Here is a 100,967-nt window from a genome sequence, read left to right on the forward strand (position 1 = left end):
AAATGTATTTCAACCATAAATCTGCTGTAACGCCACCAACTGGTTTTTTGACTCACTATTTTGATGTTTCATTATTTGCATTCTGTCCAAATGGACCAAAAGCTGAAGTGCTGTTATTAGTAAAAGCTAGCGAGCTCGGTCAGTCAGCTACATGGGAGCAACAAGCATACATGGATAATTAGTGCTAACCAACAGGCCACTAATTTAACACACTAAAAGTAAAGAACATCTTTTTGAGGTGTACAACAAGACCAATATGTCAGACAATTTTAATTAAAAATGCTTCAAGAAGCACCAAACATAGCAGAGAGTTCCAGTTCAGGGACTGTAGTTTGTGGAGTTAAGGTCAAGCAGAAAGCCTGTGTTGAATTAGCTGCCAGTCAAAACCTGCAACTTTCAAAACAAAAAGAAATAGTTATAAAATTAGAAATTGATTCAGAGACAAAAACTTATGTTATTGCAGGTGCACAAAATATTTTCTCCTTCAAAGTTGGGCATTTTAACCCTTTATCATCCAAGTACCAGATAGCCTTCCTGGATTTATTTTGACTGTAAAATGAGAGGGACCATTTGAATTTTTCTAGCCCCAAGTGGTTGAGGAGTTATGGTAATGTAAAGCACACACGGTATAATCCAGGGGGAGCTGATTTTTCTGTCTGTGTATGAACAGCAATAGCTTTGTGCTACTATGATAGACCAGATAGCCTTGTAAAGCTCATCTCTTTTTCTTAAATTTTGTCTCTTGCACAAACAATAATGGAGTTACTATGCTTGTAAAATGGGCTCACCTCCAGGCCAGTGGTAAAAAAGAGAATTTAACAAGAGACGAAGGTTGACAATTAGCAATAGCTATAAACTCTGTGTGCAGCACATCAGTTTCATGCTCCATATTCGAACCATATTACTCTACATTGAAATTGAATCAGTGAAGATTAACCCACTTTTGGAGACAGCCTCAAGTGGCCATTGAAGGAACTGTAGCAACCAAATTTATAATGGTTTTCCAGTGTCCAGGAATTGTTGGAAGAGTCCACCACTACACTTTTCACTTGATTTGAAAAGTGCTCCAGCTTGCTCCAAAAATAAAAAAAAAACCATGTAAACTTGAGTATATATTTGTGTGTTCCAAATTGAAATATACAAAACAAACAAAAGAAAGCAAAAAAACTGCTTCAGTGTTTGGACACATCTATGTGTTAGGTCCCATTTTTGGGAAATAAATTCCACAAATAAGGATTTCCAATTAAATCACTCAGATGTTCAGTGTGGTCTTATTTCAGGTGATGTATTTTACGCTATGACAGAATATTCTCTGTGCATCGTGTTTTGTTTGCGTTGCTTTATATAACCCAAATAGCCTTCAAAGATAAAATAGACTGGAATTTCAAGTGGTTAGCACTGACAAAATAACTAAAGGATAAAGTCGAAAGGGACTGAAATGAAGCACTATGAGACCAAGGAGTGGGTGTGGGTGTGTGTAGGGGATGTATGTATATGTGTGTTTATGAGGCAGGAACATAAAAACTGACTGGAGAGAGGAAGAGAGATAGAGAGAGAAGAGAGGTTATTGCTGGAAAGCGTGAAGACAATAATGCAAACTGACACTTCAGAAATGAGATCCCGGTTGCCTTGGCAACAGGCCCTGGGCTAGGGTCTAGCGAGGGGTGAGGATGGGTGAGGGTGAGCGAGTGAGGGGTGAGAGGGGCTGCGGAGAGGGCCGAGATAGTGAGTAAATTATGTTTGATTAGAAGCGCAATCATTTGAAAAGAGCAGAGAAAAGCCTGTGGTGAGGCATCCAGCAATCAATGAAGGACAGGAATGTGCTGCATGTGAAGACGGTGAGGGTGCTCCTCACTCGAAGCAGCTCCACATGGACTGATGTGCCTCTTAAGGGTTTTCTCAAGTGTTTCTCACTGGTGATGTTTACCTTTAGAAGAGTTTGTTTCAGAGCTGGAGAAAACAAATAGCACGCCGTTTAGTTTTTATCTGAGATACAAAGCATTAGCAGGAAAATTACTATACTGCTTGGTATTTCTTTGCTTCAATGATGTGAGCTGATAACAAGGTGAAAAAGAGAGCATCTGTTAGTTCATTTTATTACTCGTATTAACTCCTTTCAGTTTTATTCACAGACACACCTTTAATGCAAAGTGCTTGCACTGCACTGCAGGTACTGTCTCATGTTACCAGCAGTTAAAAGGACACTAGCAGAAAAGCTAAACTTGAACTAAAAACAAACAAAAATTCCCCTCAGAAATTTTAAGTTCATTTTCTGAGGGGAACATGTCATAATTTTACAAAACAAAACACATTACAAACTTGTATTTAGCAGCATAGAAACATTTAAAGAGGACTTATTGCTACAACTCCATATTTTTATTCTAGGACTCTGCTGGAGCAGCTTTGTGTAAATCCCTGTTCAAGTTCATCTTTGTTCAGTCCTTCAGTTCATCCTCTGTATAAAACAAGCTGTTTTAGCTCCCATCTCCTACCCTGACTGGATGCTCCTGGCAGTAAACAGAAGATCTGAAAAAGTAGGTGGGAGGCTGATATGTATGTTTCGTATGATGATTCACTATCATAAGAATCGAAATCTGTACATTCTCAAAATAATAGGCTCCTTTTAATAGATTTGTTGCTTTCTATAAACTAATTGTGAGCAGGTACAGAAGCCACGTAGAGTCAATTTGAGTGTTTTATATTTACAATTTACATTTTCTCTTTTTGTATTATACTAGTGCGCTTGGTCTAATGTCATTAGTTACTTGGCTGTGTACTTAAATTCAGTGCAATTCAGTTTTATTTATATAGTGCAAAATCACAACAACAGTTGCCTCAAGGCACTTTATATTGTAAGGTGAAGACCCTGCTCATATGTATGATCACAGAAAGAAGAGATATAGTAAAATTAACACTTTTACCTTCTAGTATTGCATGAATATTAACTACTTGTTCATATTCTGCAAATGATAATGAAGGAGGTTGGAGCAAAATTACCCAGCATGTTAATTTTTTTGATTTTGACTCTTTTTTTTTCTTCATTTTTTGTTAAGTAATCCAATAAAAGTATCAAACCCAACAAATCATTAGTCTTCCAACCTCTCGTACCCTCTTGTTGTCGCTCAGCCTCAAGCCCACAGATTTCTGTTGGTGATGTAAATCTTTTTTTTTAAACATTTTTTATGAAAGACTACTACAGCCAGTGTGTCAGTGTTGTTTTTTAGTAAATGCTATGGAAACTGTAGCAAGCAGCACATTTGCGGGGGAGTGTTTTCAGCTCCACACAATGTTGTTCTTATGAGCATTTGTGACAAAAAAGGTGTGTGTTTATGACTGTCCATCATAATAAAGGAAGAGGTGGGTTTTTTGTTTTGTTTTTGAGGAAGAGATATAATAGTCTTTGGACGTACAAATAATGCTGGCTAGTTGATCAAACTGACTGTTGGTTTTGGTTTTATTAAAGAAAAAATGTAGATGTTATCCTCTAAACAACGTCTTCTTCAATACAATCCAAATTGTATTTCTGGTGAAGCTGTGTGATGAAATGCTGAGGAAAGGGAAACAGATGTTGCTAGTCTACAGGCTCATGTCTGCATAGCACCAACAAGTGATGCTAATCTTAAACATGTTTAATTTAAACAAATAATTTTGCAGCTATTCCATCCATCCATCCATCTTCATCCGCTTATCCGAGGTCGGGTCGCGGGGGTAGCAGCCTAAGCAAAGAGGTCCAGACCTCCCTCTCCCCAGCCACCTCCTCCAGCTTGTCCGGGGGAATACCAAGGCGTTCCCAGGCCAGCCGAGAGATATAATCTCTCCAGCGTGTCCTGGGTCTGCCCCGGGGCCTCCTCCCGGTGGGACATGCCTGGAACACCTCGCCCAGGAGGCGCCCAGGGGGCATCCTTGCCAGATGCCCGAACCACCTCAGCTGGCTCCTTTCGATGTGGAGCAGCAGCTGCTCTACTCTAAGCCCCTCCCGGATGGCCGAACTTCTCACCCTATCTCTAAGGGAGAGGCCAGCCACCCTTCGGAGGAAGCTAGCTATTGCAGCTATTATTCTGATATTATGTGCCTGTCAGCCCTGGTCATTTAAAACGGCTGACTATGCAAAATGACAAATTGCATTATTTTGGTCTGAATATTAGGCTATATAGGGATTTTTACTGTATATAGTACATTCAGTCTTTCGATAAAAAAGGAAGGAGTTGTCATGGTCCTGGGTCGTTGACCCAGCGTTTTGCGTTTTTTCTGATCTGTATTAGTTAGGGTTAACCTGAAGTTTGGTGTATTGTCAGCCCTACCTGTGTCTGTCCTTGGTGCTCTGTTCATGTCCCCGTGTTGTGTTGTACATCAGTCTGTTTCCTGTTTTATTTTGAAGGCTCGTGTTCTGGATTTCCTGTTCTGTTCTGAAGGTCTGTGTCTGTTGTTATTGTGTTCAGCTTGTCTCCTCCGGTCCCCAGGTGTATTAGGTTCAGCTGTTCTTCCCTCCTGTGTGTGATTACCTGATTACCTTGTGTGTGTATATTTAGTGGGTGTCGGTCTGTGTTCGTTGTCGGCTCGTCTGCGTTCATCCATGTATCACTGCGTTCCTCCGTGTAGCTCTGCATTCTATGGTGTTTCGTTCCTGTCTCTGCGTCTCTCTGCCCCGCACCCCTTTTGTATGGTCTCAGGTTTGTCTTTAGTTTCTCCCAGTTTAGGTTTGTAATTGCTCATGTTGAGTTGCCTGTTTTTGCCACCACCACCACCTTGTAAATAAACATCACTCTGTCATCAGTTCGCTGCATCTTGGGTCCTCCTTTTCCTCCACACCACACGGCTCCCTCCGCCAGCCGTGACAGGAGTACTGTTTCATCACAGTATTCCAGGAAATGCTGGACTGAAGCCATGAGAAACACGCCAAACTGTTTTGAAATTACACTATGGGTGTGTCCTCCTGAAGGAGCTGGACTACCTGTGCAAGCTGAATGCACTGCAGGTACTGTCTCATGTACCAGCAGTTAAAAGGACACTAGCAGAAAAGCTAAACTTGAACTAAAAACAAACAAACAAAATAACTTCAAAAAGGTGGCTGTCTCCTAGAAAACTACTCCTCTTTTGGGGGTTATCTTGTTGTTGCCTCTCCGGTGCACCTGTTGTCACTTTCATTTGCACCAAAGCAGGTAAAATGGAGTTACAATGGCTGATGTTCTATGACAGACAGATATCCCTGAAGTTTAACTGTCTGTCTGAAAAATATTCCGAGTGATGGATGTGGGAGGATTTCAAGTAGCTTCAGGTGACACCAAACAAATAATAGAGCAACAGGTGTCACAATTGAAAATATGAACAGCAACATGAACATCACCTGAGTTTGTAATACTTTAAAGCAGGGGTCACCAACCTTTTTGAAAGTGAGAGCTACTTCTTGGGTACTGATTAACCCTTTACAGCCGATCGGAGCGGGCACGCTCCATTTTGCGTAACTATTTTTAAATCCCGGTAGCACTGCAACCACGTAAGCTAGCGCAATAATTTTTTTTGCATATGAAACCGGAGGAGTTGTACTTACATCTTATGCCATCAGCTTGTCCTCGGTCACAGTTTCCTTCCACATATAGCTTTGCAAAAACTGCATAAAAATCACTTGCAGCAACAAAAACATGATATTCCAGAAACACGCTTCGCCGATCCGATCAGCTGTTTGTAACACTTCCTACGTCCATCAGCGCGAACTATCACATGACCGCATGACCTGCTCGAAACCGGAAGTGACGTCATTTTGCGGAAATGTAGTTTTTTTACGATCGGGGCCTTATGAGCCTATACTTGTGTTTTAAAAAGTTATGTTTGAGTTTATGACTTTCTGTGTCGTTTCTGGGATGCTTAGGACTCATATTGCACTGCTGGAAATAGTTTATTTTGATGCATATGCTGTTATTTTGCAAATTTGCACTATAATATTTATTTTTGTTTTTCCTGCAGTATATAAAAATTGGTGTATTTCAAAAATAAAACTATGAAGACACTCAAAATAAATTTCCTGTGGTGGGAAACTAGTTTGTGCAACTTTTTTGTATTTACAGTTTTGAGGGATGAGCCTCTTAAATTTCTCTAACTAGAAATATATGTTAAAAAAACAAAAACGATTTTCAATTTTTTTGTAGTTTATTGCACTTTTTTGCAATTTATGTAATTACTATGCACCTAATGCAGACATATTATTAAAGTTTGGGCTATAATGGTTGTATTGATGTATAGCAACTTGAAATGCTCCCAAAAATGGCTACACAGCATGTAAAAATATAATATAAGCTCTGGCGGACTTGGTTCTATGGTAGGTCTTAAAGGGTTAATGTGAAGGGCTACCAGTTTGACATACACTTCTCAAGTAACAAATTTCCTCAATTTAACTTAATTATGTGTTATCATTAATAATTAATGATATTCATCTATGTAAAGACACTTATTATGTTAATTATTTTTCACCATAATTATGCAAGTAGGAAACAAGGTAGGAAACTGATAAATATGAATATGCAACGCTCTATTTCTATAAATCTCTGATAGTATTTACATTTTGAAGTGATCACTTCTACAACATTTTCACTTACCACTAACAAATTTTAACAAATCATGCACTGTTACATACATTTTTTTTGTATGTATGTAACATACAAAAATCAACTTTCAAATTTTACAGAACTTTTCACTAAATTGGCAGCATTTTAAAGCAAATTGTCACATGTTACACTTAACAAACACATTTGTTTTTCAATAATTAAATTCAACTTTGACACGACACTGTAATGTTGCCACTGAGAACATCTAATATGGCTTTCTTTGTCTATTAGTGGGAAACCTGGCATTGCATGCTGTTCACCAGTGTGTTGTAATCTGGGGTATAACTTGACACTGCAACTCTGAGTGAGTCTTGCAGATGTGCATCAGAGAGGCGTGTTGTGTTTGTTTTTGATGAAGTTCAATTGTGATTAAAAAAAAAATAGCAAGAAAAAATAAAAAATAGATGCAGCTTACTGGCAAGTTGTTATGGTGAGCTATTTTTAGAACAGGCCCATGGGCGACTCATGTGGTCCTTGCGCGCGACCTGATGCCCGCGGACACCGTGTTGGTGACCCCTGCTTTAAAGGAATCTCTTCAGTTCATTTTCAATTGCCAGAGGTGTGGATTCGAGTCACATGACTTGGACTCGAGTCAGACTCGAGTCATTAATTTTATGACTTTAGACTTGACTTGAAAAAATGTTCTAAGACTTGTGACTTGACTTGGACTTTTACACCAATGACTTGGGACTTGAATTGGACTTGAACCGGTTTACTTGAAAAGACTTGATATTTTACCCCAAATATAAAATTTAACATGCATATTATATAGAGATTGAAAATGTGACGTCATTCACGGGTAGAACCGCAAAGGATTCTGGGAACTCATGGCAAGCGGTACTAGCGCACGCAGGCTTTCAATTGAAATCAGTCACACAGCGATAAAAAGAAACACAAAAATGTCAAGAAGCCGTTGTATTATTAACTGCAATAGCCGGTCGCATGACAGCCACGGGAAGCCGACGGGTAAAGAGATCGGTTGTTATCGGATTACGTCGTTGAAGAGAAATTGTTCAAGCCATGTTTCCGAAGTAACAAAGATGCGATGGATGGCCTGGATTGCAGCCATTCAAAGATCAAATATAACGTCCCAGAACCCTCCAGCTCACAGGTTAGTCTGCTCCAAGCATTTACACGAAGGTCAGTATTTTTTAGTAGTTAATACGTCATTTTCATAACATAATTAATGATATAGGTTACAAGCAAGTCTGGCGCTGAACAGAAATTGTCGCGCTATGCTCCTTTATTTATTGTGCATAAATAGTGAATTGTCCTGACACAATATTGCGTTTTGCTTCTGTTATTATGGTACATTGACAAAAACATATACTTTTATTTATCCTGTTTTAGAACAGGATAAAACAGGTTTTTTGTATCACTAATTGCCCAGTACGATTACAGCATCCAATATTATTGTCACTGCTACATTTCTGTGATGGGTACCAGAAATTATTTCCACTACTAATTAATTACCGTTGAGCTCAAAGGTCCTATTAATAAACGGTTAAGGAATGTGTATTTATGACGACAATTTGTGAGACTGGTAAACTTATGATACGTACGATGGTCTTTCGTTCTACACGGTGCATTTCAAGGTCCTGCACCCATCTGTCGGTAAACTGTACCTGGGCTTGTTGCAGTGACCGGAAGTTACTAAACTTCATGAGTGTATGCACTCACTCCAAGAACCGTATGATTATAAATATGCATATAAATATGCTAAGATGAGATAGCTGACTTCATCTAACTAGCAAATGTTGTCCAGGCTATGTTGGTGATACAGTTTTTTTTAATGTGTATGATATTTTTGTCATGCAATTTTAAAGCCGGTCCTACAACCGCATCCAAGAATAACATGCAGCTTATCTCAGAACTGTCGATGAAAATTATTCTTGGAGCTAGGTTTAATTGAGCTGCATTTTAAAGAGGTGCAATTTCACAATTTGTGTATATTTTCTAAGTTCACTATTTTGTCATGTCTTGAGAAAAACACAGATTTTAAAATTACATGGTCTAATATTTACATTTAGCATATAACTGCAACATTATTTTTTCGTTGTTTTTTTTAAAGACTCGAAAGGACTTGAAATTCAAAGTTTCAGACTTGTGACTTTACTTGGACTTTTACACCAGTGACTTGAGACTCGACTCTGACTTGCCTGACATTACTTGAGACTTGACTTGAGACTTGAGGATAAAGACTTGAGACTTACTTGAGACTTGCAAAACAATGACTTGGTCCCACCTCTGTCAATTGCATATTTCTTATTCTTGGACTAGAGTAGCTTTGTACAATTAACAGTTCAGAATGATCCTTATTTATTTTATACTGGGCTCATCTATTGCCTGAAACAACCCTATTTAGCTCTTCGGCTGCTCCTTGTAAACAGCAGGTAGGTGGGGCTTCTGTGTTCACAGTCAGTGTGTACCTTGGATGACCATATTAGGGATATCCTCTCTCACCGACGTCACTGATCTCATTATTTGAAACTTTGGCCATATTTAACATGACCACCAACCCCTATAATAGCATATATATGACAAGAAATAGGGTAAAGCATGACAGGTAGAATGTATTTAGACAGCCACCCGTCTTAAAGATCACTCCTAAATATAGATACTTTTGTTCTTACATTAGCTGGACATTTACAAGTTGGGAATAAATTCTGGGCTCTGACTCAGATGTGAATAATGATGTGAGCAAATCGCAAACCAGTGAATGTCATCTTTGAATGTGTTTACATTTCACAAGAAAAAAAAGCACAGCAAAGAGGCAAAGATCAGAACACAGTGGGTCTCTGTTAGTTTCGAAGACGCATTTATGAAAAGTTAGAACATGAATTTCTAAGCAGCAAAAGCTCCAGTAGCAGTGACCTCTGTTCTCAGCAGAGACTAAAACTTCTGACACCTAAACAAGAACTCTTCTTTGAATGTCTCTGCTGCCACCGGGGCCACCCGTCAGTTTGTTATTCTAAGTGTATTTTGGTTCTGTTTGCATGATTCACACCCGCAACTTTATTTTTAACATTCAGTTTCAACCTTTGAAGCTCTGACGATACCAAAGGCTGGCTTAAAAAATAAAATAAAATAGGATGACCCACAAGACATATTTTTTCACTGTCTTCCCTGAGCAATGATTTTTTTAAATTTCAGCTGCAAAAGTTGAGCATGTCATTCAGTATGTCAACGAATATGGTAAATAAAACAGAACATGTTTGGTTTTGAGTGAAAACAGGGCCAGAATCATAACCAGGAGAACAGATTTGATAGTAGTATTTTATATTATTTATGATGATTTCTGAGTTAATGCATTATATGGTCTTCCTCTGAACCTCTACTAATCACTACTACTACACTATTGTGATGATTTGTTTGTATTTTCTCTGAAATTGCACACAAGAGACTGAAACCCATGAATCTGATGCGTTTTTTGCTAACATGTAGCACAGACAGTATAAAACATGGACATGGCTACTGTGGCATCTCCAACTGGTTTTGGCCTCAACATTTTGAAGCTTCAGTGTTGTTGTTGTTGGTTTTTTTGTTGGATCCAAAAGGTTGCCTTATTAGCTATACGCTAGCTGGGTTAGCAAGCTACATTCGTAAAGGAGTTGAGACATAGCAGACACCAATATGCAGCAGCCTGTGTCCCTTAACTCTAGTAACCAGGTGGATGAGTTATAAAAAAGAATATCTGTATATTTTATATCACTTTTTAGTGTTGTAAAGTTGAACATTTTAACATGTGAGTCTGTAGGGACTGACTTCCTTTTAGAGCCAACCTCAAGTGACACTTAGAGAAACTGCAGTTTGTGGCTTCAGTGTCGACTTAATTTTTTTCAGCTCCCGAGGTAGCCCTTTGGTGTAATCGCTGAAGATTTTGATCTCACCTTAGTTATATATATAACTGCCGCATTTTGATAAAATGCAAGTTAATTATATCAAATCTGTAAGATGGGGGATGTCCCTTTATGCAAGGTTGAGGATGTTAATTAATATCTAACCTCAACTGGAGTAGTCATTGATGAATCTGTCACTTGTCCAGTGCTACTGGTACTTTTAAAATACTAATCTACACTTACAGTTGGACCAAACAACAGTGTGAAATAGATCTCAGTGTGTGATGGTTGCATTGCATTGTCAAACCGGAAAACGATGTGTTAACGCTTTTGCTGGCTTGAAATGTAAGAAAAGTAATTAAGCACGAGTCCAAGAGGCAGCAGTCATTACACACCTGGGCCATTTAGATCGCTGATAGTGCGCTAACATTGCATCGTTTACAATTGTCAGTCTAACCACAGATGAACAAAACAGGGCAAAACAAAAGGATTAAATGACAATGACAGTTTGAGTCGACACAAAGAGTTAGTGAATCTAACTGCTTTAGATTATTCCATTTCCAAGCATGTGCAGCCCAGAAGCAATGACAAAGCACTACTATCTTCTAACCTTTCACTGCTACTTTAAAGCTCTTTAAAATCTATATTATTTAAATATCAGCATAATAATTAATCAGCATATACCTCTATGGAAATAAATCTAAAGTAAACTTGTGAAAAAACAAAATTTAGATTTAAGATTTTAGATTTTGAAACTGCTAGCATCATTTTGCATAAATTTTTAAAGTAAATACAATCGTGTGTACAAAGTTTTAATGCCTTGTGTATTGCCCCTAGCACAGATGGACACATATGCAAGAAGCACAGTTGTACACGTATGCACACACACACACACACACACACACACACACACACACACACACACACACACACACACACACACACACACACACACACAGAGGAACACACATGCACACAGGCAGCAGAACTGAATGCGATAGGGAAGTGAAAAATGATTAACCCAGGGTCAGCTCTCAGCCTCAATCTCAGCAGCGCTCAAAGAACATCCTCGCCTGATTTACACTCGTCATGTTCCACAGCACACATTTGCATATATTTATTAAATTCACCACGCGTTGGAGAATAAAATATAACGGGTTGGAGGGGATGGGAGCGTGAGGAAAGGAGTGGAGGAGGGGAACGAGGGAGGGGGTTATTTAAAGGAGGCGTGTTTCTGATAGATTTGCCTTTCATTCATATTCATTTGTTCTCTCTTTCGCTCTATCTCCCTCTCCCTCTCTCTCCTGTGTTTTGTTCATTAGCATGGAGGTCAGCGCAGGCATCAGATGTGACTGCTCAACGCTTTGGGGAAAACATTGCTGTTGGTCAGCCTATTGAATTGACCTTGTTATCATTGTGACAGACTGTGTTATTTATCAGTTAGTTAGATAAGCCAGCATGGAGGATGGTGATAGTCTACCACATGAAATGAGTCTCGATACTGAATCTGTGGTGACAAACGTCACCCCCGGGTGTTTTCACATTCGCTAACTAAACTCAGTTATCTTTAAGTGTACCAAAAAAGTGAAATGCGAGAAAATAAGTTGGCCAAACATATCTTTCAGTTTATCTGTCGTGACATGGACGCTGATATGCTGAACTAAAATGATGAACAGGGTTCTGTAAACACACACTACCTAATATCAGCATGCTAGAATTTTCTTTTTAACACTCAAAGCCTCACAGAACTGCTTGCAGACTTTTGTTTTGTGTTCTGTGTCTTTATTTGGGTAGGAGGATGACTTTTTATTATCATGAATTCAAAGAGATAATCATGCTGATAAGTAGCATTATGACCTCATTATGGCTCCATGTAGCCTTCACAGACTTGTTAAAAAGTAGCAAACAAGATGTTTTTCATTTAGTCCAGAAACACCTAATTAGCAAAATGTTTCCACCTGCTCAAACCTTGCAAACAACATTAACTTCCCTATTCTCACTTGAATTTACAGACTTTTTTTGGTTGGAGATAAACAGTTAATGCTGGAATAAAATGCTGATTAATCGCCCCAAGTTCACATAAAATAAGGTTCAAACCAGGTAGGTGTGAAAACATTTTGCAACCCTCCTGCTGCCCGCTGCCCTCTGTCCCGTCTTATCCCTCCTCCAGCAACTGATGTGAGCAGCCGTGGCAGGTAAGATCAATAGGGCCGAAACCTGTCCAGAGCTTTAATCCATCAGCTGTGAGCACGGAGAAGAGACAGGGCAAGGAAGGTGTCACTCACACACAAACCCCTTTCTACTCCAGTCTGCTAAATGGGCATCTTTTGAAAACTGTCAATCAGCAAACTTCCTTTAATGCAATTACTCATATACCATTACCTACCTGGCTTACTTCCTCCCTTCCTCTCCCTCTCATTTCTTCCTACCTACCTTCCTTCCTACCTCCCTACTGTCAGTGCTTTCTGTGTTTTGATTCTTTCATCTCATCTCTTTCACCTTCTAATACAAAAGTCAGGGTAATGAGCAAGGCCAGATTTTTTTTCTCCTTCTGCCTGTCTTTGTTTCATTCTAACATATCTATATCTATATTAATATTTCATGTTTTTATTGCAGTACTTGCCATTATTGATAAATTCTACATGACCTACATGCCCCCCCCCCCCCCCATACTTCACCACCTTTATTGCATACAAGTATTGACATGTAGCAATAAGAACATAAGTAACTATTAAACAATACATTTATTTCTTTTCTCTTTTCATAATTATCCATCCATCTGCCATCAGTGACTTTTCATATTTTTTTCTCTTTATACCACCATAATTAATTTGACATGAAGGGAACACGCTAAAAATATGTCCGGAGTCCAGGGAGGACAGGGAGGACAAAAGACACTAAGGTGATGCCACAGGAAATACTCGAGAAGAAGACTGAGTTTCAGAAGCCAGGGTTTCACTTCCAGTGTAGATCAACCTTTTAGTGATGACTGGCAGTCATTCCATGCCTCAAGTAGGAGCCCCCTGATTGGCACAGACTCAAGAGCCCCAGCCACAGATGATCTGGAAACCAAGCAGAGAAAAAGAGACAGTCCACTGGGGAGCCTGGGTCCTGACAATACTACTTCCTATGTCAACATTGATTGTTCTACATAGGGCTTTACTTTCTTCTCCGATTTTGTCAAATGGCCAAAACCAACAAGGCACTATATCACAGTGCAGGTGGTATAAAATATGAAGCTTTAGCAATCTAAGAGCTTCTTAAGTCAAAGTCACTCACCTGGCCTCAGCGTTGGCCATCCGTCCAACCATTCATGCAACCAACTACGGCTGCAAGATGCTGGAGCGGGACAGTGGGCACCAACCCATTACATGGCAGAGAGACAGACAACCATTCACACTTAAATCCATGCCTACAGCCAATTCGGAATCACCAATTAACTTAACATGCATGTCTTTGGACAGGAAATGGGCAACAACATGAACCGTAGCTCCAGTCCCTGCTCCACCACTCACTCATCCAAGTATTAAACATAATCCCTCTATTTATAATTATAAACCTCCTTGAATTAAGGGTGATACCCTACACTTCAGTCATACCTTGATTGGATTATTTCAAATTTAAAGTGATGCCATGCAGAGGTAAAATGATAAAAACAAAGTCACTGTTCAATTATTTAGGGACCGAGTATATGTTTGTGTGCATATCCATATGTACACAAACACAGGCATATGTTTGCGTACATATCAGTATGAACATTCACACATGCACGAGAAGATACACACACATATTGTGTGTCTGTTTGTGTGCGTTTAGAACTGTATACTGTATGCAAATATAAACAGCTTGTACACATACTGTGCAAATCTTAGGTTGCATAGACATGTAAATGTGTGTACATGTGGAAATACACAGAGCACATAGAACACAATGAAAGAAACAAACAAATAAACAACAAAAATAAAAACACTGGACAGTCTCCACAGTTCTGATGGCAGGCAGCCTGCCTCCCTGGAAGGCCCCTGTCTGCTGTGTAGTAAAACAATTGGCAAGAAGGACGCGAACCTCTCTCGCTCTCTCTCTTGCTCGCTTCCTTTCTCTGAGATAGAGAGAGAGTGATGGCAGAGAACCAGTAGCCTGTGCCAACGGGCATAGTGGGACTACTGGGCATGCTGGGACTAGCCTCAGGAGTTAAGACTTGCTGAACTACAGCTGCAACCAACCCAGCCATCACCAGAGCAGGAGAGAATGACCATGGGATACATGTGCTGACACACTGCTACAGATTCACAGAAACACATATGCTCTCCACCATCTCTCTCTCTCTCTCTCTCTCTTTCCCTCACACACACACACACACACACACACACACACACACACACACACACACACACACACACACACACAAAGATGTCTGTCTGGTCCCGTGCCATGTGTCTCAGCTGTGCCAGCATCACCACCCCCACCAGGCCTGGACCTCCCGTGTATGCCACCCCTTTCCACCTTCTTCTCCCTCCTTCTCCTCTGCTCCTCCCTGCCGGTAGCCTTTGTGGGCTAATTAGCGGTGAAATTGGTGAATTGCAGGCTCAGGCACACACACACACACACACACACACACACACACACACACACACACACACACACACACATATATATATAGTCAGTGAATTGCAGGCTCAGGCACAGCAGTGCAGACACTTCAGCATAGCCAAGCGCCACTTCAGCCCCTGAAAAGCCTCTGAAATGGGGCATGTAACACAAAGACAGGAGTGGAGAGGAGAAGAAAGGAAATTGTGGAATGGAAGAAGAGAAAGAGTGTGAGCAGAGATGGGGAAATATGTTTGCTCTGGGTTTCTTCTCACAGTTGAACACACTGATAATTTAGAAAGACATTTAAATGAGTGTCTTTTTTCATATGTGGTCTGTTTGAGGGTTACCTGACACTCACCTGCGTATCATCAGTTCCTGCTAAGGAGTCAGCAAGAGCTTTTTTCTAAGATAAAGTGAGAGTGAGAGCTTCTAGTCTATAATGATTTCTGTGATGGACGACAGTCATTCCGTCATCCCTCCATCCCACCCACAGCCCATAAATTACCTCTCATATTAACAGGCTGTATTAAAACCATGCAACGTGTTAGGGCTCTCATTTAAAATTAATAAGTGGTAATTATGGAGGAAGGGAATCTGATAAAGAAATAGTAGAGGCTGAAAAAGGGCCCAAGCTAGAAAAAAAAAGACCAGAAATGAGAAGAATAAAGGTGTGAAAGGACCGAAGGATTTCTGCTTCTTTGCAGGAATCTCCACAGCACTTTTCACATGTCAGGAAAATAATCAAGAAAACATGCAAATAAGTAATTTGAAGAAGAACAGCTTCAGCCCCACAGATGTTTTGATTGAATGCCAGATACCACAGTCACAGAGACAACATGGCTTCCCAGCTGAGCATGAAATAAGAAAAGTGAGTGGATGACAGGAGGACAGTTGCATTGTTGGATCTGCCTGATGCTTGCCACAGGCACAGAATGAGTATGAGACAACAAATAAATTAACATGAAATTGCTGCACATTCTTCATCCTGCTCTGTCAGCTCACTGAATACTTTGAAGACAACCAGTGTAGAATTCTTCATGAAGCTCTTTCTTTCACACTGTCCGCCAACTAGCTGGTTGTTGAAGGATCATTTTGTTTTATTACACCTCGATTCACCTGTCCGTGATAATAACACTGCACCTATTGAGATAATCACGCTGCTATACAGAAGTGAAATAATGCAGGGAAAAACAGGCAAGATATCGGACAGGATTTAAACCAGTACAGGTTAGCCTATCTTATTTGGAAAAGAAATCGTGTAAAAAAGAAAAAGGTCTCAAAATGTTTAGCTCTAAACATCTGTAGACAGTTTTAGTGACTCACTTTTACATTGACTTCCTTATTAATATATATATATATATATATATAAATATATATATATATATATACCCAGCTCACTCTCTGGGTATACTACCTGAGGTAGCGATCCATCCGGCCGCCCCATCAGAAGAACATTGGGAGTCACTGGATCTGCATCTCTGGCATCGGAAGACACATACCCCAGGGGCTTACTATTGAGTATCCCTTCCACTTCGATGAGTACAGTGCGAAGCACTTCTTCTGGAACTGACTGAGCACCAACGGTGGCATAGAGGGCATACTTAACCGACCGGATCTCCCTTTCCCATGCTCCCCCAAAGTGTGGGGCACCTGGAGGATTAAAGTGGAAGCTGATCCTCTGGGGTGCTAGAAGCTGTTGTAGTTCCGGGGCCATCTTCAGAAAGGTCTCACGCAGTTCCCTCTCACCTCCCCTGAAGTTGGTCCCCTGGTCTGAAAACAACTCGGCAGGTGTTCCTCTACGGGCGACAGGATAATCGGATGGAGTGTCTCCAGAGCCAAATCTCCAACACAAATGAGCTGTCTGGTCTCATCCACCTCGGGTGACAGAGAGAGAAGACGACTGCTCCTGGGAACTGGCTTACCGACTTTCAACAGGTTGTACTCCTCCGGGAAACTATCCATCTGGGCCCTCTGTAGGATCAGCCTCTCCGCCTTGTAGGCTTCAGCTCGTTCTGGGTCTTTGGCCAGCCTTCTCTCCACACCTCGTAGACTTGGCATGACGGCATCTTTAGTTGCCTGCAGTAGAGGCATCCCCTTCCGGCGAAGCAGTGGGGTGGCATAGCGACGTATGCCTTCAACCTCTATTCGGACAGTTCTGGTCTCCAGAATGCATATGGCCTCTTGGTCTTGCCTTGAACGAGTAACAAGCTTCTCGTTTCGGAATGGAACAATGTCGACCTGCCACAGTTTCTCCACGTTTCATTAACTCACTGACCTGAGGTGCAACAGTCGTCAGCAAGCACTGCTGCGGTTGGGTAAGCTGGCCAACTATACTTGCTGGCCCTTGTAGCGCCCAACCTAGCCTGGTACGAATAGCAGCAGGCCCTCCTGGAGGTCCCAGCCTGACTGGTTCAACAGGGGTAACCAGATGGGGATGGTCACTGCCAATGAGTAGCAAAGGTTTCACATTTAACAAGGTGTGGATCGGAAGGCCAATCAGGTGCTTGTACCTTTCTCTGAGTTGCTCCATGGGATAAGTGTGGCCTGCAAGTCCGATGGGTGCAGCAGTGAAGGCCCCAGCAATCTTGAACCTGGTCCTGGGCCTTGATGGAGAAGAAACAGAGAACGACACTGACTCACCTCTGAGAGTCTGCACGTCCTGCCTAATCGTGCGCAGTGGGACGTCCTCTGCGATCCCTTGCATGCCTAACTTCTCGGCAGCCTCTGGCAGAAGCATTGTCCTCTCTGACCCGTCATCCAGTACAGCATAAGTGCTGATTGTTCGCTTGCCATAATGAATGCAGACTTTGACGATCTTTAGAAGGACTTTGCAGCCTTCAGTGGGTCTGTCTAGATACAGGACGTCGGTTGCTGCCTTCGAGTCACCGCTCACCACCGCTGTTGTTAGTGACCCTTTAGGTGTTCTAACATTGACATCATGCAGTACCTGCAGGTGCTTCCCTTGGCAGAGGCTGCAAGTCTTCCTCAGATTGCACTGGGCTGCCTGGTGTGACCGTGCGCAGCGCCAGCACCTCTTGTTACTCTTTATCCACTCTGTTAGCTGGTCCTTTGTCAACTTGGATACCATTGTGCACTGACTGAGATAGTGCTCTTCCGTGTTACAGAATGGACAGTATGGCTTGTTCTTACTGGCCACACCACCTGGCCTCACAGCCTGTGGATTCGTCGTTACCTCCTTTGCACCATGAAGGACTGTGATGGATCTCTTACTCTGGCGCACCTCAGGCCTGGACCACTGTTTCTCCTTTGTCCCTTTCACTGCTAGCAGAGTCTTGGCACCAGGACTCATACTTAAGCCACCCTGCGAGATCTGCCAAGGTATGCATACTCACACCTTGTTGAAACATGCAGCGGCGGAACTCTGCTCTCTGCTCGGGGGGTAGTTTACTAAGCAGACGAGCAACATGCGAACCACAGTGTAGTTCCACTTCTCCTTCTGGGCCTAGTGTCCTTAACATCCCCACCAGTGACTGTATCTGGAGGGCAAATCTCTCAAATGCCGAGACGTCTCCACGCCTGATGTCAGGTGAGTCCATCATCGCAGCAATACGCCTCAGCACTATCTGATGTGGCTGGCCGAATTTGTCATTGAGGGCCTCCATCGTATCAGTGAAGGGTGTGGTAGAGTTGAGGTAAGCATCAGCTATTAATCTGGCCTCCTCTAGGTGCAGGTGATCAACCAACACTTGATACTTGAACAGCTCAGTCGCGTCCTCAGGTAGAAGATTCCCCAATGCCATCTTAAGCCTAGCAAACTCACTAGGGTCTCGACTGGAGAAGTTGGGAATTGTTGGGCGGGGACCACGGTAAACTGTCTCTGAGGTGATAGGAGTCCTGCCCGGATTTGGTCTGTCCGGCAGTGGCTGTGGAGAGGACAGATTGAACTGCTGCTCAGGGGATGCTGGATTACAGCCATGCTCAGTCTTACTGTCCCCATAGGCGGCGCGCGGATGCTTGGACCCACCCAGTGGGAAACTGCCTGAGCGAGGTGGGAGATGAACCGGCTTGAACCAGGGAGGTGAATTATGGGAGGCTTTATCTGGAAACCTGAGAGCTGGTGGAGGATCTGATGACAGACTCTGTCCTGGGTGGTCCACGACCATATTAGCAGGTGGGATTGCCATTGCCTCCGTCTTAATGGCTGGAAACACACATGCATCTTGGCGATGGGGGTTCAACACTGGTGGGTCACTAGGCAGTGGTGCTTCCTCAGTTGGATCTGGCCACGGTGGTGGGGCAGGCCAATCATCATCCTCCTCAATCTCTGGTGCATCACCCGGTAGCGGTGACTGCATTAACTTACTGGTTTGGAGAGAAGATGGGCCCTGCATGCTCTGGACAGCTTCCACTAACTGTCTCATTTCTGCTCGCAGTGCCTTGAGTTCGACCAGATCTGATGACATACGTTGCTGGGTCTGCTGGATGAGGTGGCGCTCCTGACGGATATCCTCTAACTCTGCACTTATTTCCTTATTTGGATGTGTATAGGGGAGCACGAAGGGTAGAGGAGTAGAGTGATCATAGGCCTGTTCCCCATGTCATCTCTCTGGATACAGCTGGGGGGCTAGCTGATTCTCCTGAATGTGCTGTTGGCTCTGAGCTCCATAGCGCGAGGCCGTCTCATGGAGAATAGCATCCCGCCTCCACTGAGGGCTGGCTAGGTTGCAGCTAAAGGGGGAAGCGAGGGAGGTCATCCTGGCCTTGTCCTCTTGGTGTCTGAGCTCTACATCCTCTCTATATGCCTGGCTAATGTAGCCTGGGTACTCCACCTCATAATCTGCGTAGCGCACAGGTGGGCGAGCATGTCGTTTGGGGTGTGCGCCACGAGCCTCGTACTCTGGGCCTGGTTCCATCTCTGAGGCGAACCTAGTGCCTCCGGCTCGAAGGACCAATTAATGTAGTGGAGATGTCAAAGATAGGCACGGCTGTGGCACTGATTCAGTCTTTGAGCACTACGGTCACCCCGGTGTGTCGGTCAGAACACCACTTAAGGCCAAATTGTCCCAGAGTACGAAAGAAGGAGGGAGCTTGAGGTTCCGTTTGAGGCACTTTATTGTCACCACTTAATTTCTGGGGCTGTAAACACAGCGGGTGTACATAAGTGTGTGTCTGGGTGTGTGTGTGTGTGGTTTCCTACAAGGAAATAAACAAGGGAAATAACAATCAATAAAGATAATAGACAAGTCAAATACTCAAATATAAACATAATACAACATAGTTAACATTATCAAATATAAAGATCAGAAAAATATAATACACTTCAAACTGCTCACACTATGCAACTAAATAGCATCAGTGCGAGGTTAAGCAACCGTCAGTACACAGGAACTACTTCCGGTAGTTATACAAAATAAAAGCATCCCCCGTTATAATCCGCTATAATGCTCTTATTGTGAAGGGCAAGCGGGACGCTATACTTCCGGTCAAACTACGTTCGCTATTTTATTAATCCACATACCTAATTGTTCGCTACAAACTCCGCTACTTCAAAGTAAACAATCACAAGCATCACATACAACATACAGAGAAGGTCTGATAACACAGGAACGACATTATGGACATACGAACGACCGTACATGCGTCAACAAAGCTAAACCGGGGTAAGCTAACAACATAAATTAGCTTATGAAATGAGGGTGAACTCACGCGTTGCATGCGTGGCCTACAGCTCCAACTATGGACTACATTAGCTCCTAAATGGTAACGTACTACAGTACTGACACAAACAAGGGCAGAATATAACACAAGTCACTACTCACTTGTCATTTACGCACACCTAGGGTTGCCAACTCCCTGAAAAATAAATAAGGGACACCTCGTGGCCAGGGCCGGGCAACCCAGTTGTCTTCACCCTTCCCAGTGTGGTAGCTCTTTTTTTGTGTGTGTGAAATTATTTTTTAACCATTTGACTTGAATTTGATTTAAGCAGATGCATATTCTTTGTGATATGACCATATGGGAAACAAATGATCATTTAGCCATTTATTTTTAGCTCAAAATGACAACATTAACACAGTAAAACAGGTCTCTTTCTTAAACAGAAGCCTGTCATGCTTAACTTTTGAGAATATAAGTAAATCTTTCTTTAAAAGAACTCTGTCCTGCTTAACTTAAAATTATATAAATTAATAGAAAGCAATAGAACGAAAAATATTCTTGTAACAGTGCACATATAGTGCATTTAGTACAATTGGCTTCAGTTGAGGTATTATTTCAGCTTTTCTAATGCTAATCAGCTGCTCCTGTTTGTAAACCCGCTTGTTCCCATGATTACGCACCTTAACTCATCATCATTATTCATCTATGTATTACTTTTATGTATTATTCATCTATTTGTTGTAATCATCCATCCTTGCAGTTGTTTATTACACAAAATAAATGATATTATCACACTTCTGGCCACATAGCGCTGATATTCACCGCACATGCCCATATTAACCTTAACAACAAACCAGTGTTTACATACCATATCTGCTTCTGCCGTGGCCTGGTGGACAAAAAATTGGTTAAGGGTTCCCCGAGCTTTCACGCCCCTCATGTTCTTCTTGTGCCCACCACTAGAAGCATGCCTATGGAAAAAGTGCGCCGGCACACAGTGCAGTGCGCTTTATAGGTGTTATCGTGCACTTTCCCAGCCAGGTGTTTTCCTTTTCCCAGTCCTCCCTGTACTTTTGCAGCCTTTTTTCTTTTCTTTCTCTGAGGGGAACAAACATTGCTGCTCTAACGCTGGGCTTACACTGTGCGATTTTTGGCCCATTTTGAGCCGATTTTTGAGTTGTGCGACCGATTTGGTGATCGGCCCGATTTTGGCCTTCATCGTGCATCGTGTAGTATACGTGGGGTAACGAGAAGCGATTAACACCTCACGACCAGCTCCCGATCATCAATCGCTCGTGAGGGTGTCACCACAGCCGCTCACACTGCTCATGCGCAAACACGTAAACATCGGTGAAAAAGACGGCGCAGCACGGCTGTGCAGCGTGTGATCTGGACACAAGTGATGGAGGCACTTGTAGAACTTTGGAAAGCTCATCCGAGCCTTTTCGATGTGGCATCACAAAATTATCACGACCACAACAACCGTGAAAATAGTTGGATTTACACTGCTGCTCAATCACAGCTGCCTGATCATGTTTTTCATTAGCAATTTAGCAAAGTTGATGGTGGTGTGTCTGTGTGAGTGAAAGACAGAGAGAGCGAGCGACAGATTTTCTGTTATAACCTTCATGTTATGTTGGCACAGTGTGAGCACTCAGGTCGCATCAGAGCATCGGGCCGTATAGTGTGAGACCCTGCATCGTGACCTGCAAACTTCTAATCCCTGCGAGTCAATCGTGCAGTTTGAGCAAGAGCTGAATAACGTGACTGAAAAAAATCGCAGTGTCTGCCCAGCTTTAGGTGTACTGTCATCCGAGACGTGCACCGCAGTGTCGGCGTTTGTTTCCCTGTTGGCCATGCTTGTTGTTGTGGTCATCTGTTGTCTTCCGGTATTTTCTCCGCAAGCGACCTTTCCTCGACCAATGAGATAATCTGAATTGTCATACTCGAATTGTCATAAGTGTGCTGTCAGCTCATTGGTCACAAAGCAGGAGAGGGGCTGGGAATTATGTTTTCAAACAAAGCGTTAATTCCATTAACATTTATAGACTACTTTTGATTCTCACTATATTACGGGACAAAGTGCGTCCCTTATTAGCTCAATACGGGACGTGTACTTTTGTTTCGAAATACGGGACGATTCCGTTTTTTAAGGGACGGTTGGCAACCCTACGCACACCTAACATGCCCCAGGAATCAGTGCACCCCCTCCGGACCAACACTGCCCAGCCGCCATTAAACTGCCCACCTTACTAACCGGATGATGTCACTAGAAGGTGGGCTGGCCCAAACTGACAGAAGACGGAACATTACATGAACTTATATAAACTTATAAACACCAGTAAAACTATTATATGAACTTTGGGGCCTTTTATACAACTTCTGTTATGTTTTTTACCTGTTTTGGAGTTTTTACGTGTTTTGGAGTTTGTACATGCTTTAGGATTTGTACGTACTTCAGAGTTCATACGTGTTTTGAAGTTTATACGTACTTTGTCTCTAGGGGCCACTGTAAATATACTTTTATTTATTCACTCCACATAAAATGTAATACATAAATCATATCCATGCCTAAATCATATAATACAAAAACCAACTAGTCACAGTTCAACTTTTAACTATTTAAATTTTCAGCTTTTTCCTTTTAAACAAATTTAAACTGAAACAACACAAAACACTGCAAACCACAACACAATTAAATATAAATTAAAATATGAAAACAAAAAGAAGATGCACATTCTCTGTCATATAGGCCTGCATGAATAAACTTTCTGAATCCTTTATTGGATGTGGATGATTACTATACCTTTCTAATGTGACGTTGTTGTCCCTGGCTCTCTTTCTCTCTCTCTTCCTCCCGCTCTGTTCCTGTGCTACTGCGAGTGTAAGTACCGCCCCTCCCCTCTCTTCCCAGCGCAAAGCACAAGGCTCACATGCTGAGTGAAGCGGAAAAAGAGAGAGAGAGAGCGTGAGAAAAGGAAAAAAAACCCCACGGCTTGCGATAGGGAGCCGGCTCGTGTCGTTCACGTCAAAGATCCCCTTTCATTCGCCACCGACACATCACTAGTGCTTGTTGTTTTTGTCTGCTTCCACTTGTCTTTGCACTAGGATGATGTCGGCGTAAATGTGCAGTCATATTCATTGTGTTCCCACTAGTGCTGTCAGCGTTAATCTGAAATGACATTAACGCCACAACATGGCAAATCTCCGTTGACGAGCTACCGCGGATCGCCCCGTGCGTGGGGCTGGACAGCGTCAACACGTTAACGAGCAAATTGCGCTAATGCAGTAGTTCCCACCCATGTAATTGAGCATTGTGTGGCACATCCGACATACTGTTTTACTTTTGTCCATGACGTGCTTACCTTCAGGGTCATTCTTCACATGAAGACCACAATAGTTCCAAAGGCCAGATCTGAATGAGGATGGGGGAGGTTCAATTTGCCATGTTGCAACGAGCTTAGCTTCTGTCTTGCTAGCTTGTGCTACGCTCAGTGGATCTGCGCTTGACAGTGCAGCCTAGGCGGAGTAGTCGAACGCAGATCCAATGAGCTCTCAACACAGACAGCATCGTCAGAAGAAAAGTTGATCAAATAAATTAAAAATTTTGTATTGTTCAATACATATGCGTACCGAACCGAAAGCACTGTATCGAACGGTTCAATATCGATACGAGTATCGTTGCACCCCTAATATATATATATATATATTTGTTATATATTTTTTTTCATGACTTCTTCATATTTAAAGTGGTGCCTGTTCTTGTATTTTTAAACTTGCCTAGTTATCTGACTGCTCAGGATAATTAGCAGTGTTGCTATGTTGCTCAGCGTTTCTATCTTTGGAAATATGAGGCCTAAAGCTACTCTCTTGCTGGCAAAGGTTAAACAAAGACAGTGTCTCATGCTTCATATCAGTTTTTCATTCAACATTAGTAACCAGCGCCAGTATACAGCGAACTGATAGTTATGTAAGCTGTAGTAAATAGCACTTTTACTGTACTTTACTGTATTTTACTTGTACATAAACAATAATATTGTTTAGCAGTCATCACTGATGCTATAGTTTAACTGTAGGTCAGCTTTTTAAATGAAAACTAATTACTTTTTGAATATATTATTATTGCATCACAGCTTATAGGAGATAGCGTTCTGATGATATCTGCACATAATGTGTTATATACCATGATCTATATATTTTTTATTGTTACTAGTGTGATTTTTGAAATGAAATGCTCTGTTTTCTACAACATCAAAGGTGTTCCTCAGTGTTGGCCCTGAAATACATGTTGTGGCACATGAGGGCAACTGAATTCCTCACATGTCAAAAACTAAACAGTGAATGAAAAAGGACACAAACTGCAGGCCCCAGATCCCAGTCTTTCGATTTGTGCCATTAATGCATCATCAGTTATATGTCAGCATGCTTTTTTCTTTTACAGCAAGTATATTTTAAATAATTATTCAGAGAGTTACTCTGATAGTTTGTTTTACAAACCAATTATTTGACAATTTTTATGGTTTTATGGATTATTATTTCATTGTTTGTGAAAAGTAAATTAACTAATAAAATTAATGAATTTTAATTACCTTCTAATTTACTGTTTATTAACCCGGTTATATAGTGTTACCTCTGCATTTTATTTAGATTAAAAAAAATATACTTGTGAAAAAGTTTATGACTAATGTGATACATATTGGCTCCACACTGATTGGATAATTCACAGCTGGTCCTGGCTAGTTGTGTCTAGTTCTGACAATTTCAGCATCAGTGTGTTTGGATTGTAAATAATAAAGCCAAAAAGGGATGTTATTGGTCAGTTAAGGTGTAAATTCATTAGCTAAAGCATGAAATCCACATAAATATGGACATAAAACTGTACAAAACACAATGGAGTGCTTTTCATTGATATTTACTGTATAATAGGCACAGAAATCTTATTATTAGATCTTCCTGAGAGACTTTAAGCCATCAGCATCATTGCTTTAAACTAATAATACTCCGAATAAAAGGAGCAGAGCAGTGTTGTCTGCTGAACTGTCCCAGTCATCCTTCTTTGGCCCTTTATAGTCCCTAGGGACACATTAGCCTCTTAATGCTTTGTCATCACCATAGGTTAATGGACCTCACAGCAGTCTGTTAAAAACAATCCTGATCAATATGCCATGTGTGCAGAAAAGGATAAGATCCAAGAATAGACTAACTGGACTTTTCTTTTTGTCTTTTTTTTCTAGCTTCCCTGAATAGTGTCTATTTTTCAATATTTGTGAGTACTAGGTAGAAAAAATCTAATCATGCACACCAGACTGAGAACTGCAGCTCAGTTCGTGACAGTGTACGAACCATGAAAAGGATATACTGTTAATTTAATATGCACAAGTGCAACCACACCTAGGGACAACAGTTTTTGGAGTCCCTTTCAAGGCTTTAATTGAACCTGTTGTGCTAATTTTCTGTCACATATCCTGTTACAGTGGTGGATGCTCATATTAAACACTGCTTAAGTTTCAAATAAAGAGATCAGCGTATGTAGAAGTGATCTTGGTGAGCCAAACTCTCAGGCTTCAGGCTGCTCTAAATGCTCCTTTTCAGACAAGTTTTAGTAGTCTTGACAAACAGAGAGGATTTCACTAATATGGTCATCTCGAGCACAGCTCGGACTGTGAGCACAAAACCCCTTCCTAACTGCTGTTTAAACAGGATGTTGATTTAAAACAAGGGTGGCCTTGAAGGGAAAAGAGCTTAAATGGCTTTTTTCAGACATAGGTTGCAATGTGGGTTTGCATTGAAGTATAAGATAAATAATAAATAAGGATTATGTTGAACTCTGAGTCATACAAAGCTGTTCTAGTAGAATCCTAGAAAAATAAATGTCAAACTGAGGAGTAGAACGGGTCATCTTAAAGCTTAGCCCAGAGAAAAATTATGCCTGTAAAGGAAACACAGGTGGGATTTTCTAATGGTCCAAATCAGTGTAACGTTCTTCACTGCCATCACTGCTCAGCTTTCCTTTGAATGGTTTATCAGATAGAAAGTAGATTGTGGAGGGAGACATGCTATCTGTAGGCTAGCATTTGGGTTCTAGTTAGCACTTCTGTAAAGTCATTCTCATCAAGCAAAGCAAGGTTAGAGGGGGACAATCAACACAGTCCAAACAGTAAGTAAACAGGCTAACACTTGTTCGAACCAGACACATGGAAAACTGCTTGTACACACACGCAGGCTCACACACACACGCGCACAATTCCAAGCCTCTTTACATCATTATTTCTTTCTCCCTCTCCCTCTCCAGCAGAGTTAGTCCCTGGTCTGGCTCAGAGTGTCTGGCACCTTTTGCCCCAATCGTGCTCCAAGTGGGGGAGAAGCTGAGGGGGGTAACAGGAACGAAATAAAGGAAGGAGAGGAAGGAGTGAGGATGCAGGAAGACAAGGTATTAACACCCTTTTCAACACCAGAGCCCCCTCGCACAAACCGAGCAGAGGGAACAGTCTAATTGCAAGGTGTGTGTGCGTCTATGTGCACGTGCATAGATTCATGTACATAATAGTGAGTGCCCATCAAGGTTTTCTCACTAGCTCTGAATATTTCTTTGACTGCAAGAAAACAGCTTTAATGCAAGGCCTTCTCTTTATATTTAACAACGTCTGTGACACTTCTCATCTTTAATACTTTCGGATTAATGCTGTCTTCTGTTTTTCTTTTTTTGGTCATCTTTGTAAAATAAGTTTGTTCTGACATTTTCTTCTTTGTCTGCCTTGCCCTTCCTTTTCTTTGTCTCTCTTTCATTCTCTTCTTTTGTGTGTGCTGGTGTGCTGCTCATTCTCCTCAATCCAGAAAATTCAGACAGTCTCTTTATTTCTCATTAGTGCATTTTGACAGTTAATGAGTGGACTGGTGCGTTTTCATGCGAGCTCCACCTGAGTCTGCATAGTGAGTGAGAAAGTGAAGGAGGGAGATAGTGGATGGGGGTGAAATTCATGTTGATAAATCATGTGGTCAGTAGCACAGGCCTATGTTTATCTCCTGCTGTCAGTGGAGTATGCAGTCTGAGATACTGCTCACACACTGCAACACACACACACACACACACACACACACCAACAAAAACGACAGAGGATTGCCGCTACTTGCGATTTCTTGCTTTTCCTCTTCCTTGCACCCCCTCCCTCACACCTCTTTACTCCTCCATGGGGGGGATGAGGATGCCAGATACAGAGCAAATTGCCCGTTTACATTGCTCTGTCCACCCCAGAATCCCATCAGTTAGCTGTTTGTGCTGATTGCAGGCTAACTAATAGACTTTAAACCAGTCTCTCCCACTCTCACTGTTTTATGTTTAACCTGCTCTCTCTGTAGTTAGGAATATTTCCAGTTAAATGCCATTCCTTCTGTGCACAAATAAGCAAAACTTGCACACTATTTTGGTCTTAGCTTCAAAGTTTTGCCCTTGTGTAAATTTGTTGAAGTCTGCACATATCAAGTCACTGTTTTAAAATGGCCAATGGCTGGCAGTGAATGAGTTAAGTAATTGTTTAATATTTCCTTCACCAGTGATCAATATGGTACGAAATTCACATAGCCTTCACTTACCCTCTCATGCTTGTGCCATGTTAATCCATTGTTATACCTTTTCTATACACCGGTGTGTCATAGAGACACGTTTCATCGTGTGCTCATTGTTCGCATACTGCGCATTTACATATGTGTGCGTCATGACACATGCTGTGAAGTGTGTGCTCTCACACTCATGTTTGACAGTTGGGAGTGTCACCGTGACATCCTGGCCTCTGTGAAAAGACATGAGCCACAGTCTATGCAGATGAATGCGTGTGTGTGTGTGTGTCTGCAACAGGCCGGTGGGAAGAGAGACAGATTGCGTTTTAACAGCCATCGCTGTCATCTCCAACAGCTGTCTTCTTCCCATTCTCTATTCAGAGGGCCTGTGTTTGCATTGTCTCCCTCATGACTCCCTACACCTTCTGAAGAGAGAGAGAGCGAGAGGGAGAGAGAATGAGAGAGGGAAAAAGAAAGATAAGCCACTAGACCATCCATCCATCCATCCATCCATCCATCCATCCATCCATCCATCCATCCATCCATCCATTCATCCATCTCTTATGATTAGCCAGCTGAGCTTGTGGCTGTCTTAGGGCAAAATGTGTGTTACACTCGGGACAAGTTGCCAGTCTGCCACTGGACAGTAAAAATTAAAACAGAGAAAAATTCAAATACAGACAGAAAAAGCAATATAAGAATCAAAGTTAAGAGGTTAATGTTATGACAGAGGCAACATTAGATTTTTCTGCTATCCCTCTCAATTTTTTCATTCTCTTCCATCTGCTCTAAATGTTCTATATCCTCAGTTTTGTGTTTCTCCATTAAATTGCATCTCCACCTCCCACCACCCTTTACCCCAGCCTCCTGTCTTGTATCTCTCCTCCAGCTCTGCTTCTTTCGCCTACCTCTCCACCCGCTCATTGCCTCCCCCTCCACCCTGCTGCTGCTGCCGCTGCCCTGTCTCTCTCCCATGTTGTCTCTTATCAGGTAGAGACGAGATAAGGCCGCTATCTTGCCGTGCCAGGGCTTTGACATGATGCTTTAATGCATAATAAGTTCACTCATCTTTTAATCAATGCAGCCAAATGATAAATTTCTGAAGGGTTAACAGTCAGTCATTGGCAGATTTGGAGAGAAAAAACATAGAGATAAAGTCTGCCTCCAAATCAGACAGGAGGGTGTTGGATTTTGCACAGACAAGTATGCAAATCAGATGTACATATGTACAGTCACTGTCAAATTCATAGCAGACCCCAGGAGCATTGTATCTTTCTCAGTATTTTCTGGAAGAACTGGCTATGATATTTCTATAAGTCCACATTGCCTGAAATCTCCCACCATGTTGCTGTTGTTGTAATTGTGTAAGATCACAATGAGTTCTATTTCTATTTAATCTTTTCTAACCCATTCCAAGATAAATATCTTGGATGCATAATCAACCTGTTCAGCAATAGCATAATTAGTTCTAATTTTTAGGACTTTAGTGGTACTTAGAGGGATATCATATCAAACACAGATACGGTCACATTTAAACCTCATTGTGACAGTCTCCAGTTTTCTTTCAGTTTTGGCAGCCACACTATAAAAGAAAAACTGGTAATATTCCAGATGATTGGATGCCAGAAAAACACTGGATCATCCAGGGTGGAACATCCATATTTTCTGTTGCAAGAATATTTGCTGTCTTCAAGAGTGTGGTAAAGATACCAGGAGAAAGGCTGTTACAAGGGAGAATTAGGTAGGGCTTTAGAAGAGCATCAACCCAGCTGAAGGATTAGTATCTACTTCTTTGTGCAAGGAGGAACAGAACAAACACCACCACAAAATGACCTCATGAGCATGTTTCTGACCAACTGTCACAAAACAGTCATAGCCCAGACTCGTGCCAATCAATTGTTATTCCTCAGGAATTCCCAGAGCTGTCCCCAGAAATTACTCAGGGAACTCGGAATCAGGTTAAACTGAAAACTATGCATTAATTAGGATGTATTATTTTCAGCAGTCCATGATACTGAAGCAAATGTTCACAGAGAAAAAAATAAACACCAAAAACCTAAACTTCTTCAGTGAACACATGAGGCGAAGCTAACAGAAAGATCTAAAAAAAAAAAAAAATTATAAATACACCCAAGAGAATTAGGGGAAGTGGACACAGCTAGGGAACAAGGGCTGGCTGAAACTAATCAAGACAACGATAAAAAGGAAAGCAAAATTAAATGAAATACACAGGAGATAAAAGACAGTCAAAATAAAATGGAAAGTGAGAAGCAATAACTAAAATAAGGACACAAAGAAAAAACAGCTTTACAGAATGAATAACACTTAAGGACACACAGGGAGACCAGTAAGGGAACAACGTAAACTCTACCGTCAAGACTGCATTAATTGTACTTTTCATGTGGCTCTATAAAGGGAAAGTCTGCAAAGTCTCACATTTTGACACCAAAGGTTAAAGTAGATGGTCATGATAAAAAGCATTTCAAAGCATTGTAATTTCTGAAGTGAGTCTTGCAACCTGCTGTACAGCCTGCTGACTGCCTCAGTCTTGTGCAGCCCTTGATGATGCATAGCTAACCTTAAAGGTTTTCACAGAAACACCACAGGTATGAGAAGTACAGGGTGGGCCATTTATATGGATAAACTGTAATAAAATGGGAATGGTTGGTGATATTAAAGTTCTGTTTGTGGCACATTAGTATATGTGAGGGGGCAAACTCCTCAAGATGGGTGGTGACCATGGTGGCCATTTAGAAGTTGGCCATCTTGGATACAACTTTTGTTTTTTCAATAGGAAGAGGGCCATTGTGGTTGCATCCATCTTTTATATATCTATAATCTTATGGTACAGTGCTCTGGCACAATCCAAGACAGTGAACTTTGACATGGGAGACCTTCATTTAAAGGCTTGAATGTTTCCACAAATCTCTCTTTGGCTCTCTTTTCGAAAGTGAAGAAATATTAACTGTGCTGGATCTTTTTCTCAAACAAAAACATTTTTTGCTAACACTGCTATTTTAGAAGTAGAGAAGCCGCCCTCACTAAACCCTGCCTTTCTGTCCTCATGTTCTTAAGTCATCCATTCAAACTTGCCAAACCCCTCCTACTCCTCTTTCTTCTCTTTCTGTCTTGATGGTTAGTTCATGGGTCACCCAGGTGACAGGGCCTGAGCTGGGAGATAAGAAGTGGTCAAAATGGCATTACTATAGCCGGCACTCTGAGAGGTGACACTGGGGCAGTGGATGGATGGTGAGAGGGGGTGGAACTGGGATGGTTTGGCCAGTGGAGGTGGGGGCTAATCTGCCATCATTTCAAGTAATAACACATTAGTGATAATCATCGCTACACACAGAGAAAGAAGGACATACACGCACACATATGGAAGGTGCACACAAAGACAGAGCCACGATAACAAATAGAAATACAGAAAGACTGCTTCTTATTCACTCTCTGTCTCTCACTGTAAATCACAGCTCTCTGTACTTCACCCCTGCTGGTGCCCCTCCCTCCAGTCCTACGTGGATATCAGGCTGGTGCAGAAGGGCTCAGCCCAGCTGATAGCAGGTCCTCTGGGGGTTGGGGGCGGAGTACTGAGGGGTGAGACATGGGTGGGTGGAGGTGGCGAGCAGTGGCGGTTAGCGTTTGTGTGTGCGTGTGTGTGGAGGGGTATGGGAGCAGCAGCTCAGGGACTTTGAAGCTTACCCTGCTCCCTGCGATATGGAGGTCAGGGGTTAGGCAGGGCAGGATGGCTCGAGGAACAAATTTGTGTATGTGTGCTTGTGTAGGTGCTTGTGTTTGCTTGACTTTTTGTTGAAATCATTCCTGTGAGCCAAGATAATCAGAATTTCTGAGACTCTTAATATGTGTGTTCTGACTGACACCCTGCAAGTTCTACATCTTTATAGCTTTTGCCAGTACCCAGCAGTCAGCCAGGCAGATGAGTGTGTGTGCAGGTGTAACAACTCATGAAGAGAAATTGCCCTCTTTTCTTTTTCTTTTTCAGAGTGATTGAGAAAATATAATCAATTTAGGAGACACTTCATCGTGAGGCAAAATGGCAATTTGACCCCTGCAGAGCACAGGTCTGATGAGAGAGCGAGGGCTGTATTGTCACAGGTGCAGAAATGCTATGGAACCACATGTTAGCATTAAAAAGAGAGAAAGCAATTTCCTTTGTTTTGTGTCTGCTTGGATTTACTTCTCGCTTGGATTAGATGACACACGGGCAGAAGTTTGCCAGAAATTAATGAAGAAATTTGTCTGGGTATGAAAGAGTCTAAAAAAATGATTACTTAAATACTTAGTTTATTCGTGTTACTAAGTCATGTTTTCTGTGTATTACCATATAAACAAGTCCTCCAAATTAAATGCCAAAAAACATGTGCTACACATATAAGTGCGTTCTCAGCTTCCTCCCATATTGTAGAACAACATCCATTCTCAGTGCCTTCCAATGCATCTAAAAATCACAGTTCCAGAAGAATAACAGTCAAAGAACTTGAATCAGAAAGAAAAAACATTTGCCTAGTTAAGATGGTGAAAAATGGTGAATATAATTATTAGACATTGTCAGCCTGTTATATCAAAACCCATCATTTTGTTGACCCAACTATCTCTCTAACCAAAGCTTCTGTTTCAGTTATTGTGGCTTCAAAATAAAGCAACACTATTTACGCCTTTACTGCTGATGGACAAATCTTAAGGGCAATATAGCTGCTAGAATTATTTATCACTTAAATGTCAACCATAGACTGTATATAAAGGATGGATGTAGCCACTGCACTGTCACCCACTCGGATTTGTGTAATCTCTGAAGATGAAGTGACAATATTTGGACAGGAGTGGAGTGGGTGGAGTGCTGAGTTATCTGTATATGCTAGCAGTTTTGTTGACCAATACAATTTCACTCACAGAAACTACACGGCAAGCTTCCAGATAGGCTAGGGATGAGAACTGAAAACGGTCCCAGGAGTTCAGTTCATTGGAATGGTTAGTCTGCTTGCCTACTGATTCCTCTTATCGGTTCCACTTGCACATGTGCTACAATCAGCTGATTTCAGTTTGTGTGCAGGAGGAGGAAAGTAGCAGTGCAGTGTGAGTGTGGATATAGGCATTCATTTTTATTCCACAACAGAACAATTGTGCGATGGTAAAGTGTTAATTGCATGCAGAACAGAACAGTGGGATTATTCCAAAAACTGTAGTCGTTGCAAGAAAATGTACAGACACCATGCTCATGCTAAACTAGCCAAGAACCCAGAGGGATGTTAGCTGAGTGAATGCGACCCTAGCCCACCAGCCAGACCTTGAACTTTAACAGGTAACAACCTAATGAGCAGTCAGACTGCAGTGTCTGTTTCTACCTCTTCATGTTTGTACAGTAGAATCACTGGTGATATCTATGTGATACTTGTGTTCATATCTAAATACTAAGAGAAAGATCATAAGATGTTCTCATTAGAATAGGGATTTGATGTGTGGGACTGTAGTCTATAGGTTTATATTGATAAATGGTAATTATGAGACAATTCATTTCAGGTCATTCATTCTGGATTATTTTAAAGAAAAGTGTTCTGTGTAATATCTGTAATACATTACTTTTATTGAGTAACGAACCAAACACTGCTCACAACAAAGTGGGGAAATACCGCCAACGTGCACAAGATGTTTGAGGTGGCAACAAATCTCCAAAATGACCCATACCAACAATGACGTCGTGATTATGTTGATATACGGTGTCCCATTCCTCTGTGTCATAGAGCTCAGTTGTTACCAGTTGTTATCACTCTGATCAGTCAGCCACTCTGCCGCATTTAGTAGCATGTTGTTGCATTATTATAACTGCTGGCATGTAACATTTGCACCGGAGCTAAATAAGTTGCAGAATCAGTCAATATGGACATAAATCCCAGTCACATTGAACTGGTAAATACTCACAACAGAGCACAAACTACGCATTAATTGGTAGTGGAAAATGTTCCCCAACAAATTCTATAATTCATCCTTGCTTTTCAGTATATGTTAAAAATTACAGTCCCTAGCTTTGGAAATTTACTTTCGGAAATTAAATCATATATCAGCGAGCTGTTTTTCATTTTATGTCTTCGGTAGGAACCAATTGCCTTATAGCTTAAGGCCAGCACTGGGAAGTTATTTTAAAAGGACTAATACATTGTTGATTTTAGTCTAGTCGTGGGATTTTTTTGGACTGTGAAAAAAATATGGAATAACACCAACATGTTTTTTTTCCTTTTCTTTTTTTCCCTGGACTTTTCCTTTATTGCTTCTCCTCGTGCCTGTCTCTACATTGTCATCTGACTTCTACCTTCCATCCTCATTCTCTCATGCCTCACAGCCTCTCTAATATACCTTTACTATGCTTCTTCTTGCTGCTATAGTTTTTCTAACCTGTCCCCCTTCTCTCGTTCTCTCTCTCTCTCCCTCCCTCCCCCCCTCTCTCTTTCTCTCTCGCCATTTCAGCTCCTGCATTCTTATCTCTATGTTGCCGTCCTCAGTAATTATTATTATGTGCTGCAGAGATAATTCGAAAGCTGTGAGGAGAGAGAGGAGAGAAAAAAAAGGGATGAAAGAAACAGTGGCTGTTGCTTCCTGGGCTGTGCTTCTCTTATCTGACCTTGGGCAGAGCCACTTATTGTTAGGCAAATCTCATGTGCAGAAAAATGGAGTGAACGGCTGTGAGAGCGAGAGAGGTGGTGGTGGTGGTGGTAGGGTAGTCGGGAGGGGATAGAGAGGGAAAGGGGAGGGAGGGACTGAGGAGGAGATGGATGGAGGTGGAAGGAGAGACGTCAGAAAGCAGCGGGTAGAAAGAGTGTTTTATGGAGTGATAGGGAAAGAACTGAGCGGCAGAAGAGAGGAATCGAGGTGTTAAAAATTTTCCCAGAGAGGTAAAAGCGGGCAGATGTGTGCGCGGTTCAGGGGAAGGGGACAAAAAAGGGAGGGAGCAAAAGAAAAAAGAAGATGTGTATTTGAGGCAGGATGTAATGACGACGAATGTTGCAGAAAAGTAGAAAATGAGAAAAAAATATTATTTTTATGGAAAGGGAGAGAAAAATAGTTTAATATGTAGTGTCCCGTTTTCATTGCCTAGTCAAGTACTGTAGACACTTTAGGCTTGTTCAAATAAATCCCCTTCCCCCGCTGGAGAGGAGTCATAAAATCAATTCACTATTTGTTTGGGAAGAGAGCATTCTCAAATTTGTCTATACTAAATTGTACTTCTTGTGGACGTGACGCACGATGTCTGCCTCTATTGACTGCTACCTATTGACTATATTTCACGTTATCTCCTAGTGACCTCTTCTTAGTGAACACATATTATATTTGCATAATGTACAGCTAATGTTTTTTTTGTTATACATAGGAAACTTTCCAGTTTTTTTTATAAAGGGTGCTCACTTTTGTTGCATCTTAACAGTTATTTCCAGGCTGCAAGGTGATTTAGAAGGCTTGAAGCGGTGCAGTGGGCACGTACACATGCGAGGGGGAACCATAAATTCCCATCAGTGGCATCTTAGGCCCATGAGGGGCTGATGTGTGGCCTTTTCTGCCTGCTGCAGCTCGGCTTCCTTTAATTACAACCCATTCTGCAGGAACAACAGGCTGTCCTTCCACCAGATTTAAAATGACCTACTCCTAGTAATTAATCGGCCTTCATGTCCTTCGCTAAGTGTAAAGTGTGTGCGTGTGTGGGTTGGTGTGAATATGTCATTTTCTATTCAGATTCACAAATATGAAAGGAAATCAGCAGAAATATAAGATACATGTTAACAACTTGGATGGTCAGTTTAAAGTTTTGAAACAGTTCACTGTGTAACGTATAAAGAGGTGAATTAAGTACCCTGTCTTATTATCCCTTTTGAAATAATAGCTATAACCACTTGCTTTGCTTTTTGGTTATCTTTGTTATCCTGGATTTCAACTGTGATGTATTATTTTTAGTTTTATTTCATTTTTTAATTTTTAACCTTAATACTATTTGACACCTCTTTGAATTTTTTTATAAGACTTTCCAATGATAAAATCAATTTCCACATTTAAACGTTTGGGTTATGTAACAGGAAATATTTGCTTGACAAATGTTGCTTACTTCTTGTGGAAGTGAGGCATTACGAGGCATCAAAATCATGCATGAAAATGAATCTGGAAATGTCAAAAACTGATGTTCCTCTAATGGCCATTAGAGGTTGGCTCCAGGAATGACTCCCATGTTAAATGCTAAAAAGCCCGATTACAGCGTTGTATGAAAAAATGTGTTTGGCCTCCATAGTTAAATTGTATCTTCATGAAAACTGTACACAGGGACTTTATTTCTATGCAACATGTCCTTGTAAAGTGTGTTGACATGGAGTTTCTGTTTGGTCCAGTGGCCAATCCCACCATACGTAATGCGTTAGAGCAAAGAGCGTGATTATGTGAGGTAATACCGGTTGTGTTACTAATGCTGAGAGGTAATCTGAAAATTTTATATATCTTAGTTTTAAAAAACAAAACAAAACACAAAAACCCTAAAAAAAACAACAAAAAAAAACGATTACAGTTTTGTTATCAGTTCTATAAAGAACAAATACAAGTACTTTATTTTGTGTTTTTCTCAACTAACATGATAAGTAAATACAAAAATCATAAATATATTGATTTTATGAGATTATGAAGTTGTCATTTTACACTCCTATTCCCTTTTTTTCTATTACAAAAAGTACTTAAATAATTAATTGTTATTTCAGTTGTTGCTCTCTTTGGGTTTTAGTAAGGATGCACATCTCCTTTTGAGCAACATATTTGTTAAACATAAGCTTATTAAAATGTGGAACATTGTCTCAGTGTCTGGGATGATCAACAAAGGACAGATATGCCTGGCAAATAGTACTCAGAACACTGAGTGAATAAAAAAATGCATCTTCTGAAAAGTGCTAGCAACAGCTCATAAATTTCCAAAACTCTCCATTTGTCGAAGTATGCCAACGCCTTTTTGAACAAATAAAAAAATAATCCAAAACACAAAAACAAGGGTAGATACGTCCATATTTTCCATACAGTCTATGATCAGGATTGACGTACTATACCTTTCTCTAAACCGAAGTGTATTTTTCACTTCACTTAATTAATCAATGAGTTATTATCTGAATAACAGTAAAACTAGAGCAATAATAGCAGGCTGTATTTGTAGTGAGTAAATGCTCTCTCCTATGACTAGTATTTAGGAAAGCACTTCAAAGATTGTCTGTGACAGCATGCTTGAAGTAAACACTCATGCCTGGTCACGCAATTTACCTGCACATATGAACAAGCTGACAGCATTCCTGGGAGTCACTAAAACAACATTCAGTGTGTTCACTTTAACGTGTACATATGGCGTTACAGAGCACAACATATATCATCATCAGTGGCAGCATCATATTGCCTGTGATCATTCTTATTATCATCATCACTGATGCAAGCATTCTCCCATGGCCTCCTGCCCTGTGATTGCTGATCTGTCCTCTCCAGAGCCACAGGAGCTCTTGTGTCCTCTGCCCCTTGTTCCCTTGTAAAACCACATCTTTATTCCCCCTCCCCTTTTTTTTAGCCCTTCTCTCTCTCCAATCCACCCCTGCCGGCTGCTCAATTCAGCTTCTTTAACCAAGGAACAAACAAACAAAACACCCTAGGGTAATGAGGCCACCTTGGGGAATGGACACAGTGAAAGAAGCCTTGCGTATTGATGTGGGATTGACCATTATTGAGAGAAAGAGAAAGAAAAGGAGGGAAAGGAGAGATATGGAGAGAGCAGCTCTGATCTGATGGAGTGGATTGAGCTGTCTGATGCTGCTTGAGTGAAAAAAGGTGACAAGACAAAACCCTGATCAGTGACTCAGGCAATGAGATAACCACCTTTGGGCCATTGTACTCAGAGCAGTGGTCTGGATTTAACTCACGCTTTCCCACACTATGAAGAGGACTGGAGTGTGAATATGTGGACAGTTGGGTGATGTGACCGGAGTGACCCAGGGGTGTAGAACAGTTTTTCCCCTCATCAACCTACATGACCACAACAAGCTCGAGCAAACCATTAAAATTTAAATGCATGCTGAATGTGGTTAAGAGTTTGGAACAATTAAAGACTGTGTAAGCTTAACTTCAATACCTTTTCTTTCATCGTCTTTTCACCAGTCAATTTGTCTCAGGTATAAAAAGTAATTCTTAACACTGAAATCTCAGTTTTAATGAATAAGACATGTCTTTTATAAGGAGTGGACTGGAATAAGACCTATATACAAAGCTATCCACAACTCCACCAACTCTGTTTGAAGATGTGCTGAAAAGCCTTCAAATGCAATCTGCAGTAGTAATGAGATGCTGTACACTAGCAAAAAAAAAGAAGAAGAAAGAAGCAATGACAATGACAATCATGTTCCTTTAATCAAACCGAATTGATCAAGTAATTGTTAATTTAAAAAGATAGCAGCTTAAGTATCGGTGTCCCGTCTTGCACGGCTAATTAACTTCCTTCCTAACTTGTTTTTTTCTTTAATTCCTTATTAGAGTGGACCACTTCAGATTTGACCCTCTCGGATTAGAATAGTTATGGTGGGTTTTTTCTGTTGTTGTTTTTTTAGCATACAACGTCTTTTTCACGTGCTGTTATCTGTTAGTCTGTTTACACTGGAAAAAATACCTGATTGTACAATGTCTACCAAATCAGCTCTTGTCATGTTTCTTTGGTGTGACGCTTTAGTACATCGAGGACTTCAACTGCAAGTTTGTTTATATAAAAAAAGAAAATAGAAGAGAAAGATTTATACCTGCAAAACCTCACAATTTTATCATAATGCAGCTCTGAATTCTAAGTAAAAAATGTTTATAATTGACAAAGTAGACCAGTTCTGGTTTAGGCCATGCCCACAGTGATAAAAGACTGCATGTAAAAAATATAATGTATTTGCAACACAGTGCTAGTACTGTGGCTTTAGTTTGAAATACATTACTTCAAAATCTGTGACACAGGTCGAGTAATGCAATACCTTTCTAAAAGTATTACATTCAACTCTTGCATCTGACTCACATCCTCTGCAGATGTGGACTATTTTGGATCTAGTGACACAACACACTGAAATACCATAACATAAGTTTAACTCAAATGATAGATATATGATTTATTTTGCTCACAAATATATATTTAGATCCAGTAATTGTTCAAATTGTAACCAACTGTGCTGGTCAGCCCCTAAATAATTAGAAAATATTTCCAAAGATCAAGATATGCTATTTCTGACATGCACAAGTAGTAGCTGCTTTGACAACTTCAACTGCAATTCAACAACAAATCCAAAACAACTGTGAAAAAACTGTAATCTAGACACTTTCATAATTGTAAGGCAGGACTGCCATGCTACATATTATAGTCTCTGATTTTCCTGTGTAGTATTTTGAGTGGAAAATGAATTGAAGGAAACTACAGGACTGGTTCTGGCAATGAAAAAAGGTCTGGTTGAACTTGCTTATGATTGGGGAACGCTTTCTAATGAGCGTTTTTCATAAATCATAATGAAAAACGTTGTAAAGAGAGTAAATAATGTTTACTAATTGTTTGAATAATTAATTTATAAACCATGTATCATTATTATACCGGTGTTTTGTTTTAGTCTATAAAAAAAAAAAATGTAGTGTGTCTATTTGATGACTATTACAAGGCTAAAAGTGTGTTTATAATAGTTCTTTTACAGAGCATTTAAGTAGGCAGGTGATGTGCCAGTGACATAAATATCAAGCTCGTCCTCTGGGAGACCACTGGTTTTCTGTCCTGTTTGACTTATTTTTTACTTTTGTTCTCTGCGTTTCTAGGTTTGACTTAGGTTCTCAAAGTACATGGTTAGATTTAGGAAAAGATGGTGTTTCATTAAAAACTCCTAGTAGTCCTCCATAGGCATCCTCCATAAGCATCCATATGTGAAAGGCTGCAAGTGAGCCTGGTGTCAGTATTGCCATGACTGGTACATCACAGCAGTGTTGGCAAAAGGACACCTTGTCCTTATCTTTAAAGCGCCAGCTTTGACAAACCATCATTTGAGACCCTGGGAATGAGAACAGACACACATATCAGTAATGAAACCTTTATTACAAGGTTAACGCAAACATTTGATCATCATTAACAGAATGTAGTAAAATGTTCTGTGTCAATGTCATCAGAATGTCACTGTTGACAAGTAGAATGCAATACATGCTAATGCTCTTTAATCATCATCAGTAATAAATGGTAAAGTATGTAAATATTAGTTGTTTTACTGTTAACAGTACTGGAAGAAGAAATAATGTTTAAAAATCATTAGTAATGTTATCATTTGTGAATTTTATGTCATTAGTTTGTGTAAAAAGAGATAATACAGACGTATGCCAGGTGTTGTCACAGAGCAAGAGGACGAGTGCTCCCTGGGCAGTTTGCCAGTCCATGTGAGCTAAGACATATTATCAGTTAACATAACCCATACATGGGAGGAAGCCAGGTTATCTGGAGAGACGACGCACACAGACACGGGGGAAACTTTTCTAAACGCACACAGAAAGGCTCCAGCTTGGATTCAAACTCAGGACCATCTTTGCTGTGTGGCAACAGTGCTAACCGTCACACCGATATCTGTGAGAGAGAAGCAGGACACAGAGGTTCACGGTCTTTTGAATTATTTCTCACCTCAGTCAGATTTGATAAACAGCCTCACTGAGGGCAAGTGGCTGCTGGCAGCTTTTGAAAATACCAATCAGATTATCAGCATCATTTTAGCATAAAAGGAAGGAATTATTTCATTTTCAAATCAAGGCATCCAGACAAGGTTCCAACCTCTGCATTATGAAAAACAAGAACATAAATGGCTTTTATTAACTTTGCAGCCAATGATGCTGATAATTGTCATTGGCTGTCATTTGTAAAAGGGAAATCTCATCATGTATCTTTTGGATTTTTTTTCTCATTAAATGTGCTCATCAGTAATCCCCAGTCTCACTTTGTACTTTGCTGCATTCCCTTGTTGCATGCTGATAAAATGTCCAATTGTTAGCTTTTGAAACAGCAACAATTCTGGCAAAAACAGAAACAAGAAAGGTGTAAATATACTGGGATTCATTCGTTGCCTTTTTAATGCTAACATTCTCACTTTTAGGGTTTCAAACGATTCAGTGAGGTGCGACTTTAGTTTATTTGAACTCACACTATTTAAGAAAAAATCTACCTATGTTTCATATATCTGTGCTCAGACATCACATCGATGGCGTTGCCATGCAGTATGGAGGATGTTTGTGACAATGAAGACCAGGGCCAGAGTGAAGGGCAGCTGCCAAAGCAGGAACCTGTGTGACAGTTGTAAATGACTGGCCCGATCGGCTCCTTGTAGTAATTATCTAAATGGGCTCATTCAAAACCTCTTCATTGTGGAATCAGTTAATTAATTAGCTGTTTCACTGACAGGATAATGGTGAGAGCATGCTAAATAGATTAGTCTGGAACTTGATTTATCGTTCCAAGGCACCCCCCACCCAACTCTGTTTATCACCACCTCTCACCCCCCTTTCTCTCTCCGTGTGTGTTTTTCTCTTGTCTTTGTAGCATCTATAGCAGCCACCCACCTACTCTCTGAAATTTCTGCAACTAGATACAAAGCTGCTGAGGTGATAAGGCAAAAGGAATTCAGATACAGCATCGCTGAGTTACAAAGAGATTTCCAGCCGGACAGGTGTTCACTTTATACACCAGCGCAAGCTGCATCCCTGATAGTTATATGGAGCACAGAAACAATGCATGGAGATACTGAAACTGGTATAGGCAGGGTTAACGAGCCAGCATGAATGACTGAGTGGTGGCATTTACTATTACTTTTACCATTGTTTAACCTAATTTCATCTTTGTATGTAGTGCAATTTCTGTCAATTATAAAATGTATAAAATAAAATAAAATTTTACTTGAAACGTGTTTGATATGTTAGGAAAATGCCTAGACTCAAGATCGCTGTACGCTAATTTGATTGTTCTACAGCAGCACAACTGTTGTAGTCAAAGGTAGAGTGTGTATAGCAGGGAGTATATGACAGTATGTAGGTATAGCATTAAAAAAAACACACTATGCTAATGTGTAATGTGAAAAGCACTTGAGTGGTTTATAGGACCAGAGAGCACTGTACAAATGAAATCCATTAAAAGGCAGAAAGAAAGTCAGGCTAAAACGTAAACTGTGTCAATTAGTAGACTTTGGCTGTCACTAAGGCACAGGTAGGTGTGTCTATAAATACAGTAGTTTACTCGATTAAATGAATATATTTCATAGACATTTCTTAGAGTGAGTCAAACATTTTCAGTAGTATTCTTTCAACTGAAGTCCTGGTGACATTGAGGACAAAGAAAAAGAATTTGAAATGATGAGTAGTCTTAAATGCAGATTGCCATGAAAGGTCAAGAGGCTTTGGTGTTCTCTGTTTTAGGAGAGTCTTTAAAATTCTCCCACAGGAAATGACACCATCAAGATTCTCAGCAGGCAATAAAATACCTGCTGAGAATCATGATGCACATCGATGAAAGCTAAAGACTCCTTGGGTCCACTGGATAATTGGGTCATCTTCTTTGAGCTGCTCCCTTTAGTGGTCGCCACAATGGATCCTCTACTTCCATCTACCGTAGCATCCTCTTCTGGCACACCAAACCTCTGCTTGTCCTCCTTCACTGCATCCATGAATCTTATCTGTGGACATCTTCTTCTCCTGCTGCCTGACAGCTCCATACTCAACATGCTTTGCCAAATACATCCACCATCTCCTGTCTGCACATGGTCAAACCATCTCATCCTTTCCTCTCTGACTTTGTCTCCAAACTACTAAGCCTGGGCTGTCCCTCTGATGCGCTAATTTCTAATGCTGTCCTTTTTGGTCACTCCTAACAAAAATAGCATCTTCAACTCTGCCACCTCCTGTCTTTTTTGTCAGTGCCACTGTCTCCAACCCATACATCATAGCAGGTCTTACTATCATCTTGTAAACCTTCTCTTTCACTCTTGCTGCTATCCTCCTGTGACAAATCACCCCTGACACTTGTCTCCACCCACTCCACCCTGTCCGCACTCTCATCTTCACCTCTTTTGTGCACTGTCCGTTACTTTAAATGGTTGACTTCAGGTATTTAAACTTGTCCACCTTCACTACCTCTGCTCCATCAGATCTTGAGTGATGACACTAATTTCCAGAGAACTTGTTGATCCGTGGACGGTGATTTTGTGCATGTTGACCTCTTATCTCAACCGTAATCTGAGCAGGTTAGGCCTGCAGCCTATGTTACCATGACGATGTACCTTGGTGAGAAGTGAAGCACCTCCATAACCCTGAAAACCCAGAGTTAAACCTGAAGGTACCTCACTAAGTGCCCAAACATACTACACAGCAGAGGCCTCTGGTGTTTGCAAGATGCACATGACCTAACAGTGTGGCATGCTTAAAAATCATGAATTTATTGTGTTCAACCTTTGTCTTATTTTTGGCATGTCTGAGCAATTATCTGAAGACGGATATGATTAGATTAGATTATCTTCACTGCAGCTTTGGTATTATTATGTGTCTCTCAGTTTATTCAAAACAACCACAGCTCAGCACAGAAGCTCACATTTGTCTTTCTCCAGAGCAGAAGCTCTGTAGCTTCCCTCCACACATTTATGTCAAAACCGAGGACACAAGAAAGAACATAGCCAGAAATAACCTGGTTGAATTATTTTTGGCCTGCTTGTTGGGAGTGGGGTGGAGTTTTTTTTTGGTTTAATTTTTTTAAAGATATTAATCACATGCTGGGCTCCATATAAATATAGCAATTGACACAAATGTTCTCCAAGACAAAAAGATTTTCCTTTGGGGTCAGATATTAAAAAGTGCCAGAGGTGTGGACTCGAGTCACATGACTTGGACTCGAGTCAGACTCGAGTCATTAATTTTATGACTTTAGACTTGACTTGAAAAAATGTTCTAAGACTTGTGACTTGACTTGGACTTTTACACCAATGACTTGGGACTTGAATTGGACTTGAACCGGTTTACTTGAAAAGACTTGATATTTTACCCCAAATATAAAATTTAACATGCATATTATATAGAGATTGAAAATGTGACGTCATTCACGGGTAGAACCGCAAAGGATTCTGGGAACTCGTGGCAAGCGGTACTAGGCTTTCAATTAAAATCAGTTATACAGCGATAAAAAGAAACACAAAAATGTCAAGAAGCCGTTGTATTATTAACTGCAATAGCCGGTCGCATGACAGCCACGGGAAGCCGACGAGTAAAGAGATCGGTTGTTATCGGATTACGTCGTTGAAGAGAAATTGTTCGAGCCATGTTTCCGAAGTAACAAAGAGGCGACGGGTGTCCTGGATTGCAGCCATTCAAAGACCAAATATAACGTCCCAGAACACTCCAGCTCACAGGTTAGTCTGCTCCAAGCATTTACACGAAGGTCAGTCTGCTGTTGTAGTTAATGCGTCATTTTTCTTAACATAATTAGTGATATAGGTTACAAGCAAGTCTGGCGCTGAACAGAAATTGTCGCGCTATGCTCCTTTGTTTATTGTGCATAAATAGTGAATTGTCCTGACACAATATTGCGTTTCGCTTCTGTTATTATGGTACATTGACAAAAACATATACTTTTATTCACAGGATAAAACAGTTTTTTGTATCACTAATTGCCCAGTACGATTACAGCATACAGTATTATTGTCACTGCTACATTTCTGTGATGCTACCAGAAATTATTTCCACTACTAATTAATTACCGTTGAGCTCAAAGGTCCTATTAATAAACGGTTAAGGAATGTGTATTTATGACAACGATTTGTGAGACTGGTAAACTTATGATACGTACGATGGTCTTTCGTTCTACACGGTGCATTTCAAGGTCCTGCACCCATCCAGCGGTAAACTGTACCTGGGCTTGTTGCAGTGACCTGAAGTTACTAAACTTCATGAGTGTATGCACTCACTCCAAGAACCGTATAATTATAAATATGCATATAAATATGCTACGATGAGATAGCTGACTTCATCTAACTAGCAAATGTTGTCCAGGCTACGTTGGTGATGCAGTTTTTTTTTAAATATGTATGATATTTTTGTCATGCGATTTTAAAGCTGGTCCTACAACCGCATCCAAGAATAACATGCAGCTTATCTCAGAACTGTCGGTGAAAATTATTCTTGGAGCTAGGTTTAATTGAGCTGCATTTTAAAGAGGTGCAATTTTACAATTTGTGTATATTTTCTAAGTTCACTATTTTGTCATGTGTTGAGAAAAACACAGATTTTAAAATTACATGGTCTAATATTTACATTTAGCATAACTGCAACATGCTTTTTTTCGTTTTTTTTTTTTTTTTAAAGACTCGAAAGGACTTGAAATTCAAAGTTTCAGACTTGAGACTTGACTCGGACTTTTACACCAGTGACTTGAGACTCGACTCTGACTTGCCTGACATTACTTGAGACTTGACTTGAGACTTGAGGATAAAGACTTGAGACTTACTTGAGACTTGCAAAACAATGACTTGGTCCCACCTCTGAAAAGTGCTGACTTTAATGCAGTATAATAGCATCTACAGTATCAGGTGTTATTTTTGTGCAGAGGCTGTAATGGTGCTACATCAAGACCAATTGGCTAATTTAAAGGGTCAGTTTGGTTTTTAGGACAATGACTTTCACTCATAGTTATAGTAATGTAGATAGCTCTGAGTTTTCATACAGGACACTGCAATACAGTGTCGTCGCCGCAATACAGTGCGAGTGCATACGTTTTAGGTAGTTTGGGGTGCGCAAAGCATCTAAAGCTTGCATCTAACCTTTGAATCAATTCAAAATGGATGGGGTGGCGTATGCTTTTTGGAAGTTTTTAACAAGAAATCTTTTATTGGGAGGGAGCTGATGGGTGTTGGATGAAGCAACTCTCTAATACCTTTTTTCTTTATTTCCTATAATGCTGTTTTATTTCCAAGGTGCTTGGGGTTGAGTGTCCCCAGCAGCTCGACCATAGCAAGCTCAGCAAACAGAGCAGATCTATCATTATGTCACTGAAATTGTGTTGCTAAGAAACAGCTTGTGTCCAAGTTTATCATATCCAACAATTGATATTCACAAATTCTGCAACAGGAACTAAACTTGAACAAGTGCAAAATACTCCTTTGCAGTGCATTTCACCATCTGCAGCGGCATCATCCCTCCTTGGAGAAAGTCAGCTGAATAAGTCATCACCACATAATCACATGATGTTACACAGTTGACACATTCTATATATAGTTTCTCATATATTGTCTGTAATCCTGAAACTGTAGCTCAAGTGGACTGAACACAGTGACCAAGTGAGCCACTTAAAATAAATAAACATCATTTGTAACTGCGAGTGCTCAACCCTCTGTGAGTTTTTTTTATTATTATTTTGAACGCAGTTCATACGAGCACATGATAGCTGTCAGAGTATATTAGCTTTTGATTTCAGCTGAACTAAACTATACGCTAAATTTAATTGCACTGAACAGAATATACCCAATACTCCGACGCAGCATCAGAAATGATAGGAGAATAATATTTCCAGTGTGACTGCGGTACAGTGCACGTAAATCACAATAGATATATACACAAAAGCAGATTGATGGATGAGCTGGAGAGATGTGTATCCAAAAAGCTCAAATAATAGTCTCATCCTGTGGATTGCTGTTTACAAAAAAAATCATTTCTCTTAATATCATCGAAAAATTAGTTGAAGTTGAAGCCACTTGTGTTTTGAATGACATGCTGTGTCAACTCTTGGGCAACTCTTGTAAAAATCCTCTAAATTAATCCCGTTAATGTTTTCACGTGTCAGCGGTGATAAGCACATTGAAATAATAATAAAAATAATAATAAAACACCCACACATCAGATAAGCACAGTGTCACTTGAAGCTCATAAAAAAAGTTCTTCTGTTGGGTGAAAAAAAAGGCAGATGTAGGTTGTAAGGGTGTGTTGTAGGTGGTGGTGGGGTGGTGGGTGAGGGATAGGATTATGGAGACACAGAAAGAGTGTGCTTAAAAAAAAGGTGTTATTGAGCGCACTGGAATCACTTGATTAATCAAGAAAGGAGAGGCAGAGCTCTCTCCTGCCGATGTCCAATCATAGCAGGAACAGCTCCGGGTGCTGCACGGCAGGCCAAATCCTCTTGTTGCTCCACCAGGAGCATGAAAGCCAGGAGGGGAGTCTCCTTTTGTCTGCACAAAGGCAACCCTAACGTGCTTTCACTATGACAAGGAATGGGAGGGCTATTTGGGGGGGGGGGTGCTGCTGCTGAAAAACAGCCTACAAGAGGTGCGAATAAGATGCCCATTCATCTCCTGAGCTTTACACTAATTCCCCGACCGTCTCCTTTTCTTTCCTCCGTCTGCTTCGCCACAAAACAACAAACAGCGAGAGGGAGTGAAAACACTAGGATCTAGGGGGACTTAGAGCAGACGTGTAATCCCTGCCACTTCTGACCCTCCATCGGTGTGTAAGTCCCTGACCTCCCCATTGAGGAGCTGGGATGTGTGACTAAAGGACGGGTGACCCTCCTGTGCACACATTTGCACCCACACCCACACACACACACTTAGATCCTATTGCCCCCAAAGCAGGCCCTCACTCACACACCCCACACTCCAAGCCTTTTAAAGAGCTGAGCTAAGGAATTCAGGCTTTGGAACACCTCCGCGGTGTTGAAAAGAGTGAGTCTGTGAGGAGTCTATAAGTAGGACCAGGCCTGATCGTGTTTCTTTTCTCCCACCATTTAATTCGTCTTTAGAGGCCATCTCGTTAACACGATCTTCCCTTGCTTTTTTCTTACCTCTGTCCCCTCACAGAAAGACCCCCTCCCTCGCCTCTCCATCTTGCCCAACTTCAAAGGTCCCTGCCAGCCGAGGAAAGAAAGTCACCTCTTTCTTCCATTCAGCCTCTCTCGTCTTCTTCTGGCTCCTCTTTTCTCGCTGTGGCTTTCTTTCTCTCCTCTCTCCTCTCTCCTCGCTTTTTCCCTAAAGCGGCCGCCGAGAAATCATCTCACTTACTGCCGCTGCTTTGCATTTGAAAAAAAGGAGTAATTAGCCAGAGGCAGCGAGGGGGGTGAAGATAGCCTGAGCGAAGGAGGCATTGAAGGAAAAAAAAAGAGAAAAGGAGATGGCCCCTCCTTGCTCTCTCTCCACCTCCCCCTCCTTTGTCCACGATAAAACTCAGAGGACATAAGGCAGGATAACTGCCTACATATTTGCTGCCTACACATCTTCTGCATGTGGCACCAGTAGGCAAGTTGTAACAGATGAAAGACTCGGTCACACCTGATGTAAACTCAAGGTGGGCGTCTGAATGGCTTGGGGGGGGCCCGGAGCCGAACACGAGCCTGGATAATGCCAGAAATTGCCGTTTCAGGGGCCTAGGAGAGCTGTTTACAAGGGAACCCATGAAATTCTTTGCAGTGGCCCTGGCTGCAGCTCAGATTTACCTTTACAAAATAAACACAGAATTACTTTTTATAGGCGCTTTGCTGAGTCTTTTTCCCTTAGTGAACAAAGACAGGCAGTAGGGAATCACATTTGTGGTTATTTTTGTGTACAAAAACTAAAAACTTAAAAAAAAAATGTCAGACCCTCAGATTATAAAGCGCTATTCTTTCCAAACAATGTCAGAAAAACCAAAATCCTATCACGGTTATCTCACTTTGGTGTTTCATTTCAGGACGCGGTGCAGTCCCTGTGGTGTTCCTTCAGCTCATTCACTGTGTGACAGTCTATTTCAATAATCTACATGCGTATAGCCATAAGGCAGAGATAGGCTCAGCCCAAGCATATCTAAAGGTGCAGTGTAATCCTGTAATATGCAGAGTAGTGAGGAAAATTCATTCTCCCCTCACACCCACTGGGGACTTAAGCCCCCCGATGCAGCTGATAGGGATCCAGTGTTATCTCCACAACACAGAACAATTTTACACACTCACTTTGCTGCTCACACACACACACACACACACACACACACACACACACACACACACACACACACACACACACACACACACATGTAAAACCAGAAATCCATGCCATGACCACCTTAAACACATACACATTTGCACACAGCTGCTTCAACGTGCCATAAAAAGAAAAGAATATTCAAATGCATTAAGAACTGACTTGTTCTGTTCATATTTCTATCTGTGGATCACCATGGACCTTCAGCACACACACGCACGCACATCAAAATGAGCTGCTTTGGCTGCTCCTCTCCTCCTCATGGACATTTGCCAATGTAAAATACCACAGTGACAATCAAACTGGAGTAAGATTTTCCTGCAGATATACAGCCTGCAGAAGGTAATGCTTTTCTTTCTCTTTGAAAAAAACACAGGTGGATTTTATCTGAGTGAATAAAAAGAAGAGAGGAGAATACAAGATGAGGAAATAAACGAGGAAGTAATGTTGGAGAATGGAGGAAACAAAGAAGGGGTACAGGTGTTGAGGGAATAAGAGAAGAGTAAACGAAACAAAAGGAGAACAATCATAAGCAGAGGAGAGGAAGCAAGATGGGAAGAAACTATGGGAGAGGAAAGGAAACAAGTGGAGGGGAAAGAAGAAGAAAATCAGGTGAATAGAAACACAAATTTTAAAACAAGTGGGGAAGAACAAAGATGAAAGGTAAGAAGAGTGGACAAAAGAAAGCAAAAAGAGAAGTTACAAAAAGAGAAGAAATAAAATGGGATGCTGGGACACATGAGGAAAAGAACAAGAGGAGTGGAAGCAATAATAAAATTATGAAACCAAGGGCAGAACAGAGGAAATGCAGAGGAGTTGGGAAGAATAAATGGGAGACGAAAAAGGAAGAGGAAAACAAGAGAAGAGGAGGAAACAAGAAGATACAAGAGCTGAGGAGGGGAGAAGAAACGAGAGCATACGAAAGAAGAAGAGATGAAAATTGGTGTAAATAAGAAGATATAAATCAAACAGAATGGGGAAAGAAATGAAACAAGTAGTCAGGAAAGTGGAGAAGAGGACAAGAAAACAGATGACAGAAACAAGATGAGAGGAAATGACAAAAGAAGAAATTAAAAAAAAAGAAAGTAGACGAGAAGAAATCAAAGAAGGTGAAACTGGCAGAAGCAAGAAAAGAGAGAGATGACAAGAGGAGCAGAAAGGTAAAGATTAGAGGGTGAAATGAGAGGACAGGAAACATGATGGGAGGAGAGTGGGAGAGGGGAGGCCCTAGAGAGGATGAGGGCTTATCCAGGGGAGAAGATTGGGAGACCTGGATGTTGGTTTAGTCTAGCTCTTTCTGTTTGTATTGTCTGGGTTTGTTGCTGTTGTTTGCCCAAGCTTATATGCCTATTTTATCTGGTGAAAAGTTATGTGCTCCTCTGAATCTGTCTGAATCGTTTCGCTTTTCCTGTCCTAAGCATTTCGCACTGAGCAGCTCTCCAGCTGACTATACTCTCCTGCTTTATGTTCATTCCAACAGCTGTAAATTTCAGCGATTCCCCTGGCTTGCGCCTGGATCAATATTCCTTCTGTGGTTTGTTTTCTGGCAGCTGACATAACTTGGCACACCAGCGAGGATGAGTGTTGATCCTTGGTATGGCACATATGGGCTGCAGTGTTAATTCTTAGCACTGTAGATCCTGCACTGTTGATTGTGTCCAGTGTTGACTCTGGAGAAGCGTCGCTTGTTGATTCGCTTGTGTACATCTGCTGTCAGGGCCCCCAGTGGTGGCCTGCTAAACGGGGAAGAGCCTGCCTGGCAGAGCAGGGTTGTTTGTCTGCCTCCAAACATATTGATCTCCTGCAGAAGGGAAAACATTAGCGATAGCGTCTGCACAGGCTGGGCTGGAGGTGGGTAAATAGCTTTGTCAGGTCTGGCGAGCCTTCTCTGCCTTGTAGGAAATGAATAGCAGGTGTATTTGCTGAACGTTTGGAGGAGGGAATCTCCTGCCAGGCTGACAAGGCGGCCAGGATGATGGGATGTTACAGCAGACCCCATCCTCTTTTTTGGTCGTTAATGTGTGTGTGTGTGTGTGGGAAGGATGAGGCTGGGTGTTGCCTATATAGCCACAACATATTTCCTCTGCATGTCAAAAAAATACACAAGTTATGATTTAAACAGTCTAATCAAAACTAATTCAGCAGATTTGTTTAGATGCTCAAGTTCGACCAGTTTGATGTAAAGAAATATTCAATTTGAAGGCCTGACTGCCCATGATGACTGACAAAAATCCCAGAATCTTCCTTACTGTCTGTGCATGTTGCTTCCATTTGCACATAAACAAACACACATGTGACAAGCTGACAGAGGAAAAGGAGTCCAGGATATGAATATTTAACAGTAGCCTCTTGCAGCGCAGAGCCTGCCAGTCATTGTCAAATAGGACTTAATCTTTTCAATTTCTGCGTGCAAATATTCACACTGGCCACTGTTTGTTGCCCAGATTAATGAGGCTCTCTGCCCATAATCCTCCGCCGCTAATTCAAGTGGCCGCCGATGCGGTTAGCCAGGGGAGGACGAGGTGCTGAGAACACATACATAGCTGAGATTATTTCAACCTCCCCCCCTTCCCTTCCCCCATCTCCTCTTTTTCTGCCCAGCCTTCCCACTTTGTCATGCTGAGTCCAGTCCAATTCACACATCTTCTTCTGTATGCAGCTGACCAATGGGGAAGCTTGTATATGTAAGTGGATTAATGTATAATTTATTATAATGGATATTTGAAAAGGAAATTAAGTGGGAATACAGTGAGAGCAGCTGGGGAAATATGAATGGATCTGATAACTTAATGAGAGTAAAGAAAGAATTTCACATGTTTTGTAATTATTATATAATCCGTATTTTTGCCCAAATAATCAATGGCAATCAGCTATTTTTCCCCCAGTCGGTCATAAAAGATTACATGATAAACTTATTTCTGAGAAATGTTCTCCAGTGTACAAAAAGTTGCATTCAGTTAACGCTTTCACTGAAAACTCACAACACTGAACATTTCTGGCATTCAGCTGAAGGGAAAAAAGCTATGAGTAGCTGATTAAAAGGGTTTTTTTCAGTCAGAGATGTGTTCTTGTCTGTTTTTGTGGAGTCTTTGTTGACTCGTGATGAATGTGTTCTTTCACAACTCTTGTGCTTTTGGGGGGGAGAAGCAAATATGCTTCTCTGTGATAATCACATTACATGATTTTAGAGTTGATAGAATTAAAAAAGAGACCATATCGGTTTGGGTACGCATGTCCATCTACTAGATATTATAAATCATTCTACAACTGCGTTATCACATTGAAATAGCTTAATCACGCCAGACGTCAAATGTCATTTCCTCTAGAAGAGGGCAGATACTACCAATCTCCAAACTAGCATGACTATGTAACTATTCTTTTCATCATGGCTATATTTAGCTCTAGCCTGATGTGTGCAATGTGTGCAAAATGAACAGTACATGCATTTTTTAGATCACTTGTCTGACTATGGGGTTGCTTGGAGGGGGCACAAACCAATAAAGACAAAAAAACCCATTCACAGTCACCTCCAAACCTACGGCCAGTATGGAATCACCAATTAGATTAGCAAATTTAAACCTAGAGTACATTTGCTGAGAGGAAACAGTGCTCATCCCTGCACTGCTTCCCTGCCCTTATAATGAATAACAGAAAAATTCAATTATATTTTCTTAATCTGGATTGGACATTTGTACATTAGTCTGGGGTTGCTTGGGGCAATATCATACACTCTGTATAGAAGATGGACATAGCCACTGTGACGCTTTTAGATTGTGAAGCCTCAAGTTTAGCATTTTAGCTATTGCTTGAGTGGATGACTGAGTGGGTTCACTGCTGCTATCATGATGCTTTGAAAACAAAGGTGAAGGAAGGGGGATTTCACTGCATGCTCATTGGTTAAAGAAAAGCAAATAAAGCAAAAAGTAAATTCTGTATCGTTCTCTTCTCTGATTCTAATAATGACCATAATTAACAAAATGAACTTCATGTTTTATTCATTCAGTATGACCAGGAAGTAGTTAGTGTGCTCATAAATTCATCAGAAAAGTGTTTATGGAGGTCAAAGAGCTGTTTACGGTTTATTTTTCCACAAACAACCTAGTCTTTTTGCAACTACATGTGCTGCCCCTATAGGCAATCAAAAACAATACATGTTTAAAGCATTCTGACTCATTTTCAGACTCTGGAGTTACATCCATCTTCTGAACAGTCTGTGGTTAGAAGCAATGGCTGACTAATGGCTGACTAACCATGGTGCATTCGTATGAATCTGTAATTTTAAATGAAATGATCATTTGTTTAATGAGAAACATGCTTAAAAGGTGTTTTTATCCAAGTCGGTCTATGTTAGCATAACCAATCAGCTTTAAAGCTGGGGATTTTAACATTAGTGTCTGTGGAGACCCACTCTGATTCTTATTTGAGAAACTGCAGTTTTGTACTTAACTGTGGATTTCTTTTTTTCTTCTGCCACTTGGGCACTCAGCTTCCATTTGATTGGAAAGTGGGTCAGTCCAACTCACCCACTGTCATGCCTGCTTTTAAAGATTATATCTTCTTTTCTGACATGCGCTTTGAGCCTAGTTCTCAATTCACACACAGGCTCATAAGGTAAAAGCCAAAGCAGCTAGGCTATTGTGGTTGTTAAAAACAAGATGTTACATGATTCAATAGCTGATGATGAACGCTAAAGGCTCTGTCTCCCATTCTACTTTAAAATACTCTAAGAATCACAAGTAAGCCCCCAATTTGAGAGTGAAGTGCTCTATTGGGGTAATGTAGTGCCATGAAGTCTTTAAGATAAGATGGGGCCTGATTATTCAAGACCTTGTATGTGAGGATTTTAAATTCGAGAAGCCAATATGGGAGAAATCTACTCTCTCTTTCTAGTCCCTGTCAGTACTCTCTGTGCAGCCTTCTGGATCAACTAGAGGCTTTTCAGGGAGCTTTTAGAATAACCTGATAAAAATTAGTTTCAGTAGTCCAGCCTAGAAGTAATAATTACAGAAACTAGTATATTCAGCATCACTCTGAGACAAGATGCTTCTAAATTTGGAGATATTGCAATGCAAGAAAGCAGTCCCAATATTTGTCTAATATATGCATTATGATAAGGAAAGTGACTAAAGAAAACATGTGACCAGAGTGTCAGTTATATTATTATATAGAGATTAGAGAATGAGTAAACTAAGACTCCCAGAAACTGTATAAGTTATTATTCTAGTGTCTTTACGTTACCATTTAAAGCGCCTTGAGGTGACTGGTGTTGTGATTTGGTATATAAATAAAACTGAATTGAATTGAATGCACACACATATTGTTATTGCACCTATTATTAAAACCAGCAACAATTATGGATGTTGTTAAACAACTGTAACAACATAATTTCATGTCTGTAAAGCCAAACTAGCCAAATTAAGGGTGTGTTTTCCTTTATATGTCATGCTTTCAGTAAGGTCCAGCAGAGAGGCAGCGATCCAGAAAGCACACCACATCATTAGTCCATATGAAAATGCAAATGCGTTATCTAATCTCTAATCTAATCAAGGTAATCTCAAGGCTTTTTCACTTACCAGCAGAAACAGTAAAGCTGGTATTGTTTTTACACTGAGCCTGTGTGTGCATGTGTGTCTGTGGACAGATTTTGTCACCATGAAATCCTTCTAATCATGCCAGATTAAAACTATTATAACCAAGATCAGATGGAAAGTAGAGATGGAATGCGTCTGATCCATAAAGAGTATACTAAGGATGGACTCTACCAACCAATTTATGGACTCCTGTTTTGAAGCCTTGAGTTGTTTTTAATCTTTGCTGTCTTACCTTTCTAAAAGCAATAATAAAGCAACAATCTGAGGCAGATGTGACCTACAATCTAATGATGCTATGCATGCCCAAGGAGTAGCAAGTAGAAATGGAGAAGTTCATAGATTCAAAACTCATCATATATACTCACTGGCCACTTTATTGGGTGCATATTTCAAGTACCAGCTTTACCATCAGAATTATCTTAATTCTTTATGGCATAGATTGCTGGAAACATTCCACAAAGCTTTTGATTACATTGACAGGATAGTATTGAGCAATTGCTGCAGATTTGCAGACTGCACATCCATGATGGGAATCTCCCTTTCTGCCACATCCCAAAGGTGCTCTGTTCGGTTGAGATCAGGTGACTGAGGAGGCCATTTGAGTACAGTGAACTCACTCGTTCAAGGAAGCGGTTTGAGATGAGTTGAGCTTTGTGACATGGCTGGAAGCAGCCATCAGAAGATGTGTGTACTGTGGTCATAAAAGGATGAACATGGTCAGCCACAATACTCAGGTAGGCTATGGCATTTGAACAATGCACAACTGGTGCTGTTCTTACCTGAGAGGAGTGACCCAGTGTGATCATCTGCTGGTTCATCTGCTGTGCCTTTCCATTAGCTGTGTGGTCATTCTCCTCTGACCACTGATGGCCACTCACTGAATATTTTCTCTTTTTCAGTTTATTCTCACTAATCAGAGATCAGCATTTTCTGAAATATTCAGACCAGCCTGTTTGGCACCAAGAATCATGCCACATTCAGTCTTTTAAATCACCTTTCACCCATTTTGATTTTCAGTTTAAGCTTCAGCTGGTCATCTTGACCGTGTCTAGATACCTGCATTGACTCGCTGATTTGATATTTGTTTTAAAATGCAGTTGAACAACTATACATATTAAAGTATATGGCATATGTAAATACAATCAAAACCTTCCTGCAATCAGATTATTGCTCCCCTGCTGGCCATTTGAAAGATTGCTGGTTCTTAAACCTTTATTCATCAGTATTTTGTTTTTTTTCCAGTGTCCTTTTCTATAAATTGATATAATGAAAATCTAAAGAATATGTCTAATGGTGTATGTATATGATGTGATTAAAGCCAATAATGATGAAGATTACCTTTAATAAACCTTTTTTAATAAAGCTTTATGGCCAGTATGGCGAATAGGACTAGTCACGATGATCAAAACCTAATCTTAAGCAGATATGGGCACCTTTTGAATTGTTTGGAAAATCTTGAACCTGTCATTTAACAGGATATAAGATCAGCTTTCTATCTGAATATATCTGAGGTAAAAATAGAGGCAACCAACAGTCCAACGAATGCTAAAAGAATAAGGCAAAATGTAGAAATGCTTGCCCACTAAAAAATATTAAAACAAAAGCCAAAAGGTAAAGGTTTTCGTATGTCAGTCTTACCTAAGTATGGAGAATGCAATGAGAACTGCTAATTTCACTTTATTTTTCTGAATGTAGATTACTGCCGCAAAAAATAAATAAATAAATAAAAATCCAAGCAATTTTCATGTGATCTAACAGTATCGTCATTCTTTGTAGTTCATACAGTAAATGTCAACTGGTGATCCTGCTGTGGGCAGTCCAGATAGCTTTCTGACCCTCGTGATCCTTCCTCAGGGTGACTCAAATGAGGTTAAAGGTCTATGTCTCTCTCTGTCTCACACATACACATGCACACACCTCACTCCCACTACCTTGGAGGTGCAAACCATTCTCCAAGTCAGCTGCTTCCCACTCTTTATTTCCTCCAGTTTTTTTTCTCTTCACAGGAAATGCCAACCCTCTCTCCTCTCCTCTCTGCTCCTGGTCACTACCCAGAGCTCTTTAACTAAAAGCACCTTCAATGCATCGCTTGGTCCATTAGTGTTGCCAGATAGGGGAGGTTGGATCCTGGCGGCTATGTGTGACCCTACTCTGATTAATAGAGTAGGTGAGGGCAAAGGTGCAATGCACACCCCCATTCATTACTTCATTAGGATGGCCCACAGTGAAAGGTGATCTCCCTCATTATATCTCAATGAAGGGGACTGAACTCGGCACAGTGTGAGCCATCCAGTCAGGCTTTTACTCTCTGCAAATGCCCAGAACCAGCCACCTGTCTTTTTACTCTGTTCCGCATAAAGTCACACCACTTTACACCATGGTTGACTGCGGGAAAGAAATTCAACCTGATGAACAGTTGCACACATCAACTTGTGACTCCTGCTCACCTGGAGCTGAATAATGCCCTAATTATCCATTCACAAGAGCCACGTAGCATTCCACGTCAAGTTTGTGCATATTGTTTGTCTGTATGCAGAAACACGGGTGATTTAGTGCCCACGGGGTGAAAGGTGAATCTGTTTGTTTGAATTACTCCTTTATTCCGAGTAATAGAGAAGGTTATATTTGTGGGCTGTGTTTGTTTTCCTTGATGATACTTTCCAATTATTGTCTGTCCTTTCAAACAGAGCACATCCATTCATACAGTATGAGTGCAGATTCCTGCTGAGCACAAAAACACACAAAACTAATTCCAAGTGCTTCTTTCAAAACAAATTCTTTGCAGTTTTAATTGAACAGAAAATTTGAAAGGTGTATGAGGGGAAAATATAACGATCGTATTTAGGGACTAAAAAACACCAAACAGCAAAACAGCAAAATGAAGCCATGCGAAATTCACAGGGGGAAAGATTTTTCTGACTCTAAATGTTAATTCTGTACTGCCTGGTCTGAGTTCTGAGGCTTCGAATAATGCGCATGTTCATTTTTCAATCTTTTTAAATAGTTCAAAAAAGGCATATTATAAAGATGTATTGTGTCCTACTTGTATTATCTATGCCTCAAAGCCCGGCGTAGCTTCTTACTTAGAGCATAGTCCTCATTTTCTCGGAGAATAAAATGGCTAAATTACACGAATAACTGACTTTACTCCAGAATTATGTGTTCTTTCATTTTAATGAAAAGGATCACTGGATTTTACAACGAGCCAACCCTATATATGCCATCGTTCTGCCAGAAATACTCACTAGACCTATAAATATGTATGAATACAGTCCTCGGCATTTATTGTCTTTTTGCAAAAAGCAAACAAACAAAAAAACTACTATCGAGCTTTTATTAAGCAATTTAAAATAGTAATTCAACTGAAATTACACACAGCCTGTGCTACACATACACACACAAATACATAAATATACATGTGGTAGTTTAATGGATCTTAATGGTTTATTTCTCAATTGGAGGAAAATACATGTGTATGACATACATGCAGACAATTTTCACAACAAATTAACCACGTGGAAGTGGAAACTTTGAATTTCAGATTTTGAGAGTTTTGTTTGTTTTTTTTTCCAGTTGAGATTGTTGGCCAAACCAAAGCCATATCTTTTTAATAAGGACTCAAAGACTTATACATGCTCTTATTATGACAAGGCTGGATTACTGTAATTGTTTGTATATAGGTTGATGGTACAAAACGCTGCTGCTCGCCTTTTAACTGGGATGAGAAAACATGAACTCCAGCTTTAGCATCACTTTAACTGGCTTCCTGTCAATTTTATGATTCATTTTAAGATTTTATTGATTGTTTTTAAGACCTGATCTTATTCATGTCCACACTCTTGTCAGAGGTGGCTGAACTTTTTCAATTGCTGCCAAAGTCTCGGGAATGCCTTACCATTTCATAATCGAACTGCTCAAACTGTTTCTACTTTTAACTATTTGCTCAAGACTTATTTCTACTCTCTGGCCTTTAATTCGAGCTAAACCTTGACATATGTGTGTGTTTTTTTAAGACCTGTGAAACGCTTTGCTTGTTGTTTTAAATGTGCTATACAAAAAAACTATACAATACTCTACAAATAAGCATGACCTTTTCCACACAACAACTTAAACGAATACCCTGAAAGAGAAACTTTTCAAAGGTATGCTAAGAAATATGACAAGTAGCCCTTAAAACACAGAATGTACATGAAAGATTGACAGAGCATCTGGGTCTGATATTATTTACTTTACCTTTATGATTTGAATATCTCAATTAGTATTTTCAAATCATAGTTAATATAACATGATGTATGTTTTATAAATTATATTCGCTATTAGATGAATAGCGCACAGTATTTTTTTTAGGGTGGGCCTACTGTAGGATTGACAAGTCACTGTTAAATGAGTGTTTGGTGTCCTTGATTTCTTTGTTAGATCTACTCGTTACTTCTGAGATCTGGTTTCCCAAAAACAAGATGGTGACAGACAAATTGCTCAAGTAGAGGCTTCACAAACCAGTGGATGACATTACATCCACTGGTTTGTACATCTATCTTTTATATAGTCTATATTTAACACTGTCAAACATCACATATGATGGAGTCAAACTGACTCAGTAATGTCAGTTATACAGCAGTATCTAAAGTTGGCTAACATTAGCCACCACAATTTAAACTAAAAAAAACAAAAACAAGTAAGGCTTTGGCAGCAAATCCTGCGGGAAAGAATTCAGACTATGAATGAATTCAAGGTGGCTTTTCTGAGAGACTGAATGTGATGTTCTTTTTCTTATTCTCGTACTTATTTTTAAATAATTGATTGTGTTAATTTATTTAAGAACCAAGACCGAGTGGTAGATTTAAAAATAACAATGCCCCCGGTGATGCGTGTCAAGCACGTGTGCATTCAATTATGCAATCTTATATGCACATAGGTGCATACATGCTTGAATATGAATTTATCTGTGAGGGCAGGGTTGGCTGCCTCCAGTGGGATAGAGGTGTTGGTGGTGCCGAGCAGGAGGAGACAGGAGCAGGGAAGATAGAGGGGAGCGAGAGAGTCCCTCAGGCGTGTCCGGGCTCTGATGGCTCCCCTGACAACCTCCTCTGTAATGGTCTCCCTCTCTCCCTCTGAGTGCTGTGAAATTGCAGGCCGGCGCTCTACAGCTGAGGACTCAGAGGAGACAAACGGCCTTTTAATTCAGAGCGCAGAGAGGTGACGGAGAGGGAGGCCCTAAGGGAGGGCTACCAATCAGACATCCATCATACTAACCTCTCCCCTGGGACTGGCCCTGCCAAAGAGGGGCCCTGGAGGTGGTCTTGAGCGTACATGTGCGCGCGCCTTTGGGGTTGGGGTGACACCGCATGCATAGGAGGGAGGTAGGAGAGGGGAGGAAGCGGTCTGCTCAGGTGTCTGGGCTGCGATGGTGCAGAGTGGAGGGGAGTGGAGCATTGAAGATGAGGTCTGAATTTGGGTGTGAGGGCTGAATTTCTTTCCCCCTCCCCATGTCTCCCATTTATTTATGTACCTGTTCTAGATTTATATTCCCATCCACCACTTCTTCCCTTCAATTTAAGACTTCATTTCAGCTCGCAGTGCAAAGCAAGCACCTAAAAAATGATCCAGCTGCTTCAACCTGATGGGGTGTTTGCCTGTTTTTAAGAACATTTTCATAAATTTAATCAGCACAAACACGTAGATTCTTCAGTGCTGTAGGAACCGAGACTGAAGAAAATCCCAGGTTCAGGGTTTGTGGACATTAGTTGTGTTGTTTAAATTATCGCCTTTATTCCTCCTGCATTATGAATAAAACTACGGAGAGGGAGAGACCTGGATGCTGCACGGCAGAGATATTTTATGAAGACCTCTCAGTAAAGAAAGGTGACTGATGTTCAAACCACTTCAGATGTTGGTCCTTGAAAAATATGTGTTGTGATGGTCTGTCAGCCTGCATAAACAGTTGCAACGCGCAAACAAACCCCACCCTGTCCTTTAAAAACAAACTAATAATTTCAGAAGTAAACATGTTATTATTAAACGCTTCATCCAAATTTCTATTTAATTATTCTCGTCTGATTTTGAAAGGTATTCCAATCTTTTTTATGCGCTGAATGACAAAAATCAGTCCTTCAGCACTTTACCATGCACAAAGCCTTTTTTTTATGCAGGCAAAAAGACAAAAAGGGGGTTTTATTGCTAAACTTTGTATGTGATGAAAATAAATTCCAGGGTGCAGGTAAGTGAACTTTACTTTGTCTTTCATTTTTTTCATTCAAAGTTAATGTTTTATTAGGACATTTTTTCTGCTCTGTTGGTGGGCTGCTTTTTAAGTTACTTTATAAAAGACAAATGTGTGTTTTGCCATTAGCTAAATGAGGTGATATGACTGCTGTCTGCACGACAGTGGAGAAGGAAGCAATTAAGGATCACAAAGAATGCGTCCTTAAATTTGATGCCACGTGATTGTTAGTAAGGTCAGCTGATTCTCACTGGGGGAAAAAAGGGAAGCCTGCTGCTGTCCTTGGTGCTTGCTGCCTTTGGTACCATGGACAGCTCCCTCATTTTTCTCCACAGGTGAGTGTCTCACTCTTTGGGTGGTGTTTAGCGTGCACAGAAGAGCAGAACAAAGCAAAACCAAACAGAGCTTCTTTATACCCTTGCACAGCTGCATCATTCAAACTAGAGGTTTTCCTCACATGCTCTTTTCCCCACTGTGGGCTTTTTGTCTGTACCTCCCTGACCCCCCCCCCCCCCCCCCCCCCCCCCCCACACACACACACACACACACACACACACACACACTCCATCTCAGTTTGTGGGCTAAAGGTCATTGAAGCTTGAGTAATTCAGGAAACTTATTCAGCCTCATCTCTACAAAAACCAGATCTGGCCAGGTTAAACCACAGATACCTGTAGAGTAAATCCACACTTGGATGTGTGGCATCATTTTGATAAGAAAAACACTAATTTTTGCTTAGAACACTAACACTAATTATACCTCGTGTCATAGCTGAAAGGCCGGAGGTTCCTTTAAACGCTCTACACACCATCAGTGTACCAATTTAGGAAGACAGTAAAAAGAGAAACTGAAGTAAGGAAAAAAACAAATAGGGTAGATAAGGAGAAAGAAAGAAAGAAAGAAAGAAAGAAAGAAAGAAAGAAAGAAAGAAAGAAAGAAAGAAAGAAAGAAAGCATTTTTTATACATAGCTTCTGCCATCATGATGCCTGTTTGGTAAAATGAAATAAAAAATATTGTGACCTATTTTTAAAAAAAATATTATCAATACTCTTTTAAATTTTATGCAATCAGTAAATATTCGTTATCTTAAAGCTAACACCTTCTTAGAACCTTTCATAGTAAAAGCACCTAAATGTTGATACAAGTATATTTCATAGATAGATCCTAACAGTTTTCCTTTCTTCCTCTGTTAAAACTAACAACCTTGTTGTTTGTCTGTTCCTCTAAATGTTATCTTGAATGGCCTTCAGTCGTGTAAAATGAGCCAAAATTCACACCTAATTTCATTCAAATGAGGCCCCATTATGCTTAAAACAGTCTCACCCAACACGAATTAGCGCATCGCATGTTTGCTTAACTGCAACTAACAAAACGAGGCTGTTGGTAAATATTGAAATTCCCTTCGATTGGTGGCCACTCTGTTAAAGCGCCGGGTGACCACGCTCTCCCTATTGATGAGCTCCTGCTAATCCATCGCATTTCCCTGCAAATAGCTTTCTGCATGAGAAAAGGCCCGCGTCCCCCCTCCTCCTCCTGTCTTCGCCCAGCACAGCCTTGTTCGGCTACTCCCTCTCCCAACAAGCTACTTCTAGTCCGATTCATTTCAGAGGCGTGCCCGTTGTACCTATGCACTGACATTTTCACGTTCATCGCCAGTAAAATGTTCTGACGTTCATAGTCTAACCTGCAACTGATGCATTCCCTTCTAAAGCCAGTGCCGTCTCCGTGACCCACCGTGAAACTTCCTCATGCCTGTTGGCCTCTATCAGCGCCACTACAAACACCCTGCATCCACGGCCTAGGTGTTTTCTGCTCAGGGTCCGCTCGGAGGCTACAGCTATGAACGTGTAACCATAACAACTGCGCTCTGATTGGCTCTTCTGGCACGGGAATTAACAAGGGCGTCATCCAATCTCAGCGCAGGAAGCGCGTCGCGCTGGCAAAACCTCGTGATAACCAAGGCACAGGGACGTGCAAGTGGCGACGTGAGGTGAGCCTGAAGGAAATTACTGGACCCCAAACAAAGCGTGAGCAAAAGGGATAAATTATTTAGAAGTAAACACGTTTAAAAAATGATGTTTTAACATTGAATTGGCGAGAAAACATGTCTGGTTTGGCCATTACGCAGTCCATCAGCTGGCGCAGCTGAATTTTTTCTCCCCTCTTCTCCTCTGGATTTGTGGATTGTGACAAGTAGCAGGACAGCGACCAAACAGGACCAGGACTACAGCAGTTCTCGGGGATTGTCACTCCGCTGCCTTTGAACGACAGGTCCCTCCAGTTTTCGCCTGACAGCACACCTCTCTGAGCCAAGACGTTGTTCCGCGTAAACTCGGAGTGCCCAAGTCCGAGCAGCGCAGTCCGCGTGGGTAGGTCGGCACTCGGCGTCCTGCAGGCCGGCGATATGATGGTCCAGTGTGCCGGGTGCGAACGGCCCATCTTGGACCGGTTCCTCCTCAACGTGCTGGACAGAGCCTGGCACGCCAAGTGCGTCCAGTGCTGTGAGTGCAACTGCAACCTCACCGAGAAGTGCTTCTCCAGAGACGGAAAGCTCTATTGCAAAATTGACTTTTTCAGGTAACTGAATTTGGAATCAAGAGGTCTTCAAAAAAAAAGAGAGGGAGAGAGAGAGAAAGAAAGAAATCACGCTTTGATTCAAGCATTCGTCAACACCTTTACAATAAGGGAAATTATTTTGGGGTTAAAGATTGATAAAAAAAAAAATAGAAGAACAGGATGAAGAAAAATACAAATTAAAGCCTGGCACATAAAGTCGAGCTCGGTGCGCTGGACTCAGGTCATAGGCCACGTTAACCCGTACTTGGATTTTTTTTTTTATGGTTAAAGGAATTTAAGATAAATCTAAAAGTATACATTTTCCCTTATTTGTTAATAATATCCGTAATTTTTAAAATGCATGATTTTTACCTATCTCTGTGTGGTGACATTTTTAGGAAATGATATGAACCGTGTGGCGTCAAAAGGGGCCTCTATTATAAAAGAATGGACATATAAATATATTGATTCTGTATCCTCGTGTATTCTGTGCTTATTTTTTTTTCTTTTCTTTAAAAAAAATCTATTTCCAGCTCCAGACAACACTTTTATTTCAAACACCCATTAGGCTATTAACCGGTTCACAATTTCCAAAAAGTGTTCCAGGTAATTGAGTGATAAGTGAAGCCCTTGTTTGTCACTCTCTTAGCATCATTTTCATTTGTATGTGTCAGTTATTTTCTCCCAAATTGTCTAATGACATGTAAGACACATCAGCCTTTGTTGGGACGGGGCTATTATTGGCCTCGCGCAGCCTTGGCCGTCATATTACCACAGGTCCCATCAAGCGGTGGATTTAAATGGCCAGCCATTAGCTAGGCGAAACAGTAATCACCCTAATGTGTCCATTTGTTGTGTAAGTAGAGTTGTGCCCTTTCGCTGGGGGAGGCTTGGTCACGCATGTGAAAAGCGGATAGTGATGCGATACCATTGTAAGTGAATGGAAAGGCAAGCACAGTGTTAAAACAATGCTCCACAACAAGGGTGCCTGCAGTCACCCAAAGGCTTAACCAGCCCCCGACAGGCGGACTTAAAATCCAGCTACAGCAGGCCCAAAGTGAGCCTTAAGCATCTGTTCAAACTCTTTCCATCAGTAAAGACATCTGGGCAGGCGAGAAATACTGTAAGCGTCACTCAGTCAAATGTGCTTTATCGCACTTCTTTTGAGAGTAATTAAAAAGAGAGAAAGGGGAAAAAACGGACTCACCCCGGCAAATGAGGAGGGGGAATTTTAGTGAATTTATTTTTGGGCTATTTGTGTATCAAATCGATGAGTCTTCCCACCCAGTGCTATTTAAGCGCGGGTGAATATGGATTAAGAGAAGATTTGCACGCTAAGATGCTCCTACTCTGCCTAATCCTATAATATATCCACGAGTACAATGTGTTGATTGTCACTAATACGTTTTGCGTGGGGTTATTGTCAGAGCACCTCAATCAAAATTAGGAAGGTTTTTTTTTTTTTTTAAAAAACCTTTCTCTAAAGTCTTTTTCTAAATTATTTTAATGGCTATGTTATCAACACTCTCATAGAGAGAGGTGCTCTGGTTGAGTAATTACCTGTTACGTTTTATTTACTAAAAACGTTACAGTGGATTATTATTATTATTATTATTATTATTATTATTATTATTATTATTATTATTATTATTATGTGTTAGTGACATTTATATCACTTGCTAAACTAAAGGCGTTAAACCTGTTTATTCCTTCTAAATTAATATTATTTTAATACCAGCTTCTTTTTAGTATTAATGATTATATGATGGATGTGGGTAATTTCTAACAGACCCCTTTACGCGCTGCCGTCATAAAAAAAAATCTCAATCTCACCTTCATTTTTCGTTTTCCGTGCAGGCGATTTGGCACTAAATGCGCTGGCTGTCTGCAGGGAATCTCGCCGAACGACTTGGTCCGCAAAGCTCGAAGCAAAGTGTTTCACCTAAACTGCTTCACCTGCATGGTGTGTAACAAACAGCTGTCCACGGGAGAAGAACTCTATGTGATAGACGAGAACAAGTTTGTGTGCAAAGATGATTATCTGAGCTCCGGGGCCATAAAGGAAGTCAACTTGAACTCAGGTAAGCGAAGCGACACCAGGCCTGCGCTGCGTTTTTGTCTCCCATTCAACAATAAGCAATGATAACAATAAGAGGGCTGCTGAGGGCGTTGTTTATTTTAATAACCGTGGAACCGATTTAAAAAGAAAGAAAGAAAGAAAGAAATCGGATGAATAAATTGGCAATCAGCATTTTAATAGACAAAAGAAAAGCAGAAGTGGCGGCTTTAAATATAAGTTGATGCTGAGCTTTTGCAGCATTCCGCGGAGAGCATCTCACAGTAACCTTATGAGATGAATACTTTCAATATTTACCTCCAAAGAACAATAGCTTTCTGTTATTATACGTCAGGGTCCACTGGGGATGAGTCTGTTGGTCTGGCCGTGTGTGCTGCTCCTCATTCCACTCTATTTATCCTTATAAAAAGCTCAGGAGGGCAGCAACTCCACTCCACACCCTATTTACTAAAGGTGTCACGCGTCCCTTTTTCATAAACCCTTTGTTTTGATCTCCAATATAAATCTCTTCATTTGCTCGCAAATGTAATATGGCTGCATGCCCGTATGTCATCTTTTTTTGTGTGCGTAAATTGGAGATGTTAGCAACTGTGGATTTTTATTTTTATTTTTTGGTATTATTTTGCGCATTTGTTTTTTGCGTTTTGTTTGATACTTCAGATATTATTTAAGAAAAATAAATATACAAATAAAGAAAGAAGGGAAAACAGAAACTGGGAGACAAAAATTCACCGAGGGGCGTAAAAAACGCATTTCATTTACCATTAGGTCAAGTTTCGGATGCGTAATAGTCAGCAACGCTTGTGTGCATCTCCAAGGCTGATTAAAACAGCCCCCCACCACCACCCACCGCACCCCGCCACCCCCCACCTTGACATTTCGGATCGTGACCTGACCTTCCTTCTTGTTTGTCCCCCCACCCATCCGCCCCGTCCCCCAGTGTCGTCGTGCACAGATAGGAGTTTATCGCCGGATCTGCAGGACCCAATACAGGACGACATAAAAGAGACGGACAATTCAACGTCCTCAGATAAGGAAACGAACAATATTGAGAACGAGGAGCAGAACTCTGGGGCCAAAAGGCGGGGGCCCCGGACCACCATCAAGGCCAAGCAGCTGGAAACGTTAAAGGCTGCTTTTGTTGCCACGCCGAAACCGACCCGGCACATTCGAGAACAGCTGGCACAGGAAACAGGGCTGAACATGCGCGTCATCCAGGTAAGATCAGCTGTGTTGTTTGTGGATCGCTGGAACTTTTTTTTCTTCGATTCAGATGAGGGAGGGATCTGCGGCGACACGGACAGATTAGAGACAGATGACACATTATAAATCAAAGGAATTACTTTTTAATTTTACTGAAATGTGCAGACATTTAATTGAAAGCCTCATCATCTATTAGTGAAATGCCAAAACACGATGCGGACTATTAGATGAATATATGCCACATTTAAACGAACCCCACCACCTGCTGTATGTAAACTGTCTTCCTTGTTTGTTTATTTTGGCTTTATTTTTGTGTTGTGGAAGTATTTCATGAAATATATGGATTTGGTTGATTTTATTTTGTACTGTAGCATTTTTTTTCCTAGCTTGTAAAACCCCCCAAAAAACAGTCCAACATATGGAACTGCAGGCAGCATGGTGCCTAAAATGAGAGTTTCATGTTTGCATTAACAGTAGATTCACAATATGCAGAAAAGCATTGTTTTTAATGTTCACACTTACTTATTTTATTATTTATTTATGATTGACTTTTATAGAAATATGGTTACAACATTTGATACTTTTATTTAAACGCAAGTTGTTTTTTTTAAATTACTGCATTCAAAATCATAAATCACACTTTATTTTTTCTATAAAAAAGAGTCTCCTACTTGCTTGTAATTTCAGCATAAAAACATCAAAGCACACTTTGAACTTACACTAATACATTTTATTGATGCATGAGAAATACATTATTTGTAAAAGAATTTCCTTTTTTGGGGTGCAGACTGTGTTTGTTTCAGCAATAACATGTGATGCACAGCCATGAAATTAGTGAAAGGTTAGCTTTGTTTTTGCCAAAGGTAAGAGGAAACCCACATACAAACATGTTGTGCAATACAACACAAGCATACACTGTTTTTGGACCTCTCTGCCATCCTCAAAACACACACACAGACACACATGCAAGCACACATGCTTGATGCCTGGGTGCAGACTGTGTTAGGATGATTAGCACCATCTCTGCCAACTGTGATGTGGCTTTTTGTGCACTCACTGTAATTATCGCTGATTTCACAGATTTACATACCACCCTCCCCTTTCCCACCTCTCCGCTCTTACTCACTTACAGCCCGTGCCTCTCCACCGCTTCATCTATATCATAAACTGCAGCCAGCATGTGCGAGTGTGCAGCAACAGAGCTCAATCGCTCAATGAATCAATCAATCATTCAATGAACCAGCAAACCAGTCGATATATCAGTCAGTCAGTCTGGGCTGCGATAAGCCCCCACCCCCACCCCCCCACCTCCCCATTCCACCTCTGCACCCTCCGCCTGTGTGTGTTGCTCGGAGCCAAAATGGAGGCTGCGTTTCGTCATCTTCCTCCCTGTTCAGTGTGTGTTAAATACCATTGCTCTCAACGCAGGGAGCCCTGTGAGCCACGCTGCTTCTCCAGCATGCGTATGTAATCCCTAAGCAACGCTCTCTCAAGGGAAGCGAGAGCATTTCCATAAAAATGTACCCTACAGTTAGATGATTGTTCTCAATAAGCAGGTGTTGCGTTTGCCGCTGGAGCACAGAGTGCAGAGCCTAAGTAGTTTTAGGTGTATGTGTGGAAGGGGATATGTGTGTGTGTGTGTGTGTGTGTGTGTGTTTTTCTTTTTTTTTTGTGAGTGTGTTTTTGTTAATCTGTAGCACAGTGGGATTCTCCCTCTGGCATAGCCTAGCTGGTGTGAACATAGATCATTATGCAGCAGTGAAGCAAAGGCGAAACGAGATGTGTTATGTGCTTATAATTCAAAGACATTCTTCCATATGATGCACCGTTTTGCAATTTTGAAACCCTCCTTTGTTTGTCTTTGAAAGACAGTTTATTTAATCTCAGTGGTTTAACTTCATATGGCTTTGTATTTGGGGCCGTTGATATTACTTTGCTATTCATCTGAAATTTGCAACAGGAAACTGCCATCATCACTGGAAAAATGGAGCAGAAATTGTTCCTTTCTTGTTATTATTCAGTCATCGCTGGCTTTCCTAATTTTTCCTTTTGATCCTTTTGTGCTTTTTTGACATGAACTCTAACACTGTAGCACAAAACGCCTCCCGATTCATTATGTGCAAACAACGATTTGATTATACCTATGTAATTCTTGTGTCGCACTGCAGAATGTTCATATGAGATTGAGTTCTTTGACTTTTTCTGTTAATGGCATTTTTATGGGTTTTTATACTTTAAAAACCCATAGAACCCATCAAGTCATTTTTGAAGCTGAATTTCAAGCATTTACACCTCAATTAATACAAATGAAAACAGGCCACAGCTAATTGTGGTACAGTAAATACAGTTCAAAATGGGTGCAGAGGTGCCAGATAATTGGGAGGCAAGTACGTTGTGTCATTTCTGGGAAATAGTTTGCAGCTTCTGAATAAAAGCTCTTTAAAGGAATCAATTCATTTGAATTTAATTGTGAAATTTGAAAGTGGTGCAAACTTTGCAACATTGAGCATTAACAGTAAGAAAAACCCTTAAAACGATTAGTTGGTCCATATGTAATTGTTTTAGCTTTTCAATTGTGGTTCACAGATTTTTTTTTTGTTTTGTTTTTGATCACACCCCAGTGTTACTCTCACATCGACATCATTTGTGCGTTTTTACAAGCTCTGCAAGGTTTACTACAGTTTGAGTGAATGGTGATTTGAAAAAGGATGACAATAAACTACAAATTTGTAAAAAAAAAAAAAAAAAAAAAAAAGAAAGAAAGAAAAAAGATGAGATCGGCTGATAACTCAGACCCTGGTTTGTTTCAGGTCTGGTTCCAGAACAGAAGATCCAAAGAACGGAGAATGAAGCAGCTGAGTGCTCTGGGCGCCCGACGGCATGCCTTCTTCAGGGGCCCGAGGAGGATGAGGCCGCTGGGAGGCAGGCTGGAAGACCCAGACATCTTAGGACCTGGAGCCTACGGTTACTATGGAGGTAAGAAATGAACGCTGTGACAACAGATGCAGTGCTAGCACAAATTTAGTGCACACTTCTTGCTGTGTCTTTAAATACACTCAGATACCACACCTGCAGGTTCTTTACCTCTTGCAATATTAATGCGCAATATGGAGCAAGTGCAATAGCAAATATAATCTGTATCCCTGGTTTCACACTCAAAAAAAGGTGATATTGTGTAAGCAAACTGCAGTTCTGAGGAAAGCAGGTGCCTGGAGGATGTTTTTCACATTGCAAGTATATCACATAAATCTGCTATATATTAGAATACAGGTGGAGCCCCAGTGTACTTTATTGGATCATTTGCTTTCACATTACTTTCTTGAATCCACTCATCTTTTGTTCAGAGATGAAATGATCAGGACTTGAGTCTAAGTCTAATCTCGTGCACGCTGCACTCAGTTTGTGTGGTACACAATAACCAGCTAAGAAGCTTTTAACTGTTAACTGTTCCGAGCACAGCTCTGTAGTCTGGTTATCTCAGCGCGCCCAGAGGAATGTAAATAAAGTTTCAATCCTGTTGAACTGTCACATTTGTTACATAGCTAGGAGAGAAAATGCTAGATAGGAGCACATATGTTCCAGTGGGACACTTTGCAAACAAAGCTTGCAGCATGGGTGGCATGACTGAAGTGTCATTTTTTTATTTTTTTATTTATTTATTTTGGCCTTTCAGAATGGTGAACTTCAAAAATGGCACCTGTAATGGCTCCACTATATTTGTGAGAATTGATTTCTGTGCCATTCAGCAATAGAAACACGTCTCCCTTCTTGTCTCTCTTAACTTTTATTCAGCATGAAGTTGCACCTAATAACCCTTTCCAAGATCACAACTTGTGAGTGTCATTAACTTTCTGAAAAGTAGCTAGCTTCCGTCTTAAAAACACAGCTGTGAGAGAAGAATACTTGTTCAAAGAAAGAAAGGGTGAGTTCGATAAGGACGTAAAAATGAATAGAAGATTTATTCATTTTAAAGAGAGATGCATTCATTTTAACCAAAGCCAGACACATACCTCCATACAGGAATATATTTAGCTATTGCTATATAAGATAAGCTAGACTTATTAGTGCACTAATATACTGACCATTCTAATGCAAATAACTACAACGAACAACACCCTGATGAAATATTTCTGCTGCCACAAGGGGAAAACAAGGCATGCATTTGCACTTATAGTCCAAAGGTTTCATAAAAAAAGGAGTTGGTTTGTTGCTGAAATAGATTCTCCAGTTGGTGTAGAGATTGTCAAAAAAACATTGCTTTTTAAAGGTCATAAAAAAATAAAGAGAAAAAAGACCCTTTGCTTCAAAAGAAAATAATCTCAAGACAAAAGAGCGAGATAACAACACAGCGCTAACGCAACAGCCGCCCCACACTGTACTGCAGGAATAAAGCCGATGCACCTGTCATGCATATCAGCAGTTTGTTTTTGATGGACAGTCTGTGAGCTGCTGTTTCCATACAGCACCTCCTGCACCTCTACCTGAAGGGCCCTGGCATTGAGGATACAATAAACCGGAGCCATCAAGGCTGCAACACAGGGAGTGGGAGGGGAAAAGAGAGGACAAAAAACCTCCATCCCTCGCTCTCATGTCTCTCGCTTTCTTTGCACTCTGCTTTTCACACCCTTTTGTCCCACGGCAGCGCAGGCCAGCCTGCTTGCCTTTATCTAAGCTCGCTGCCTCCTCGTGTTCCTCTGCTGCTGTTCAGAGCGAGCGATGCCTGTGTGTGTGGTATGATGCATCTGCATGTATGAGTGTAATTATAGTTTGCAGAGCTGACACTCCCCTCAGCACCTACCCTGGTCTCTCTCTCTCTCTTTCATCCGCACACACATGAACACACCACAAGACAAGCTTTTTGCTTATTCCCAAGGTCAGCTGAACTAGCAGGAGCCTGTTTGGGAAATCTAACAATTAGCTTGTTTGCAAAACCTTTGATTATACCTCCTGATAATTTATAACAAATAAATAAAACAAAATTACACACTACGACAAATAAATGCAGATTTTACAATTAGGCCGAATGTTTCTTGAGGTATAACCTGTTAGTTCTCGAGCCTCCCCGTTTCGACTGAAATAGCAGCGAGAAGAACATATGGTAGGAGTGGAGAAATGTTAGTGTAGCATCTGGGGCACGGGGATAAAACCTGTCATCGATCTCGGTTCACGGCGGTGCTGAAACCGAATAGATTTAATGCAACTCTGGGAGTTTGGAATGAGAAACAGGAGGCAGTTGAAGGTTTGTAGTAATTGTTGATTAGTAGATGCAAAGAGTGTATAAAGTAACAGGCTATTTGTTAAGCCAATCAATTCTTTCTAAACTGTTTTGGTCATTGCTTATGATGAACAACACACGAAATAGAAAATCACTTAATATTTAATCATTTTAAAAATCACCTTCCAGACTTTTTGCAGTGCAAGCACTGCCTGTGGCTACTTGTCATCTGAGTCCACTGTGCTGGCTGTAGTGGAAGAATAATTGCAGTGCCTGTTTGAAAGCATAGCTGTGTTGATTTAAGATCGATTCATTTTGTTTTTTCTAATAATAGGGGCACATATTCATATAATTTAAGTTTCTTGTATGTAAGGAACAGGTTAGCTTAAAGCTCAATATACAACCTTGGGAACAGCTATAGTCTGTCTTAGTTATTAGATTAAATCTTCCTGTCTGCAACATTAAATCTCAAAAAGTACAAATACAAACCCTTTTTCAGGTCGACTGCTGTATATAGGATATGAGCTCCCCTGAAAACACGATTTGCAACATTTTGGGTGGTCTCTAAAATACTGACAATATACTACTGTTGCGATTCTGCATGTAGAATTAAGCTATTATATTGCATGACTACGTGCAATCACAGTTTAATGTGAATTCTTATGGGTGGATTTGTTTCCTTCAGTCAGAGCTAGCATTTTCTTTTCCACTGTTTGTGCTGAGCTGGTCAAAAGAAGTCTTTGTGCTAAGCTAAGCTGAGTGGAACTGCCCTTTGGTGATTGCATTACATCTATGAGACAACCTCAAGAGTAGCATGGGCTGCCCTTAATAATAGCCTTGGCAAGACGAGTGTTCATCTTAAAGACCATAGTTGTTGCCAGTTTAAAACACTAAATGCACCATACACACTACATGCAAAGAAGTTACAGGGAGTTTGCAGGGTTGATTCAGTAAATGGTTGCCGGCTTCATATCTGCTACATTATTTGATATGTTTAAATTTAGTATAGGTTTCTCATTTGTAGCCGAGACCAGAAGGTCATATTTTGTGTTTCGACTGGCAGATTTCCAGGTACTCTGGATCAAAAGACCATCTTATAAGCGATGATAATCCCTTAGAAAGTTGTTTTAATTATGCAGTCAACAGGGATAGTCTTTGGGGATGTCACTGTTTATTTTTGACACTCAAAACTCTTCTTCTACTATGGGAACCAGAAACAAAATTGTGCTGTAGAAGTACGAGCGAGGAAACAAAGAGATGTCTGAAACCTCTAAGAGACATAAGCATGCCAGTCAGTGTCATAGGTTAACCAGGAAATATTTATTTATCCAAGTATGCAATGAAGAACATCTTTGAAAGCAACAAAATCTGTTATTAATGTGTCAATTGTTTGCTCTTTGTTCGCTTTGAAGTGAACGCCAGGAGAAGGTGCAGACATTTTCGGCAAGACGAACCACGACCTGGCTCAGAGTGTTATAGAGGAAGCATTTTAAACATGAAGGTTCTGCAACAGATATATTTTTAGCCATTCTGTATGATGCATCTAGTTTGCACTTTCTGCACTATAAGAGTAAATCTACTCTTATAGGTGTAACAACATGTTGCACAAAAATCTGTGCAATCAAAAGATTAATTCTATTGATGACAAAATATTTGGCTTTTTTTAATAATGTGACTAACGGTCCAAAAAGTCACAATGACCTGCTTTCATTTCATGATTATCACAGTAATGAAAAATTCACTTGTAACCATAAGCTAATCTATAACTTTGCTGTTTGTTGTATTTTATTTATTGGGAATTAATTAGCCTTCAAGTGGCTGAATAGGGTCATGACTGAAATCTTTCCCACCACATATTGTTGATCTATTTACAACTTGTTGTAGTTTATGTATAAAATATTTTTAATAATATATTTTTTTCTGTTAATTATGGATTCCTGGCTAACAGAGCTAGAGTAGAAAGATTAACTACTGTAGAAGCATTAAGGCGAATACTCAATGCCCAAAGTGCTGATGGAGATGAATGGGTTAATGCTGTTAATTCATAAAAATGACTGAAACCCATAATTATTTACATTAGAAATTCTGAGAATGTCAAATAAATGAAAGAGTACAGGTATGCTGAATGACCTCACTCGGTCATTTTCATAATTAGGTAGTTTGGTTGCATGAGGGTTGAAGTCCAAAAGCAAATTCAAGGTTGTGGCAAGAGATTTGGGAAATAAATGTGTACAAAAACATACAGAATGAGCAGTTATACAGTTATTTATGATACTAATCTAATACAATATTAACATAACATTGATAATAAACCTTTAAATATCATGGTTGTCATCGGGGCTTTGCTATCGTGACACTGGATACAAACACAGTGGGAACATGGCAAGATGGAGTCACGCTGACACGATGCTGAAAGCACGATGTAGTGGACAAAACAGTGGAGAGAGGTATAAATAAAAAGGAGAAATAGCATGAAAAAAAGATTTCTAACGACATTTTAATGCCATTCTCCTTTTCTAACTTTTAACATCTGAGCTGTTCTTGCTAATTTTGCTTTTTTATTTTTTACTTTTTCAAAATTGATTTTGTGTCGTGAAGTGTTGGTCAGATGAAATGAATAAAAAGATGTCAAACTGTGTGGGACATCTGGTGTTGACCTCTGACATTTCTTTTTGGACTGGTTGAATAATAATAAAAATAGCCATCAAATAATTCTTTGCTGAGTGATCAACACTAAAGTAGAGAAACCACCCGTAGTTCAGCAAATAACCACAACCCAGTAATGTAGAAGCAAGCGACAGCGCTGGTGTTTGTCATCAGACCTGACAGAGAGAAGCAGCCGACAGGACATGGCAGGGCTGCAGGGAAGCTGGAATCTCATTTTGGAATTTCTCATCCAAATCCAGAAGTTTCTGTAGGGGAATCCATCGAGGTACACGCATGGCTGCGAGCTGAATGAGGGAGAGGGAGATGAATGCACTGTGTAAGAGGCGAGAGAACTGAGGTGGAGAGGTGTGGAGTTGTTTATACACTCAAATGAGGCTGTTGGAGACCGGTTGGTTGGGAATTGGACATGATCAATTTCACCACTTAGGTAGGGGTGGAGCCGTGTGTATAAATGTAGACTGCTTGGGGGAACTGTAAGTGTTTTATGTATCTGATAGAAAGTCTAACCACATGTCTTCTCTTCTTACACCACAGAATACCAAGGTGACTATTATGGACCAGGGAGCAACTACGACTTCTTTCCCCATGGCCCTCCATCATCACAGGCTCAATCTCCAGCTGACTCCCCCTACATCCTGGGCTCTGGTCCCGGAGCGATGGAGGGTTCAGGCCACCACCCGTCAGATGACCAAAGGTTCACGGACATGATCTCCCATGCGGAAACTCCCAGTCCAGAGCCGGGCTTACCAAACTCACTTCAGCCTGTCCCGGGGGAGGCATTCGGGGGTGGGCCCAGTCCTCCTTTCTCCTTGGCCAGTAATTCCAGTTACAGCGCTCCAATGTCCCACCAAGGCCAGGAGATGGGAGAAACCACCGCTTGGTAAAGGACAAAAACACAGGGACCATTGCCTAGGCTGAATGTCAGCCTAGTTAATTCAGGAGATGAATTAAAAAAACAAACAAAACAAACAAAAAAAAAAACCATTGTGGGGTGAAAATTACAGCTCAGATTTTTATGGACTGATTTTCACAACTGATGAACTGATGGACAGAATCAAGAATGGGATAGCTTGTAGGAGAACGTAATATTTGCTGCCCAGTAGACACTCCAAAGCATATCCCTTCCTGGATTACTGGACTTGAAATATATATATTTAAAAAGAAAAAAAAATGCGATTCCACCCAGCAAAAATGCTTCTCGCCTTCCCCTTGACGTTAACGACGGTATCATCTAATAGGGAGAAATGCCAAAGGGGACATGTTTAGTTCTCTTAGTTTCTCACCACCTTCTTTAAGACATTGCTTCAAAGCAGTATTAGTTTCCATTCTGTTGCTCTTCAATGCCACTTCACGCTCAGCATAACAAAGGAGCCGGTTTTGATACATGCTTTAATGTTCATCTACAAACACGCCTGTTTCAATCGAGGCAGCTTATTTTAAACATTCGCCAACATGTCAAATCAAAAGCTGCCACTTGATAGACACGCTGACACCTCCAGCACGGCACTGACATTCTCTAGCCCACGTCTCAGCTATAAGTCCCTTAATGCACACAAAGCGTTCTTGATCATAGCTCAAAAGAAGGATGTCTATACCATTATTCAAAACACGGACACAATTATACAGACACTTGTACCCACACACACACACATACACACACACGGACAAATCTCACACCCATCGAAGCGGCCCTGATAGTTCTGCTCTGCACACTGCTTCACCTGACCTTCCTTTTGTTACTGTCCCTTTTAAAAAACATGTTTTAATGGAATTGATTTTCAAAAGAACATTGAACCCATAATGGAGAATGTCCTTCAACAGCTGAGGTCTCCTTCCTCTAAAGAGAGAAAACAAAAGAGGGGGCAGACAACATCTGTGACATTACCGCTGTCTGCTCCGAAGCACTCGTTGCCATCTAGTGGCCACATTTTTAAGGCACAGAGAATTAAAATAAGCTCAAAAGCGGCAGACTCGGGTTGTGTGTGTGTGTTTGTGTCTATCACTGTGTGTGTGAACATCTTTGTGCTTCAAAGGACAAATTCTCTGCATTTTATTTCAGACCGATCAGGGCCAAGTGTCACCACAGCTGCTATTTGAAAAGTCCGCCTTTGTGAAAACATATTAAAAGAAAGAATGATTATTTTTTGTCTCTCAATTCCTAATTTCAACTCCATGTCATTCTTTACTCTCTCAGCTCAATCTCATCTCTACACAAAATGTCTCAAACAGACCACATCTAACACGAGGAATGCTGTTTTTTTCTGCAATGAGTTAGCTCTACTTGAAATTTTGTTTTCAGATCGTCTGTATTTCCTTTCAACATTGTTTCAGATGTAGGAAGAATGTGTCTTTTTTTCTGTTGTATGGAGATATTCTTGGATACAGGACTGAGTGGGAGCTTGTCTGTGTCTTTCTGAACGCTTGCGAGTGTGTATGCTTGTTCGTGTGTGTGTGTGTGTGTGTGTGTGTGTGTGTGTGTGTAGATTTATGGGGGGGAATTGGGGCAAGGCTGTATTATTTCTATGTAAATAGCACTGGTAATAAAACCTTCTCTTATAACTTGAAGATCTGGTTTCTTGTTTAGTGTCGTCACACATCTTTTCTTTAATTTGCTGTAAAGCAAAGCAGTACTAGCATGATTTCAAAGCAGCCATAATTTGCTTTAGCTACTCATTAAGTTTGAGAGAACAATATTGCACTCTTAACTCAGCTACACCTGTTTAGCATTTACTGTGCTGATAATGATTACAATAAGAAAAATGATTAGCTTGTTAAAATTATGCATTACAGTAAAACTAACAGCCCAATAAAATACAAAGCAGTTCATATTAGCTTGATCCCAATCAGCTATAACACATATATCTTTGTTAGGACATTTTATAAAAAATTAATCAGTTGTAACACTTTTGATGTTACTGATACTGCTGAGGACACTTATGGATAAATTCAATTTTAGGGTGGTTGCCAGCCTCAACACATGCAAGAATTCACTGCAATGCAGTGGCGAGCACTTTGACTACTTGTTTTACCAATTGTGTTTATCGTGTGTGGATTAAATGCACATTTATTTACTTTTTCAACTATGAGGTTAGAAACACAACATTAGCATTTGATTAGCTTACAAAAATTGCCGTGATGAATATCTTACCCATATGGAAACGATATATATAAATCTTATAAAGTTTGTATCTGTCTTGTGTGAAACTTGTATGAAAAGCATACAAGAGTGAAAATAGATATAAGATCCCTTGAAAAGTTATATAAATGAAACTTGTATGTTTTGGATACTTACTAAAACAATATATGAAAGTAATGAGAAAGTGGCCACTTTCATGAGTAAATGAAGTAGGCCACATCTTATGCAAGTCTTTTGTAAGTTTTTACTATTTCTTTTCCATACTGGTAGCTACCAGCTACCAATAACCAGCTAGTTGGTAACTTGACTCTCTCTGATATCTGCTGTTCCAGTGGGTTTGTGAGGGGTTGTTCACTGCTAGCTAGGGGTGCAACGATACTCGTATCGATATTGAACTGTTCGATACAGTGTTTTCGGTTCGGTACGCATATGCATCGAACAATACAAAATTTTAATTTATTTTATCAACTTTTCTTCTGACGATGCTGTCCGTGTTGAGAGCTCAGTGGATCTGCATTCGACTACTCCGCCTAGGCTGCACTGTCGAGCGCAGATCCACTAAGGGCAGCGCAAGCTAGCAAGACAGAAGCTAAGCACGTTGCAACATGGCAAATTGAACCTCCCCCACCCTCATTCAGATCTGGCCTTTGGAACTATTGTGGTCTTCATGTGAAGTATGACCCTGAAGGTAAGCACGTCATGGACTAAAGTAAAACAGTATGTTGGATGTGCCACGCAATGCTCAATTACATGGGTGGAAACTACTGCGTTAGCGTAGTTAGCTCGTTAACGTGTTGACGCCGTCCAGCCCCTCGCACGGGGCGATCCGCGGTAGCTCGTTAACGGAGATTTGCCGTGTTGTGGCGTTAATGTTATTTCAGATTAACGCTGACAGCACTAGTGGGAACACAACGAATATGACTGCACATTTACGCCGACATCATCCTAGTGCAAAGACAAGTGGACGCAGACAAAAACAACAAGCACGCATGCTACAAACTTTACCCGAGTCATTTAGACCGTTAGCACATGATTCTCCTTATGGGGACCTGATAAGTTTAATATGCTTGTGTCGAATTGGACAGTTACACCTCCACTGTCTTGGACTACATCTGTTTCTGTGTGGACAATGTAACAACTTGGAAACGATTCCGTGTGTTCCCTAATAATCCACCCTGGATGACACACGGAGTTCAACAACTTATTCGAACAAGGAACAACGCTTTCAAATCCGGGGACCAGGAGGCATACAGTGCTGCCAGGGCCAACCTGAGAAGAGGCATCAAGACTGCCAAGCAGCAGCACAGGAGGCGTATCGAGGCCAGGTTTGAGAACAACACAAACCCAAGGCAGGTCTGGGAGGGCATCAGGGCTATCACGGACTACAAAAGAAGAACACCATCACCCTCAGCCGACAGTTCTACTCTGGCTAAGGATCTAAATCTCTTTTATGCCCGTTTTGATAGGGAGAACACCGACCCTGTCCTGTCCCCTCTCCCCTCAACCGACCCTGCTCCGGTCCTGAGCACTCATGAGCTGAGGCGTGTGTTCCGGAGCATTAACACCAGGAAGGCGGCCGGGCCGGATGGAGTGCTGGGCCGGGTGCTAAAAGACTGTGCTGCGGACCTGGCGGACGTCTTCACCTCTATATATAACACCTCGTTGTCCTGTTCACTGGTACCATCCTGTTTCAAAGCAGCAACCATCGTTCCCATCCCAAAACAGTCAAATGTCACATGTCTGAACGATTTCAGACCTGTGGCACTCACCCCCATTCCCGCCAAATGCCTGGAGAGACTGGTCATTAAACACATCAGAGCTGCTTTTCCACCATCCCTGGACTCGCACCAGTTTGCATACAGGGAGAACCGGTCAACCGAGGATGCGATCGCCACAGTGCTGCACACATTACTGAAGCACTTGGAACACAGGAACACCTATGCACGGCTCCTCTTTGTAGACTACAGCTCGGCTTTTAATACCATCCGGCCATACAAACTCCGTCCCAAACTCCACCAACTGGGACTTAACTCCTCTCTGTGCAACTGGATTGTGGACTTCCTCACTAACCGTAGACAGAGTGTCAGAGTGGGTAAGAACACCTCTTCCACCCTTGTGGTCAACACCGGTGCCCCTCAGGGGTGTGTTCTGAGCCCTCTGCTATACACTCTCTTCACCCATGACTGTATTTCCTCCTGCGCGTCCAATCTCATTGTTAAGTTTGCAGATGACACTACAGTGCTCGGACTTATATCCAACAATGATGAGACAAACTATAGGACAGAGGTGCAACAACTAGAGTCATGGTGCCACGACAATAACTTGGTCTTAAACACCAAAAAGACCAAGGAGATCATTGTAGATTTCCGGAAGAGGGGTCATAACAACCATCTGCCTCTCTTCATTGGCAGTGAGGCGGTGGAGAGGGTGAGCAGTTTTAAATTCTTGGGGGTAACTGTGACCGAGGACCTGTCCTGGGGCAACCATATCACCTCAGTTGTACGGAAGGCCCAACAGCGCCTCTACTACCTGAGGAGACTGCGGAGCGCACACATTCCCAGATCTCTGATGTTGAACTTCTACAACTGTGCCATCAGCAGCGTTCTGACGTATGGATTTCTAGTGTGGTTCCCCAGCTGCACCAAGGCCGATCAGCAAGCACTCCAGCGGGTGGTGAAAGAAGCTGGCAGAATTATTGGAACAAGTCTGCCAGAGATCAGTAATATCTTCCCCACTCGCTGTCTGAGGAGGGGTGCACAGTATCCTGCGGGACCAACATCACCCTGTGCGCCACCTTTTCCATCTGCTGCCCTCAGGGAGAAGGTACAGGTCTATACAGGCCAGAACATCCAGACTGGCCAACAGCCTGTATCCACAGGCTGTGAGGCTCCTGAACTCTCTGCCCCCCTCTCACGGACAATAACCATATCCAACTTCTTAATAGCAATGAACTGGTCTGCATTGGTGCATCATATCTTTATTCTCTTCCCCCTCCTGCCCCCCCCCCCCTCTTTCTTAAATAGATAACTATCATATCTGATATCATATCTCACAGTACAATAATATTGAATGGGTTGCATTGTTGTATTTTGTCATGTTTCTCAGGTCTTTGTCTGAATTTCTACGAACATTATTGCTAAGGATTGTCTTATTGCATTGGAGTCACACTGGGTTAAATATGTACACTTGGGTTTTAAGGGGTATTTATTATTTTCTTCTTTTTTTGGGGTTGTATGGAAGCCCCAAACGCAATTTCATTGTTCTTGACAATGACAATAAATAAATAAATACTAAATACTAAAATGCTGCTGAGAATATAGCCCAGAAGAAGCGTATAGTATAGCTTTTATTTTGGAAAGAGCCATTTCTCTGTAATAAACTCTTTTTTCCAAAGATGAGTGATTTCTCGATCAGATAGATTAATTTTTTTATTACTTTGTTGTTTCAGCAACATTAAATTTAAAAACTGTACTTTTGCGTTAAAATATATATTTATAATTTTAATAAATGGCAAATTAAAAAAGCATGAACATTTTTTGTATCGAAAAAATATCGAACCGTGACACCAAAGTATTGAACCGAACCGAACCGTGAATTTTGTGTATCATTGCACCCCTACTGCTAGCAGCAGGGACTAAACCACATAACGACTTGTAGTATTGAAAAATAGTCAACATGTAAGTGCTAAAATGTATTACTCCTAATGTTTTTTTTTTGTTTGTTTTTTTTGTTTTTTTTGCCTGTCCCGTTTGGCTCTTTTGCCATCAGAATTGTTGTCTAAAGGCAAAGAAAGATGCCCAACGGATTTACTTTACCAAATTGACCATCCCAGCCTTGCTGTAATGGTCCATTTGATTCACCTTTTATTGTTTATTTTATTTTCACTTACAGAATACGGGACAGACTTGACTGGGGGAAAGAAGGGGAGAAAGAAAGAGGGAAAGAGAAACAGCTGAGAAGAGGGACGGGGGAGAAGGGCAAAAGACAAAAACCAACAGAATGAGCAGTAAAAAAAAAAAAAATGCATATATCAATCACCTGGATCACCTGCTGAGAAAGAAAAAAGAAAACAAGCAGAAGAGAACAAGAGTAATAGAATAAACAACATCACAATGATATATGGGAATATGACAGTAAATACTAAATATTAAACATTATTGTGCAGCACATAAGATCAACAGAACACAGTGTGCTTTGAGGTAGGAGCCAAAAAGGGTGTAGTTTGTGGGTGTGATCACCCGTGTGTACACCTGTCAGCATGGACGCGCTTGTTTGTTTGTTTTTTTAAAAGGTTCCTTCATGTAATGATCTGCTAGAGGGTGGGGGGGGGGGGGGGGGGGGCGGGGGGGGCACAGCCCCGTCCTCCAGGGCATGAAGCAGGTATGGAGGAGATCAAAACTCCAGACATCCAGAGGCGCCCAGAACACAAGAGACCAAGGAAGACCAACAGAGGGGCAGCCGCGCCACTGTCCCAGAAAGAGCTGAGGAGAGTCCCAGATGAGGGCTCACTCAGCAGCCGCGGAGCAGAAGCCAGGGGGGGTTGCAGTGACACGCCCGTGAGCTCCGCCGGCAGCCAGCCGTGCCTGAGTGACCGAGCCCCAGGCCGAGAGGCCAGGGGCACCCCACCTCCGAAGTGGCCCGAGCGAGCCCCAGGCTCCAGGCCCCGATAAGCGGCCGCCAAGGAGTGAGCCGGTGTGTACCTGGACGCCCATCCCCGGACACAAAGAACCACCAACGCACCGATGTCTGAGGGAGTCCACCACTGGCAGGGGAAGTGCTAATGATGACTTGCACCCTTACTCCAGCAGTGGAGTAAGGGTGCAAGTACCGATGAGGTCCTGCATTAAAATGATCAGCCTCTCCTTCTCTCTCTTTCGCTATGGTCGGCAGCAGATCACATGACATGGACTAGCAGCCAGCACATGACATGGACTAGCAGCCAGCATTGATGGGGGGCAGTCGGCTCGAGTCACTTTGCTGTGCAGAAGTGGATCAGTGAACTCACCACACACTAGGACAGTTTACTGTGTGCGCAACACATTTTTTGTTGCAATTTTCAAGTAGGGTCATGCTTTCAAACTAGCTCCAAGCTAGCAAATGACCTTTTTTTAGTTTCAAAGAGACGTGAGGGTACCTCCCAAAGTTTGACCTGCACAGGCCCATCCACTCACTGTCCTCTTCAGGTCATGCTGTTACCACCTTTGCTGCAGAAGCACTAAAATGTATAATCCAGGAAGGGATGGGTGCTGTTCATTGTTTTTAAATTCCTTAACAAATGATGTGGCTTGTTGTGTGAATAACTGCACTAACAGTTTGTGCTGTGACAGTAACATTTTATTTTATTTTACAGTGGTCCCTCACTATAATGCGGTTCACCTTTCGCAGCCTTGCTGATTCCCAGATATTTTTTTTGTGCAATTTTGCAGGCTTTTTTTTTCTTTTCTTTTTTCTTACAGCATTTTGTGTTCTGCGTCCTGATCGGCTGTAGACCATTGTCAATCAATCTCCTCCGTGCCGTGTCTCCTGTACAGTACAGAATGCATTCAGCTTGTCAAATTTACATAAATCTTCGATCGCTAGCAGCGCAACTCTGAAGTGCTGGACCGTATGGTTGTAGGTTTTCTCCCCAACAAACACAACAATGTTGACGAAATGTTTTGCACCGTCAAAGCCGCCTGCGATAGCACCCAAAAGGCGGAGGAAGATGCTAACCATCGCACAAAAAGTTGGACTTCTGGACATGCTAAAGGAAGGTAGAAGTTACCATATTTTTCGGATAATAAGGCTAATTAAGCAAAACAAAACAGTCAGATAAGTCAAACTTTACTCAACTCATTCTTCTTGCTTCCTCTACTTCCATACTATTAATTCATTAATGTTGAATTCTTTCGCAACTTTTCTATTCCCGTGTTTTGGACCTGTAAACAGGGTTTGATCTTGAACTTTGAGAGTGTTTAAACAAGAGAGAAAAATGTGAAAATGTTCATGCCTGTCTGAGAAAAGTGTATAAAGTGTGTAGTGAGGGGCTTTACAGTCTTAAAACATCAATAATAATTGTAAAAAATGAAGTTGGCTACTTCGCAGATTTCACCTATTGCAGGTTATTTTTAGAACGTAACTCCCACGATAAACGAGGGACCGCTGTATAATGTTTGTGTGTTGATGCATCTTGCTAATCAATCTATTGGTCTCATCTAAATATGAACTCTTTTGGCAATAATAAACAAATAAATAAATAAATAACTACACAATGAAAGAAAGGGATGCTGGTAGCTGAAATCTTGAACTTGAGGATCCAAATTAGTAGTCCACAAACCAATGAATGACATCGCGTGTGTCATGTCCATCTTTTATATACAGTCTATAAACTGGAAAAACAAAGCAGTTAAAGACTACGGTGACTGTGGTGACAATACTCTGTGGATTTGCTATTGAGACCCTGCACATTGCAAATAGTGATTTGAGTTCCTGCTATTATAAAACAAATATTGGTTACTGTAGTGCAGTCATTTAACTTGCAATAACACACTTGAGTTAAATTGACTGACAAAAAACTAAAATGCACCATGAACAGCAAGATGAAGAAAGCATAAATCAAATTCTTTTCTCCATCCCCTTAAAACTGGCTCTGGAGTCAAGATTTGTCTAAAGCCCTCAGGCACAAACCCAACACCAGAAATCCCCTTCTTGTATGAAACTGACTTCAGACCAGTGCCCCTTGGCAGCCTTGTCCCTCTCCAGGTCCCTTGAACCCCCCCCCCCCTCCCCCCACCCCCCAACCTCCTCATCCCCTTATCCCCCTCTTTATCCTCTCCTCTCTCTCTGTGGGGCCAGGTGGACAGACGGTGGCCAGGTCTGCAGTAATTTTCCCCCTGACTGGTTTTAATGTAAAGGGTAATGTGAGAGGAGACAGGCAGACACTGTGTGTGTGTGTGTGTGTGTGTGAGATTCTTATATATGTTAACACACTTTCTCACACACTTGCGCACACACAGAGGTGGATGTGGTCCTCAGCATCTACCAGTCCATTACCAAAAAGCTCTACATCCTCTTTATTTATTTCTTCCTTGCCCCCTTTGTTTACTCTCTGGAGTATTTTCCTCAATTCAGGTTTTTATCACTCCAACTTCTCCAGCAGAGCAAGATACACACTCTCTTTTAGACCCTCACACACACACATAGGAGAGAAAAATTCTGGCAATGTATTGGTAGTTGCCCAAAACAAGTCAGGTCTCTGTGTATATGCATACACCTGCAAACATGTATATGCACAAATAGAATAGCACAAATGGCACACATATGCACAGAAACTTGTACCAAGGCCTAAACACCTCTGGTAACCTTCACCTTCCTTTCACCCAGTAGCATCTGGTTATCATTCTCTCTCTCTCTCTCTCTCTCTCTCGCTCTCTCTCTCTCTCTCTCTCACACACACACACACACACACACACACACACACACAGACACACACACTCTCTCTCTCTCTCTCTTTAAGGTGCACATTCACAATTGTGCAGCCTCTGGATCATGCACACACATATATGAGAATGCATACACACACACACACACACACACACACGCAACAATCCCATTAACATCAGTACGTTTGTAATGGATGTGTTTGCAGTGCTGCTGTGGGAGAGAGGAGAGACCTGAAGTAGCTGTTATAAATCACTCGCTTGTTCCCCCCTCCCCCTATCACGTACAAACATGCACACACACACACACACACACACACACACACACACACACACACACACACACACACACACACACACACACAGAGAGAAGAGTCCTCTATGGCATCACTACATGGGGCTCCCATTCACTAACTCTGCAGCAAACACACTCTCACATACATATGTGCATAGCCGTTCCCCCCTTCTCCTTTCTATCCTTACCGCCCGGGGTGGGGAAATCCTATTACCCTATGAAGAGGAGGAACACATCATTAATTACATTCACATGCTTTTTTACACACACAAACATGTATGTATGCCAGATTTCCTTGCAGCACAGGCTTCGTCACTTAGATCACAGCTACTCGCGCTGCCACCAAACTCAAAAAATAAGCTGTATCATGCAGCTATATTTTGTAAATTTATCTGCCAACTGCTCTTGACAAGTGACATTAAAGCTGAGCCACTTTATCTGATGGTGTGTACGCACGCACGCACGCACGCACGCACGCACGCACGCACGCACGCACGCACACACACACACACACACACACACACACACACACACAAACACACACATTCAAACATAGGGCCCCTGCCTTCACAAGAGGAATATGTCATGACGTGGAAAACCAAAGTTACGATAGCTGAGAGAGATTTCAGGGAACATGGACAGGCAGATCAGGGACTGTCAGAGTGTCTTCCCCAGATTTATTCAGAGCCTCAGCAGCCTTTTCAAGGTTTGCAGGATAGATGGGTGCCATAAAGTGATACATGCTCACTATAACATGAGTAGAAGAGGAGGAAGCCATGCACAGCTAGGGTGTCAGGGCTGTACAAGCCAAACTAGAACTAGAACTTGACTTTAATCGGGTTTATCTTGAACAATAACTGTTAATATTTGAGTTTTGGTCTCTGCCATAAACCATAGCTACATTTAAAGAACAAATTAGAGCAAAGGATGGAGTCCTGAAAAGAATTTTTAAAAACATAATTACTTAAATTTGGCACAGAAGTTCACAAACACAATTTCACAGCATATATGTCATATGTGAAGATGATAGATGGATAGAGTCACTCACTTCCTGATACATAACGAAATAATACCATGGGATACTTATAACTGAGAAAAATCTCTTTAAAAATATAATACGAATATAAAGGTCTGGCCACCCTGTTAAAAAGGAAGTTAGGAATATGTGTTTGAAACATACTACATTCATAGGTGTAGTAAGATAACTCTATAAGATAAGATAAAATAACTCTTTATTGTCATTGCACAGTCATACATATACAGTACAGTACAATAGTTCAATGAAATTGGAAAACTGTCCCACGTCAGCACTACGTACAACACAACACGACACGGCACATCACAACACAACAAATAAAATTAAGAATAAGTGTATGTGTATTGCACATTGTTATTATTGCACCTTGTTATAAATATAAATATTATTATTGTTATGGTTGTCCCCCCCCACCACCAAAAAAAAAGTCCAGGAGGTAGCCAATCAGGTCAGTCTTTTACTCTTCAGCAATAACATGTCGGTTTTCACTTCTCATCATTGTTATCATTTTGTTCACATTTAACGTTTTGAGATTTTAAACTTGGAAACGGGCCCGTTTTTGTCTGAAATAAGAAAAAACGGAGAGCAAGGCCTACAGTATGTGCAGAGCCTCTTCCTCTATCACACAACCACAGCACCACCAAGTGGATCCAGACTGCCACTGCAAAGACGCAGATCACGGCTGACCTCATAGTTTTTGTGTTAGAGCAGGATAACTGAAGAAGATGCAGATTTGAATAGAAAAACACAGAGAAGCACAGGCACTGCCTGTATAATGACTTTGCAAGTCAAATATAACGGAAGCACTTCTTGTATCCAGCAGAGCCAAATAAAGTGGTAAGAATGCACGTATTTTGTCATCAAGGTCAGGAAATTTTTAGAAAAGAAAAAAAGAGATTAAAAAAAAAGAAGAAGCTTTTTAAAAAAAACAAAACAAACAAACTCTGTGATGAGCAGAGACCTTGGTGTTCTTTCTTTGTAGTTAAATTTTTGTACAAGCAGAACATTGCCTCATTTTTCTTTTCAGTCTTTTCTGCTCTTTGTGCATATCATAAACAGCTAAATTCAGCAGATCTTCTAAATTTAATTTAAAAGATAATTTATTTAGCCTCCAGCTCTATGTCACAAACTCTGCCATATTTTCACATAAATTTAGGCAAGGAGTAAAATGTAAAATGCTATTTAATTTCTATCATATACTCAATCAGTTGTAATAATTTCACAAAGAAAATTATTAAGTGACACATTACCATCACTGAATATAAGAGTTCAACATTCAGGGAAAGATACATATTTGCTTCGTAGCAGAACACAGACCCAAATCTCAGGTAAATTTGCAGCTTAGGCCAATAGATGTGAGATCCAACACAATGTGCACTTCATGGGATGTAAGATCTCCAAGCTCTCTAGTCAAAAATAGCACTAACAAACAACTCTGTTTTTTAGTGATAAATGTTATATGTCATGTTACATGTTACATGTTAGTGCTATATAATATTATTTACTATATACCATGATTTATTCTAGGTTTACTGAAAGGAGGTTTCATTGCACAGCCTAATGAAATCACTGCATATACACACTGACTGCCACCACACTGTTACTCCCTGTAAATTTTTCAATTTCTCAAAAGATACAAATCTTTTTTTTTTTTTATAAATGCAATGTTTTAAAAAAGTTGATTATACTTTCTAAACTTTACATTTTTCCAAAATACAGTCAGTTCAGTTTAGTTTTTCATATCTCACCTTAGAGACGGAAAGCAAAGAGAAAACTCTTACATAGGCAAATACACTCACTGGCCACGTCATTAGATACTGCCTTGGTTCAGGCCCTTAGTTAATCATCAAACAAGCTGTTTTACCTCCCTTCATTATGTAGTCATGGTTTAAATGAGCAGACATTGCTGTAACAAAATGTAAACACTCTCTGGAAAATTTATTGGGTACAATTGTTCAGCTGGTTGTTAATAATTTAATCAGTTACATGGCCGCACCTCAGTGCATTTATGTTTACAGACGTGGTCAAGGTGACCAGCTGAAGTTTACACCTCCAGCAGAATCAGGCTCAGTGAGGGGTGACCATATGCCATGACCAGTTGGGGTGAAAGGAGGAAGACAGGATAAAAACACATTGTGGAAGAGAACCATAAATTAATAATGACTAATAATCAAATACAAAGAGGTGTATACACACATAGTGAGTGAAAAAAGATGAAAAATTGAACAACAGAAATAAAAACAAAATTTTTAAAAAGTGAAGTGGTCTGATTAGTCTTGATTTGTGTCTGAATTTAAAGTAAACAATATAAAAACATGGATCCATCCCACCTTGTATCAGTAGATGCTGGTTCATGCTGGTGTCGGTGGTGTAATGATGTAGGGGATGTTTTCATGGCACAGTATCAACTCTTTAAAATCAATATGAACAGTAGATAAATGCCACAGCCTACCTGAGTATTGCTGTTGGCCATGTCCATCCCTTTACAACCACCCATCTCCCATCTTTAGTGTATCAATCAGAAGCTAAAATCATCACAAACCCATTTCTTTAACATGACATTGAATTCATTGCACTCAAATGACCTCCACAGTCATCAGATCTCAATGCAAATGAGCATCTCTGGGATGTGGTGGAACAGGATCACAAATATGTGCAGCCAGCAAATCTGCAGCAACTGTGTGACTCTGTCATGTCAACATGGACCCAAATTTCTCAGGAGCATTACCAGTACCTTGTTGAATCTGTGCCATGAAGAAACTAAAAGCTGCTCTAAAGTTAAAGTCTTTGACTTGAAAACTTTTACAAGGGTACATTCACATTTGAATTTACATTGTGTGTAAAGGTAATACAAGCACTCTAAGACAAAAAGCACGGCCTCAGGTAAATAGCAATGTCATGTTTTAAGGTAATGCTGGTCATTTAATCAGTATCTTTGCTTAAGAGACTGGAGTGGCTAAACAATGGGGACGATAAACATTAACAAAGCATACAGTACTTTAGTGTCGAAAGAGTGATTACTGAAACGGTTTACTGTGAACATTTATAAGGTTTTCTGTGTTCTGTATGAACATTATGCAACCTGGAACGTGTTCATTCGAAATGTTTCCTTATTATGGTATTTCTGTATTACATAGTTGTAACTGTAATGCTGTATATTATGTGAATAATAAAACATAAAATAAAATATTCCAAAAGATCTTTAATCTTGTTTACCAGAGCAAATTAGGATATACATAACAAGTCTTAACTCCAATGTCTTGAACATATTAGGAAATTTAAGAAGCAATAATTAATCAGGCCTCTACGTGTAAATGAAGTGATATAACACATAAAAGAAAGATCAAAGCATACAGTGGGGCAAAAAAGTATTTAGTCAGCCACCGATTGTGCAAGTTCCCCCACCTAAAATGATGACAGAGGTCAGTAATTTGCACCAGAGGTACACTTCAACTGTGAGAGACAGAATGTGGAAAAAAAATCCATGAATCCACATGGTAGGATTTGTAAAGAATTTATTCGTAAATCAGGGTGGAAAATAAGTATTTGGTCAATAACAAAAATACAACTCAATACTTTGTAACATAACCTTTGTTGGCAATAACAGAGGTCAAACGTTTACTATAGGTCTTTACCAGGTTTGCACACACAGTAGCTGGTATTTTGGCCCATTCCTCCATGCAGATCTTCTCGAGAGCAGTGATGTTTTGGGGCTGTCGCCGAGCAACACGGACTTTCAACTCCCGCCACAGATTTTCTATGGGGTTGAGGTCTGGAGACTGGCTAGGCCACTCCAGGACTTTCAAATGCTTCTTACGGAGCCACTCCTTTGTTGCCCGGGCGGTGTGTTTTGGATCATTGTCATGTTGGAAGACCCAGCCTCGTTTCATCTTCAAAGTTCTCACTGATGGAAGGAGGTTTTGGCTCAAAATCTCACGATACATGGCCCCATTCATTCTGTCCTTAACACGGATCAGTCGTCCTGTCCCCTTGGCAGAAAAACAGCCCCATAGCATGATGTTTCCACCCCCATGCTTCACAGTAGGTATGGTGTTCTTGGGATGCAACTCAGTATTCTTCTTCCTCCAAACACGACGAGTTGAGTTTATACCAAAAAGTTCTACTTTGGTTTCATCTGACCACATGACATTCTCCCAATCCTCTGCTGTATCATCCATGTGCTCTCTGGCAAACTTCAGACGGGCCTGGACATGCACTGGCTTCAGCAGCGGAACACGTCTGGCACTGCGGGATTTGATTCCCTGCCGTTGTAGTGTGTTACTGATGGTGACCTTTGTTACTTTGGTCCCAGCTCTCTGCAGGTCATTCACCAGGTCCCCCCGTGTGGTTCTGGGATCTTTGCTCACCGTTCTCATGATCATTTTGACCCCATGGGATGAGATCCTGCGTGGAGCCCCAGATCGAGGGAGATTATCAGTGGTCTTGTATGTCTTCCATTTTCTGATGATTGCTCCCACAGTTGATTTTTTCACACCAAGCTGCTTGCCTATTGTAGATTCACTCTTCCCAGTCTGGTGCAGGTCTACAATACTTTTCCTGGTGTCCTTCCAAAGCTCTTTGGTCTTGGCCATGGCGGAGTTTGGAGTCTGACTGTTTGAGGCTGTGGACAGGTGTCTTTTATACAGATGATGAGTTCAAACAGGTGCCATTCATACAGGTAACGAGTGGGGGACAGAAAAGCTTCTTACAGAAGACGTTACAGGTCTGTGAGAGCCAGAGATTTTCCTTGTTTGAGGTGACCAAATACTTATTTTCCACCCTAATTTACGAATAAATTCTTTACAAATCCTACCATGTGAATTCATGGATTTTTTTTTCCACATTCTGTCTCTCACAGTTGAAGTGTACCTCTGGTGCAAATTACTGACCTCTGTCATCATTTTAAGTGGGGGAACTTGCACAATCGGTGGCTGACTAAATACTTTTTTGCCCCACTGTACTTGCCCAAAGTGCTGACTTTAAGTAATTGAAGCAGTCAAATGAAATAGTCTTAATTGGTTTCTCTCTATATCAAGCTCATTTTTATTTAAATATTAAGTATTTGAATAAATATAGATTTGATTTTATATATTTTTGTTTCATTTTACTCAAAATTGCTTCATGTTCATGATGGTGAGAACTATTTGTTTAGTGCAAGCACAAGGCGAAATGTGTGAAAAGGGGAAATGGGAGGAGCTGGTGTTTGTTTCCTTTCCTATTTTTGATTCTGGCGAGCTCATAAAGTCTGCTACTTGGTTCTGCTTTCTCTTAGCTCATCCTGTTGGTCCATACAACTGTAGCTACTAATTGTTTCTTCATGGGAACCTGGTACATTAATTTTAAGATACCAGTCATTGTTGCTACACAACAGCTAACAAGTGATGCAAGAATAACCGGTATTTCAGAAATTTCAGAAAATCAGAAACATACAAAAGTATGTCAGGAGTGCTTCCCTGTGGAGGTTTAGTCCCCTTCACCTTAAAGTTGACATGTGATCACTGTGAGACCAGAGGCGGAGCCAGACATTTGAAACACCCGGGGCTTAGCCCAAAAGGGTAGTATGCATGTGGGATTTTTTTTTCCCTGGGGGGGGGGGGGGGGGGGGGGGGGGTAGAAATGACTGAAAGATTAATTGGCTCTGTTTTGAGTTTTGTTCAAAAAAAGAATGACTTCATATAGGGAAAAATATATATCACATGTGCAGGACACCTTAAACTAGTTTTTTAATTAAGCAGCAAGGCAGAACAAAATCAGGGCTGTATCAAGAGATACATGAGGACCTATGATACGGTGATACTTTTGGCAAACGACCATTTGACTAACATGTGTGTCTCACCTGCTCTTGTTCATCTCTGTTCTGTCCTCATTCTCCTCTCTCTCCCTCTCTGTTCCTCTCTCTCTCTCTTTGTGCTGACAATCATCAAATATACAGATATTTACAAACTCTTCAGATAAAAACACAAACACTTTTTTAATTGTAACATCAAATCAGACTAAATGTTTATTTTTTTAGATTGATAAATATAAAAAACATATTTGTTAACTTTAAGAGTAAAGAGAGAAACTATCTGTATTTCTTAATTGCAAATGGCACCAAATTGTATTCATAATTGAGCCACACTTATGGAGCTCCACAGTTCTGTTCCTGGTGTTTGGTTGACATCTCTTGATGTTCCCATGTCACAGAAACAGGCTCTGTGTTTTGCCTTATATGCATCCACAGCTGTGCCACTAATTTACTCACATGGACTCTACTAACCTATCAGAAGCTTCTTCAGCTCAGAATGTAATCGTCTGGAGTTTCTTATTAATTAACAATAAACTTAGTGTATATGTACTCCTAAATTTGATGAAAGTGATAAAAAACAGAAAGCTCTGTCTCTTTATTCTGACATTTAACTAATTCAAAATATATTTCAATATTTATCTAAAACAAAAGTTTACTCTAAATTGATGTTGTACAGTAAATTTTTTTATGTTTTATCTCTAAAGTGTATGTAAATATCTGGTTACAGATGTGAATATCCTGCTGTGTAGCCTACTGAAATCCCTCTTGTTTTGCATAGAAATATACTGAACAACATACAAAGCATAATATATAAAATAACATTTACCTGAGTTTTTTCTTTGAAAGAAGCCTCTAATGTCCATTCTTATATTTCAGTACATAACTGAAACCGATTTAGTCGGGGAGGGTAAGAACTGAAAATATGAAATAAACACACGTAAGCTAAGACTCTCTAAAAAAAAATAGCATTTGTTCGGCTTTTCATTTCGCCATTTGTTGATTCACTTGAAGAGCAAGTAACGTAATATTGGTCAAGTGATCAGTTTGATATCAATCTTTCGTGATGCACCGTCATATTTACATTATTTGTACGGTACGAATGATTTGCTTTGGTACCTGGGGCCTGTTCTTCGTACCGCGCTAAGTGAGTTAGCTGGATGAGATTGTTGACGATTTCGCGTGATCCTGGATCGTTCGGTTCCCCGAAGCCCATCCGGGACTTGCTGTCATAGCAACAGAGCCGTAAGCGTAAACCTGCTGGGGAGCAGGTTTACTTTATGTAAACAGGATTAGATCGCGGCCACGCAGGTATGTCCGCGTCATTCATACGAAAGCAACAGCGATATTCCACCACTGTTTCACCATAAATAAATAACATCAATGTAACTAAAGATAATGCAGCACTTGATCCTTTTATTGATTTCACACAGATACATACAGGTCATTCCCTAAAAAAGGGAAATGTACTATTAACATTCTATTACATGTATGTGATTATTACAGATGTAATTCATATTTCAGAGTAGTAATTGTAAATTACTTCGTGTAATCAAGACGAGAGACCACGGCTATAAAAGCGAAGGTGGATTTGGGAAGTCTGTCGCAGTCATATCCTGTCCGTTTACGCGAGCAACCCATTGCGGAAGGTGCAAGATTGATAAGGAGAGTCCTCAGAATTCAGCGTATATTGCGGGACAGACAGGATCCTTTAGCTCAGCGCGACAGTGTGCTCATAGAGAGATATCGATTTTCCCGTGAGGGTATTATTCACTTAACCAACTTGTTGACGAGGGGGTGCAGGACCACCACCTGTCTTTTTTTTTTGCTCTGCCCTTTTCTTGGTTGCTGTTATGAACAAACAAACAGAGTATTCCAGGGTCTCTTTCCAAGAGACGACAAGCAATATAAGTGATAAATATTACCATTCTGTAGAATATTCTTATATTTCACTTTTACTTGTTCCCATGTTCTAGTGGGTCCTGTTGTGGCTCTAATGTGAAAGGGGATATAATATAACATAATGTAATATAATATAATGTAATATAATATTGGATAATATGGTGTGATATGATAAATCTACCCTACCGCCTACTGGTGTTGGCCAGAGGGGCCGATGGCGCAATATGGCAGCCTGGCTTCTGTCAGTCTGCCCCAGGGCAGCTGTGGCTACAACCGTAGCTGCCTCCACCAGTGTGTGAATGTGAGAGTGAATGAATAGTGGCATTGTAAAGCGCTTTGGGTGCCTTGAAAAGCGCTATATAAATCCACTCCATTATTATTGTTATTATTGAATTACTTACGAGTTTGATTTGTCAGCAACTTTCTGCCAGCCCTCTCTCCTTGCTTTTGCAGCCTTTGCAGTGTTCCCTTGCGTTTTAATTAAACTCTGAAACTCCTGAAATCCCTCACTCAAGAGTTCTTGCTCTGCTGCCGAAAAATACCGAGCGCGCTCCTTCGACATTTTCGCCGACCAATCAGAGGGTTGCCGATCAATGTTTCTACTATCGATGCGTAGCCCCTGTTGGGCCACCCAGTGATCTCACATTACTTCATCCAGCTATACTAATAGAATAGAATAGAATAGAATAGTCTTTATTGTCATTGTACAGAGTACAACGAAATTGGAGTGCCACTCCCTTGGTGCAAGTTTCAATAATAAATATAAATGTAAAATATAAAAAGTACAAAAAAAACAATCGTAAGTACTCAAACAATAGTATGTACAATATATACAGGATAGCAGCATTAATATAATGACAGTATGAATAGCAGCATAATATAATGACAGTGACGGTATAGAATAGGTTCAATTGTTTTTGTGCTTATTTACTACGGTGATAGCTCTGGGAAAGAAGCTATCCCTGAATCTGTTTGTCCTGGTTTTATGTGACCTGTACCGTCGGCCTGACTGTAATAGTTCAAACAGTTGGTTGCTGGGGTGAGAGTGGTCCTTGATGATATTGCCAGCTCTGCTGAGGTACCGAGAGTTTGCAGTGACCTCCAGGCTGGGCAGAGAGCAGCCAGTGATCTTCTGGGCTGTGTTGATGACCCTCTGCAGTACTTTCCTGTCTGCAGCTGAGCACCCTGCATACCATGTTGTTATGCCGTACGTTAGGATGCTCTCTATGGTGGCTCTGTAAAATGTCACCAGCAGCCTCTCCTCCAGGTTGTTCCTCCTGAGCACTCTCAGAAAGTGGAGACGCTGCTGGGCCTTTTTAACCACCGCTGTAGTATTTGCAGTCCAGGAGAGGTCATCAGATATCTGCACGCCCAGAAACCTCATGGAGTGTACCCTCTCCACACAGCTCCCGTGAATGTAAAGTGGGGCCGGGTCTGCTCTGCCCTTCCTGAAGTCCAAGATAAGTTCTTTAGTTTTCGTGGTGTTCAGTTGGAGGTTGTTAACTGAACACCACTCAGTCAGTCTGTTGACCTCATCTCTGTAGTCCGACTCATCCCCCCTTGAGATGAGTCCAACCACTGTGGTGTCATCCGCGAACTTTATGATGGTGTTTGAGTGTTTGAGTTTGTTTGAGTGTTTGAGTGTTTGTTGTAATCGTCAACAACAGGTGTGTTCGGGGAACCGGAATAGCGAGCTCAGAGTTAGCGCGATGATTTGGTCTTGGATGTTTCATTTGATCTTGGATGTAGTAAGCGACGTACGAAGCACAGGGCCCTGGTCAAACTTAAGCTCTCCTTAGTATGGCTGGCTCCGTCTGTCCAACAGCGCACTCACGGGCAGCAGCTGCCCCGCCCCCTCGCTCAGTCGCTTAGTGCCTGAGCTCGGATCATACCAATATCAGGGGGGATTCACGCACAGTCGTAAATTCCCACAGTGTGCACTATGTGCTTCGAATATTGTGTGTACTTTTTGTTTTATACAGTTGTCAGCCAGGCATCTAACTATGAAAAAATTACACTCCAAAATACCCCGGGCTTCTGACAAAACAACCCGGGCTTAAGCCCAGTAAGCCACCCCCACGCTCCGCCCCTGTGTGAGACACCATTTATTCAAATGTTGCTTCTGCTCTAACACACTTTCACTTTGCTACATCCTATTCTGACACCAATTGCTACAGCCTTTCAATTTTTGAACATTTTACTGTAAAATCTTTTCTCAAAGCCCAAATGTGACTCAAATATAATAAAATAAAAATACCAGATTCACTGATTCTCTAGAATCTAAAATGCTTTTGGAGTCCAACATTTCTGACCCTGAAAATCTTCAAGGACTCTTCGGAAAAACTTTTTTTCTTTATTTTGTTTTTACATTTTGGAATTTACTTTTTAATGCAGGAATCAAACGTAGAGCATATAAACTAAACTGATGAATTGGAGAAACAGCGCTCATATTCTATTTCATATCATTCACGCGCCACAATCCAAACTTCTAACAGTGAATCCCAAACCTATGAAACACCATTGGATTATTTAATGTCCTTGCAATTACAATAAGAACAAGCATGCATCTCTAGATGTCAGCAACATGACAAAGTAGACAGATGTGATCAGAAAGGAAAAAAGTGAAAAGAAATTATTGGAATATTTAGAACTACGTGACTGTTCGGTTTGTTCTCTACACATGTCTCACAGGAATACCATATCTTTTAATAGTGAGCAGCTAACATTACAAAACCATGTTTCAAAGTTTGTTAAAAGGGAGGAAAAACAAATTCAAAACTCAGTTTTTTTCCTTTCCCTTTAAGCAAGAATTGAAACTCTTGAGCTCTAGAGACTGATGTCTTGAATAACAGAAATAGAAAGCTTAACAGAAAAAGGAATCTCCTGGTGTGAGTAACAAGATCATTGGCATTTTGTTTGACTAAAATAATTAATTAACTACATTCTACGCAATCTACCACATTCTAAAACATAAGACATTATAAATTGCTCTTATAATGTCAATTAGTGCACTGACCACTGTTTAGATAACTGATCCTAGTGGGACTAGTCTGAGCCAGATGTGTTGAAATGAGTTTCCAAATATGCACAGTTTATTCTTTTGCTACTCCTGAACTAGCTTATCAAACATGTGGGTGGTGGGTCTATAAAGACACATTAAAGCCACTCTACACGTTTCTTTTTTAGGAGGTGAGATAACTAAAGCCTATCAACACAAACAGCAAAATCTCACAACTAAAGCCAAGATAAATAGTTTTAAAGTGCTATAATGAATATGTAAGGCACTATTTAAGGCCTCAAACTTTAATCTAACAAACTACAACTGAAAAAAAGTCTGCTCTTTGCTGGAATAAATGATTCAAATACAAAGGCATGTCACATTAAGGGACCAGTGAAACCAAACTGAAACTCACTGTGAGTGTAATTTTGAGTCAAAACATGATTTAATATGAGCACTGGTCTACTGTAGAATTTGTTTTAAAAGTTAAAATAGATTCAAAGAACTCATGAAATGAAGTCGGTAGTGTGAGAGTGGGCTTCAATACGGTAATGTCTCTTGTGCTGTTCTGTCAATACCAAACTTTACCAATAAGTTATCTATGTTAACCAGAAACTTCAGGCTCCTCCCAATGTTCTTTTTTAGACCGTTTTCTTTAGCTCATTACGATGTCAGAAAGAGGAAGTATTCTTAATATAGTAATGCCTGGCACACAGTTATGGCTGTTAGCCCAGAAGCCCCACCTTCCTGCTGCATAAAGCTTCTACTTTGCTCACCAAGGCCCAGTAAGAGACAAAAACTGTTTCACAATCGTTCAAAACTTAAGTTCAAGAATAAATAAGTGGAGCTGGAAATGTGCAGAATAGGTACCCTTTCAACACTGGTGAGCCTTTTTTTTTTAAAGTTTATTATCATTTTGTGCTTTTAGACCAGCAACGTCTAAGGCTAAAGTTAATACTTACAGATGTGTATAAGTAAAAACAGTGTGAAAATGATTTCAAATAAATTCATAGGGGGTTCAAAACCATAAAATGAACAACGAGAAATACCTTAAATACTCAGTGGATCAAATCTCCTCTAATCCCCCACCTGTTCCCTGTGTAAGGTGATTCTCATGCTTCCTTTAGGGAAGTGCAGCTCTTAGAGCGATGCCTGTGACCAACCTAGCGTGTAGGCAGATGTCTTCTCTGGCTGTATGCCTGGTCAGGTCCTGTAGGCATTAAAGCAAGAAGCAGATGACAAAGGACACCTCAGTGAAGAGTCAACAACTCTGTCCTTAATGAGGACATAATAATGAAGTAATGCTTATATGTTTAGTCATCCTTGTGATGAAGAGTGGATAATAAATAAATAATAATAGTAATACATTTTCTTGGGCAAGGGAAGGAAACTAAAACAGCTTGTTTCAGACAAAGTATGACATGGCAGGCTGCACCAAAGACCAGTACGTGAAATAAACAAGGATTATTTTAACTGTTAATCGTGTAAAGCTACTCTAGTAAAATCCAGTAATATAAACACTGAGCTGGCGATTACGATGATAAGCTGAGGAATAAGTGATGCCAGTCAATGTTCATTTGCAAAAGCCTCATTGCTGTTTGATACTGGGCAGGTGTTGTACTGGGGGGGTTTACAAAGATTTAGTCAGTGAAAACAGCCTTCTGCATCTCATGTGAGTGAACCAAAAAAGTACATTTGCAGCCGTTATGACAAAAACAATAAGCTTAAATGTTCCGCACTACTGAGAAGTGCAGAGTAGAGATAATTCTCAGTGAGTTTGCCTCTTATTATGATACTTTTCACTTTAATGTGGTATTTTTGTCCTCCTCCACAATGATATAAAGATTTTTGCTGCAAAACAATCAAACTTTCAAAACAAAAATTAATTTACCTACGTTTTGAAAATAGTACTTTTTTTTCTGTGACAAATAACCTTTTAATTGCAATTAAAGTCAACTTACTGACCTCTTAAATAGCCCCTTAATGAACTCTACTAGAAACCTTCTGTCTAAAATAGGCTTGTAATGTACTCTGACATCTACTTTGCTTCACAAGGCTGCTCTACAAATGCTTTTACACAACCACACCTTGAGTAACTGCTTTTGTAGATCGCATGAGCAAATATTTTCCACTAATAGATTCGAGAGTTTCACTTAACAAAAGAGTTTTGCTCACCTCGTGAACTTTTAATGCAGCCTTGTGTAAACTGGAGTCAAAACCTCAAAGCAGAAACATATTTAACAAAAGGTTCATCAGAATACTTGATTAGGAAATTATGTATGTTATATGTTTACTTGTTTTATTAGTTTTATTATTATTAAGTTGAGAACATTACAACCCTATTTAAATAAGAAAAGAAAACTAAACAAAAAGAAAACCCCAAAAGGAATCCATTCAAGCATCAGTCCATCCATTCATCCATCCATGACCACATTAGGGTCACCAGTTAATGCACAGGGAGAGCATGTGTGCATGTGTCCACAATAAAAAATTGTAGCCTGGATGTGAACCCAGGACTTTCTTGTTTACAGTGATGGTGGGATGCAGCCAATGTCAAATTCAGATTTGATTATCTCCTCAATCCTATAATCACACCTTCTATGATGAGTCTGGTACTGATAGCACCGACTGCACTGACTGGATGTTGTAGGGTTGTCCTGACTGACCTGTCTCTGCAATGTTGCCTGGACATCTGGGCGGTGCCTTGGGTGTGGAGAAGGTGTACTGCAACCATAGGTGTATCACACTTCTCAGCCCGGGACAATCTACACTTCGGTACTAGTGATGTGAGTCCATCTGTTAGTTAAACCTTCACTTTAAGAGGAACAATGCAGTTTTTGACCTGGCCATGGAACAATGGGCCACGGCTTTATCCTCTCAAAGATGTTCAAGGGTGTAGGGGGGTTTGCCCAACCTGTAAAAAAGTCTACATATGTTTTGTGGACTTGGAGAAGTAGTTTTACCGGGTTCATGTGGGTATACTGTGGAGGTTAGACTTGTTTTCCGGTTAATGCTAGACTCCACCAGGGCTGCCCTTGGTCACTGACTCTGTTCATAGGTTTTGTGAACAGAATATCTAGATGTAGCCAGATGTAACCAGGTGGAGGGTCTCCACTTTAGTGGCTACAGGATTTTACCTTTGCTTTTTGCAGATTATGTTGTTCTGTTTGGTTCTTCAAGTGGTGTGTGCGTGTGCAATTAAGGTTCAAATCTAAAGGTTCAAATCTAAGATCTACCCTTCTCCTGGGATCAGACATTCCATAAATCAAGTTCACTTGCTCTCAAACCAACTTTAATGGTTGACCGACTAACTGAACTGACTGGCATGAATAACTTCATTTCCTGGAACACTATACAGCAAAGCCTTGTTCAACTCTTCTGTACTGGTGCTCCAGTCAGTGACCTAGAATGCCTAAAAGGACTGTTGGCCTATCCTAATCCTCAGGGCCCTGTTGTTTAAAAGGTGTAATGCAGATAAAAATCATCTGCTTTCGGTTTTTCCTTGGTTTTCAGTGGCTCACATAATCCGGCTTACTTTTGTCCTCATTATTCAAAAAAAAAAAAAAAAAAAGAAAAAAAAAAAGAAGGAAAAAAGAAAAAAAAGAAGTCGAAAATACTGAAACATTTTTTCAAATAT

General features: G+C 40.8%; 2 protein-coding genes across 12 annotated transcripts; one reads left to right on the top strand and one right to left on the bottom strand.

Annotated features, from left to right (window-relative positions):
• Positions 1 to 16,327: 16,327 nt before the first annotated feature.
• LOC309711002 (uncharacterized protein) lies at positions 16,328 to 23,552 on the bottom strand. 5 transcript variants are annotated; one of them, XR_014277865.1, is made up of 3 exons: positions 20,809 to 21,479; positions 16,951 to 20,182; positions 16,813 to 16,824 (listed from the first exon to the last, which is right to left on the bottom strand). XR_014277865.1 is itself a non-coding variant. In XM_082540947.1 (2 exons), the coding sequence occupies exon 2, from the start codon at positions 19,450 to 19,452 to the stop codon at positions 18,271 to 18,273; it is 1,182 nt and encodes a 393-aa protein (XP_082397073.1). In that variant the 5' UTR covers positions 19,453 to 20,182; positions 23,454 to 23,552; the 3' UTR covers positions 16,328 to 18,270. The 5 variants fall into 5 exon arrangements, 4 of the variants coding, with proteins under 4 accessions (XP_082397073.1, XP_082397072.1, XP_082397071.1 ...); XM_082540947.1 differs by lacking the exon at positions 20,809 to 21,479 and adding an exon at positions 23,454 to 23,552 and having other exon boundaries at positions 16,328 to 20,182; XM_082540946.1 differs by lacking the exon at positions 20,809 to 21,479 and adding an exon at positions 22,827 to 23,019 and having other exon boundaries at positions 16,328 to 20,182.
• lhx5 (LIM homeobox 5) lies at positions 20,217 to 77,289 on the top strand. Of its 7 annotated transcripts, XM_082540937.1 has the most exons (9): positions 20,217 to 20,649; positions 26,943 to 27,077; positions 49,607 to 49,842; positions 62,536 to 63,069; positions 63,240 to 63,619; positions 65,456 to 65,679; positions 66,616 to 66,893; positions 69,689 to 69,854; positions 75,295 to 77,289. In XM_082540937.1, exons 5-9 carry the CDS (start codon positions 63,447 to 63,449, stop codon positions 75,642 to 75,644), a joined length of 1,191 nt encoding a protein of 396 aa, XP_082397063.1. In that variant the 5' UTR covers positions 20,217 to 20,649; positions 26,943 to 27,077; positions 49,607 to 49,842; positions 62,536 to 63,069; positions 63,240 to 63,446; the 3' UTR covers positions 75,645 to 77,289. The 7 variants fall into 7 exon arrangements, with proteins under 7 accessions (XP_082397063.1, XP_082397062.1, XP_082397067.1 ...); XM_082540936.1 differs by having other exon boundaries at positions 26,940 to 27,077; positions 62,536 to 63,619; XM_082540939.1 differs by lacking the exon at positions 20,217 to 20,649 and adding an exon at positions 20,686 to 20,749 and having other exon boundaries at positions 62,536 to 63,619.
• The last annotated feature ends 23,678 nt before the right edge of the window (positions 77,290 to 100,967 follow it).

This window comes from Aulonocara stuartgranti, assembly GCF_965226115.1.
Source record: "Aulonocara stuartgranti genome assembly, chromosome: 7".
NCBI lineage: Eukaryota > Metazoa > Chordata > Actinopteri > Cichliformes > Cichlidae > Aulonocara > Aulonocara stuartgranti.

Excerpts from the sequence above, each read along its gene's own strand:
- LOC309711002 (XM_082540947.1), bottom strand. The coding sequence starts at position 19,452 with ATGTCATCAGATCTGGTCGAACTCAAGGCACTGCGAGCAGAAATGAGA.
- lhx5 (XM_082540936.1), top strand. The coding sequence starts at position 63,447 with ATGATGGTCCAGTGTGCCGGGTGCGAACGGCCCATCTTGGACCGGTTC. Across the intron at positions 63,620-65,455 it reads TGCAAAATTGACTTTTTCAG|GCGATTTGGCACTAAATGCG; the intron begins GTAACTGAATTT and ends TTTTCCGTGCAG. Across the intron at positions 65,680-66,615 it reads GGAAGTCAACTTGAACTCAG|TGTCGTCGTGCACAGATAGG; the intron begins GTAAGCGAAGCG and ends CCCGTCCCCCAG.